Source organism: Notothenia rossii, assembly GCF_949606895.1.
Source record: "Notothenia rossii genome assembly, chromosome: 10".
Classification (NCBI taxonomy): Eukaryota; Metazoa; Chordata; class Actinopteri; order Perciformes; family Nototheniidae; genus Notothenia; species Notothenia rossii.
Window position 1 is genome coordinate 27195761 of NC_136908.1, and position 144179 is coordinate 27339939.

General features: G+C 40.7%; 5 protein-coding genes and 1 long non-coding RNA gene across 12 annotated transcripts; 3 read left to right on the top strand and 3 right to left on the bottom strand.

Moving 5' to 3' along the window:
- The first annotated feature begins 18587 nt into the window (after nucleotides 1-18587).
- LOC307020963 lies at nucleotides 18588-21420 on the top strand. The gene is made up of 7 exons (XR_013803038.1): nucleotides 18588-18720; nucleotides 18986-19434; nucleotides 19539-19649; nucleotides 20053-20151; nucleotides 20504-20571; nucleotides 20674-20717; nucleotides 20918-21420. It is a non-coding gene; the product is annotated as an uncharacterized lncRNA (long non-coding RNA).
- A 2799-nt stretch (nucleotides 21421-24219) lies between these two features.
- On the bottom strand, nucleotides 24220-31435 carry LOC307022703 (uncharacterized protein). 6 transcript variants are annotated; one of them, XM_079655574.1, is made up of 11 exons: nucleotides 29770-31435; nucleotides 28858-28953; nucleotides 28544-28624; nucleotides 27824-28002; nucleotides 27646-27736; nucleotides 27262-27562; nucleotides 26924-27023; nucleotides 26721-26818; nucleotides 26436-26630; nucleotides 26097-26273; nucleotides 24220-25989 (listed from the first exon to the last, which is right to left on the bottom strand). In XM_079655574.1, the coding sequence occupies exons 2-6, from the start codon at nucleotides 28858-28860 to the stop codon at nucleotides 27377-27379; spliced, it is 540 nt and encodes a 179-aa protein (XP_079511700.1). In that variant the 5' UTR covers nucleotides 28861-28953; nucleotides 29770-31435; the 3' UTR covers nucleotides 24220-25989; nucleotides 26097-26273; nucleotides 26436-26630; nucleotides 26721-26818; nucleotides 26924-27023; nucleotides 27262-27376. The 6 variants fall into 6 exon arrangements, 5 of the variants coding, with proteins under 5 accessions (XP_079511700.1, XP_079511698.1, XP_079511701.1 ...); XR_013803479.1 differs by having other exon boundaries at nucleotides 26924-27562; nucleotides 27646-27713; nucleotides 28544-28776; nucleotides 29770-31376; XM_079655572.1 differs by having other exon boundaries at nucleotides 26924-27562.
- A 5397-nt stretch (nucleotides 31436-36832) lies between these two features.
- Nucleotides 36833-44892, top strand: LOC307021832 (XK-related protein 8-like). Its single transcript, XM_079654307.1, has 3 exons — nucleotides 36833-38577; nucleotides 39901-40091; nucleotides 43023-44892. Exons 1-3 carry the CDS (start codon nucleotides 38258-38260, stop codon nucleotides 43814-43816), a joined length of 1305 nt encoding a protein of 434 aa, XP_079510433.1. The 5' UTR covers nucleotides 36833-38257; the 3' UTR covers nucleotides 43817-44892.
- On the bottom strand, nucleotides 44881-75687 carry eya3 (EYA transcriptional coactivator and phosphatase 3). 2 transcript variants are annotated; one of them, XM_079654305.1, is made up of 19 exons: nucleotides 75529-75687; nucleotides 68143-68247; nucleotides 65927-65976; nucleotides 65170-65264; nucleotides 65018-65098; nucleotides 64857-64911; nucleotides 62533-62642; nucleotides 62181-62318; nucleotides 61925-62010; nucleotides 57859-58036; nucleotides 56856-57025; nucleotides 56130-56213; nucleotides 55957-56046; nucleotides 53587-53645; nucleotides 53306-53466; nucleotides 52935-53049; nucleotides 52255-52376; nucleotides 52060-52160; nucleotides 44881-51207 (listed from the first exon to the last, which is right to left on the bottom strand). In XM_079654305.1, the coding sequence occupies exons 2-19, from the start codon at nucleotides 68197-68199 to the stop codon at nucleotides 51127-51129; spliced, it is 1833 nt and encodes a 610-aa protein (XP_079510431.1). In that variant the 5' UTR covers nucleotides 68200-68247; nucleotides 75529-75687; the 3' UTR covers nucleotides 44881-51126. The 2 variants fall into 2 exon arrangements, with proteins under 2 accessions (XP_079510431.1, XP_079510432.1); XM_079654306.1 differs by having other exon boundaries at nucleotides 68143-68250.
- A 2787-nt stretch (nucleotides 75688-78474) lies between these two features.
- LOC307023374 (uncharacterized protein) lies at nucleotides 78475-83164 on the top strand. Its single transcript, XM_079656605.1, has 3 exons — nucleotides 78475-78967; nucleotides 79691-79812; nucleotides 79930-83164. The coding sequence occupies exon 3, from the start codon at nucleotides 80505-80507 to the stop codon at nucleotides 82179-82181; it is 1677 nt and encodes a 558-aa protein (XP_079512731.1). The 5' UTR covers nucleotides 78475-78967; nucleotides 79691-79812; nucleotides 79930-80504; the 3' UTR covers nucleotides 82182-83164.
- A 17033-nt stretch (nucleotides 83165-100197) lies between these two features.
- LOC307022535 (serine/threonine-protein kinase Sgk1) lies at nucleotides 100198-107758 on the bottom strand. The gene is made up of 13 exons (XM_079655357.1): nucleotides 107532-107758; nucleotides 106969-107044; nucleotides 105702-105780; nucleotides 105567-105607; nucleotides 105401-105458; nucleotides 105213-105296; nucleotides 104605-104736; nucleotides 104404-104516; nucleotides 104174-104297; nucleotides 103981-104076; nucleotides 103440-103595; nucleotides 102236-102325; nucleotides 100198-101739 (listed from the first exon to the last, which is right to left on the bottom strand). The coding sequence occupies exons 1-13, from the start codon at nucleotides 107599-107601 to the stop codon at nucleotides 101575-101577; spliced, it is 1284 nt and encodes a 427-aa protein (XP_079511483.1). The 5' UTR covers nucleotides 107602-107758; the 3' UTR covers nucleotides 100198-101574.
- Nucleotides 107759-144179: the final 36421 nt, after the last annotated feature.

Below are 144179 nucleotides of genomic sequence, written 5' to 3' on the forward strand. Positions count from 1 at the left end.
AAACTGTAGGAGCGGCAACTTGTTTTGAAATTGAATTTTTAATATCCGAAAATAAAGTTGATCTGTTTTCTTTATTCTTCTCTCTTCCCAGCTCCATCCATCACCATTCTCTGTTCCTGCAGGTCCTGCTTGCTAATCAATGCTCATATGTTTTTACACAATTACAAATAAAGTCAATGTATTGTATGACATGAAGTTGTGCTTCATTCTGAGTCAATAATAAATTCATTCTGCCTTCAACTGCAAAATGATTGTGGACTGCACCGACATCCATGTAGCTGCCCCCCAGTAAGATGAACCAAGCAAAGCTGACACTCAACATACAGCTGTGCTCTTAAGTTGACGTGAAGAATTTGTGAAATATTGGTAATTATTTGGAAAAAATGACTGACGATGCAGAAAACCTTTTTTATTTAGGAACAGTGGTCAGGTGAAGCATTTATCACTACATATGTGTCACACTTAAAAGGCCAAACACACTGGCTAAACACACGTCGTTTACAACTCCCCAGTTGAAAGCCATGACTCCGTCTAAATTGTACCCCCCAAGCACCCTCTTCATGAGGGACGCGCATGGAGTGGATGAAAGTCCCGACCTCAGCACAGCACCAAAATTGCTGGCTGTCAACCTGCCCTGCCTGTGTAACTGCAACTGAGGATTTGTCTGCTGTCCTACGGTGGCTGTCTGGATGGCAGCTTGCTGGTCTCTGCTCAGTCGCATTGAGGCAAGAATTGCCTCAAGCCCCCGACCCCCATGCTCCTTCACCAGCTCCGGCACGTTGAAAATGGCCTGATGTTGAGGCTGCAGCTCTGGCTCAGGTGACAAAAGCCATGCCATGCCACGCTGCGCCCCTCAGTGCAGACCTGAACCAGTCTACTTCCTCAGTGGCGATGTCTCTGGCCAGTGGGTTGTATGTCTCCTCTTGCTGTTGGTAGAGTTGAGACACCGGCTGGACTACTTTTGAAGTGCCAGGCTTCCTCCACTGGCACTCAACTTCTTTGGAGCTGATCTGCCACATGGCAAATATTGCCAATGCTGCAGCGTGGCTGCATTTGTACATCCTCCGTGCACAACCACAGACAGCGCTCTGCATCGCGCCATCCTCTCCCATGTAGATCTGTACAAATAAAGTAAGTACCATGTTTGTTAACATGCTATAATAGATTGAATGAGCAATACAAGGATGGTCCAGATCTGGGGGTGGGAGGGTTTATTTTTCCATAGTTTTGTCCTCTTGTCTGATTGTTGTTATTGTTTGTTTTTTCTGAATTTTTTGTAATTTGTGTTGTATTGGTTGTGATTGTACATTGTATTTTTTTAAATGTGTATTACATTTTTGAAAAACATTTGATCAACAAAAAAGGATTTGGTCAGGATCTAGACTCAGTGTGTAGTTTATGAATGAATCAATGCTCTCTACATTAGAAAAACACATACCAGTGTACCAGAGGGAGTCACATACAGCCGTGCCTAGATAACCAAACAAATTGACAAGATAACCAAAATCCTTGAATCTACACACAGCAAATAAACTCAAATGATACAACGAGATGTAAAAAGGAGATCACACATATAGTCGATATAAAACTGGCCGCTTCAATCTGAAGAGCAACTAAAACAAAACACGGGAGTGTACCTTGTTCTTGTGAACACTAATGTTATCCACAGCATACACACCCATATACAGTACACCCGTTCTAGGTTCTGATTGGCTCTCTAGGTTGGCATTCTAGCTTCTGACAGGCTGTCCAGGTTGTCAATCACAGCCGTGGTTCATATTATGCTAGTCGACTCGTAACATTGCTAAACTTTTTTTCTTGACGGTTTCCTCAGTCAACTAATGCTATTGATAACAGTAACATAAATTAACACAGCCCTGCACACTGCAGTCATTATATGCCGGGTCTGTGGTTCATCATCTTCTTTTTCATTCTCCTCCTTATTGACTGACATTAACCTTAAACATTGCACTCATATTACTCACCAAAACCTTGTAAAGCCAGTCCCGCATGCTGGCTCTTACAGAACCGACTAACTCCCCTTTCGTGTATGTACAGCTCTCAACGTGCCCAGACTTGTAGTGATTTTCACCTCGTTTTATACTTTTATTCTCATTCTGAAAGAATGAGGTGAAATGTGCCAACGTGACGGCCATCTTTGTGTTGGTGACGCGTATTGTGTGGGACCAGAGACATGTAGTTCACTGAGCGGCTTAACACAAAAAAATGTGTTACGTCACAGTTTTACGACACATTTTAATTTTTTTGACTTGCAAAATGTTCTTTTAAATTGACAGCGTCAGCTTCCGGGGTCCCATGTGCTCCCCGGAAAGGGAGGGACTTCTGAGAGGCGAAGTCCCTCCCCTTCCGGGAGCCTCCATGGGACCCCGGAAGCGGAAAATTATACATTGAATTCAATGGAGAGAGAAAACGTATCTTTTGATCTTGTTTGAATTGTGCCACGAATGACACATATGATGTTTGTCAATTTAAAAGAACATTTTGCAAGTCAAAAAAATTAAAATGTGTCGTAAACCTGTGAAGTAACACATTTTTTTGTGTTAAGCCGCTCAGTGAACTACAGTTGTAAACGTGAGTTGTAAACGAGGTGTGTTTGGCCAGTGTGTTTGGCCTTTTAAGTGTGACACATATGTAGTGATAAATGCTTCACCTGACCACTGTTCCTAAATAAAAAAGGTTTTCTGCATCGTCAGTCATTTTTTCCAAATAATTACCAATATTTCACAAATTCTTCATGTCAACTTAAGAGCACAGCTGTATGTTGAGTGTCAGCTTTGCTTGGTTCATCTTACTGGGGGGCAGCTACATGGATGTCGGTGCAGTCCACAATCATTTTGCAGTTGAAGGCAGAATGAATTTATTATTGACTCAGAATGAAGCACAACTTCATGTCATACAATACATTGACTTTATTTGTAATTGTGTAAAAACATATGAGCATTGATTAGCAAGCAGGACCTGCAGGAACAGAGAACGGTGATGGATGGAGCTGGGAAGAGAGAAGAATAAAGAAAACAGATCAACTTTATTATCGGATATTAAAAATTCAATTTCAAAACAAGTTGCCGCTTCTACAGTTTTCTAGTATGTAAAGATGATTTCACATGACCTATGCAAAATATCACACTCAATACATGTGTCTCTCTGGGGGGTGCATTGTGCCTTTGATGTATATAAATAATATACCATAACCAAATACTATTACGTACAGTGGAAATGAGGTTGCCAGAGCAGGTCAGTCCAGTTTGCATGTTCCTCAGGGTCTCAGCAGTTACAGGTGAGGTAAAGAAAATAAAAGAGAAAAAGGTCAGTAACAACACTTTAAAGTAACAACACTGAATAATTATCTCTTTTAATAATTTTCTCTCAGTAATCACTCAACTACTGTCTTTCCAACAAACAGATTGACTCACCCTCACTGTCATCACAATGACACATGTCCAGAAGAATGTCATGCAAAGCTCCCTGCCTGCCTGCCTTCCTTCGACTCTCCCTGAACTGCTTCCTTAGCACCCGGTGGAGGGCGCAGTAGGCTACTCTTCAAATGTTTCACGAAATACTTACCATGATGACTACTCTTACTGTTTAACATTTTGGTGTACTTCATGTAATCAAATAATAACTTCATGGTAAGGCTACTAAAAATGACAAGGCTAAGTATTGTAATGCTAACTAACGTGCTCGCTACTCGTCGCTACTAGCTAGGTAGCTAACTTGACTATGTTCCGTGCACAACATGTATATTACCTATGATATTACCTGATATGTCTGATCCAGCGACTCCTGGCCCTTTCATAAGACGGGAAGCGATAGAACGAGCAAGTGGTATGATCACTTTTGTGATTACAACATGGTACAAAGCACACAGGCATCTTGTAAAAGTGAATTTATTGGAGCAATCTCTTATATTTATTGGAGGGAATAAATCAGTTATGAAATCTTCTTCTTCGCTTTAATTACGAGTCGCAACCACTTGGAGCATTATCGCCTGTGACATCACATGCGCGACCCAGAATGGGATTTGGGATTTGTAGTCGCGTGTTTTTCATAGTCTTATATTTCAACAGTTTTACGACAAAATGTGACTTTTTTGACATGAAAATTATTGTTTAAGATTGACAAACATCATATGTGTAGTTCGTGGCACAATTCAAACGGGATCAAAAGATACGTTTTCTCTCTCCATTGAATTCAATGTATAATTTTTCGCTTCCGGGGGTCCCATGGACCGGAAGTAGATGGGCGTGACTTCGCCTCTCTATTGTAAACTGTGCCGCCGAAACATAATTTCAGCCAATCAGCGCCGTCAAATATTTTGGTCACGAGAGTGCTCACGTTGGCGCCCACGTTGCCTACGTGCGTTGACGTGAGTTGTTTTTTGGACTTTTGAGGAACTGGGGTAGTATAGTAACGCAGTGTAGGCGGAGCCGTGACGTCATCTTCAATGAGCTCCCCAGAAAAACCACACAGCCGTTAGCTCTTAGCACTCAGAGCTCACAGCTCTTCATATCTGTTCAGAAACTACACAAAAGTTAAACAAGTACAAACCACATACTGTCTGTGTCATGGCGAATACAGTCGCTGCTTTATTTATGTCTGTATAGACCGTTGTTGTGAGTGTGGACGGTCGGAGCATTTACAACGTTAGCTTAGCCAAATCTCCTTTAGAAAACACGCATTTTAAAAGATTTTTCGCCTGCCGTCTGTCTGCAGACTTGTCAAAGCCTTAATTCATGGTTTTTACTATCCGGTATCAGTATGTTGTTACTTCGGCATCATTTTGAAACGTGTATTACAATTAAATCATGGTCAAATATGTTCATCTTGTTGTAGTTGTAGCCCCCTTGACAGCGATTCTCTCTCTAGTTTAGACTGCGGTCAAGCCAGCCTCCACTCGGAAAAACCTAGTCAAGCCAGCCCTCACGTGATATTGCGGTGCGCGAATATCCTATGCATTACGGTAGAGTAAAAAAAAATCCTCCCTCTGTGTTTCGATGAGAATAAAACAAAAACTGTCCAGTATCAAAGACTCATTTCACTTCAGGGTGATAGCAGGACATCCCATCTAGTCACTCAGAAAAAATCAGGACATTCTGATGTAGAGTTTCAAAATAAAAGACCTTTGACATTTCTATTGTATGAGTTATCATCCATCTTTTTAGATGAGAATAAAACAAAAACTCTCCAGTATCATAGATCCATCTCACTCCAGGTTGATAGCAGGACACCCCATGTAGTCACTCAGAAAAAATCAGGATATTCTGATGCACAGTTTCAAAATAAAAGACCTTTGGGTACAGGGATGATAGCTCATATATGAGACTTCAAAGGTCTTTTATTTTGAAACTGTGCATCAGAATGTCCTGATTTTTTCTGAGTGACGACATGGGGTGTCCTGCTATCACCCTGAAGTGAAATGAGTCTTTGATACTGGACAGTTTTTGTTTTATTCTCATCTAAACACAGAGGGATGATTTTTTTTTACTCTACCGTAATGCATAGGATATTCGCGCACCGCAATATCACGTGAGGGCTGGCTTGACTGGGTTTTCCCGAGTGGAGGCTGGCTTGACCGCAGTTAGTTTAGCATACTCAGCCCGACTCCGCCTGGTTGTTCCTGGCCCTAGAACCACGATTTTATGGGGCCATTACATCACCAGAAGTCCCAATTTAAGAGGTAATTTCTTCCAAAAAAAAATGTTTTACTCACTATATCAACAGCCCCACCAACAATATTTTCCACCAGCCGCCACTGGTCCCAGGGCTTGTTAAAATGTAACAACATATTAACGTTGCATACCCACTTAACAAAAAGAAACTAAGCTAACAAATGATAATAACCATTTTTACCTAAACGAAAAAACAATTCCAACACCAAGCGTCATTTTCGAGCCTGAGGCCTGAAAAATAGGCCCAGGGCTTAACAGGTTAAACTGTGGAACGAGATGGCTGCTCTCAGAACATCTGTTATAATTTTCAAAAGTTCTGATTGTATAACAGGGTGTCTTTAGGCGCTTTCACACCGGAGTACTTTTCCCACAATAGTTCCGATATAGTTCAGAAAAGTTGCGTTCACACCAAAACAAAACAAAAATTAAAATGAGTTAATCAGAACCTTTTTACCCCCTTTTCCGTCCCTGCTAGAGAGGAGGGACTTTCGTGGGAGAAAAAGGTTCGCATTTCTAATTGGCTGGGCGGATTGCAAACCACACCCCGTAAAACTCCAAAACAGTTTTGTGAATCCGCCATTTTATTTACTTCGCGTTAGCATTGTTAGCATTAGCCCAGCGCACAAACGCAGAGAGACTAACTTATGGCTTATTAACTTGAATGGTGATTTCTATTTAATTTATCTGACAGTGACGTAAGCCAGCATGTCCAAAAGAAAACGAAGTGTAGATCGTCCAGCCCACAAATGCTCGCCAAGTGTCTGCATCCTTCATGTGCCATCCATGTCTGATCATGGTCCATTTACACCCCTCACTAAAATTAAAGGAACAGCTATAGAAAAACTACAACAGCTGCATGAGATCCGGGACCAACGTCTCCATCAACCACATAAGTCCCCATATTGTATGTAATCAGTGTGTGACCAGATCCCTACAACTCTCCCTGTGTTCTTCTTCTTCTTCTCTTGCTTTTGGCGGATTGCAAACAACTTAAAAGGTGCATACCGCCACCTACTGTACATGAGTATGCATCATCACATCATTCCAACTCATTAACCTATGTTCTAATCAAAATTAAATTAAAATTAATTAATAAAACCATTAAATAAATAAAACAAAACAAAACAAATCTATGTTCTTTCCTGACCTAATGTTAAATTCTTTTTCCTACCCCAGTTTCACTAAAAAAATGTAAACAGTGCCTTTCTGGTAGCTTTTACTCCCTCTCCTTTTGTTCCCAAAACACCAACCACACTCCACTCCCTCTCTGCCTCTAAGACTTTAGCCTTTAATTGTTCTCTTCCCGCTTTATAGATGTCACAATTTAACAATATATGTTCTACATCTTCTTTTACTGCACAGTTCCCACACTTGTTACTGTCACTTTTCCCCATGATATACAGCGTACTATTCAAAGCCGTGTGATTTATTCGGAGTCTAGCCATCATGATTTCCTCCCTTCTGTTTCTTTCTTTATGAATATGAATTGTAATTGTATTTTGTACTTTGTGATAGTCTTTGCCTTTCTGGTCTTTCTCCCACCTTTTCTGCCAGATCTCCATCCCTTTCTTCTTAATGACTGCTTTTCCTTCTCCTTTACCAAGTTGAACTGGTAGTGTTATTTGCTTTTGTAGTGCAGTTTTTGCTAATCTATCAGCACACTCGTTCCCTTTCACCCCCTCATGTGCAGGCACCCAGCAGAACTGCAGATCTATGCCGCTTCTGTGCAGTCTTAATAGGCTATGATTCAGTTCTATGAGAATGTCTTCTCTAGTAGTTGTTGTTGATTGTATGCTTTGTAATATGGACAATGAATCTGTACATATAACCACCCTATCTGGTCTGACCTCTTCAACCCACTGCAATCCTATTATTACAGCAAGCATTTCTGCTGTATACACTGATAATTGATCAGATGTTCTTTTTAAGATAGATATTTTAAAGTCTGGGATGTATATGCCAACTCCAACACGCTCTTCCTTGTTCTTAGAGCCATCTGTATAAATTTGTAGGTAATTGTAGTACTTTTCGTTCAGATACATACTTGTTTTAATTCCCACTTCATTTATTTGCCACTCTTTTTTCCTTTCTATGATATTCATATCTATGTTAGCTTCTGGGAACAGCCATGGGGGAACACTGCTAAATGGAGTTGCTTTGGCAAACGGGATATTCTCCACTCCATATGCCCTCGTTCTTTCCTTACTCGTCCAGCCAAACCCACGTCCCTGGAATTTTGCATATTCCCAGCAATCCTGTAATATTCTGTTTGGAATATTTTCTTCTCCACTACCTTGTAGTCTGACCCAGTATGACAGAGCAAGTTTCTCTCTTCTGATCTCCAGAGGTGTCTCTCCTGCTTCTATCAGAACTGCATTAATAGGGGATGACTTTATTGCTCCAATACACAGCCGCAATGCTTTATATTGTATTCTATCCATTTTTAAAAGCGATGTTTTTGCTGCTGCTCCATATACTATACAACCGTAGTCTATTGTGGACCTCATAATTGATCTGTAAATGTCTATTAATGCTTGTTTATCTGCGCCCCAGTTGCATCCAGCTACAGCTCGCAATAAATTTAATACTTTTTTGCATTTAGTTTCCACTTGATTAATATGCATTTTCCATGTGTATTTGCTATCAAACCACAGTCCTAGGTATTTGAACTCATTCACCTTTGTCATTGGACGCTCATATAGTGTTAGCTGTTGGCCATCAATCTTGCGTTTGTTTGTAAATACCATGTAGCATGACTTGCTTTCTGACATTTTGAATCCCCAGTTATATGACCACCTCTCCACTTTTGTAATCGCTCTAGCTATATTCTCCATTACGTATGGGGCATTTCTTCCCCTCATCCAAATAGCTCCATCATCTGCGTACAGAGCCGATTGTATGCATGTGTCTAAGCATGTAAATATATAATTAATCATGATGTTAAATAATATTGGACTGACTGCACTCCCTTGGGGAATACCATTTTCTATTTCAAAATAGTTGGAAATATCTGCTCCAACCTTTACTCTAAATGTCCTGTCTGTTAAAAAGGCCCTTACCCAATTGTACATTCTCCCTCCAATACCCATTCTACCCAATTTGATCAGTAACCCATCCCTCCACATAGAGTCAAACGCCTTTTCAATGTCAAAGTACACTATTGCCATTATCTCTTTCATTTTCAATGTTTTTTCCACATCGTTACTCACTCTTACTAGCGCATCTATTGTGGAACGCCCTTTACGAAATCCGCTCTGAAAACTACTCAGCAGCCCTTTCTGTTCCAGTACATGTGAGAGCCTACGGACAATGATCTTTTCCATCCATTTACATAGGTGTGATGTAAGAGCTATTGGTCTGTAGTTACTAGGGTTAGCTGTATCTTTCCCTGGCTTATTGAATGGTAGCACGATTGCTGTTTTCCACACACTTGGCATATCTCCTTCTCTCCAGATTTTATTGAAAAGACTCAACACCATTTTCATAGTTTCCATAGGTAATTGTCTAAACATAGCATAGCATAGCTGGTCTTGTCCTGGGGCTGTATATCCTGTACATTGTAAGGCTATTTTGAGTTCTGACATTGTAAATTCCACGTCCAGAGCCGACCTATTATCCTGTCTCTTCTCCTTCACATTTTCATTCTCTGCTAGTAACTGCTGTTTTTGCTGCCTATGCATATCACTGAGATGCTCCCCACTATGTACTGCTGCAAGTGTCCTTCCTAACATATCTGCCTTCTCTTTATCTGTCACTGCCAGCCTCTCCCCATCCACCAAGGCTGGAATTTTAATGGATTTCCTTTTCCCACTCATCCGCTTAAACATGGACCAGACATCACCCAATTTAACTCCTCTGCCAATGGTAGAACAAAATTCTCTCCATGTTCTCTTTTTTGTATATTTAATTGTCCTTCGAGCAGATGCCCTTTTCCTTTGAAACTCTATAACATTATTTTGCGTCATGTTTTTCTTTAATTCTCTAAATGCATTATTTCGCTCTTTAATAACCCTGCTGCATTCCTCATTCCACCATGGCACCACTTTCTTCCTACCCTTGATTGTTGTTTTGGGTATACTGTTCTCTGCTGCATTCAGTATATGTTGCGTTATTTGGCTTGTAATGACCTCTATGCTTCCCTCTGATGTTAGCAGGTGTACCGACTCCTCACACCATATCCTAAATTTCCCCCAATCAGCTTTAGCAAAGCACCACCTGGTTATTACACCTCCTTCCTGCATATATACATTAAGATTCATTTTAGTAAGCACTGGATAATTCTAGGGTTGCAAATTTCCACTATAATACACTCTATATCATCAGGAGATTGCACCTCCCTATATACCACACCATCTTTGAGAAACGTGGCACACCCTCCACCATTTTGACTATTAGCTCTATCATGCCTTATACAGCTAAATCCTGGAATGACAAAGTCTAATTGAGGTCGTAGCCAGGTTTCTTGCACACATATTACCTCAGGGACCACCTCTAGCTCATATATATATTTCTTGAATTCTTGACCATTAGCTATGAGGCTTCCTGCGTTCCACTGTAGTATGTGCAGAACCATGATTAAGGATCTAACCCTCATCCTGATTTTCATTTTCCCAAGCTCCATTTATAGCTAACATTGCATGTATCTGATCTGCTTTAATATCTTTCATGTCTAGGAATTTTCCAGCTGCCTCCACAATGGCTTTGATTCTATCACTTTTCTTTTTTAACTGTAATGCAACATTTACAGTATGGCATATGAATACCACAAAATTCACCTTTTTCACTCCTAGAACATCATCATCCTCTTTACTCTTGGTTGCGCTGTGGGGTTGGATTTGAAGATTACTTTTTGGTGTGTTCCTGCCATTTTGTATTGTAATGCTCTGCTCCATTACACTAGGGGTCTTATTGATTGTTATTGTTCCCCTTACTTTCTTTATTGCTTCTGCGTATGAAACTTTGTTTGTAATCTTAACCCTCTGCACCTCTCTGGCCTCTCTCTGCACTTCACATCCTCCAAACGCAGCACTGTGATCTCCTCCGCAGTTACAACATTTAACCTTTGCATCCTTTTTACATTTTCCATACTCACGTTTTCCTCCGCATCTCGCACACCTTAGCTGCCCTTTACACTGCTGCGCTGTGTGCCCCATTCGTTGACATGCGTAACACCTGAGAGGTTTGGGAATGTACTCCCTAACAGTGAAGTTCAAATATCCCATTTGTACTGCCTTAGGTAATGTTCTCTCAAACTGAATGAGAACTGATAATGTTTCTTTGAATGTGCCATCCCATTTGCTTTTAAGCCTTGTGACTTCCACTACTTTACCTCCTTTTAATTCGCTTTTAATATCTTCCACTGACATGTCCAATGGTACTCCTGAAATTACTCCTCTCAGTTTTGCCATTGCTCCTGGTACATGCGCCTTCATTTTCTCCCCATTCAGTGAGTTCATTCCCAGAATCTTTTCCTGCTGCTGTTTGTTATTGGCATGTATCAAAACCCGCTTGTTGTTCATGAATTTAGCAAATTTAATTTTTCCAATCTCTTTTTCAATTGCTTTGGTAAGTTTAATCGGGTGGTAATGCCCACCATCCTGATTGAATTCTATCACAACTTTCCACTCGTGTTCTAGTTCTTTATCCAACATTGCTTGGCTGACACTTTGACTGATTTTTGATTTTTTGCTTTGATTAGCCTTGTCGGCTTCACCCGACCAATCCGACCACCTTCTAGCTCTTTCTGAACTATCTCTTTCTTTCAAAGATCTTTTCTTCCTCGCAGCTTTGGATATCATCCATTCCATATCGTCTCTTTGGCTACCATCTGAGCTGGTTGACATGATGAAACACTCAATGTACAGTTTATGCAAATCCGCCAAAAAATAACAGTTCAATGCTACCGTTTCTGTATGTATCCGAGTTTTCCGATTCTCTCTGAGCTTTCTGTCACGCGTCTCCGACTTCACTTCCACTTCCGGGTTGTTCCACTCACCCAAAAAACCCCTCAAGAGCAAGAGCTCATCACAGACTCGTTCTGAAGACGGGATTCCTCTCCCTGTGTTGGGTATCAACGCAACTGTAATCAGCGCTCAGGCCCGTGGGAAGTAGGGGTGCTGAGGGTGCTGCAGCACCCCCTGGTGGAGGACAGGGGATCTGCACTTCCACAAGATTAAATACAAATATAATACAAAAAAAATGAATTTTCAGCCTTGATGTAACAACATTCATAATTAAGTAAAGATAACACCCTTTTCATCCCGGTTACATTTTCCATTTGCCCTGTACGATGGGCCCTGTAAGTGATGAAAATGGGGGATGTTGGCTTATCAGGCGCCCGCAGCTCACAGCCAGAGAGAGAGAGAGAGAGAGAGAGAGAGAGAGAGAGAGAGAGAGAGAGAGAGAGCACCGGTACACGTATTGTTGTCAGCTTCTTCTGCGCTATAAGAAGAGTTGTATCCCCTAGATCAGTCTCTAGTAATTGGGCGCTCAAAGTGCACCAGATTGAAGCATTTTACTTTAAAATTTAAAAAAAAATCTTCCCGGGGGGGCACCCCCGGACCCCCCTAGAGGATGTGAAGTCCACCCCCCAATTAAAACCAACCCGGTATCACAGCAAGACGTGAACATGTGACGTTTTACCATGCTGGGAGAAGTGAATATGTCACGGTTTTGTCCCTTCAAAACGTGACAGTTACACGTATTGTTAACCCATGTTAACCAGTGGAGAAATACCCGGAAGTGCCAAGCAAAGGCTCTACCGCGCCTATTGGTCGGTTTTTATTTTCAAAATTAGATGTTTTTAATTTATTTTTTAATCCTCACACTCGATTTCGCCGATGTTCTTGTGGCCCTAGCTGGTCGACACCTCTTTCAGCAGAAACAAAGGCTACATTCATGTATTACATCTATGTTAATCCCCTTCAAGCGTGACAGTTAAAGAGTATTGTTAACAGGGAGAAATACCCGGAAGTGCCAAGCAAATGGTCTATCGCGCCTATTGGTCGGTTTTTATTGTCAAAATTAGATGTTTTTAATTTATTTTTTAATCGTCACACTCGATTTCGCCGATTTTCTTGTGGCCCTAGCTGGTCGACACCTCTTTTAGCAGAAACAAAGGCTACGATGTTAATCCATTTGTGTTGTTGTGGAAATACCGGACGTGACGTTGTGTGATCGCTTAGCAACTGAACTCTTAGTGACTGGCAGGTTCCCAGGTGTCTTCCCATTTTCTCCCACTGAAAAACACAATGAATAAAAACAACCATAAGATCATTGCATGTGCCACAAGATAATTTCATATGCATGGATTATCATAAAACAGCAAATTACTTAGGGTGTAGTGCCGAGAGATAGGGAGTCAGAGGCGGTGCATCGAAGGTGCAAAGTTGTCTTTAATAGAGAGCTGCAAAGGACATGTTGTCGGGTCGCAGCCCGGGACGACAAGAGGAAGAGCCAGGAGGGCACACAATATATATAAGGAACACACAACAGGTCCGTGTGGAAACAAAACCCCAATTGTAGTTCCATGTGTGAATTATGAACCAGTGTATCAATACGTGGTCACCACACAAGCCCCCCCAGAATTCAAATATGGCAAAAATAAATCCTCGCGTCCGTGGAGGAAGCACCACAGGGGCCGAGGAGGGCGGGGTCGCAATTGAGGACCGGGCCATGGAACGGGCCGACGAAAGGAGGCCGCATGAGAGGGTAGGGACCCTAACGAGGACGAGGGCACCCCCACCGGGGGCGGGCCGGAACGGGCCGTTGTAAGGGGGCTGCAGTAGGTGTCGTGGCGAACCCAGCAGGAAAAAGCGCTGCCCGGCCGCAGGCGAAGGCACGGCGGCGGCGGGCATGAAACCTCTGGAAGGACGGAGCGGAATCCCAGGAAGGCAGGAGCAGTCACCCCGGGAGGAAGGAGCCGTGGACAGGGGAGAAGCCAGACGAAGCGCCGTCCGAAGCTGCCGTCGAGGCCAACCGTGAGCCGCGGTAAGAGGAGAGGCCAGGCAGGGTCCCGGAGCGCGCCACCCACGGGCCAATGAAGGCATGGGCGACGTCCGAAACCGCCGAGGCGAAGGAAGAGGCCAGGCAGGGTCCCGGAGCGCGCCACCCACGGGCCAATAAAGGCATGGGCGACGTCCGAAACCGCCGAGGCGAGACGGGGTCCAGAAGCGTGCCACCCAGGCGCCGATGAGAGCGCGGGTGGCGTCAGAAGCCGCCGTCGAGGTGATGAAACGGCGAGAGGGTCCACACGAGGCCGACCAGACATGGTCGAACCTCCTCTCAGGCACCAGAAAAAGCTCAAAAAGGGCCGTACTGTCCACGGTCCAAAAAAGGTAGGTGAAATCGTGAGAGGATCCACACGAGGCCGACCAGACATGGTCGAACCTCCTCTCAGGCACCAGGGAAAAAAAAAAAAAAACTCAAAAGGTCGATAGCCGTTAGCAGCTAGCCGTTAGCCGCTAGCTGGCAGCCGTCGGTAGCCGCTAGCCGTAGCCGTTAGCTAACGAGGTTAGCTGCTAGTCGTCGAAGGCTAGCGCAGCCTGGACGTGCAGCCGCACGAGCAGAAGAAAACAGCCCCAGGAGGTAGCAATCGGGTTCATCCCTACCCAGCGGGTCGTGCATCGTCTCCCTGTTGGTTGGAAGACCGATGCGGGAATGGCGAGCAACGTCCCCAGCCATTCTGCGAGGCGTGCACCGAGCCTCAGTCCGCGTGCCGGTGGCAGCAACGGACGATTCCAAAAATCCCCGGCATTTCGAGAAAGAAACCTGAGTTTCCTTTGCCGTGTTCGGGTCCGTCTCGGAAACTTCTGCGAGACTTATATGTCAGGGTCACCAATGTAGTGCCGAGAGATAGGGAGTCAGAGGCGGTGCATCGAAGGTGCAAAGTTGTCTTTAATAGAGAGCTGCAAAGGACATGTTGTCGGGTCGCAGCCCGGGACGACAAGAGGAAGAGCCAGGAGGGCACACAATATATATAAGGAACACACAACAGGTCCGTGTGGAAACAAAACCCCAATTGTAGTTCCATGTGTGAATTATGAACCAGTGTATTAATACGTGGTCACCACAAGGGTTAGTTTTGTAGAAGCCTGATAGTAAACTAGTTATGAAGTAATACATTTATTTATAACGCACAGTCTAAAAAAAAGCTAACCAAAGAGCTGTGTTCTCACCATGATGCGCAAGGTTCAAGGGTCAAGGGTTTTTGTTATCAGATGCTAGCTACAGTGTAATTTGGGCATTTCAAATCTTAGATCCCGAGCTCCTCCAACAGTGCAACATAATATAAATAGGACATAATAAGAAAATAAATAAAGATAGATAAAAAATACTGCAAAATGCACCACTTTTGGTTCAAATGATGAAACCATTAGATTCATTCATTTATTTATTTTTGTTGCCCCAGCTAAATCGATGTTAATCCATTTATGTGTTTGTGGAATTACTGTACGTTACATTGTGCGGTCACGTAGTAAGTGAACACCATGCTACCGATTACTATCCGATGACCATGAATGCACCGGACATCGGCTACAACCTCCTCTCTGTCTGACTTCGCCAAGCAGGTAATGTGCTGCACCGCATGCCTCCAATATTTTAATGTTTATTGCAAGTAAATCAGTTGTAGTTACATATCTTTTTAAAGCATGAGCTAGCTAAACACATATTAGCTTTACTTGACCGGAGATATAGTGCAGTGGTGAGTCCTACAACCCGGAAGTGAGTTAGCATTTTACAACTATTGGTTCCCTCGTCTCAGAGTCAATGGGATTTCTCCATAGGATTTTGGAAAATAGCTCGAAATAAGATCTGTGGAAAACGAACCTGCTTGATAAATGCACCTTTTGTTCAGCCGGATAATCTCCACATATCTACCTTACTTTTATAATTTTCGAATCATAAATCTAATGGCCAGAAGCAAAATGCTAACGTTATGCTATAAACGAACTACAGACCATGGATGTATAATAAGAACCTTTAGAATAATTACCTTTAGAAGTACACCAAAACATAACTGCTAACAATGTAAATGCTGTGTTGGAAACAAAGTTAATGTCAGAAAATGTTGAGTTAAATACTTTTGGCACTGTATATACAAGGCTTGGAAAAATGCCTATTGTGGCTGTCATACTTGCATACAGTGGCAACTAATAGTATTGGGAAGAAATGTCATGACAACCATCTACAGACTTTTACTGCACGCTGATTGTTGTGGTCCTATTTAGGACAAAACGTTCAGAGCTGTCCTTGTTCCAGTCCGCCCCTGATTGATTAGTGCTTTAACTCGTAAATTACACCCAATGTTAAAGCTTGTTGATGATATGTGAGATTGTAAATTGTCATGCATTCTAAAGTGTTCACTGTATTTTTTTCTTTCAACAGATACCAAACCAAAGCAAGATCAAACAGCACTTTTAAGAGCCTTTTTCAATTTCTTCTCTTCTCCCTCCTCAGAGCTATATTCCCTACATTTCTTCCTGTCTTCTCCCCATTTTTACCATCTTCATCTCTGTCTCTTTACCACTTTCTCTTTTGTACACACACACACACACACACACACACACACACACACACACACACACACACACACACACACACACACACACACACACACACACACACACACACACACACACACACACACACACACACACACACACACACACACACACACACACACACACACACACACACACACACACACACACACACACACACAGGTAGTTGTGCCCACAGGTAAGAACTTAAACTTTTCACGATTTATATATAGCATTACAATCGACTAACAGTGTCATATATTTATCTTTTTGTTATGCAAAGCTTACAGGGACATTTAAAATGGTCTTATTCGAGCTGGTAACACATTAGACGACGTTGCAGTGTATTATACTGTAGTACTGCTATAATTCTAGATTATGTTATAAAAAAAATGTTATATATAGGATTTCAACAGATTAACATTATCATATATTTTCGTCAAATTCAAGATAGTGCTTTTACAGTGCAATGTCATGGTCAAGCTTGTAAGATAGTAGAAGCTGTGTAACCTTACGTTTCGATGACATAATATTTTACCGCTGAATTTTAGCTTTGCTTTGAAATTGTACAAAAACTAAGTAAGGGGCCATTATTGCATTGATACTAAATTAATTTACTCAAATTAAATAAAAATGCAAGTGTTTTTATTCTATTCTAAACAGGATACAGTTTTTGTTGTAGCTTGGGGAGGGACTTACAGTCACGGACTAGACAAAGGAAAATTAGTCAATATTTGTATTTGATTGCATTCTGAATTTGAAACCCAGTTTTAAATGACCTTGTCTTTTATTTGTCTTTATCTCCAAAAGAATGCCAGGACCAGGTTCCACTTCGAGGCATTGCTCAAGCTGCTGCATGTCACTGAATGTGGCATGCAAAACTTGCAAGTTCTGCAAGGCGGTTCAGCCCCGCAAACTGCGCCTTAGCAAACGAATGGACAAGTTTGATACAAAAGCAAACACCTGGGTCCAGGCACAAAAAAAGAATAAAACTTCATCCCACCTGAGGGATCAAGCTGCATTGGTGGTATGTAATGGACTTTTTTTTTTGTTGGCCTGCATGCATAATTAATAACAGCCCTGTACTTGTTCATTCTGGATTTGGAAAAAATATTTACATTTGATACAGAAATGTAATATCTGACCATATCTGATCATAATTACGTAATACAAATCTGCTGCTCAAAGCCCTAGGTAGAAATGGGCTTTGAGCTGGTGCACATTATGCAAATTTCATGACCTGCATGAACTGTGTGCCCCAAAAAAGATTTGACTATATGTACATTCAAGTTTTAAAGCACTGTGTCAGAACACAGCTAAATACATTTGCACTATTTAATCATTTATCGAATTCAACTTACATTCGAAATAGACATTTTCATCAGTGTGTCTGCTCCCTGTCAATACAACTACTGTAGACACAGGGATAAGTTATGTTTATTTAACTTTGGCGAATCATCGCTGAATTTGATTCAATGTAATTGAAAGGTGCACTGTGTAATAGTAGGTTTCTAAATTGCAACCAACTGAGTACCTCTCCCTTTATAAGCGTGTACAAAAACCTACAGTGGCCATTCATTGCCATAACAACATGAAAGGCCTTCTCTAGAGCCAGTGTTTTTTTTCTTCCGATTGAATTACTGTAGTAACACGGCAAAGAGAAGAGAGTGAAATAGACCGGCTCGCTATGTATATATGAAGGGCTTATTCTAAGCTAATCACAACAAAAAATAGTTATAGGTGATTATACACATTAATGGAAACCTAATAATGAATACCATAATCAATTATATCTTATAGAACCCCTATAAATACTCCACAGTGTACTTTAGAGATAGAGATATTATCTCAGTACTGTGATTGAGCCTGTGTGCAACAGCAGAACATCTAGTATACTTGTAAGGCATCCAAGTGAATACTCACCTTCTAGTAGTACAATTACCCCAAGCACAAGAAAAAATACTGCAGGTGATCAAAAATTGCGACGTTTATGTTGTAGAATGGCTCTAAACTTAATCCCACTTAGAATCTATGGCACTGTTCATAAACCACAGTGCTGCTCCACAAACCTAGATGATATATACAGTGTAAATTCCGCCAAGAGAAATGAGAAATGCAATGCAGAATAATGTTCAAAGCTTCTACTTGCTGATCGCAACAGTCTTAAGACTGTTAATGCATGCATAAAAAAAAATGTCTTTGTTATTGCATAGGGTTGAATATTTGTGCAAGCAGTGTATGTGATTTATGTTTAACAACTGGTTTTGCTTTTGCAAATAACCAGGGCATAATTGTTCTGAAATAATGTATATTTTGGTTTGTTGGAAGCTGGAAAAAAAAAAAAAAAAAAAAAGGCGTCTTGTTCCTAGCCCGGCCTGGAATAAAGAAGGACTGGACCTGCGAAGTAATGATGCCAAGGTGCAATGTCAGCAGCAATGCCTCCAACTGCCTCCGAAGGATGGAGGTGTTATTTGAATTTGTTGCGAAAGGTATTGTAGTCTGTTAAAGTGAATAAAGAAATTATTAAGTAGGTAGTACTGTAACTTACATTTTTGTAGAATTAACCAATAATGTCATTGGAAATGAAATTAGACACTTAGATGTTGTTTTCTTAATAAAGTTTAGGAGGAGCCCATAGGGGTAATTGACAGCAATTAACTTACACCTCTTCCTTAAATCAAGCATACAAATGGGAGAACTAGTGAATTACATGATGTTGTTGATGCTATCCAAAGCTTATTTTCTTTCATCTAGGTTGGAGTCATACAGAGCCTGCAGCAGCCTCCGAAACCCCACAGCCTCCTGCAGAAGTCTATTGTACCACTCTTTTTTATTGTTTTCTGACTATATTCGTTATATTAGGATTTTATAAACAGCCAGGAGCTGACCATTCAAAATGACATTTGTTGAACTGCCTAATGAGAAAAATAACGCCTAAGAACTTAATGTCATTACTTTTATTAGCACTTATGAGGACATTCCTATTGGTGGGGTTAGAGACCAATGTGTCCTTGTTCTGTGGTAAAATTATGTTTGCATGGTGCATTGAGTGGTTGTACTTGATGCAATATAAACTTGTGTTATTTTTGTACGCTTCAAAGTCATTGTCACTTTTAACAGCAATTTGTATGTTTTACAAATTGTAACCTTTTCTTTTTCAGAAGTCACCATTGCCTCTGCAGACACCCCCACCAAGTCCTCTGGTAAGTAGCACAGCATAGTTCATCGCGAATTCCAGTAAAATAGGAGGTTCTGTACATTGAAGAAGGTGGCGTACATCCATTCTACTCTTTCTACTTCTATGTAGGAAACCTATCCGAGGAGATGTACACCCTGACACTCATCCCTGTCCCAGCTGCAAGCACCTATTCACTCCTTACACCATCGGCTGTGTCCCAGCCAGGGAAGAGGAAGAAGGGTTAGTGTTTTGTTTGTGTGATTCATTACATTTTAAATAATGACTGTTGAGTGTTATTTGCCCTCTGGCATCATGGTTTATAATAATAGCACTTGTCATTTAAATGCACCTTTCAAGGAACCCAAGGTCATTTTACATATACAACAGAAAAACAACACAATTCACAGATACCTTAGGGAAACCGTCTTTCCATAAATAGGGTGTGATTTGTCATAAAGTCACAGCTGGACGCTAACAAAACATATTATGAAAGTTACATAATACATTTTGACATACTCCATATTTGAAGTCAGTAGATCAGGAACATGAAGGGCAAAAATCATCTATAGCCCACAGAGGTTGTGATGCTATCTATGCCCCAGTCTCTACCCTCACTCATTTAACTTTCTTACATCTGTCACAGGTTTGCCCACAGAGCGCTCCTCCTCTCCAAGACTTGCTACCTCTGTAGCAAATGGGTGTAGCAGTACCACAGGTGAAGGGATGAAGAAGAAGAATAAGGGTATGTTTTGTTTTTGTGGTACATCCTACTGAACAAATAAATAGCTGTATTCTCCCATTCACACGCAAGTCCTTTTGCACACAAGATATCAGATCCAGGTTTCCATAATCCCTCTCTTTTTAATAACCATAAAAAACCATAAAGGTTTGCTCAATGACTTTTCCTTATTTATAAGGTGGTTAGAAATTATGTTTCATGAAATAAAACAAAAAGGAAGTTGGACACAAATAGGCCACATTGCAGATTAGCTAATGTTCTCTTCCTATATGAAAGTCATTAATCAGATATTCGTCTGGAGGATGTCCAAACCTTTTCTTCATTTGTTTATAACTCCTTATTTGCACCATTTCAGGCTGCAGAAAATGCTCAAGGCAACAGATATTCAACTACAACGGAATAAAAGACAGAAGGGTAGAGAAGGTAATATGTTGAAACTGACAGAGCATGAAGCAGCAATGCATTTACCCGTAGTCGCTGATATGGCTAACACTTGTTTTTGTTTGTTTGTGTGCCCGTGTGTAGGGAAGAGAGGAGGTAATGGTCTTCTGGCTGCCTTGCGCATCATGGTGAGAACACAGCTCTTTGGTTAGCTTTTTTTTAGACTGTGCGTTATAAATAAATGTATTACTTCATAACTAGTTTACTATCAGGCTTCTACAAAACTAACCCTAAGTAATTTGCTGTTTTATGATAACCCATGCATATGAAATTATCTTGTGGCACATGCAATGATCTTATGGTTGTTTTTATTCATTGTGTTTTTCAGTGGGAGAAAATGGGAAGACACCTGGGAGCCTGCCAGTCAATTCAGTGTTGTGTGTGTGTGTGTGTGTGTGTGTGTGTGTGTGTGTGTGTGTGTGTGTGTGTGTGTGTGTGTGTGTGTGTGTGTGTGTGTGTGTGTGTGTGTGTGTGTGTGTGTGTGTGTGTGTGTGTGTGTGTGTGTGTGTGTGTGTGTGTGTGTGTGTGTGTGTGTGTGTGTGTGTGTGTGTGTGTGCGTGCACATACCGATTTGTTTAATTAAAACATTTCCCTTTTTGCAACATGGAGTCAAATGCTTCAATATTGTGTCATGAGACACTACTACACCACATTTCAAATAGATATAACCCATGAAATAATATTATAAATATTTAGGGATTGAGATTGTGAAATCTAACAAGTACCTTTGTGTTAATCTGAACAATAAACTGGACTGGTCGGATCACTGCTGCTATCTACAAGAAGAGACAGAGCAGACTGTATCTGCTGAGGAGACAGGTATTTTGGAGTGCAGGGGGCACTACTTCACACCTTCCATGACTCTGTGATGGCATAAGCAATCTTTTATGCTCTGGTCTGCTGGGGCTGCAACATCTCGGCTGCTGTCATGAAAGTTACATGTAGTTTGGTAACAGCACCAGAATGGAAAGGGTGTGCAGACACAGGAGAGCCGAGTCAAGGGTAAAGGAGCTTTGCATTAATTGTATTTATATTGACCCGAATGGTCTACAGATTGAACAGGACTTTAGTGGCACTAGATCTAGGAGTAGGCAATGTAATTGTTTCACCTAGTTGTATCCCATAAGTGTGCATCTTACTGAGATTAAGGTGCTAAAACAATATTCCCTAGTCCTTGATAAACCAATCTGACAACATGAGAATTTCTGTTTCAGTTTGTTCTTAATGGCAACATGACCGCAACACATGCTCTTTGTAACCAAAAGGACAAAAATGAAGATCTGAAATACACACCTACATATAACAACAAAACAGTTTGACTTCCTAGTTGAAAAAACTCCAACAAAGTCAACACAAAATGCGGTCATTAACCCTCCTGTTGTGTTCGGGTCAAATCTGACCGATTTACTACTTTCATCAATCAAAACTTTTTTGTTTTACATTCGATTGCATTAAGGTTTATGATCTCCTTCACAGTAGACATTTGAACATATACAATTGCTGATCAGCACTTTCATTTAATTTTTGATGATTTAGTCAACTTTTTAACACCAATGACCGCCATAAAGAAATGGAATTAGTAACCATCCAGATCAGATACAACACAAATACACTAGATGTGTTTCCCCCCCTTATGTGCCCATCCCTCCATGTGAATCACACCTGGCACACACAAACACATAAACACAGAAGTATTCTCTCCACTATGTTTGACAAACCCCGTGACGAGTCCTCAAGCTCTGTGATTGGATGTTTGAGTGGCAGTGCCCCGTGGGTTACGCCGAGCACTGAACAGGCAGCACTTTGAAATGGGATGGAACCACGGCAGACTATTCAAAACTGGATTCGGATGGGTCCACCACCCCCAACCCCTCCCCAGAACTACACATGCTGGCTATTGTGTGTTTCGCAACCATTTTCGCAACATGTTCTATGGCACGTCTCTACTGGGAATTGTAGTTTTAAAAGACGTTTTAAGAACATAATAAGAAGTTGCCAGTATTAAAACTGTGTACATCCCTGGAGGTTTAGGGGATAGGAAACACTCAAATGTAAAACATATAATTAATAAATGGGTGAAAATTGCTTGTGCCCATAATGGGCAGCATTAATATATACCCACATGACAGCTAAGGTCAGAAGAGCTTTATTTAACAGCTGTTGTTCATTGATAAGCCTGAAACATGCACTTGTCAAGGTTCAGAGGCACATTTTGTAAATATGGCAGTAGCATCGATCATCTTAAGATAAGATATACTTTATTGATCCCAAGTTGGACATTTTTTCGTTACAGCAGCATGTGTAACAGTTGTAAATATGCAGTGGTGTTTATTTGTAAACCATTTAGTATAATCACACAAATTCTGTGTTTTATATTTAATAATTCTGTGTTCTTTATTTATTGATTGTTCAATACCTGACAAGGTCGGAGATGAAAAACTTTGGTCGCAGGTTCCTCAACAGTGCATCACAAGACATCTATCAATATGTGTGTATACCTCCACCATTAAACTGTCATATTCTGCACATTTCTTATACTATCTACATACATCTTATAAGACTATAATACATATGTATAATATCAGTTACAAAAAGTGCTTACACATACAGTAGTTAACATTGCAGGAAAGCAATATATTAGTACTTTGTCAGGCTTAATATGTATACCCCCAAAGCTTTTTTCTTATTCAAAAGAAGACCTTAACCTAAAGTATTCTTTAATGTTTAAATAAAGCTTTATTAGTGTGTCTGACTGTCTCCTATTAATATCTAATAATAAAAATAATAAAATTCAATAACGTGATTTAACCACTAGGTGTCCCTTTCTATCAGCTGTGCACTGTTATGGTGTAAATACAGCCTATCTACCAATTGGATAAAATATAAAAGTCAGCCGAATTAGTATTGATACTGCGAGACGTATTGTGTGAAAAGAAATGCAAGATGTTGTTTAATTGCTGATATATTTATGTTCCACGTCACATATTCAGTTTCGGCGGCAGTTCTTCCTGTTTGTCTAGAAGTCTCATCAGGGCTCTATAAATAGAGAACTACGGCAGATATGTAATAATTAATGCAGCCGAACCGTGTATTACAATGCCGTTATGTTATGACTTTCAAAGAGAAAAGCAAGCACACTCGGAATAAAGTATTATTTTATTCTTTTAAAATGTTTTCGGATTTCACATCAACAGGAAGTCCGGTTAACTAAAATGTCCGTGCGGAACAATACCCCAACCCATAGATCCGTGGTTGAATAATGTCAATGATAGCAATCACCACATTACACACATTCCTTCACATTTTAATTTACATTAAAGTATTTCGTGAGGCCTTCTAAAATGTTTTTAAATATAATTATATATAATATAATTAATATGTTAGCTTATTCTGTGGTATGCATTTTGTTTAGCTGCAATGCCACTTTAGTTGTAACAAGCGGAAATGTCCCCGCTGTGGGACTAATAAAAGATTTCTGATTTTGATATGAGCCAGTTGAGGTGTTGCACAGGGTGTCGGAACTTGGACACACTTGTATGTTTTCTTATATGTAGCTGAATGCTGTTGTAATGGTACATTCAGAGGGTGTGACGAACATTGAGACTCCTGTGACAAGCTGGTTGATGGAAAATGAGTTTATTTTAATACAATTAGTTATGAGAAACATTAATAAGACAAGATATGAGCCTGTTGAGATGTTGCACATGGGTGTCAGAACTTGGACACAGCTTACATTGCCTCTTAAATGTAGGCGAATGCTGTTGTAATGGTACATTCATAGTGTGAGAAACATGACAATAAATGTAGTATTTTGTTAACTTGTGTACCTGTTTTACTTTAAGAAAGCCAGGTGAATACCTGTCGGACTATGGGTATTGGATAACATCTGTCCAGTTGGAAGGAAGTGGGCTAAAATAGCATTTATTTAATCAGATAACAGATATGTGAACATCAACAAAGAAATTAGTGAGTTGACACGTAAACCATGGTTTGTGAACTTCAATTCATATAGAATTTTTATTTTGTGTGTTTTTTTGCGCATATGTATCCCAGTTCACAAAGGGTAAACACACAAGTTCCAGGCCAATCGTTACAGAGTTTTCAACATAGATGTGATTTAGCCAATCAGAATGCAGATCCTGCAGCACCGGAGGCAGGCTTTACTGCACTCGCAATGTGACAGTGAAGGGAGAGTTCTGCTTCTGAAGATAATAACTCAGATAAAACCGTAATAACTCAATATAATGTTTTCAACCCTAAACGGCAACACTTTGTAGTTGTAGGTAGGTGTGTGTGTGAGTGTGAGAGAGGGCCTGCTCACGGAAAGCTGGTTGCTGACACAGAAGGACTCCCGAATAGGTGAATTGTGGTAAAGAAATAAAAAATAGAGAAAGTGCATCCCTGTCAGCAAAGCTTCTGTCAGTCAGAGGGTTAGGTAAAGGTTGAGATAGTAATCATGTGAGGAGAATTAACTAAAATACAATACATAGCAATGTTTGAACCAACCTTAGTCATGGGTTTGTTTTAAATACAAATGTTTAAATATTCCTCACAAGCCACATTTTTAAGGATTGTTCAAGGCAATTCATTCCAGAATGTTCACTTAGTTCAAAGAAACAACATGCATAGTAAGATAACAACTTTTTTTCACATTATTTGAAGTGAGAAGTTGTGTGTGAGAGTGCACACAATGTTATTGTTTGACGATAACTGGCCTCTGGTCTTAATACTGGTAGGAAAGGTTAAGTACATTTCAGTCAATATCATGGTGTGTGACATTAACAAGAATTCTGACTGAGCAGAGGTATGTGTGTCTGTGTGAGGGAGGGTGTGTCTGAGTGTGGGTCAATTATTGTAAATGTTTAGATGTTCATGTTCTATGTGTGAGAGAGAGTGGCACATAGAGGAAGAGACTGAGGGAGCACACAGAAAGGAGAGAGAGAGGTGGGGGGACATACACCCAGCATGTGTGCCTATCTGTATAATGTGGCTCTTTGCAGTAACGCAGGGAAATTATTGTCTCTCAACCTCTAACTGGTTGGCCACCCCTGCTGTACACCCTAGTGTCCTTCGGTGTAGGGTGGGGGAGAGAGGCGCTGTGCCCCAGCGTCCTTTCCTCAAGGAGGGGGTAGGGTGGGGGAGAGAGGCGCTGTGCCCCAGCGTTCTTTCCTCAAGGAGGGGGTAGGGTGTGTGTGATGTCCTCATCAGGGTCTTCCTCACTGTCATCACTGATGTCACTGTCTTGGTCATGGTTCTCCACAGAATCATCAGGCCATTGAGGGGCATTTGGTCCGATTGCCAGGCTGTAGGCCGAAGAAAGATGCTCGATGTGTGTGTCCACGTCAGCAAGTATTTTCTTTAGAAGACTAGCTAATCCATCTCTCCCTTCTTTAGTCATGTCTAGGGCAGAACATAGAGAATAGAATAGTGAAAAGGCATCTCATTTTTGTTACTAGTACACACTCTGGATGTTAAGTAGTACTTGGTTATGGCATCATGGAATTTACCACTATGTCCTCCACATGACACATGTTGCATCTGCATCCTGATCTTGTCAGCCTGACTTCTCAGATAAAGGCAGTGCTGCCTCATCTCCCTCACAATTATGGCCCTCTCCTCCACAAGTCTCCTTTTGGCCATGTAGGCATCAAAGACTTTTTTTTGGGCCAAAATGGACACCGATTCTGAAGAGGGAGGAACAGAAAGCATACCATTACCGACCAAGACATGCACCAGTAGGATAAGTGACCGGTCATAGTCCATTGACTGGGAAGCTGGTGTTATAGATCTTGCTTAGTGCCAGAAAATAAACATATTATATAAACACAAACAAGAGGAGCTCTTACCATCACTTTGCACTTCCCATGGCCATATTAGACTGTCTGTTGTTTGCTGTTCTGCAGACAGTCTTCTCTCCACCTCTTCTTGCTGGATTTCTCCTTCAGGAGGCTGTCCGGTGTTGTACTGGCGTATTGCCGCTAAGAGTTTGGTCTTTTCCTCCCTTAACCTTTTGCGACGCAACTGCCAAATCTTATTGCTGTCTATATGACGTAATTGTAAAAAAGATTACAGAAACAATGTTCAATGGAATTTTTTAATTACATGACTGCAACTGAATAATAATAACTTACCAGTCCGTCTATAGAGAGGCAAGCTTTCTTTTGGCACAGCCCTAGAAATAGCTGCTCAATGGACATCTGGAGAGACTGATTTTCGCCTGATGTGTTGTCTTTGGTAAATAACAAGAAACACAGTTTGAGGACAAAGAAAACATAGGTGTTAATACTATACGTTAAATAAAAATGTTATATTATCAAGTTAGGAAACAGCATACCGTTTGTTGCCCAGTCTCTAACATCATTAACCCATTGTGACCCAAGCTCTTCGCAGGTGTCCTTCATTGTTTGAGTCTCACCCTCCAATATTGCGATTGTCTGTTGTAAAAAGGATGTTGCCGATACAGATGTATTTTCAAGATTTTCACCCAAATTTCCATAACTTTTCATGTCTTGAAAACAGTAATTAATCATTCAAACTTTTCCAGACCTGCGCAAGCACTCAGTATCCAACACTTTACCAGCTTGGACAATTATTTGTTTGTGACAGGTTTGCACATTAGTCTTACAAATCTAATCTTGTCATACAATCACAATAATATAAGAGTGGGCCTACCTCACACTTTGTGGAATGGGCCTCGGCATGCAAGACCGAGAGAAACGGTTGCATGCTGAGCAAAGGTCGCAGTTCTGGCATTGTCTTTGCCACTTTCTCGAGGTAGGGCCAGTATTTACAAGCAATATCTGTGCAATAAAAATGCACGTTTGTAGCTTGAAACTGCGTTGAGAGCTTTCAGTAGCACTCCATGTCTACATACAGCCACCTCTAAACCCTCTTCATCAAACCTGCTGGCTCTTCTTGCTGTCTCTCGAGCAGCTGAACACTGGCTGGTACCACATGTACCTTTTCCTGGGGTCTACAATTAAAGACATTTTAATGTTACACTCTCAAAACAAGTAAAGGCTAGAAAAATGATAGGAAAAAAAATGTTGTGCTTACACATTTTACATTTGTTCTGACTTTGTCAACAAAGTCTGTGACAGCCGAGTCTTCCATGATGAACGGCCCTTTAAAAAGTGGTTCATCGATCCTAAATTCAAAAATAAATATTAAATTCATTATTATCATCATTGATAGGCTACTTCTTAAATTCAATTGACATACAAAAAAGATGTACCTCTGTGACTGTCGGAAACGGTACTGCTTCCTATTCCCATCCACTGACACAGCCAACATTTTGGGAGTAGAAGCTGGGCATGAGAAGGGTTCCTCACACGTCATTTTCTGGCACTCGTACTGGCAGGCCATATACTCCAGAAAGCTTCTTTGGAAGACATCTCCATGGATTTTTCCTGTCTGGAAGTTTGAGAAGCAAAATTGTTACCTTACACATGTCAGAATAATACGAGGAAACAGGAAGACTTTCACAGTGGTTGGAGGCAAGAGGGGGGCTATTAGGAGTATCACTAACACACGATATCCTGAAAAGTGAAGGTCAGGTTAGGATTGGCAGATGCTGGAAGAGAAGGAGCATTATTTCAGCTTTTGTCATATGCACCATGACTCTACTTTCTCTACAGTACAATACAATACATAATCCTATTTTTTCCCACAGAAGAGCACAATGTTTTTCATCATACAAATTGTGTTCTTCAGTAAAGAACAAAAGTTGGATTATGATGTTTGATCTTATACAGTATGTCCTACATCTACCAGTGCTAGGTTTTTAGCTCTAATGTAACACTAGTTAAACTACTTTCAGTAACATTGTAAGCTTTTCAATTTAGTTATTTTGACATAAACATATTTCCAATCAACATGTTTCATCTACACAAAATAAAATGCATCCTTTCACAATGCCCTCTACTTATGCAATACTCAGTGAAAGTCATCTTACCCTTCCATGATGCTGTGTCCTCCGTTCCAGCATCTGTAAAAAGGCCGGTCTGGACAAACCTGGTGCCACAGTCTTCAGGTCCTCAAAAGATTTGAAGACATCCGTGGAATATAACGTGTCTCCGTTCACAGAAGCTGGCCAGTAACCGCTTCTAATGAGGTCTCCCCAATCAGGTGTCCATTCGTAATGGCATGTGTTGCACACCCTCTTAGGGAGATGCAAATCATAAAACCCTAATAACAAATACAGTTTAGTAAAAACAATCACATTCATTACCTGTATTAGGGTGACAAAAAGAACACTTAAAATCATACCATTAATGCAGACGAAAATGACAGGCCTGCCTATAGACTCTGTAACACCTTCAGGGTTACATGAGTGTGAAGGCCTACCAGTGGGCAGAAGACGATCTGTGAAGAGAGGTTAAAAATATGTTTTAAACTACCAGCACATTAGGAAAGTTATAAAATATTATTTAAGTTATATTTATTTTGATTTTTGAATGTTCCATTCAAAAATGTTATTAAAAATGCATGTACACCATAAAAGATGACTATTGAGGTCTATTGTCAGGAATGTTAGTGTTATATCAAATAGTGAATTCTACTGCAGCAGAATGTTGCAGTAGAATGTTGCACATCTGCAGCAGCAGTGTTATATTTTCACCGCTCAGTGTCAGTAAATATTGTGCAGTTAGTATTGTACTACAAGATAGATGCAAGCCTGTACAGGTAGAGTTATTGAAAGCATAAATGAGTCGGTTGGGTTCTGGAGGTGTGGTTACAGCATTGTGCTTGGTTGGCTTTGCCTGTGCCTGGTGGTGGGGCCCAATGTGATATCTTTTCATGGGGCCCAAAATCCCTGGCGTCGCCCCTGACCAGAACCATCAACCACTCCCCACGTAAATTGTCCTTAGGGGGTTCTGCGAGACCCATCTTCCCACCAGAATGCATTTTTTGCGACAAAGTTTAGATCAAAGAAGGTCATCGTAAAACTGAGAGACCTGAATACTTCCCATCTTATAAAAAAACTAAGAAAATGCATGGGAGCAAATCGAATCACGGGCTGAGAAAATGGGTCTAGTTCGACTTCAAAGACAAATGAAGGGCAAAGACCTCTTTGCTTGTGAGGCTAAACACCATCAGTCGTGCTTTAAATCTTTCCGCACAGCATTCACCAACTAAGAGCGCAGCAGTATTCTTAAAGCAGGAGCTAAGGATACTAACCAAGCTTTCATGTCAGCCTCCCATGAAAAGGCATTTGTTTCAGTACTGGAACACATTGGAACTCATGTAGTCCAGCAAAATGAGGTCCTACAGCTATCTTCTAGGGCTCTCCCGAATACCATTTTTCGGACTCCGGATATTCGGTAGTAATCAGCAGCGAATATTCGGCCCGCGCGCAGGGTGTGAAAAACATGGTATTGAATGCCGTTGCACGAGCTTACACTCTCGGAACCACAAACAAGTACAAAAACGTTGCTGTCCTACTTCGCGAGAATATTCTGCAGCCTTTCAGAGAGTTCATAGACCTACAGTGGCCGCCAACAGCTGACGACATGGAGCTCACTCCTGAAAATCTCCTACCCAGAGACCTCATCCGGTTTCTCAGAATGGTTAGGGCTGGCCAGGAATACATAGAGACGAATGAAAATATGAAGTGCCTGGTATTCTCCATTGGGCAAGACCTGTGCCGTGCAGTGTCAGAGGGAGAATGGAAGTTACCAAAACACATTCTACTCTGTGTGACTGTCAGGCACGTTTTCAGAAGCAAGCAGCTCACCACAATATTACACAGGCTTGACCACTCTGAGAGCTACGGATTTAGTTTAGAGTTGGAAACTGCCCTGGCAAAGCTCCTGGACAAAGTCTCATCCTATCGGATAGTGCTGTAGCGATGCGTCGACGATGTCGACGCGTCGACTTCAAAAAATCGTCAACGACATATTTCCTCGTCGACGAATCGCCACACACACGTGGGTCACCCAAAACAACAACAAGCAGTTCGCAATCGCACTTTAAACACTATGGAGACGGAAACGGCTACCACCTCCTCCTCGCAGGATTGCGCACGAAGCCCTGCAAAAAGCCCCCAAACAAAAACATCTCGCCCTAGGTCTTTCAAATTGAATTTATTGAAATCTCCAATATCCACGTAAGAGCTTGTTCGGGGGGTGCTAACACTTAACCATAAACGTTATCGTTGACTTTCTCCGTCTTTATATGTAGATATTACTTTTCTCCGTTAATCTCCGTCACGTTGTTTCCATAGCAACAATAACTTCCTGTCAACAGCGCTACCTCTCCTTCAAAATAAAAGCATATTCATAAATAGGAACAGCCCTAGTGTGTTGTGCAGCTTGAGTTCTGTGCACTTCGGTAGTGCTAACTATCTTATAGCTCTCTGTGCGGTTTGTTCGTGCTTGGTTGGTTAGTAGTTAATGTTAGCTACCTAGCTAGCGGCGCCAGCTGTGTGTTAGTTAACGTTTGTCAGCATTTAATATTGGATGGAATGGTAGCTAGTTTACGTCTGCAGAACACCGCTATCTAGCCGCTACTAATCCGGAACGAACAAACTGCACAGAGAGCTAACTCATGTTGTGGTCGTTTACGAGTCAAACATAACATTAGACTAACGTTAGTCAGCTTATAGTATCAATGTATGTCAACTAACGGAGCCAAGCAATGTCAAGGCCAGGGCTGCACGTAAGCTGGTGCGCAGTTGTCATGAATGCAGTAATGTTTTTTGGTATTTATTTGAGATACATTATGTTTTTTATAAATCGAACAACAGAAAAATTATCGTTAGATTACTCGACTAATCGATGAAATATTCGCCCGATTAATCGTTTTCAAAATAATCGTTTCCCCCCAGCACTACTATCGGACACCCCCAATTGTGATAGGAGAGGGAAACCTGGCATTCCACTGTGAGTGGGAAAATTTGAATAAAACCACGCAAAGTGTGCACGGCAGCAACATTGTCAACAGTGCTGGGGGAATCATGGTCCAGGAGGTCAGCAACAAGGTACGACTGCCACCCGTCAACGACAAGTCGCAACAGCTTAGCCTGAAAGTCAACACACCAGAAACACTCCCACCCTTGCACTTCACTCGCGCCGACCCAAAGTTTAATGATGGCTCATCATTCACACCGCCTGCATCGAATGACACAGTCTATGCAACTGAGGTGCAAGTGTACTACATCTGGTTCTTTATCAGGTACATCGGAAGCAATGAACAGCAGCCTGTGCCTGGACTAGGGGGCTTCATCTCTGCAACTGGTACTCCTCCACTCAGAAAATCAACAGTGGACTACTTCACGCCCATCCATCAACCAATCACTGACAATGCAGTTGTTCGTGAGCTACTGAAGCGTTCTGAGCTAGCCACTGATGAGGTGGGTCAGAGGTGGGTCCTGAATACATTTGATTTTGGTGTCTGTATGAAAGCCCTACCCATCATCTGGCGTTGGCCAGATATATTTGTCCGTCATGTGGTTATGATTGGCACAGTGTTTCCGCCAGACCAGGGCTGAGAGGGCGTCCACCCCGAGAGCGGGGGGGGGGGGTGTTTTGAATTCTGACTTGCGCCGTCCCTTTTGATACTGTCTTTTTACGTTAGTGAGCCGGATCATTTGGCTCGGCTCTCTTAAAGCGCCGGCTGTTTCGGCTCCCAAACGTCTCTTCATGTTACCACAGTTTACCACGGAGCCTCAGTATCGCCGTTGCAAGGCTCCGGCGCTTGCAGCTCACGCGCGTGCTCCACTAAAACCCAGCTCATCGCGTCCAAATCGCGCACGTTCCGTGTTGTCCTGTAGCAGGCACCTTCAATGTCGGGGAAACGATCTTCAATAGTCCGAAAATAATCCCATCAGAATCCTTTGCCCCTCCAACAGAGGGATGTCCTTGTCCTGTTTCCTTTTAGTCATTTCAAGTGATAAAAACTCTCGATCTTCTCTCGAATTATTAATATTTTTGGACGCCATCAGCTCGAGTTCAGGGCGTCCCGAGCTGAATAAGGGCGTCAAATGAAGGCAAGACGCCCCCCTAGCGTAAACGCTGATTGGACCCTTTCTTTACATTCTGGAGGACACCACCCCAAAGGATCTGCCATACCCTAAGGATGCCCTGTTCATTCAGGATGACATGGCTCTGCTCCATGTCCTCACCAACCTTCCCCCAACCTGTGGGGAGATATGCCTACAAGTGCTTGATCAGATGGTGGCCAAAAAGCACTTTTTGTTCTCAACTGACAGTTACCATCCAGGATCTATCAAAGCACAGGAGAGGTTGACACGTGGCAGTTCAGAGAAGATCATTTTGGCTGGACCAGCAACCAGGAAGCCATATGACTTCAAGATGTTTCTCACAAATAATGACAACAAAAAGCAACTCTGCCAGCTCCTGCTGCGAGTCTGGAGTGATCAACAGGCAGCTTCAAGGCTGGAGAGAACAGAAATGGCAGTGCTGATCGTGGAAGGGAGAGCCCATCAACTTCTCTCCTCAAATGGCAAGGTAAATTGAAAGCCCATATTAAAAGTGATTGATGGTTAAATTATACTCTAAGTGATTATCTGTGATGTGTGTCTAGTCTCTGTCATTGTTGATCAAAGTGCAATGTCCCATTGTGTATCAGGTTGAGGTACGTGAGCTCTCAACAATCTACAGCAACCAGGAAGAGACTGATACAAGGGTGGTACTCTACCTTCATCATGCTGCTGCCCTTGGGTACAAGAATGCTGTAGTCTGAACACCTGACACAGATATCTTTGTGATTTTTCTTTACCACGCTCATGGCATCAGGCTGACTATATACCTGGATACGGGGCTAGGGAAACATAGACAACTTCTCAACCTCTCTGAGCTCGCAGAATCCCTGGGAGAAGACTACTGTGCCACACTTCTTGGATTCCATGTGTTCAGCGGAGAAGACTGCACCAGTGCCTTCAAAGGGAAGGGGAAGGTGGGGCCCTTGAAAAAGCTAGAGAAGAACCCGAAGTTTCACAGGACGTTCAGTCAGCTCAGTGACAACTGGAATGTCCAGCCTGAGGTGCTGAAGCAGTTGGCGCAATTCACCTGTCTGATATATGGAGAGAGTCGTGAGTCTTCAGTGGACGTAGTCCGTGCCAAGTTCCTGCGCAAAATGGTGGGGCAGGATGATAAACTCACTGCCAAGTCTAAGGTTGACCTTGCTCGCCTTCCTCCATGCTATGATGCTCTGAAGCTGCACGTCCAACGTGTGAACCATCGCGTCACCCTGTAAAAGCGAGCTGATGAATCAATTTTGGAAAAACCAAATCCCTATGATGAGGAGCAGGGATGGATGAAGACTGATGGAGTGTCGAGACCGGTGTGGTCCTGTGGTCCTGTCCTGCCAACCTCCCTGGTTGATCTCCTGGACACGACAGAGCGTGAACAGGAAGACGAGGAGGAAGAGGAATTTGACTCTGATGATAGCATTGAAAATGATGATTGAGTATTAATCAGATAGTGGAGAGCCAAATATTGACTGCTTATCTGGAATGGGAAAGAGTAGTCACATCAATACTTATATTATGATGTTTGACCCTTGCTGTAGGCTAGTACAAAACAAATATTGGTTGAATACACAGCATCTGTCTAGACACCTTATGTGTTCACTTACTGTACTGCAATATTGGCGTCTCTTAATTGGCATAGCATGCCACAGATACATGTGATCACTTTGGGAATAGTTTTATTGTGATCTTTGACCATCAAAACATGGGTATAGACACATTATTTGTTCATTTATCTGCAATATTGGCTGAGTGTTACGTGCCGTAGTGTTTGTGTAGGTGTGTGTGTGTCTTTCTCTCTCTCCCTCTGATTCCCCAGGTGCAGCCTGATTGTCCCCAGGTGCAGCCTCTCCCCAGGTGCTCCTAATTCCCAATCAGGGCCTCCATATAGGACCGGGGGAAGACTGCAGTGAGGTCTCCTTTTTCCTCCTCTGGCTGCCTGTGTACCAAACTGTGTCTTGCCGATTGATAGGAGATGTGCTCTTGGAGATATCAATTATTTAGTGTTCTGTGCAAGTTGGCTGGTGAGCCTGTGTTCCTGTCTTGTCATTAAACGACCTGCTCGTTACTTCAGAGATCGGTTTTCTCTCTTTTTGTCGTGCTTGGTCATCCTTGTGTTTTGTTACTCCCCTTGGTAACCCTAGACTTGGAGGGAATGTAACAAATGGGGACTCGTCCGGGATAATTTGAGACAAAGAGTGAGTATCTGTTTGCGGTTTAGCGTTGATATTGTGTTTGGTAGCATTGGCTGTTTAAAATTGGAAAAAAGAAACAAAACAAAAAAAACATTTTGGTTTAAAAGCTTCCTCAGTTTAGATAGGGGAGTGTCTAGCTGGGCTGAATCAGTCCTTCCTTCAGGCACTCATTTTTTATTTTTCCTTTTTTATTTTCGGGGTAATCCTGGGTGGGGATTTATTCCCTGTTGGGGGCAGGAATTTCAGGGTTTCGGCCGCTGATGTTTGCCTTTAAAGTCGCCTCGAGCCCGGCACGCTCCAGAAGATAGTTAGGTAAGTTTGGTAGGTAGGATCTGGGGAAGTTTGTAAAAAAAAAAAATTGTAAGTAGCCGTTGCTAAGGATGGTTTTTGTTTCGGAGCAGTTTGTCGTCAGTCCTACTGTGGGTCAGCTAGACGGGTGCAGGAAGGTTGATTTGCGGTTAGTTGCTGACCATTATCGCTTTCTGTCGCCTCTGCTCTTGTTAAAAGTGAACTCAAGGCCACTTTGCTAACTGCACTAGTTGAACAGGGGGTTTTGAGTCTGCCTACTTTAGTGGAATCTCCTGGCACGGTGGCCGGGGCTGTAGCAGCAGTATCTCATGGTGGAGTCCGCATTGGTGTTACTCCTGGTGTTCAGAGTGCTACGGAACAGGCAAAACTTTTCACCATACCTCAGTTTGACTCGTTTTCAGCAGGATCCTCACCTACGGGGTCTAAATTAGATGCCAGGGTAAAAGTGAGTATGGCTCGTCTACAGTGTGAGAGGGAGGAGGGTGATAGGGATTTTCAGCTCAGGAGGGAGCTGGAGATCAGGAAGTTGGAGGCAGACACTGTTGTCCGGATGCGTCAACTAGACTCTAGAGCTCCAGGCAGCTGGGGTGGGTGATCCTGCTGTTAAACACTCTGGTCCTGCTGCCTCCTTCGACGTGACTAAACATATTTCTTTGGTCCCTATGTTTCTTGAATCAGAAGTGGAAACCTATTTTGGTGCATTTGAGCGCATTGCTGCTGCTCTGCGCTGGCCAGAAGATGTGTGGGCCATACTTGTACAGTGCAAGCTAGTCGGCAAGGCTCAGGAGGCCTGCTCTTCTCTTTCTGTCAAGGACAGTTTGGTGTATGAGAATGTTAAAGGTGCGGTTCTCAGGGCATATGAGCTGGTGCCTGAGGCCTACAGGCAGCGTTTTCGAGGCCTGGAGAAAACTCCTGGCCAAACGTATGTGGACTTCGCGAGGGAGAAGAAAGTCCTCTTTGACAGGTGGTGTAGAGCTTGTAAAGCTGATGACATTACTTCAGTGTGTGAGCTGGTGATGTTGGAGGAGTTTAAAAACTGTGTACCGGAGCGTACGGTAGTCTATCTGAACGAGCAGAAAGTAACTACCCTTCAGCAGGCTGCCACTCTGGCAGACGAGTTTGCACTGATACACAAGACCGTTTTTTTTCAGCGGGACACTTATCGCAGAGCTCCTGACAATTATGTTCCCTGTGCCAGTGTTCCAGTGTTGGCTCCCAGGCTAGACAGAGCTTGTTTTTTTTGTCGTGACCCAGGTCATGGGATAGCAGACTGTGCAGCTTGGAAGAGAAAGCAGACAGTGGATGGCAAGCACCCAGAAGGGGTAGGATTGGTTACAGCAGTGTGTCCTAGTGGACGGGCCACTGTTAACAAAGGGCCTGATGAGTTATTGAAACCGTTCATCTCTACTGCCTTTGTCTCTCTGTCAGGAAAGGTGGAGGACCAGCAGCAGGTCACGGTGTTGCGAAAGCAGCAGGTGGCAGCTTCCAAGCATTCAAAAGTAGGCTTGTGATCTAATGTGTGTTTTGGTAACTGTGGCCAAACACTTGTTTGGTTTTATGGGGTGGGTGGGTGGGTGTGTTACGTGCCATAGTGTTTGTGTAGGTGTGTGTGTGTCTTTCTCTCTCTCCCTCTGATTCCCCAGGTGCAGCCTGATTGTCCCCAGGTGCAGCCTCTCCCCAGGTGCTCCTAATTCCCAATCAGGGCCTCCATATAGGACCGGGGGAAGACTGTAGTGAGGCCTCCTTTTTCCTCCTCTGGCTGCCTGTGTACCAAACTGTGTCTTGCCGATTGATAGGAGATGTGCTCCTAGAGATATCAATTATTTAGTGTTCTGTGTAAGTTGGCTGGTGAGCCTGTGTTCCTGTTAAGTTTCAGAAACCGGCTCGAGTGCACTAAAATTTGAAAGTACACAGCCAAAAAGAATCCGCCCCTTCCTTCAGACTTCCTTACAGAGCACCTCCTCCGCGAGAGCAGGCTGCAGTAACGTTACATATCAGGAAAAGCTAAACACAGCTATAGGTTAGCAATACTACACAGCCAAAGCAACTCCGATATTGACTCTGGTTTGACTTCTACTAGTTTCCACTTTCTCTTTGTTCTTAATTTGCTCCGTTACATTTTTTCTTTTGCGACCAGTAGACGATGTTGAACCCAACTCTGCCATGGTGAAAGTGGCCGCCTGTTGCTGGCGAGTCATTGAAGTACTGCTGCACACGCCCAATGACGGCACGAGATACATTTGTGCGTGTCAAAGCACATCGGGATGTTAAGAGCATTCCATGGAATATAACAAAAAGTGTATCTCGAGCCGGTTTCTGAAACTTACCTACCCCACCTTTAAACGACCTGCTCGTTACTTCAGAGATCGGTTTTCTCTTTTTTTGTCGTGCTTGGTCATCCTTGTGTTTTGTTACTCCCCTTGGTACCCCTAGACTTGGAGGGAACGTAACACTGAGATAGAGTGAAAAAATTGTGAAAATTCCGTTTTTGGTAATGGTGATACTAATTTGCATAAAAAATACATGTGGGACATCCAGACAACATTTTAATATAGCTCATCATTTTCTACATACTTTTTCCATTTAGGAAATACTGATTATAAGAATATTTCTGTGTCTGTGCAAAATACACCCTTCTTGGTACAAGAATAAAATGCTATTTTCTTGTAATGGCGGCACTAATTAGCATAATAGCATGCCACAGACACATGTGATCACTTTAAGAATAGTTTTATTGTGTTCCTTGACCCTCAAAACATGGATCTGGATACCTTATTTGTTCAGTTATCTGCAATAATGGCTGAGATATAGTGAAAGGTGTAAAAAGAGTTAAACTCGATATTTAGGGTAAATAAACACTAATTTGGGAAAAATATATACGTGGGACAATTTGTCAACTTTTTAACATAGCTAATCGTTTTCTACACAATTTTTCCAATCTAGAAAAGCTGATTAGAAGTATATTTCAGCGGGGTGCATGATACCCCTTCTACCCGCCCAACTTTACAGTATGCCTTTAAAATGGTATTATGTAATCCGAGGAGGGCTTGTCCTGTGGGAGGGGTCACAGGGCGTTTGAACATTGAACCTTTGCTCTTTACTTTCAGTTGTCAAACAGCTGTCCTAAAGTATGCAGCCGCTCTAGTTTTTTGATCTTTAGTTTTGAGACACTATGGGTAAGTTCAAGTTCTCCCCCCTGGACATCTTCCTCATGTTTTTGGGCCTGGTGTTCTTAGTGGTGGACATAGTGCTGGATGTATTGGCCGTGGTGAATTTCTACCAGGAAAAGTCTTATGGGAGCCTCTTCCTCCTGATCCTGCTGCTGGTGGGCTCCTCCCTGCTGGTCCAGGCGTTTAGCTGGCTGTGGTACAGGTACGAGGAATCTGAGAGGGATCAGGAGGAGAAGTCCATGAACCAGACAAAGGTGGAGAAGTACCTGAGCCGCAGCCACCTCAAACTACTCCATGTACTCCAGCTGGGAATCTACTTCAGGTTGTGTAACACTTGTATACATTTACTGGTGTGTGTTTTAAATTGCCTCAGTTCTATTTGCTTCTTTTGCTGTAAGTGTCTGTAAGGAAGTTTTTTTTCAAAAATATTTCACAGTTCCAGCTTCTTACATGTGAATATTTGCTGCTTTTGCTTTAAATATACAACATATTATTTTAGTTTTTACTGCATTGGGTACTTTTACTCCTGATACTTTATGTATATTTTCCTTATTGTACTTAAATTGGTCTACTTGAGTACCATTCTTGATGCAGTACTTTTACTTGAAATTTGAGTATTCCTACAGTCTGGTATTATAAAAGACTCTGAAGACTGGGAAGGTAGTGGTTTCTGTTTGAATATCTCTAACTGACATCTCCAACCTCGCCTATTCATTGGTAAAGATTCCACTTCCAGGAAATGCAGTGCTGGTTATATACTTGATCGGAACAACAGTACTGCACTTTAAACCACTTCCTACCTAGGGTGGTGTGAACAATGTGTTAATTATATGCACACAGAAGGACATATTTGGAGAATCAAGTATTCTCCTGCTATGATTTACTCAATCAATAACATTGCTTTATTACCTCTGAATATTGCTCATGGAATATTACAAACATGAGTAATTCTGGTGTCCTTGTGTACAGTATAGTAGCTAATACAGCACTTTGTTTAGAGCACTTTGTTAAAAAATTGCAACAAAGTGCTCTTTTATTTTGGAACACCTTGTTCCAAACATCAACAAAGAAGTCAAAAGTATTGTCTTAAAAGAGTACTACTTTTAAGAACAACTTTAAGGTGTTCTTGAAGAGGCCCTATTATGCTTTTCGGGGTTTCCATTTCCTGTAGTGTGTTATGTAGGTTTTAGTGCATGTAAATGGTCTGCAAAGGATACAATCCCTGCGTTCCCCCCAGACGGAGTTTCTCTCCCACACACTCCCCCCTGCCTGAACGCCTCAATTTTAGATTTTAGTCCTTGCTTACTTCTGTAACATAGTGACATCACTATGTAAAACTCACTTCTATTGGCTAGATATCCAACACATTGCACATGATAGGCCAGAGGAAGGAACATCTCTAAGCGGTTAACCAATCAAAACAGAGACTAAGCTCTGGTTTCAGACAGAGGGTGAAAATAGGTGCTGTAACACAGGCAGTATGATATAAATAGAGCTTTCTGAACATTAAAGCATGGAGACATGTCAGAGTAGAGACACTAAATGCAGTTTTGAAATCTGAAATATAACCGGTAATTGAGTTTAACATGTTGTCAGAACAATGGTTTAAAACTGTATTCTAAATCCCACACTCTTATCTTCTCAGGCATGCAGGTGTGGTGGAGATGTCTTTATGCAGTGCATACTCACAGGTCAACGATTCAGAGGGCTTCGCAGTGTACATGATCCATGACCTGAGCATGCTGCGGCTCATAGAGACGTTTTCAGAGAGTGCGCCTCAACTCGTCCTCATGATCACCATCATAATGCAGCAAGGGCAACTCGACCCCATCACAGGTGCCCAGTGTTAGGCTCAAGGTTTATGAAGTAAAAATGCAAATGTATTTAATATTTTGACACTCCATACTGAAAACCTCCTCTCTTCAAAGGGTCAGTTGAACCAAATTCAGTGGTGGAACATAACTAAGAACAATGTTTTTCACCTAAATTAACAATTCCTTTCTTATCAACTACATTTTTGAGAAACATGTACACTTTGACACTATACAGCTATAATTCAGATTCATATTTTACATACAAAATATCTTTCCTGCTTACAAAATATGATTGTAATGGAAATGGAGGATTTGAATTAAATCAACTGTTTTTCATTACACATACAGTATAGAGTGGTGCAGTGATGATGTATATTTGTAGGACCACCTGGAAGTTAGTATTGCAAGATAGCATCGCAAGGGTCCCATGATGAAGAGCACTGGAATTTTCCCCTTGAATTTTGGAATTTTTAAGAAAATAAGATCTGTTTGTGATATTTTCACGTATTGTTCAGCAGGATAATCTCTACATATCAACATCACTTTTATACTTTTCAAACTGTAAATGCAATCACCAGAAGTAAAAAGCTAACATTAGGTTATAAACAAACTACATCGTAGCATGGCTGCGCATCGCCAGCACTAAGCTAAAGACAGCTAATGTTGGCATGATGATGTTGAGTAGTCTAATTTAGTAACTTGTTTGCAACCACCATTTTTATGACACATAGAAGCTTTAGACATTCACAAGTTTGGTATTTTCTGACGTTTTTTATTCCGTAGAACAAAACGTCAAAATCTGTTAAGCTTGAGTTAACCACAGATCTTTCAGGCATCTACCAAAAACACTTTGACTGTTTTCTAATCATAATATATAAAGTACACTCGAACAGAGAGAAGGTCTTCACAGAGGCAGAGGAGCGTACATCTACCAAATAAAAGGGAACTAAAGACATCTGTTCTTTTGTATTAAAAGAAGAATTGACCGATCAATGTTACTGAAGTTGCCACATTTTATTAAGAGTTTAGGAGGTTTTAGGAGTTAGTGCCACCTTTAAATCGACGAAGGCCCATGTCAAGTTAACCACACTGGACATTTTGATCTAGAGACTCAATAACAACTAGAAAATGCATTTCCTGCTGAAAATGCGTGCGAATGCTGTAAACTGTGTATATTTGTTGCTGAATTTAACTGAAAATGCAGAAAAAGCTGAATATTTTATTAGCTGAATGGTCTCTGTAGCTGCTTTTAGCTACAAAAACCAAGTAAGTGTGTTGCTGAACTTAGCGGAGAAATGCAGAAAAGTGAAATGATTTGAATCAAAATTGTTACTGCTCAAATGCATTGCAATGACTTTGTTGAAAACTTGAAATTGAAATGTTAAACTGGAAGAGTGGGAAAAATAGTGTAGAAGCTTAATATTTAAAAGAAGGTTTAAAAAAGGTATAAACAAATAAATGTATAGCCTCAATGTTCTGAAATAGCTGAATAATGTAATAGTTGAATGGTTTATCTAGCTGAAAGTAGGCTGAAGGAGTTAAATATCAGATGTACGTAGTAGTGAATGAATGTGTGATAAGAGAAGAAAATAAAGTAAAAAGGCTTTGAAAAGCATCATAATATTTTAACTGCAAAACTTTTTAACTAACTTGATGGCGAGTGATCTGTCGCCATGGTAACGGCATTTGATGACACCCCATAATACGCATCGTTACCAAACCTGTGAAGTTTTGGGCCGTTTGGAGCATTTGCCCTGAAGTTATGAGAAAACCGTGTTTCATGGTGAGCATTGTGTTGCCATGGCAACGGCATTTGAAGAAATCTCAAAACTGTCACGTAGATGTCTTCACCGCTGGACTGTTAGCACACATGTAAAGTGTGAGTACACACTAATGTTAAAATCTGAAGAAGGCCTCTTTAGCAAGCTCCAAACTAAGTTAAATATCTCAAAAAGTATAAAAGATATGAACATTCTGAAGAACAAGTTTTATAGCTGAGGGTCTTGTGATCCTTTTTAAAGTTGGAATGAAAGCTGAAAGTATGTGGAGAAGGAGAAGCATTTGTTGCAAGGTGTAGGTAAAAGAGGATTTGAAGGTTCCTCCGATTGAGTTAAATGTTAAAAAAAGAGTTTAAAAAGCTGAATATTTAAAAAAATAATTGAACCTTTGAAAAAGTTGAAAGTTTCCCACCATATGCCGAAAAGGCTGAATATTTTTGACATTTGAATGTTTTCTGTAGCTGAAAGTAGGCTGAAGTTGTCGGACGGCAAAAATATTGGTTGAAATAATAATAAGATATAAAGATTTGAAGAACTATAGTTGCACAGCATTCGTACTAACTATACAATTATCCAGTAAGATAGCTAATGTTATGCTAACTGGATGCTAATGTAATGTTTCTCCGGAAGTTTTTCCTTGTACGATGTGAAGGTATAAGGTCAGAGGGTGTCCTTTTCTCATACTGATATTCTGCACAAATTGTGCTGTTGTATTTACTGTATAGTGTCCTTACTGTAAGGTAATTATTATATGTACAGCACTTTGGCTCGACCAAAAATTGTTTTAGAAATGTGCTATATAAATAAAACCTGATTTTGATTTGATGCAGGCTACTTAAATGTATGTATACTGCAAGCTTTCCTGTTTTAAATCATATTTCCTGTGCGGTGGTTTTGTAAATGGAGTTCAGCAATCCTTTTGGACACCTGCAGTGAACAGTCAGCTCATGGCTGTCAGCTAACACATTTAGCATCTCTTGCTCCTCTTTGCTACGCCTCCCTGGTAAAGTTTCCATGTAGGAAAATAGTCAATTGTAGCTAGCTGTTTTTGGTCTGTTTGCTGTGAAAGCGAAAGACAGAACAGGGCCTACCAGCCATATTCTACCCAGAGTAGACCTGTTGATTAACAGTCAGTTTAAGCATTTCTGATGATGCACTTCTTTCCTTCCCAACAGTGTTGAAGGCGGTCGGTTCAATGTCAGCCATTGCCCTCAGTGTGACCATGTACCATCGCTCCATGCGCTCCTTCCTGCCCGACAAGGAGAAGCAGCAGTTGATCTCATCGGTGGTGTACTTCCTGTGGAACCTGCTCCTCATCTCCTCTCGCCTCACTGCCCTCGCCCTCTTTGCTTCCGTGCTGCCCTGCTTCATCTTCACCCACTTCCTGTGTTCCTGGCTAGTTCTGTTCTTCTTCCTCTGGCGATCCAAGACCGACTTCATGAGTAGCCCCTGCGGAGAGTGGCTTTACCGAGCCACCGTGGCCCTTATTTGGTATTTCGACTGGTTTAACGCGTTGAAAGGGGGGACGAGGTACAAGACTATGGTCTACCACGGGTACATACTGGTGGACATTTCCGTCCTCTGCAGTTTGTGGTGCTGGAAGATGATCACGGATCCACCATTGTTTGAAGTTCAACTGCCATATGCTGTAATCGCTGTGGTCACTGTTGTTGCAGTCTATATCGTTGGTCTCGTTTTAAAAATGATTTATTATCGGTGCTACCATCCAAACCTGTCTAAAGAGGAGTTGAAAGGGGATGACACTAAAGGGCCCCCGGTTGATAAACGATTAATTATATGTGAAATACCTTCTGAAGATGTGGTAGATCTGTCCAAAGATGATTTAGAGGACAACGTTAGGTTTAGAGATCTAAATGATGAAGGTCGCAGCAATCCCGCCAAACCAGCAACCGAAATCAAACGTTGCAATAAAAGAATGAGGAAGTTGGCTGAGAACTTCTACTCCTGACCTGCATCACCTGACCTCCACCGGACTGAGTCATGCAGACTTGACCATCATGGGGTTGTGAGGGATAGAAGGACCTGCTTCCTGATTGTCCTCAGATTCAACCTCATGGGTTTAACCTAGACTGCTGCTTGTAAGCACGTAGCCTCATTCTGCTGTGTACCAAAGCACATGAAGCTGCGTTATATTTGAAAGCTAATCAAAATCACATTGGCAATTACACAAATTATTTTATTTATTTATTACATTTTGAGATGCCTGTGCCCTCTGAGTGCATTTCTAGTTATTACTAGTTCCATGTGTTTCCTCTTTGTGCAAAAAAGCATTCCCCTATTTAAGTGACTGTATGGAAGGTGGCTCAACTTTAAAGAGATCCTATTGTGTTCATTTGCAGGTTCATATGACTATTTTGTGCCTCTACTGTGAAATGTACCATGCTTAAATGTTGAAAAAGCTCTGCAGCACCTCTTTTCATACTCTGTCTGAAACCAGAGCACTGTCTGCTCTGATTGGTTAGCTTGCTGGCTCTGTTGTGATTGGTCAACTGCTAGAGATGTCCCGCCTCTTAGGCTATCACGTACAATGTGTTGGAGCGCTATCCAATAGAATTGCGAGTGTTACATAGTGATCACATTATGTTACAGAAGTAAACAAAGGAGTCCAATGGAGGCGTTTCACAATGGGGAGGGGAGAGAGAGAGTTTGGGAGAGAAACTCCCTCTGGAGGGGAGACCACATCGCCCTACTAAGATTTATTAAGCTCTTAAACAAACCATTGCATTGTAAATTAAAACTGCAACATGCGCTGATGAAACTCAAGATAATAGAAAAGCATTTAAATAGTACAACTGGTGCAGAAAGATTGAAAATTGTTTAAAGTATAGACTAGAGCTTTGACAATCATACAATATTCTTGATCATTTTTAGTCAGCACTTTTTCTACTGTTATTTAATTATGCCTTTCAGTAATTATCTCTCATTGCAGCAGCACTGTCTTCTGTAGTTAGTACATTTACATATAGTATGTACAAATGTAATTGCATATTATATATGTAAAAATAAACAAACTTGTGATCGAAACTGTTTAAAGTTTATTTACATTGTATTGAGTGAACACAGGAAAACCATACAGCACTGTGTCGAGGTCCCAAACACCTAATGTGGGGGAAATAGTGATTATGGTAATTCATTTAGCATCGATTATTATGATCAGTTTTCAGGATCACAGTCAGGCTCTTTACATAACCCCATGTGACCTCACAAGTCCTCGAAGATGAGATGAAATACATGTCGGAAACACAAAACACACGATTACAAATAATAACAGCATTTGGCATCGAAAAGAAAGAGAGGATACAGAACAATACATGGTCATGGTATACTTCAAAATAGACATGACATGCAGACAGATTATAGAAATAAACAGAAAACACAATGAGCTGAAAAATACAAATGTGTATGGGTTCTTAGTGTTTGTGTCAAGACTGAGAACAAATATTTTCACTTTAGTTATCTGCATCAAAAAATGCCATGTTCTATAGATGATTGTCTCTAAGCTATGGTGGTGGGTATCACCGCAATAAAATAAATGAATCACCTTTTTAAAAGGAAGCATAATTCAAAAAGAAAGCAGAACGTGGAGTGAAAACATAAGAACAACAGATTCAGTTGAGATTGATTTTCCTGGAAACATTTCTGGAATTTACAGCAAGCCAAGAAACCATTTTAGCCCTTCACTTAAACAATGAGCGACGGACATAAACCTTTCCTCCCAAACATTGATATTATAGTTTTCTAGAAAGACGACTTTCAAATACAGTGCAGAAAGGACAAATAAGTAAGATAACACTTTAGATAATAGAACAATGCAGTGATAAATGTATCAAACAAAAAACTTACATATTCCACTTTGAGATTATGCATACAGATGATGGATAAAGGCACAATATACATACACACACAGAAACACAAGACAGACAAAAATACACATTCTTAACAGTCAAGCTGCATGACAGTAAATAAGAAATCTTCTTCAGGCTCAGAATTGTTCAGTCGTAATCTCATACGGATCCTCTGGGTTTTCCACAACATGAGAATCCCTTAAATACGGTTAATGAGCAAAGTAAAATGTATTGCACTGTCACCACCGTGTGTTACAATGCGCCTTCCAGAGGTTGTGAATGAAAACTAAAGCTGTACAAGTGATTCTGTGGTTCTCAGATGTCTGACAACTAAAAATCTCAATGGACAGATGCGTGAATGAATGATCCCTTTGCTAACTCTTCTGACAATCAGTCATTTCTTAAAGCAGAAGTACCACAATTCACTTTGTCATTCTGAATTCACTTGGGTTGCTGTGAACATTTGCAATTTTTCTTATTCCTCTTTTATTTGAAATATGTTTGGGCTTTTGAAATATGAAGGATTAATATAACAAATGCAAAATATGTTTACTTTAAAATCATATGAGTCAAAGAAAAACATCAAATATTTTAATTTGCAAAGCAGGAACCAGCTAATTGCACAATTCTAACCAAAAATGATGTTCAAAATAGATGCCGATTCTTTTTTTTCTATTGACAAGTTGTTGAGTTATCAAGTACAAAAGAAAATAATCTGCACCATTTTCAATAATGACAATAATCATTTTTTGCAGCTATAGTTTTTAACTATCTAATACAATGAATGCTTGCAAAACTGGGAAACAGAATTATGCAAGTTACATGTTTTGGTATATTATCATTTCGACATTGAATTGCAACAAAGAATCTGATGACAAATTAATAAAATTGTATTCTACTGGCTAACACGTCATTTTTTCCCTCGTTTTTCCCAAATGGTTTTCCAGCTTTATGTATCCTGCTCTCTTCATGGGGTGAGATGCTTTACTTGGAGGAGAAGGCGGTTTCAAATGAAACGTCTTTAGTTATTATTACCCTCCTTAATGCGTTATCCGAGTCAGAGACTGAGAAAGCGGACAGATTATCTCAGTGCTGCTGTCGGTTTAAAAACCGCAGCTGAATTTCAGTTTACTACATGTTGGAGACGAGACCTTTTGTCTAGCGCTTCCTGCTTCTGCAGATCTACACCCACATCCTGAACAGTATGGGCAGGCAAATTAAGTTCCTTTGAAAGCGATTTATAGAAATAAGTTCCGAGAATACTTTCAGCTTACATTTCCCCTTAGGGTTAGTCAGACAGTTTGCTCGAGATGACATTCCATTACTTGCTAAACCTGTTGAATCAAATTGTGTAACTGAATCTCGGGTTATAGTCAACATGTGTTGTGTGTTCACAGTGAAGCTGACCCCCACATTATAACCAGTTAATGCTTGAGTCCCAGTTTATCTTTCTGCCAAATTTGAAGAAATTCCCTAAAAGCTTTGGTGAACATTTCACAAGACTCAGTGGGAAAGATACACGGAAGGAAAATCCGGAAACGTGATGATTCCTGTCACGGTGGCATAACAAAGAACTTCCATGTAATTTGGCTTGTACGCAAACTAGTTCTGCCGAAAATGACATCACAAAATATGAGTGCAGATGAGGTTATAGATTAGGACACATTTTTCAGTGATTGGCTGACTAAAGCCTGTGAGAAGGTAACCTCAGCTTTTACAGTCAATATAGCATGCACTGAAGAATGTACCTCTCCTGTTGAAACTGATTGGACATCCACATATACAGTGGGGCAAAAAAGTATTTAGTCAGCCACCAATTTTGCAAGTTCTCCCACTTAAAAAGATGAGAGGCCTGTAATTTTCATCCTAGGTATACCTCAACTATGAGAGACAAAATGAGAAAAAAAAAAAATCCAGAAAATCACATTGTCTGATTTCTAAAGAATTTATTTGCAAATTCTGGTGGAAAATAAGTATTTGGTCACCTACAAACAAACAAGAATTCTGGCTCTCACAGACCTGTAACTTCTTCTTTAAGAGCCTCCTCTGTCCTCCACTTGTTAACTGTATTAATGGCACCTGTTTGAACTCGTTATCAGTATAAAAGACACCTGTCCACAACCTCAAACAGTCACACTCCAAACTCCACTATGGCCAAGACCAAAGAGCTGTCAAAGGACACCAGAAACAAAATTGTAGACCTGCACCAGGCTGGGAAGACTGAATCTGCAATAGGTAAACAGCTTGGTGTGAAGAAATCAACTGTGGGAGCAATTATTAGAAAATGGAAGACATACAAGACCACTGATAATCTCCCTCGATCTGGGGCTCCACGCAAGATCTCACCCCGTGGGGTCAAAATGATCACAAGAACGGTGAGCAAAAATCCGAGAACCACACGAGGGGACCTAGTCAATGACCTGCAGAGAGCTGGGACCAAAGTAACAAAGGCTACCATCAGTAACACACTACACCGCCAGGGACTCAAATCCTGCAGTGCCAGACTTGTCCCCCTGCTTAAGCCAGTACATGTCCAGGCCCGTCTGAAGTTTGCTAGAGAGCATTTAGATGATCCAGAAGAGGATTGGGAGAATGTCATATGGTCAGATGAAACCAAAAAAGAACTTTTTGGTAAAAACTCAACTAGACGTGTTTGGAGGAGAAAGAATGCTGAGTTGCATCCAAAGAACACCATACCTACTGTGAAACATGGGGGTGGAAACATCATGCTTTGGGGCTGTTTTTCTGCAAAGGGACCAGGACGAATCATCCGTGTAAAGGAAAGAATGAATGGGGCCATGTATCGTGAGATTTTGAGTGACAACCTCCTTCCATCAGCAAGGGCATTGAAGATGAAACGTGGCTGGGTCTTTCAGCATGACAATGATCCCAAACACACCGCCCGGGCAACGAAGGAGTGGCTTCGTAAGAAGCATTTCAAGGTCCTGGAGTGGCCTAGCCAGTCTCCAGATCTCAACCCCATAGAAAATCTTTGGAGGGAGTTGAAAGTCCGTGTTGCCCAGCGACAGCCCCAAAACATCGCTGCTCTAGAGGAGATCTGCATGGAGGAATGGGCCAAAATACCATCAACAGTGTGTGAAAACCTTGTGAAGACTTACAGAAAACGTTTGACCTCTGTCATTGCCAACAAAGGGTATATAACAAAGTATTGAGATTAACTTTTGTTATTGACCAAATACTTATTTTCCACCATGATTTGCAAATAAAGTCTTTAAAAATCAGACAATGTGATTTTCTGGATTTTTTTTTCCTCATTTTGTCTCTCATAGTTGAGGTATACCTAGGATAAAAATGACAGGCTTCTCATCTTTTTAAGTGAGAGAACTTGCACAATTGGTGGCTGACTAAATACTTTTTTGCCCCACTGTATGTGGCAAACTTTCGCTTTGCACCAAATTGACAGAGTAGGCAAAAGAAAATGCAGATGTATTTCCATTATATGCAAACTTGATAAAGATATGTTCAAGATACATCCTGAACAGTTCTTGGCTGGAAACATATTCTTAATAATATTTTTGCGCAATGATTTCTTGTTACTTATCAGTGAAGATATGGCTATATCTAATAAGCCGACAGATCAGTCTTGCTCTGAAGGTAAACGACTGATAGGGATCAGGAGCAAAACAAAACAGGACACAGTGTTACCTGAGCTCGGTGAATGTTAACTTCAAACAGGCCTCTTTGCACAGATCTGTAATCCATCCATGGGGGAGATCCCCCCCGAAATTCCCTGCCTCGACTTCAAAATGCTCACTGTACAGAAAACATGATTTAGAGTGTTCGTTAAAAGTCACACTATCCTGATTAAGCTGTCCAATCTCCAGGTCATCCCATTATTTAAAATCTAATACGTATTGTGCCATTTTTAACCAAACACTGTTTAAAACGTATTTGACAGAAGTTAGACCCCTAATAGGATTGCAAGGATACCCAGGACGGTTCCCTGAGGAACACCAACAACCAGCTTTATATATATATACAAGTAATAGTATAAAATCAGATAACAGACCTGTAACTAACTTTCTTTCAAAGCATTTTTCATATAATTAATAGGTTTTTCAATGGTTTATAGAGTTTAAAAAGTCTTAACCTATAAAAGAAAAATGTAATTCTTCCATTTAATCAACCAAATTTGTAGATTAGAGCGGCTTATACTTATGTTAAGTAGACGATTAGTATATTGCTTCTAGCCACCAGACAAAATTAAGAATACCCAAAGAGTCAATTTTGGTAATTTTGCACTTCAAATGCAATGCCTAAAGGAAAAGGAGTCAACTCCTATAGAACATTTTAAATACGTTTTGGGTGGAGTTGATGACCTCACCTATCACCACGTACGTCATTTTCTTTCAACTAATCAATTGAATTATATTTGTATCCACAATTTAATTGTTATGCTCAAGAACCCGTGCATTTTCTTACCAATACTGTGATGACTACTACTACTGGGGAAATATGATTCTCGTCTAATGGCTACAGAGTCCTTGCTGAAATAAATGTGTGGTTTTTTTACATTTGTTTGGAGGATCTTGTTCTTTTAACTTCCCTTTACCATTATATTGCTGAGTTTTACGAAGAGGCACATTCAGCTTTGTCAGTGTGACCAGCGTCTCTTGATTCCCAGCATGCTCACTGCCCTCAGGTCACACACACTGTGTGTAAAAAGAAGAACCACACGTCTGTGTGGCAACAGTGTGAAGAAGCCGGACATCTGACTGGTGGTTTGGTGTTGTTGGGTCGGGTCAGGAGGGGAGGTCATAATCAAGATACATTTTTTTAACCTCATCTAATTCCTCATTTTAAATAACTGAATGGCCACCTGAGATTTTGGTTGTTGGGATTATTTGATACTGCCAGTAACTTCTGCAAAATTATGATTTCAAGTCTTTGAATGAGTGCAAAATAACTCAAAAGAGATTTTTTTTTTTTACTTCTTTGATATCATTCTTAGTAACACAGAGACTAAATAAAAAAGCTACAACAACATAAGAGAACGCCAATAAACAAAAATGGCCTTTTGGTTTTTTAAGGAAATTAAAAATGTTGATACCTAAAAAGTAGATGTGACCAAAGGAGGGGAAAAAAATTGATGTCTTCCCTTCTGTGTCCAGATCAGTGCCAGTTTCAGCCGTGGTGAGGTTAGCTGCCATAGAGGAGGGAGTGCTGGGCCTGAGGAACCTTAACTCAGCATCCTGTCTGTCTCACTGTCTGCTCCGACCCAAAGTCCGCCTCAGTACGTTACCATCACACATCACACAGTGAGTCATCCAGTCAGGGCAGAGCTTCTAATTAGAGTTTGTGGAGGGTTTTCTCACGTAATGTCACTCCACAGACCGACAGGATGACAACTATATTTTCCCTTTTAGTGTGCGACATTGACACGCTGCCTCCTTTACAAGAAATCCAGCTCCAGCGCTTGGTGCAGGGACACGAGGTCTCCGTGATTGGAGATCCGCCAGAAAGGCATGTTGTGCTGCAGACAGGGAGACGAGTACAAACAAAGAATTTAAAAAAGTGTCAGAAACAAACACTTAGTAGTACATTATGGTCAGAAGACTAGCTGTTAGTCTGCCGTGATATTCAGACTGGATTTTAGGTCTATTTATTTCACTAGAAATATTCCCATTGTGAACCATAATCTCTCCCGGTCAAGAAAGCAGCATTTAAGGTTTCACATAAAGAAACAAAACCAGACTTAAAACTGTAATTTTGCCAGTAAAGTAACAGTGTATACCCATGTATGTCCAAAATGTTATGACTTTATCCTATAATTGCCTGTGATTTATTGAGTTAGGGACAATAACGAAACATAGTCAGTTAATATCTCGAGTTTTTAAGTTTGTAGCAAATTTGAAATAATTTCCATTGTGTGCATGTTTATCTCAGAAAATATATAATCTATCCCACTCTTTCTTAACACAAAAAGCTAGACTTGCAGCGACTGTACTTGTATTTGCTAAACTTTCGGGGCAAACGACAAAAACAAAAGAAGGCAGGCGTAACGGCCCGTCCACACGGCGCCGTGTGTTGAAGCTTCTGCCCATTCATTTTGAATGGGATGACGTCACACATTGCCGAACTGCATTGTGGGAGCGTCGCGTCGCTTTGCTCGCTTCAAAAGTTGAGCAATGTTCAACTTTTGAAGCTTCGTCGGAAGCGTCAGCCAATCAAATCATATGCCAGTACAAGCTCTAGCCAATCAAACCGCGTGCTTGTGTGTCCGGGGCGGGAGATTCATGTGATTGGTTGTTGGTCGAGCTTCAGACACACCCGCCGGCAAGCTTCAACACACGCCGCCGTGTGGACGCTGCGCAAGGATTCATACCTGTTTTGCTGCAAACTCCTCATCTCGACCGTCACCTATCACCACGTACGTCACTTTCTTTCCAAAGCGAGAGACGATCCTTTCAAAGCAACTCTCTTTACCTGCAGGAAATGAAATAAAAATATTACAATCCCAACAGTTCCCCCTTAGTCCCAGTGGAGAAGAAAATATTGTACTAACTATTTTTCTACGTACCAATTTTAGTGGCACTGTAGATGTTCTCGATGGGGAAGACGTCTCCCAGGCCATACAACAGCACCTTGGCCAGAGCTGGCACCAGCTGAGTGGTGGTGACCAACACATTCATACACTTCCCCCTGGTGGAACCACACACACCGCTAATTGTCATGTCACCTCAGAAATTCAATTCAGGTCATTTCAATTTAGAGATCACACACACACCCCCACACCCACACACACACACACACACACACACACACACACACACACACACACACACACACACACACACACACACACACACACACACACACACACACACACACACACACACACACACACACACACACACACACACACACACACACACACACACACACACACACACACACACACACACACACACACACACACACACACACACACACACACACACACACACACACACACACACACACACACACACACACACACACACACACACACACTTTTAAAACAGTTACTTGGAATCCATAATCTTCTGAATAAATCATTTAAAACAACGTTTTTGGGTTGCTGAGAAAACACCTAGTACATTTAATTGTAATGTCAAATCTTCCTAATCTTATTAGCCAAACCTAGGGCACACTTTACTCATTGGGCCGCTGAGTGTGGCCTTTAAGATTTCTATTTGAAAGGATGACCTGTGTTCTGACCTGGACTGGATGAGCAGCAGAGACTTGAGCGCCGTGCTGAGCCAGGCGTCTGTAACGTTCTCGATCTCACTCTGCAGCCGGAGGAGCAGCTCCCCCTTCAGCGGGCTCAACAGGCCTGGAGCACACAACATGCGGAATATAAGCTCAGTACTACAACATGTAGATATTACTACCAGCGGATCAGGAAAAACATTCATTTAACAATAATGTGTTTAAAAATGAATGCAATAATGCGCTTTCTAAATGTTCTGATGATATTTTGCAATATTTCAAGACTTTTATATATTTTGGGAGTTTCCTATCAGGTTTTTATATGTGCAAATTGCAGATACAAACACATAACATAAATTGTATTATTGATTCAAACGCACCTCCAACATTTCCTTTATAGTTATTGTAGATCTCTTTTAGCCGGCGGTAGCGGAAGGCCAGTTTCCTCATCCACTCAACGCCCCCCTGCACCCCTGTGGTGCCTCCTGACGTCCCCCCACCACTGGCCCCGTTAAAGCCATCCGTCAAGAAGTTGTAGGTACTGAAATAGGAAGAAACACTTATGATTGGTTTGGATGAAGGGAACATAATCTGCCTCCAAGTCATACGTGTGAAATAAGGCCAGTATGTGTGTGATATATGAAGTTACAGGATAACACACCTCAGCTCCTGTCCGTTGTCATCAGAGGCAACATCCTCCACATGGACTTGATCACATTCCTTAGGAAATGGGAGAAGATAAAAAAATGTTTTTACAAATTGCATTATCATTTTATTTTTAACCAAACCTTTTGTTTCACTTTAACAAAAACTTAAAAAAATCTCATGCAGCTGAAAAAGTCATACAAATAATGTATACGCTTGAGATGAGTTGGATCTTTAGTTTTTGTTGGATGAGAAGAGGTATTTTTCATCGCTTTACTTAGTGTCTTGTTATTACATTCAAAAGCTTCTATTGACATTTTTGATTGAGCTTTAAATGTCTGTTATTTTATGTTGTTTTTAATATACTAAACACCAAATATGGATTATAGCAGAATATTTGAGAAGAAATGCTGACTTTTGCACTCTTCAACTCTATGCAAACAACACTAGAATCTAATTCTACTATAGTATGATTAACACTAGCGTTAGTGCAGCATAATTAAGGATCGAAAAAAAGAATAGTGCAGCAAAAACAAAGTCTAATGTAAGCATCATGAATGAAGCTCTGAACTATTGCTACATCTCTAGACAGGGTATATCCAGGAATTCTGAAATCAAATTTAATAACTTTTAAGACCTTTTTTAAGACCTCATCGCAACTTTGAGTTCTAACCGGTTACATTGCCAACACACTTTACCTCACATTGACTATATTGATTGTAAGATAGCACAACTAAACAGAGTGCAGACAGACTACTGAAGCCTCCTTTCCACATGAACTTCAACCTCTCTGTGAAGGTCAGGTTTAATGCAGTATGCTGCTTTGTTGCTTCTGTACTCTGTGCTCTTTCATTCCAGTAAAACTCCTCAGAAACCATTAGAAACCAGTATTTGACCAATAAACAAAACAATTGACAAAACTTTGAACTATGAAATATATTAAACTTTGGTGAGCTTCAGCGGGGTAATGCCATATAGGAGCTCCCTCTCAAATACCCGGGGGTTAAATTGGGCTGGGGCTGTCCGGGGCTAAGCCCTGGCACATAGGACGATGCTCTGACGTCATCACCCTCACACATTTGTCATATGTTTACAAAAAAGGATATATATGTTGTGACTTTTCTCGTTCTAAATATAGACTATATTTAGGGTCAATATTTGTTGACTTTACTTTAAAATAGCAGATCTCTGTGACCGGATATAGTTTGTTTTAGACCCCGGCTCTACGAGGACGCATACGGTAAAGCATACTCAAGCGCAAAAAAGGCTTCCGTTCACACGCATTCGATTCATTAACGTGTCCGTTCACACTCGACCGCCGGAAATTCTGGAAACGAGGCCTGTAAGTGGCGCTGCTGCCGCCCGAAATACACCAAAAGCAGCGAAGAAGACCCCGGAGCATGGTTGCCATGGTTGCCCTTCTGTTTATTCTCCGCGGTGGACGGCGTGTTCTCCTGCTGTATATTTCTCAGGTAGTCCACCAGCAGATGAAAAACACCCACCTCTCCGCCTCTTCCAAGGAACGAGGGGGCCGTGCGGCAGAGTTTCCGTATTTTTTTTTTTCCGCCGGTCAACATGTCCGTTAAAGTTTAAATCTTCCGTACAAAATTAGAAAAGTGCCGGTCAGAGTTCTTCTTTATTATTTATTGAGCTTTAAAACAAATTGATAACGACTCTGTTCTCTGTATAATAATATAATAATATTTAATAAACGGTGCCTGCCTCTCTTTTCCTCCCCCTCTTCTGACAGCCCAGCAGCAGCAGGAGACGTGGGGAGAGGGAGGCGGGCTATTTAATCGTTATCAGAAAATGATCATATAGGGCTTACACACGGAGCCGTTGGACCCCCAGAGCGTTGCGTATGCCGGTCTACCCACCTTGGGACCCGTTACCGAAATCGTTTAGTTCCCCCCCCCCACAGAGCGGAGCAAGGCAACGAAACTTAAAATAATAAGCAGCATTTTACGGCGCACTATGCATGGGGCCGCTTTGGGGGGTTTCCCGACATGTCGTTTCAGTAAATTAAAGGGTGTTTCATGTTGTCGTTGCTGTGGACCTTCTTAATACCTTGGAAAATGCCGTTTAATACTTTTTAATAGCCTTAATTTTCGCTAAATTGATTTATCAACTTTTAATACTTTTTAAGACCCCGCGGACACCCTGCTAGAAGTTCAATATGTTTTGATTGACAGTCCATGTGTCCTCAACTTTTTCTAAGTAACTTCTGTGAATGAGTTTCTCTAGAACTGAGGGATCTTAAAAAGGAGGTCAGGAAATGTAATATACAATTAGGAGCATTTTCTAATGCATCTTATTTCGTGATCGAAAAAAGTGAAAACTCTTTCTGCTTTCATGACGACACCACCCTGATCGTATCTGACTGTACCTCTAGGTCGTTGAAGAAGAGGTGGGTGTCTGCCAGCTCGAAGATCAGCTCCTCCATCTGCAGGCCCAGGTTCAGCACTGTGGCTGGTTCCTGAACACACAGTACACACACAATAAATATTTCACACCTTTTATTTTTATTTTGTATGATTGAGTTTATTGACTGAAACAAACCTTGCCAAACTTCTGTGCGTAGGATCCGGTGAGCAGTGAGTGGAATATAATAATGGTCTCATCCAGATCCCAGAGAAAAATGCGCTAAAAAGAGCAAAGAAAGATCATTATAATAGTATAATTAAACTTAGCATTTCGGCAATCATGATATCAGTTTTTCACAAAATGATTATCGTGGCCAAAACATTTGGGAAAACATGGGGATGATCGCAATATCTATAGAATATTTGATAAGATAAAATATAGTTAGAATATTGATACACAGTGAGAATATTGTGCATGTTGTCTCTTTTTTGTTTAACATGAATGAATTATTAATAATAATAATCTACAGACTTAAAAAAACTAAACTTAAATAAAATAAATAAAGCACACCATTACAATTTAATATAATCGCAAATCATAATCGATATTGCAGATTCAGTCAAAACATATGCTAATAAGGTTTTCAAAGTCGTGCAGCCCTAGTATTAATAATAAGATATCATTATTATTATGTGAAGGCCGTGATACAAGTACACCGCTACTTTCTTTGAGAAAATGTTGTCTATCCATAACACGTTTTAATTTGACAGAAGAAAAGATTTACTACTAAATCATATTAATATTTTTCATGTGTGTGTTGCATCGCGTGATTTGTTGGTTGTGGCTAAACTGTTAATGCCGCTAGGCTAGAGACCAGGGGAATAACCCCTCAATGTTTATGTGTGTAAACACCTGTGTTACCTCCAGGTCGGTGTCAGCAGGCGGGGAGCTGTCGGGCCTCTTGCCTTTCCCTTTGGATTTGCCTACTGAGTTCCTGCGTCCAACCTCGTCCTGGTCCCTGGCTCCGGGGGGGAGGGCCACACTGGTGGGGAGGGCTGCCCCAGCTGGGAGGTTCTCTGGAGGGGACGCATCTTAATACAGGAAAGTCTGAAGTTAGTCGGAATTACAAATAAGGCTGTTAAAGTGGGAAAGAACTAGGATGTATTATCAGCATAAAATGCTGAATAGACCAAAGACAGCACAACTTGTGTCTGGTCCCATGCATGCCTTTTTATTTTATTTAACTAATTAATATAACTGCCCTCAGGAAGATGCATAACCAACATTATTTAACTATAAGTATTTCAGATGCAGTTCCCTTGCTAAATTCGTGCACACAGAAACATTGTGCACACAGGAAATATGTCATTTGTGTATTATGATTAACTTTGATGTGTTTTAATCAACATCTGAAGTCAAAGAGAAATGAAGATTTCAAGTCTTTGAATAAGTGCAATATAACCCAGCAGAGATTTTTTTCAGCACCTTGTTGAGTGTGTGCCACGAAGAATTAAGGTGGTTCTAAAGGCAAAAGGAGGTACTGGTAGGCTTTACCTAATAAAGTGGCCGGTGAGTGTACACACTGGTGTATTAATAATATTAATGCTGAACTTCACAGTTTAAGAGGGCTAATGCTGAAATAGTTACAGTCCCAGACTATTTAACTCCTCCCTCAGAGCGTTAGGCACTCTGAGGGAGGAGTTAAATAGTCTGAATAATTTCCTGTGTCACTCTTTAGTGCATCCATGTGGAATGAGTCTTTCAATGTAGGGATTCCTGTGCCGGAACAGCATGCCATGGAGTGGGTGGAAGACATTTTCCAAGGTAACAATATGACTATAATGAATATTGATTTTTACAACAGGATGTTTCTTCACAATCTATGGTTATATCATAATATTATAAATAACAGTTATTAGGTTACCTCTGGGAGGTAAACCTGCAGAGGCGGCTTGCTCTGACTTTATCGCTGAATATCCGGCCGCTCCCAAAGCGGCCCCAGGGTCCTCGCTGCTGGGCAGCCCGGCGGGGGTGTAGCTGGGAGGCAGAGCATAGTACTGCGAGAACTGACTCTGTCCCAGAGAGGTGTAGCTGCTGAACTCCTGCACCACAATATAACAAGCAAACGTGATCAACAGGAGACACAAACAATTCTCCTATTATTTACCATAACAGTAATGTATTCAGGTTCTGTGGCAACAAGATAGACTTCCACAATTTTTGTTTTGTAAACTCAAAAATACAAATAGCAAAAATAAATCTGATTGGCAAATATACAAACAAATGACACACTTTCCGATGAGAAGAGCCCCCTCCCGCAGTGCAGGGTTTTGTCTCACTGCGACACAAATACAAACTGCATTCAGAAATGCCTGATTGAAAGTTCTAACAAAATGCTTTTAATTAACTTAACCAATAAAATGTATTCAAATGTTTTATTTGTGGAATTTGTTTTTGTATCACTGGTAGTGTGTGTATCCAACATCATGCGTGGTGGTGTGGCTCATTCATATCTGGTAAACATGAAAATAAATGGAAATGGGAGTCCGAGCTGCGGTGTGTGTTTTCTCTACTCACATTAACAGCAGGCTCACATGTCTTTAGTATATAAATAATTAGGGCTGTCAGTCGATTAAAATATGACTAATCGCATGATGTCCATAGTTAATCGTGATTAATCGCACATTTTTGTATCTGTTCTAAATGTACCTTAGAGGAATATTTTTCAAGTTTTTAATACTCTTATCAACATATGAGTGGACTAATACGCTTTATGCAAATGTTTGTTTATGATCATTGGAACAATGACAAATATTCTCCTGAATATTCTCAACACAACAACCTGGAACCTCTCTTTCTTTACTCTCTCCCAACCCTGTCTACTTCTTTGCACTGAGCCAGTTGCTCAAGCAGACAAGCCTGTTTACAGTTGTCGGCAAAATGCCGCTCCTCTGTCTTCATAACAGTCAAAGCATGAGACTGAAGTTCCCACAGGGGTCAAAATAATGTGCTGTGATGTGCAGTCGACACGTTGGATGCGATCCGAATTATCTAACGCAGCCCCTCGTCCTCCACAATGTTAATTGTCCTGCAAGCTGTAGCCACCGCACCCATTTAGCTATCGCTGTTGAAAGCTTGCTGCTCGTAAAGGTGTCCAGGCGTCTCCCCGGCAAACTTTCAAGCATCTGTCAGGGGGCTGTCAGCATCAGCTGTGTGCTTGGCTTGCTGTTTAAAACACCTTTTGTTGTATCCATATCTCTCGCTAGAATCTCCCACCATCCAACTAACAACAACAACAACGTCAAGCCTTTGGGCTCTGAAACTACGGGGCGGCCGAGGACAAATACACATGCGTTAATTGCACATTCAAATAATTAGTGGCGTTAAAAAAATTTTTTTTGCGTTAACACAACTTGACAGCCCTATAAATAATATAATAGTAATACATTTAATTAATCATAATTTTTTATTTTAAGTTAAATGTTAATCTTCAAATGCGTAGATCACCTGCAGATTTAAGATAATGGTAGCTATTTTTGATTTAGACGAAATAGTTATTAGTTTTAGTCACATTTTAGTCATTTCTATCCTTCATAGTTTTAGTCGACGAAAACTCAACGTTTTAGTCTACTTTTAGTCGATGACAAATTACATTTTAGTCAACTTTTAGTCAAAATGTTTCTCTCTTTAAACCAATTCAGTTAGGCAAATACAGGTTTCTGACATTGGAATCAAGGTGACAGCGTCAAGTGTTGAAATTCGTAAAGCAACATTTCACTCTCTTAACACTTTACTTGTGTAATATCTAGGGATGGGTTTTTGTTAAGGTTTTCTACGGTACTACTAGTCTTACCGATACTGCTTATCGATCCGGTACTTTAACGGTATTCTTGTATTTACTTTTTGTTATTTTTTAAAGGTAAAAACTAACAAATTGTACTGTACTGGAGTATTTAAAGGGGACCTATCATGCAAAATGCACTTTTGTACGTCTTTTATACATGAATATGTGTCCCCGGCATTCCAGGGAACTCACCAAGTGTCAGAAAACACAACCCTCTCTATTTTCCTCCATACCCAAATCTCTAAAAACGGGGCTGCAACGGATCTGATAAAAACTGATCCAGATTTGAACACTATCCTGACGTCAGGCTATTGGGCCAACTCTCCACCTATCAGGGGAATGTGGGGTTGGGCCACGGCCGGCCATTGCCGCTCGAAAGCACTGGAGACGCTGTAGTACATATGGCAGAGGCCTGTAAGTGGCGCTGTAGTCCTGCCACAAAAGCAGCAAAGTAGACTTCCCGCGCATGGTTGCCATGGTTGCCCTTCTGTTTATTCTCCGCTGTGGCTCTTTTTCTCCCTCCCGAGGCAAGAATTTGCTCCCGCTGCTGTAATTCAATGCAATCCCTCCCCGTCGAGGCAAGCACTGTAATTCTCTCCGGTTAGTCCACCAGCAGATGACAAACACCCACCTCTCCGCCTCTTCCAAGGAACAGCAAATAGAGCGAAATGAGGCATGGCTAAAATGCATGATCTGTTTGGTATTTTGAAAACAGAAACGCATAAATATACCTTATATAGGTATGGCCCAACAATATATCATTTACCGGTAAATATAGCATGATAGGTGTCTTTTAAATGTTTTGCTACTGTGTACTTCTACTCCACTACAGTTCATAGGTAAATGTTGTACTTCTACTCCACTAAATGTATTTAATACCTTTAGTTACTTTACAGATGTGGATGAATGATGTGAAATATAATCAAGTGTTAAATCAGACTTTAGTTCCACCTGGAGTAAATTCACAAGCTACCCTGCAGTATACAAAGTCATTCAAACTAGCTGCACCTTTACCAGCTTTGAGAACACTTTAATGATCAATAATTATAAAACATATCATATTATTCTGAAATGGAACAATCTGCACAATGACTACTTTTACTGTCGCTACTTTCACTATATTTTGATTATCATACTTTTACTTGAGAAACTCTTCCTACACTATGGTATTTTTTTTACGTAACTACAAGATCTGAGTACTTCGCCCACCTCTGCACACCTCTCCCACCTGATGTGATAACGTTACTCGTAATTGGGGCAACAGAGCTACGAGTTAAGGAAGTCAAAAATTGTGCATTTCTCCGATTGAACATGATGCCTTTTGGCCAGCTGTTTGGAGAAACTACTCTACTCGTGTCAACGCGCTAACGCGAAAACACTAATAGCAAACGAGCTTTGTCCACATCGAGCCTTGTAGAGTGTCTCTATACTTCTGAATGCTCCGTCCCCGGCAGATCTCTGTGTGCCGCTGCAGTGTGTCTGTTAGGCCCCGCCCCCCGCACACAGAGAGACACAGGGAGATCGCTCTTCTGGAGTGAAGAGAGCGGAAATAATGATATTGCAAGTTAGTAACGTAAGATGCATTTTGACAGACAAGAAGGACAATCGGGGGGAAATACCCTGCATTTTGAATGTCTGATATTCCACCATTAACACCTTAGTCTCGTCAACGAAAACTAAATATACATTTCGTCAACGTTTTCGTTATCAATAATCTGTTTTTAGCTCGTCATCGTCTCGTCTTAGTCATGTAAAAACACACACACACACACACACGCCGTGTGTCCTAACAAAAAGAGAACGTCTGCCACACTTTTCTAAATATTATTTGAGCTTTTATTGGACAATTTACCTTAACTTCTTATGATTACATAAATATCTGTATTTAATCGTTTTATTGCAAATTCTTAGTTTCACCTTTGTTTTTTTCAGCCCCAGGATGCCTTTATGACATTGAGCTGTCTACTCCCCATTACTTGAACTTCCTATGTTTATATGAATATATATATATTTTTTACAGATTTTCACAGATCTTTGGGGTTTCATCCGTGCCAACATCTTCAATTATTTATTGAAAACAAATCTGTTCTACTCTTGCACTCATGAGTGCATGAACATTAGCACACAGAGAGAGTCTTGTCCTTACTTGGTGGGCCGCTGTGGGGGGGGTTGTGGGGACGGCTGTCGCTGAAGGGATGCTGGAGTACACACTGGATGTTGTGAAGCTTGAGCCTGAGAAAGAGAGAGCTTAAGTAAAACAGTGCCAGAGGAAAGTTAAAGTATATAAAGTGATTAACAAGAGAGGAGGACAGAGCTGTGCTGCTGCAAGAGTTTTCATTGCTTCCAGTGTTTGAAGAGAGTGCGAAGGCGTTATGTGGTGACACAGTGAGGCTGCGGCTTGCCTTGGCTGGGGTATGAGTAGTGCAGCTGGCCGGGCTGGGTGGAGGTATATGCGGTGCTGTAGCTGAGAAACCCAGGCTGGCCACCAGAGGGCGCCTCAGGCAGCCCTGTCTCAGTTTTAATGCCTGGCCACATAGCACCTGAAGAGGAAAGAGAGCAATGGAAGCAGAAAATGAAGGAGGCGGCGCGAGGAGTGGATCAAAGTTCAGAAACCAGGTCCATCTGTCAGGATGTTTAGGCAGAGATCAAAAGCAAATTGATTCCAGAGCGCCAAAGCAGAGTAATAAAAAGGTGGTGCTAGGTTTTTAGTGAGCAGAGAGTTAAAATAGGCTTTAGACTAAGAGCGGGACTAACCGAAGGGCGGGAGGCCGTAGGTCTGGCCTGTCTGAGGGAAGGCAGAGTACACAGTGGACTGGGCCAGAGGAGGGAAGGCCACCTGGTTGGTGTATGACGTCACTGCTGGGCTGAGAGAGAAAGAGAGGAAATCAGTAGAATCAAACTAGGCAAACCTGCAGGTGGTCAAAAATATATACATCTCTACCTACTAAGTGACAGTTTCAATCCTCATTTTCTCACTATCTTAACACCAGTTACAACAACGTGTTCTGCTCTCTTCTCTCCTACAGCGCCCACACCGCCAACAGTTTTTTACCTGGGCTTTTTTTTTCTTCTTTGGAATGTTTAAGATTGTTTTTCATTAATGTAAAAACAAGTTGAAATCATTTTTGCTAATAAGAAAAGGAAAATTATCATTGTTTTGTTATTGCCTTGTTTTAATAATCTTTTAACAAAACATTTTAAATGTCATGCTTTGTGGCGGTGTCAATCTTCCCATGGTCTTGACATCTTAGTAAATATAACATTTTTCTCAACATACTGATACCACAAATAGGCAGTAACCAAGAAAGCCTTGGATCTATTATTGGGGTCAAGACTAAATGTGGTTCATGCAAATCAGCCCTGGAAGTAATTCAGGAATTATAATAGAATCCTATAGCTTAAGGCTAGTTGGATTCAAAACTCTTTAAAGTCTTTCAGACTAAATTTAAGAAAAACATAAAAAAACGAAATGAAGGCATGTTGGTTGAACAACCAATTGTCATTTCTTTCACACTTCCCCGTGTTTTTTCACTTCAGGTAAATGATCTTGTCAATAAGAATTAGAATTGAAATTGCAAGATCAGAATGTATTTTTTAAATCCACTTCCAATGTCTTTACTGGAGGTAAAGATATTCAACAGATATAATTAAGACCTTTTAATGCTAATTAAACCCTTTTTTATCTAATTTCTTAAAGGAGGTGATGCAGGAACCTTTTATAAAGAAAAGGGTGCATAAAAGCAGAAGATTTTTGTTAAAGGAACAACATACACATGCTGCTCAGAGTGGTCTCTTCTGTCGAGACCTCCCATTTGTCTTGAAAGTATGTGTAGGGAAAGCCGCACAACAATACTTGCTGCAGAAGAAATAAAGTACACACCTCTACATTACTGTTCGTAGTAATGTACAAATAAATATATAGATTTAGATTCATATTAATACTTACTTAACTCTATATAAAAGGCCTTTATAGCCAGAACAGATATTTGCAGTTGCTTACAAAGAAGGTTATTAGTAAGAAATTAAATTGGAATCATAAAGTCTGACTCTAAAAAAAATAGAATTTTTCAAAAGAAATACTGCAATAGGTGCATCACCGCTAGGGATGGGTATCGTCAGGATTTTATCGATACCGTTACCGGTACTGCTTATCGGTATCGGTATTTTTCTATACTCTTATCGATACTTTTCAATAATTTGGTGCTCAAAATTAAAGACATGAATACAAGATGTGAAGATTAAACAGTAATTTTATTGTAATTTCCTTGCAGAAATAACTGTATAACTTATACATTAGCTTCTCAGAAGCAGACAAAAATAAATAAAATAACTTAAAGGGGCCTGGCTCGCCCTATCATGCTTTTTGGGGTTTTCCCTCAGACAGAGGATAACATTTTTTTTTAACATTTGTAAATCAGTTACATCTTCATCCAGACATTTCAAACTGACAACCTAGCTCGACAAGAGATCCTTAAAACATTGTCCTACAGTGACACCATGCAAAACTGTGATAGAGAAATTGGTAAAAACGACAGGCCAAATTATTATAGGTGTAGGAGCTCACAATAATACACTGTCAGTGTTAATAAACGACAAGGCGATGTGCCTGCAAGACTTCACTCAGGTACACAAAACATATTACCGTGCGCAGCAGCTAACCTGCCTGCGAGCCTTTGCTCAGGTCACATTTACACACGGCCCGCAAATCGTATCAGGTTGCACTGAGGAGGACGTTGTTAGCGTGCTACTGCTAGCACTATTTGACTATTAGCACTAGCATGGGAGTCTCAACAATAATAAGAGCGCTGTTGAGAGAGATGAAGAGTGGCATTTACAGTGGCCAATCAGAGGGGTCTCAAACGGATACATCACACGGGATGAGGGTTCCCAACCAACCAGAATGGTTTAAAGTTAAACTAAGGAAGTAGAAGTAACACACATACCGATAGCAGCACCGTTTGTCCAGCGGCTTAACGATATACCGATACCGTCCAATCAGGGACCGGTATTGACTTAGTACCGGTTCTCGGTACCCATGATTGATTACATATCACACTTGTTTCATGCAGAGTACTCACTTGCTTCCTTGATAAACCTGTTGGGTGTATTCAGATGTTGCCGTTGAGTCTGTAACTGTGAAACAAAAACAAAAAAACAAAAAAAAACAGTTTTAGTTTGACAAACAAGAGCAGCCTTCTTGAATGTGCTTCTTTAGTACCGAGACAGATTCTGTTCGTACCAGGATGTGCATACGAGTTCATGGAGTCGCCGCATGCTTGAGGTGCCGCTCCTCTGCCGGCGTCTGACTGTTCCTGATCACCTGCGATCACACACACACTGTCAGTACCATCCAGGAACAATTATTAGAGAGCTGTCACATGTTCCACTCACCTGGATCAAGCTGGGCTGTGGACAGAGCAGAGTAAGAGCTTTCCTGCTCGGAGGATACCAACACAGCAGCCCGACCCCTATGCTCACCTAAATGACTGGGAAAATACAAATAATATTCAAGTCAAGAAATGGGAAAGAATTGCATGTTTTTTTTTAATTCCTTTAAAGCAGTTCTTCCTTCATCGTCGCATCGCATATAGTGATTACCCTTTCCTATTATTAGTATTATATTATTTGGAGAATAAGGCTTCCATTTTGGGGACTGTTTACGACCTGGGTCTAAAGCTAAAATGTATTGAAAATATATAGTTGTTATCATTTCCAAAATTCACAACATGTTCTTATCTAACGAAATATTCTGCTTTGGTCTATTTTCGTTTTTTTGTTTTGCCTTTTATAACAAAGTTTATGCCGCCATGAAAGTGTTCATAGCGGCATTTCCTGCTTGCTGCACACAAAGAAAGGCAGGCCCCTTTATCCTCGAGGCGGATAGCAGTAATCTGAGAGAAACAACCTTTTCATTTGTAAAACCACAATAAATAAATAAAAATCCTTTATTCTTTTTTGGGAGACGTAACATAATATAACATTTAATTCCAAATCCTCAAAAGATCCTCGAATGAAAAAATGTTGACATCATGCAGAACATCTCTTTTTAATGAATAGTCTATTGTATTGATTTGGTTTTCCATCAGAATAAGTAGGCAGCAGTTAAAAAGAACAGGACGGATTTAAAATCACTGAAGTGAAGACCAACCTCGGCTCTTCTTCCAGTCCACCGTCTATCTCAAGCTTAGCCTTCTTTGCCTGCAAACACACAAAACAAAAAGGTAAAAATAGCTATTTGTATATGGTGCTTCAAGTCTGCGATATGCATCTTACTTTCTCAATACTGTAGCCCAAAAAAAAAAGTCCAGCACATTATGAAAAAAATACTTAACCATTTAAGCCCCAAGCCTGTTTTTCAGGTCTCAGGCTCGAAAATGACATTCCCAGAACAAATGACTATATCTTCAAAAAGGGGTAACATTTTTCTCAAAGCTATGATAAACCTGTGAGTTGGATGTAGGAAAAAAGTCAGAATCAATATAGATGTTTTTATTTTACAGTAAATTCAGATTGAACATAGTAAAACAATTTAAATTATAGTTTCCGTAAAAAAAAAAAAAACATTACTTATAGTGAAAACCAACCTTGAATGATGGGATAGTAGACTAAAAGCTAGTACCCTGTATCAAGATTGATGTAAAACAAGTGCGATTTGACCTTTTTAGAGGTTTAGAAAAAATAAACCACCTCTGGGGTCATTTGGTGTGTATTTGCCGTTTCTCTGGAACCCATTGGTGGATTTTGGTGATTGAAATCTCTTTTTAACCGTTAGAGCCAATGGAATCGAGAGGGAAGTACCTAAATCCACCTACACATTACCATTGAGGAGGGCAGTTTGCCCAAACCGAAAGCTATGTTACGCTCTGAAAACTAGGCTTATTGCCATAAATATGATGAGGGATTATCAGTAATCATTTCAAAGAGAGATTGACACAGAGACATTGGATTAACCTTCAGCAGCGTTTATATGCGTTTAAATGCCATTGAACACAACTTTGATCAGAAAAACAGCAAAGGTAAGACGTATTTGCCGTTTTGGCCCCGTAAAGCTAAGTTGTGTGTTGTCTGGTTTTGCCTTCGCTGCTGCGGGTTTTGGTCGCTCAGTGATGATACTTATACCATTGGAATCTGTGGAATCTCAGCTTTCATATGATATATTGTTTGTGCAGATCCGATGAAGTATAACATATTTATATCGTGAGTTATGTGCTAAGTGCGTTAGCACTCTTTTGCTTGGTGCTAGTTCAAAGGCTCGGCGTTAGACTTGTGTTTTGTTTTGGTACAAATTGTTCATATCGTCAAAAAAGCGCCGTAGCCCGCGGGGACTATGGGGCTTAACAGGTTAAGGTCAATACAAAAAATACTTTCCTGTTACCACATATCAAGAAAAAAAATAACACTAAAGTACATTTTTTTTAAATAAGCAAAAGAATCAGACACAAGAACAAAGTGCATCGTAGATATACTAAAACGTGCCTGATCGCTGCTGCAACTCTCAACTGAGGACAGAAGGAAGATTTATCACTGCTGAGCTAATTCCATCATCAGCTCGATAGCCCGAACAAGTGAGTGCCAATTATTAAAAATTGTTAAGCCCAGTAATTACTTCGGAACAATACCTGTCAGTTATTCTTCTATGTTTTATTGACACGAGAAAAAATATAAAACACATTCACATTGCAATAGACTCAGAGACTATTTGCTCCTCAAATTCATGATGTGTGTTCTTAGATAAGAAAACCACCTTAAACCTGTTAAATACTTTGTTGAAAAGAAGGGAAACAATCTGCAAAAACAAATCAAATTACACCAAGGATTCCCTTTTAATCAAATTGAAATATATTTCAACCAACATAGAGCAGTGTGAATTCATGTCTTTTCTATGAATTAATGATGTATCTTATGTGATGTCCTTGGCCTTTATTGATGAGTATCTCTATATTATTCAGAGTCAACTTCATTGTCAATCTTCTGCGTGTGAGATACAGACAGGGAAATCGAAATTCAGTTTCTTACAATACAGAGGAATAAAAGTTAAATATCCCAACAACAAAAAAAAAAAAATATATATATATATATATATATATATACACACACACACTCGAACAATTGCTTCTTTGTGTTACTGTAAAATATTGCACTGTTATAGAACGTCCTCGAAAATGAAAGCTTGACCTCAATGACCCTCCCTGTCTTCAAACTCGAAGGTGAAAATAAACAAAGAGGGTTGATTTACCAGAAATGTAAGACTTTTTTGCGGAAAACCATGTACAGTTACAACTTAAAACCAATTGGAAGAGAACGTTATTAATGCAAACCCCCAACCCCCCACTTTGTGTTGTGTTAAACTGTGTGCACACTCACCGGCAGCTCGGACAGCTCCTGTGAGTCGACCATCTCTGCAGCAGGACGACCGGACATGTCTGCACGCTCAGCCTACTCTCTGCACCTGGAGAGTGCGTCGGGACCCTGCTTTACACAAACACATGGGCACAGAATAAATTGGGGTTATGCCTTAAGTACTTTTCCAATGCGTGACTCTTCCCGCCCCTTGTTTCATAAATGCTCATCGATGCATGCCTCCCCTACCACTATCGCGGGGGTGATCAGCGGGGAGGTGGCGGCGGAGGGGAAGTGGGGCACCCTGGTCTAATCTCCTGTGCTGACGTTGCACAATGTCTCCACTACGCTTGTGTTTACTGTGGGATTAAGGAAGAGTGCCACTTTACATGTGACCCTACCTCCATAAAAAGAAAACATATTCTCCAGAAGCATTAGCTGCTCAGGTGCAAGCTGTTGTATCAATAGATGCCCCGAGGGGATAAGATCTAACCTCATTTTGTCCGCTGTTACTCAGGCCTTTCCCCCACGGCGGGGACATTTACCTAACTGACATACAGTAGGCTTATGTAAGTGAACTCAAAGAAGTATCACATTTTAAGGGAAATAAGGCCACGGCATGATGCACGGATGTTAAATAAACCACATACTTTACTTTAAGATATGTCAAGTACACTTGACACTTGCATTACTCCAAGTTGCAAAACTACAAAAACGAATAAAATAAAATAATGTATACTTTCTCAGCTGCATCTTACGCCAAGTGTCCATATAGCATTTTCTATTTTGCAAAAAAGTATCAGGGCACTGGGGAGCGCTTCATCCACAGTGACAGCAGTACTTCTATAAAAAATTCTGAGAGCTTTAACTTGGCGGCCGCTCGGTTTTGAAAGAACCTCTTTTTTGGGACCTATCCCCGGAGCTGGCTTCCCTTTTGCCTGTGGCAGTACGTCGTGACTATTGTTGTCATGAAACTGACATTTCTCATTTAAATACAGTACAATGAATAATATTTATATTTAATACCATTGGTGATACCACCACTCCACCAGTATATACAGACAACATTGAGGGCAATAATTATTGATGATTTTATTCAAGTCAATACTACTTACCAGGGATGGGCATTTGAAGGCAAGTGTATATTCGAATATTCGACCCCCCAAAAAATGGTTAACCAATTAACCGAAATGTACATATCCTATAAAAAAAAAAAAAAAAATGTGGGAAACATTTTTGCAAAAAAGAAAATAATTAATTTAATTTTGAAAAATAAATAAATACATGTTCAAATAAGTATAGAAACCAAGTCGAATTTGTCATATGTATTGAACTGGTGATCACAGTTTGAATAGTTGACAGCTATAGGCCTACAGCTTTCAAGCTTAAAACATAACTTGGTTTTCTGATGGATTTGGACATAAACGTGAGTGAAGTATAACCTGACGCGAGAGAGAGAGAGATCAGCACCTGCAGCTCTGCCCGCTGTGAGGGACCGGTGAGCGGAGCAAAACACACCATTAGACCTAACACAATTAGCTATGGCACTGCCGTATACATTCAGTGTGAGAAAAAGTTTTTAGAGAGTACTTGTCCATGGACAAGTGAGTTTGGCAATTTACTTGTCCGAATACATTTTTCACTTGTCCAGAATGGACAAAAATTGGGGCCACTGGAATCTTCTTCTTCGCCATCGTATTTTACATTTTCACACATAGGGTTGGGTATCGTTTGGATTCGAACGATTCCGGTTCTGCTTTTCGATTCTGGTTATTTTCGGTTCTTTGAGAGGGTAAAAATAAGTCCCATGATAAAGTGGGAGAAAAATATATTTATGAAAACATTAAGTCAAATCTGTATTCCTATTTACAAATCACTTCATACTGTTTAATTTATTATGGTTATTGAATACAATTATATAAAAATAATCTCTGCATTGTTTAGTTAGTTCTAAGTGGTGCAGTTTGAGAATGTACAATTGGCCCAGTCTCCTCTGATGTTACACTGCAACCTGCCTGATACCTGCCTATGTAGAAAAGCGCTAGGCCTTAAATATAATGATAATAGGCTAATAATAATAGCTTATAATAATAAGTAATAATTAATTATTCGCTTTTCTACAACTCAAAGACGCTTGCACGCTTACACATGTCCTTATGCATGTGTATTACATGCTGCATCTGCCCAGCTGCTCACTGTTTGTAAAAGTAAATAAATAGTATTTTCATTTAAATAATGTAGTTTCTATACCCTGCTTCATAAACAACACTGACATCCCTGTGCTCCTCCGAGTCTGGGGGTCCGGGGATGTGAGGACAGCGCGAGGACACAGGGAGGCTGCTTCACTTCATAAAGGAAATGGCGGTCAATATTAACAACACATGAGCTAAAACGCTTAATAACCTTCATTACGTGTCAGATAAAGAACATAAGAAAGTTTGAAAAAGATGAGGCTGTTAAACGGGCAGCGGATCCGCTGTGTGTAGAAAGAGAGAGAGACGCTGAGCTGCACCATGCAGCGAACAGCTGATCCGGAGCATAGAGAGAGAGCTGTGGTCCGCGGGGCTCGGCCTCGCCTCCTATCCTCACAACTCTTATTAATCCCGGTACCGGACAATTGTTATTTGTTCCTACTCGGAACAGAGTTTTGCTTCCCAACCCTGCCACTGTGCTACACTTCCAGCGCTGCCCCGCCCAGCCCCCGTCTGTACAGAAAAAGGCGAGATGCATTTCCTTAGGAATCGACAAGCAGAACCGAAACTAACATTTCTAAACGAACAATGGCGGACACTGACAATTTGTGAATGAGTTCTGCCTTTTGTAAACTGAATTTATCAATAAATCAGGGCGAAAAACGTCACTTGTCCGCCGGACAAGTCAATTGAAATATCTACTTGTCCGATATTGTAAATAACACGTCCCGGACGGTGGGACGTGTACTTTTTCGCACACTGACATTGAATTATTCCATTTGATAATATGTAATCAACTTAAAAATTACAATAAAAATATTCATAGCTCATATTCGAATACCTGAATAATTTTGAATATTCGATTAATTGTTCCCATCCCTACTACTTACTTAGTATCCTGCTCTGTTGTTATATTTGAATGGTCTACACTCCAGTGGAAGTTCAATCCCCTTAGCACTTTAATAGTAAGATGCAACATTTGTTTGAATATTGTTTGTGAACTTTATGTTGTGCTACGTATGGTGATTTTATTTTGCTGACGCTAAAGACATTTTTTATTAACATTTAATCGACATTAAAAAAAATTGAATCTGAATTTTAATAAAAAGACACAAACTGTTGTGTTTAAGATAAGAGTACACAGAAAGCTCAGCTGGTATCCGGAGAACCATACTTAAATTAAACCGTTTCAAATATTCAGTATCAATTTATTTGCTATTCACAACACTCGCTGAGGCTAGCTCTAGTTTGTCTTTAAAATGCCCGCAGTTGTGGTGGTTCACAGCTAAGACTGCAAGCTTTTACACCCCTGGTCCGGACTTGGACGTTAATGCTATTGGGTCTTGCTCTTTCTACGTGGTAGGCTCAAGGCCCCAGGCCTTACTGCCAGCCAGGGCGCAATGCTCGAAATGCATTAAGGGTCTGCTGAAGGGCAGCAACCCCCCTGTCTTGAAACATGGACCCTGACTTGTATTACAGGCTTTGAGGGTTTGAGTTTTTTGTCATGTCATCACTAGGGCTGCAAAATTAATTAAAATACATTGAATCCACAATATGGACTAGTGCAATTGCAATATAGGAAATGTAAGCGCAATATTTGCTACAGGCAAAATATGTGAAAATACCTGGCCTACAAACTGTTTTCTACTTCACCATAATAATAATAAAACAATAAATAATAATAAAACAATATGTACACATTTTAAATCCCTGAGATTATTACAATATATTTTCCGAAGATAATGTTAATAATGTTTTTAAAATCACCATTCCCCCTAATATCGAGAATAATATCGCAATTTCAATTATAAGACAAACTAATCACAATTAGTTCATTTTCTCTAAATCGTTCACCTGTAGACATCAGCATTCACATCTATACATCCAATGCGTTTATGATTCCATTGTTTATTTGGGAGCAACTATGTAATATAGACTCTTAAAGTGGCACTCCAAGTGCATTAGTTTTAGGCAGTTAACTTTAAAAACGTATAAAATATTCTACCAGTGGAGGCAACGAGGTCTGCCTACAACAGACTCCTCAAAATCCTAGTCTATGTATCATAAAACTGGATTCCAAATCCATATCCATGTTTTCACTCCAGCTGAGCTTAGATGGTGTTACACTGCTGCTGCTCATTTGACAGATTTGAGTTCAAAGCCACCGTCACTCCTGATGTTGACAGAGCTGGTCACAGCTACCTCTGCCAGCATCTCAACAACACTCAGATTGAATGGCGCGGCGTACGAGGAACATCATCGCCCTGACACAGGATCAGCTTCAAGTGAGTATCAAGGGGACATCACAGACCATGGAGATGGAGCGCTAAACAAAACATCTAACAATGTGTTAGACTTTACTGGAAATAGATTCTCATTTATTTGACCGATGATGATTTTCTAAAAAAGGAATATGTAATCTTAATCAAAAGGCTCCATAGTTCAAAAAATACAATTACAATTTTAAAAAATCAGTTTGAAATGCCTAAATAGAAAACTCTTGATATAAATCTGTGTATGTTAAATCAGTGTTTGTCATCTTAATTTGCCCGTGGTATTTTCTTTTGGTACAGTGTAACCTGCAGCAAATTGATTTGATTTCAATTGCATTGATTAACGGTTATTTTGTCTGATGGTGAAAATGTTTAACATGTGTAATATCTTTCTAATAAATGTATCTTGTGTTTTTTTGTTGTTTTCAGATAAGATATTACAGTAGAAGTGTAAAAATAATCTCCATCTTTTCGGTGGTTCTTGGCTGTGAAAGATTCAGACATCTGTTCCACTACAAATTAGTCCAGAGTACAAACCTGTACCCATGGTGTTGGACTCACTCAACTAGGAATCTATTACTATTTATTTGACAATATTACTCAGAAAATTATTATTTTAAGGGTTGTGTAATGACCTAACAATTTCCGAAAAACATTTTAGAAAGACGCATGTAACTTTATAGTAATTATAAAAAGGGAAATGGACAATCATCTGAGACAGTTTTTAAGGAATTGTTGATTTAAGACTACAAACTGATCACTTGTACCCAGAGTTCCTTTAAATACAATAACATAGTTGTCGTACTTTTCTCATAAACCTTCCAGAGAATTTACAGTCATTGTTTCGTCCAGAAAATGTATTTGTGACCTATAAAATGTTTTACTTTAAAGGTAGGGTGTGTAAGTTTGAGACAAACCGGCTCGAGACAGCTAGAATTTGAAAATACACGACCGGAGAAAATCTGCCACTTCCTTACAGAGCCCCTCCTCCAACACACACGAACGTGCACATGACCAATGAGGGCAAGAGATAAGTTTGTGCACAGATGGAAGGCTAACAGGCAGGTAGGCCATCCAGTTACTTTAGCCGGGCCAGCTAAAATGATTGGTCGTACTTTTTACAGTATTACGGCTTCCACAGATGACATTTTTTTATGGATTTTTTGTCAAAGCACTTAAGATATTCATTGCTATCGGGATGTTAAGAGCATTCCATGGAATATAACAAGAAGTGTATCTCGAGCCGGTTTCTCAAACTTACATACCCTACCTTTAAGGTCTTCCGCAGAACTATTGTTGTTAAGTTACAGAGTCTATATATCCTAAAGGACTGTTGTAAGTGAGGTTCCAAACAATATTGATGGCAGCCTGGTTTGGTACTCGTCGAGAGTCAGGATCTGGAATTCTACATCACTGTAGTGTAATCTCTCTAACCCTGGACATAACCTGATTGAACCTCTCACCTCTGGTTACATTACAGATCTCTGTAAGCCAAATCAACTGGGCACAAGAACAGTTACTTTCCAGACATCATAAAGTCCCTTCAGCATCAATGTGTTTGCACCAGTTGTTCCTGCTCTCTATTCTTCACCATTTGTCCATCTCTGTTGTCCTTGATGTTATTTATATTTGCTTTGTAATTGCATTTAGCAATGCCATACAAAAAAAGTCCTTCCTTGTGTGTGTAAAGGGCGGTTCTGATCAGTTTCTTATTGGTTTCAAATTATTTTACATTGGTTGCAGCAAATAAATCTCTTATGAAGACAAATACTCTCGACACCTCAGTGCCAACCGAGAGTCAGGATCTGGAATTCTACATCACTGTAGTGTAATCTCTCTAACCCTGGACATAACCTGATTGAACCTCTCACCTCTGGTTACATTACAGATCTCTGTAAGCCAAATCAACTGGGCACAAGAACAGTTACTTTCCAGACATCATAAAGTCCCTTCAGCATCAATGTGTTTGCACCAGTTGTTCCTGCTCTCTATTCTTCACCATTTGTCCATCTCTGTTGTCCTTGATGTTATTTATATTTGCTTTGTAATTGCATTTAGCAATGCCATACAAAAAAAGTCCTTCCTTGTGTGTGTAAAGGGCGGTTCTGATCAGTTTCTTATTGGTTTCAAATTATTTTACATTGGTTGCAGCAAATAAATCTCTTATGAAGACAAATACTCTCGACACCTCAGTGCCAACACCTCGGTTTGATCTAACACCCATGTCTGCAGTACTGTTTGTCCTGCACAGACAGCATTCACACCGTTTGGCAGACATCCAGGCAAAGCATCGCCTCAAAGTCCCTCTCCATGTCATCCGCAAATGTTAGCCGACAATCGTTCCGTTAGCTGAATCCAGCAAATAACCTAGTCCAGGACAGTTTGCTGTGAAGGTGAAGTGTGACATCAGGCTAATTCCTGGGAGAGTAGCTAATTTATATTGATTTAAACACAGATAGGAATGAACATAATTTGCCCAATCAACACATGAAGTTAGATAAAGACAACTAACGCTATCTGCTACAATGAGTTATTATCCCAGGAATTAATTAAGCTTAGCATTGCAGCATTTAGACGCTACCGTGCAAGCTTTCCAGCAGAAACGTTAGCTTACCAGCGTAAGCAAACAGAGTCATTACATTAACGCGCTTTAACGTCAATTATATTAACAAAAAGTGTCACTCTCTGAAGATTTCCCATGTATACTAGCTTACTTGTCTCTGGTTAAATGAAATTAAATGACAGCGCTGGCTGTAAGTGACTTAGTTTTGCCCGGACATGAAAGTTTTCCGCTCCAGTACTTAGTCGGAACCCGCAGCAGCCATTAGAGTGGGTATTGAAATGGCATCGTGTGCAAGCATCTCATTACCACTGCACACAAACAGCGAAGCTCATCACAACACAAACTCTGCCGACACACGAAAAATAATTAAATCCAATCTTACCATTGAAGGAGTGCACGAGAAACGCTCTTAATCAAGCGTCTTCCACTGAATCCACAAGCTTTGTCTGTTGTTAGGGAGCACTATTTTGCAGGAAGTTTTCATTGGGCCTACTGCGCATGTGCAGCATGTTTCACAGTAGTCCTTTCTTTGGCTCGACGGAGGACGACAGGTGTGGTGGGGCGTCAGCAACACAGGTGGGTCATTTTTTTTATGTGGTGCCTTTGGTGTCCCCAGTACAAAATATGTTGTATTTTGTCTAAATTTGGACAAATACTAATTACATATATGATATGCACATCTAAGTGTTTTTTTTCATTTGAAAAGCTTTGGTTAAAGCAGTGGTTGTCAAAGTGTGGGGCGTGACAGGGGGGCGCGAGAGACCAGGAGGAAAAATTGTTATTTTAAAAAAAAGAAAACAAAAGAAATCATATTTAGAAAAATTATTGATTCGAAAATAATATGATACAGTACCGAACAGTGACGCGTCGTAAAACCCGGAAGTAAACTTCTTCCGGTTCCTTCTTGAAAAACCAATGCAAATTTTCCATAGGATTTTGGAAAATAGCTCGAAATAAGGTCTGTGGTTGACACACATTTAAGAGAGGGATCACGTTTTGTTCAGCCGGATAATCTCCACATGTCAACCCTACTTTTATAATTTTTGAATCATAAATCTAGTCGCCAAAAGCGAAATGCTAACGTTATGCTATAAACGAACTACAAGCCAGTGCAGCAGCAGGGTCGCACGACTTCAACGTCACGCCAATTTAAGATCGTTTCAACTGACTTGCACTGAAACTGCACTTTGAACACTTTAAATATATTAACATTTTAAACTGTATACCCCGGTTATCTAGGCCCTTTTTGTTTTGTTTAATGTATACCACGTTTATCTAGGCCCTTTTTGTTTTGTTTTATGTATACATGTCACTGTGGGAAACGATATTTCTGGATGTATAACACATGTAGAATTTTTGACAATAAAGCTGAATTTGACTTTCGCGTGCTTGCATATTTTAACAAAGCTTTTCATTTTAGCCACACTGAATTTAACTAGAAGTCATGGCTGTGTCAATTACCAGTCTGATATCGTTTTACAAAGATGACAAGAAGAGTGTAGATTGAGTAGAGAACCACTACAAGTCAGGACACGTAACAGTGCAGCCTAGATGAAGGTGTGCTTACCGGTGTTGTCAGGGCTAGCATGAGGGACAAGGTTTATAGTGTCGGTGAGTAGTGATAGCAAGAGTACCGTTAACCTAGAGTTAATTTATTCACATTAATTCCCATCAACAAATCAATTGTATGTGTCACATGAAATCTTTATTAGGCAAGGCATGGCAAGTTTATTTATATAGCACTTTTCAAAACAAGGCAATTCAAAGTGCTTTACAAAAAATGAAAGACATTAAAACAATGGCATTTAAAATCAGTCATTAAAAAGAAAAGCTAATAAAATAAACATTAAAAGAAAAAATACATGGATGAAAGTTACAGTGCAGTCTAAGATATGAATAGTTCAATTAAAAGCAGCGACAAAAAGAAAAGTCTTCAGCCTGGATTTAAAAGTAGTAAGAGTTGCAGCGGACCTGCAAGTTTCTGGGAGTTTGTTCCAGATATTTGAAGCATAATAACTGAACGCTGCTTTACCATGTTTAGTTCTGACTCTGGGGACAGAAAGCTGACCAGTCCCTGAAGACCGGAGAGATCTGGATGGTTCATAATTTAGCAGGAGGTCAGAAATGTATTTTGGGCCTAAACCATTCAGTGCTTTATAAACAGCAGCAGTATTTTGAAATCTATTCTTTCACACACAGGAAGCCAGTGTAATGACTTCAGAACAGGAATGATGTGATCCACTTTTTTAGTGTTGGTAAGGACTCGAGCAGCGGTGTTCTGAATCAGCTGCAGCTTTCTAATAGATTTTTTAGTGAGACCTGTGAAGACACCATTGCAGTAGTCCAGTCTACTGAAGATAAAAGCATGGACACGTTTTTCCAAATCCTGCTGTGACATTATTCTTTTAATCCTAGATATGTTCTTTAGGTGATAGCAAGCTGATTTAGTAACTGTTTTAATGTGACTGTTGAAACCAATAACTAATTTAACCCGCTGACAAGAGAGCCCACCTCCGAAGATCGTGACTGGCTGAGGCAGGTTTTCAGGAATTTCTTGGCTTCTCTCCCCCGAGCCAAAAGAGGAACACTACAGCTTGGAAACACTTACTGTTCCAGAAATTATCAAATCTGTTGGGCATCAGGGACCTGAGGAAATTGTGGCAAGCATTGCATTGTCTGAAGAGCAACAGAGGGCAATTCAGGTGGCTACCACTGGTCAGCGAACCAACCCAAACTGGCATTTGTTCAGGAAAGGAAGGTTGACTGCCAGCAACTTTGGAGCTGTCCTGAGGTCAAAGCGTGTGACTGCTTCCTTTATTGCCAGGGTGCTAGGGCAACAACAGGCCCTTGATGGTGTTTTGGCTGTACAGTGGGGGACTATGAATGAATGAGAGGGCGTCAGGGCATTCACCACTGCAACCCAGATGCAGGTCCATGAATCAGATTTGTGGCTCTCCCCATCAGGATTGTTGGGGGCATCTCCAGATGGTCTGGTAGGGTCTTCCGCTGTGCTGGAGGTAAAGTGTCCCTACGGAGCCAGGGAAATGACAATTAGTGAAGCATTGCAAAACAAGGGCTTCTGTGTCAGTAAGGAAGGAGAAACATTCAGCCTGCGTAAGGAACATCCTTACTGGCACCAAGTGCAAGGTCAGCTTCACCTCACTGCAAGAAAGAAGAAGAAATAAAAGAATTGTGAATTGTTTTTAATTTACATTTACTCGCCTTTGCAATGTTGTGGTTGTTAGAGTGTTAGGTTTCCTGTCAGCTCGTCTGTTGGGAAGATATAAAATATTAGTTTCATGGAAGTCACACCGTCACATGGTTGACGTGACGCTCAATTTTTGTGTCCACAGTGACAAAATAACAAAAATGTGATAATATTTAATTAAAATTCATGTTTTTAATATGCAGTTTATTCTTCTACATCGAATCCATCTGCAAACAATGAGTATTGTTCTTCAACTATGCAAATATTCTGCTTTGAACATGCCATTTGTCCACCGGTGCAACTGTCCACGGTAGCATTACTTATCTTAAAATGTCTGTAATTTAATGAGAAATTAATCTAAATACATTAAAATACTTGAATGCATGTCATACAAGTGTTTACTTAATGAATCTAGAGGTTATAAGTGTTAAGGTCCCTATGTAGAGTTATTATGACACATTACATTTTGTCCACAAAACTGGTGTCCTCCTGGAGCAACAGCATTATGTAGATATAAAACAGGCATTAATGTGACCAACCCATTACTGAGAGGGGTCCTTCCAGAACCAGGAAGTACAGAAGACATCACTGGAGCACATGGACTGTACACAAGGTCAGTTCTGTCTCAAATATTTTCATAATATTACTATTTCCGTGCAGTGTTGGAACTGGTCGTTTTAAGGTAGTCCTTTGGTACAACGCAATTTAAGTATTGATCTGAATATTTTTATCAATTTATATTGATTGATCATTGAAAATAATGTAAACCTTAACACTGTTACTCAGGATGAAGAATGTCTCTCATATAGCTAGGCCACAAACTAGCATTGACTTTGAAAATGTCCACTGGTGCAACGCACTGTCCTATAGTACAACATGAAGTCAGTTTCACTTATTTTTTTCCTTTACTCCTATCATAATGAAACTTAACATAGTGAAAGCAAACATGTAAACCAACATTTTTTGTATTACAAGTTTTATTGAATAATTAGTTTAAATATGCAAAAGAGATATAATCTGAGTCTAAAAAATGAATGGAGGTTAATGGACGGCTGCATTTTGGATGGCCCGTCAAATTTTCTCCTTCTTTCTCACCCCCAACCTCCCTCCCTCCCCCATCCATCTTCAAGTTCCCCAAACCCCCCTTCTCCCCACCAAACTCCCTCTCTATCAAGCCCCCCCTTGTTCCATCTTCCCTTCTTTCTAACCTGCCTCTCTGGCTCCTTACTCCTCTCCTTACTTTTGATGACTAATTTAAGTAGCTTTTTGCATTTTCTCTTAACCTCAGAAATTGAGGACAACACAACTCAAACCTTCCTTCCCTGTTTTGTTAAAGCTAGTTTGATTTCCAAAGTGAGAGGCTGAAATGACCACCAAGGAAAGGTCCAGGAAGTTTAGGGAGAGGCTGAATGCAGATTCTGAGAGGAAAGAGAACTTGCTGAGAGAGAGACGCAGAAAGTAAATTTGACAAGTTACCACAAGTTATTTTAGCCTAAGAATTCAAACATTTCATGACATTATTAATGCACCATCATATCACAATATTCATGGTTGGTTTCATAATTTTTCCCACAGATATCAGCAGAAGAAAGCATGCGGGAAAATTGTTCAGCTAAGCGTGAAGTCTGTGTCGCCAGCAACACAGAAGAAGCTACGAGAGAAATGGAGAGAGTCAAAGCAGAGATGTAGGGCAAGGGAAAAAGCCACTAATGCTGTCCTTGATCTTACGCCACAATCACCTCAGGATCATGACCAGCCATTTGAAGAGATCAATGACCCCCCAGTGGCAAGGCCAATTATCAATGGAGCCTCAGTGGCAAGGCCGGTTCTGCATGAAGTGATCAATGCCGTCCCAGTACCAGTACACGTTTTGTGTAGCACACCAGAGAAGTCCCCCCGAAACCAAAATCCACCAAAAAAAAGAAGAAAAACTAAAATGACCAAAGAACTACGGAAACTACAAAAACAAAATGAGAAATTAATGAAGGAACTTGAGGCTGAAAGAAGAAGAGTAAATACATTTAGACGAAAGAATCAACGCCTCGTGCAAAGACGGAATATGGATAAACGTGCTGACAAAAAAACACAAACAAAGCGAGGAAACACTGGCCAAGAAAAGAAGAAACAAGTGGAGTCCTTCTTATTAAGGGATGAGAACAGCAGGCTTCTTCCAGGGAAGAAAGACATCATTGGAAGGAAAAAAAAAATGCAGAGGAGAGTACTTGCAAAATCGTTGGTTGACTTGCACAAGGAATACCTCCAGACTGCTGGACCACACCTTCGACTGTCTTACAGAGTTTGTACGCTACAGGCCATTTTATGTAACAGAAGCCAAATCAAATGACCGCAATACATGCGCCTGCTACCAACATGAAAACCTGCGTCTACTGATTGATACATTGTCACAGCGTGGTATCTTACCATCAAAAAGCCTATCAGATCTTCTTTCCAGCATAACCTGTAATACTGAGAACTTAAAATGCATGGAACGCACATGCACTGAGTGCTGCTTTGATGAATGCCAGCTTGCCACACACAACCTAGATGATCGGGCCAGATGGGAACACTGGGCGAAGGAAGATGTGGTGGTCGGAAATAAAACATATAAAAACTGGGTGAAGAAGACCGAGAATGGTACAGTGAAAGGACTGGTTGAAGAGTTCCAGAAACAGTTGGAAGGTATTGCCATTCACCAGTTCAACTGGCTTCATCAGGCCAAGAAGTTCAGGCATCTGAAGGAACACCTGAAAGAGAACGAAATGGTCCTGCACGTGGACTTTTCTGAAAATTATGCCTGTAAATTAAATACAGAAATTCAGTCATTTCATTTTGGAGGGAACAGGCGGCAGGCTTCTATTCACACTGTTGTGGCGTACACATGCACAGGGTCACAGTCCTACGCCACCATCTCAGATTCAGTCAGCCACAGTGAGCGTGCTGTGTGGGCCCATCTAAAACCAGTGGCCCAGGACATTATGGAAAAGTCTGGCCACAAGATTGACACTATGCATGTACTGAGTGATGGTCCAGTAACTCAGTACAGGAACAAGGCCAACTGTTACTTGTTAAGCAGTGTGCCATACACATGGGGGCTGAAGAGGGTTACGTGGAACTACTCGGAGAGAGCCCACGGAAAAGGCGCACCGGATGGGGTTGGGGGTGCAGTCAAGCGAATGGCCGACAACCATGTCCATGGAGGGCAGGACATACAAAGCCCAAAGGACCTTTATGAATTCCTGATCCAAAAAGAGGTCCCCAACATCCAATTCAAATGGATCAATGAGGCAGACATACAAGTGTTTGATGAGATGTTGCCACCGTCTGTTCCAAAAGTCCCAGGCATACTTACCACGCACCAGATCCTGTCATTCTCACCAGGAGAGATTTTCTACAGGACTCTCAGCTGTTTCTGCCGCTATCCAGAAATGTGCAGCTGCTTCTCCCCTAAAAAGATGAGGCCAGACAATCGAGCAGAGGAAAGCGGCTCCTCTGAGTCTTTTGAAGCCCAGCCCAAGAGTCCTGAAAGTCACAATAGTGGAAAGGAAGTGGAGCAAGAGGAAGAGGAAGAGTACACTGTGGGGAAATTTGTCATAGTGAAGTACGAGAATAAGCCATTTGTGGGCCAAATCACCCAAATAAATGAGGAGCACTTTGCAGTGAATTGCATGGAGCAAGTAAGCAACAAAAACATATTCAAGTGGCCTGCTAAACAAGACTGTATTTTGTACAGCAAGGACCAACTTGTTTCTGTCATCTCTGAGCCAGAGCCCTACCAGCGGGCCGCACAACTCACCAAGTACGACTGGTTGCTTTTCAATGAGGTGTGAAAAGAACCACTGGATGTTTCACTTAGGGCTGGGAAATAAAAAAATAACTTAGATAGACAGTTGATCAATATGAAACATGTTCAATATATTGATAAGAGACGGGACCATCACTCCTAACAAAGGGTTCGTACTTATTTACAGTATTTGTGTGTTTTTCATTGTTGTGTTGACATTGGAGTTTTCTTTTGTGTTATGATCAAGTTATGTTCAAGTTATATCGTGATTATGATCAAGTTATGTGTGATTAAGTATGATTACGTTTGTTCAATGAATTTTGTATATGAATTCAAATGTTCAATGTTGTTCAATGTTATTTTGTAGAATCTACAATGTTGATGAATTCAATTAAAAATATATATTTTACCTGTGTTTTGACTGAATTTAAAATAATAAATTTGACTTTGTACACAACATAGGCATACTAGTATTCTGTTGTCCAATGGTGCAACAAAATGTCCTGTGGTGCGACAAATTGAATTGTGAGGGGAAAAGGTATTTTAATGAAAAATGTATGTAAAAAGTGTTGGATAGTATAACAATGATATCATCACTATGCAGCTATAAGGATGAAATGAAGATTCCTTGAGTTTTATACTAATTATATTGAATGTAACCCAGACATTTGGGTGAAGTCTCTATGTGTACATCTTATAGTATATAAATAACATAATTCTGAATTTGTTGGGGGTATGTTTGATGTGGAAATATAATTGGGACAAACTAATATGCCTTGTGCTTATCTATCTTACCTGTCCAACATTCTCTGAATTAAATAATGGCATTCTTTATGTTGTTGCACCGGTGGACACATTTTAGGACTACCACACCAAAAAGTGAATAATATGCAAAATATATGAAGAATTAGAAATGGACACATTCAGTTTTGAATTATTCACATATAAGGGAATATAATTATATGTCATTGGACATATATTTTTGAATTATTCTTTTTTTCACTTTGGATTTGAGTTCACGTCAACCACCCATATACTGTAAGAGCATTAAGACATACAGTACATAGGCTAAAACAAAACATCTAAAGATATAACCTTGCACTTTGATAAGTCTCGTGAACATTTTCACTATTTTGACATTTTTATAGATGAAAATTGAACTAAAGAAATAAATGGTAGATTAATCCATATTGAAAATAGGTGTCAGCTGCTACACTAATTATAATAGTTATAAGATATTACTGTATTGATCCCAATTTGGGAAATGTTTGTGTTGCAGCAGCATAACAAGAAAAACAAAATATAAGTTATTATATATACAAAAGTATGTGAGGGATGGAATATTAAATTGAATATAGATGTAAAATGTACATGTGATTTTACGTCCAAGAGAAGCTATGGAGCAGAGAGTTCTCTGCCAGCCAGATGTGATTTGTTATTAGTTCAATATGTCAAACTGATTTCCCTGACTACAATCTTTAGTTACATGGTGAAACGTTATGCTGCTTGCACTAATTAGACTTATCATATAAGCCACACAGGTTTTAATAGGATGTATTCATTATCTTTACTTATGTTGCGGTCTTTTCAGCAGCGCCATCTCTAAAACGGCGATACAGTCACTACCCATCATTTACATTTCACCGTGACATGGACAAAAATGTAACGTCAGCTTACCTCATGGCACGAATCCAGACTCTCCTTTGGAAAACATTGGCCGGGAAACGATAGAACAAGCACGTTTCATGCGAAGACCTGTGGCTGCAACCCGGAGCAAAGCAACAAACCATTGCGTAGCTAACTAGTAGCGCTAGCTTTAGCTAACGTTAGCTAACGAAACGAACTGCCGAGTAAAATTGGAAAACACTGGTAATGAATTATTCTATAATTTGTAAAACTGTGTTAAAAACGACAATTTCAAAAATACAGATTCTAATGGTCAGATATAGATATACAGATACTAAAGATAGGCAGGTACTTGCTTTAAATAATAAATTAAAAACAGGTATGAAATACTATATGACAAGTTTAAAAGGGGATTTATTTGTAAAATATCCATAAAGAAATAGTAAATCTGTTTACAGTTCTGTGTTGAGAGATGTATCCATAGATCTCTTCATTTTGCTCTCAAAGTGCACCAGATTGATGCTTTTAACTTCAATATTTAAAAATCTTCCCGGGGGAGCTTGCCCCCCGACCCAGTGGTGTAGTGAGCGTTGGACGCGGCGGTACGCCGTACCCCCCACTTATTCGGAGCATGATCTTTTTTTTAATAGTCTAATACATATACAATCATTGCCAGTGTTATCAGTTGCAAGTGTGTATTTGTTGTAATAATGACACACACATAATACATTTCACAATCATTATAATAAAAACGATTTCCTTAAAAAATGATGATTCCTCATCACGCTCGTGACCCCGCAGCGAGCTGGGGGTGTGTCAGTGATTTGGCGGGAGCTCTTTCCCTCAAGAACGCTAACGACTCCAGAAAGCTCTACAATGGCAGGCAAACATTCTATACTTGACTTATTTTCTAAAAAGAATATCAGTCACAAAAAGAAAGAGGCTAGCGTCACCGAAGCTACAAGTGAAGCTGCTACTAGTACATCATCAGAAGAGCCGCTTAAAGATGTGGATAATGCTAGCACTAACGTCAACGTTAGCTATGCTAGAAACTTTCAAGCTCACCTTTCCCAGAGGTATGGACGGAGGAGATGTTGCGGAGGAAACAAGAGGCATACCCGTGGATAGACTGCAAAGCTCGGAAACTGGGCTGCAAAGTTTGTTCATCCATTGCGGATGTAACAGTCTTCAAAACGCAAGGTGTGTGTGTGTGTGTGTGTGTGTGTGTGTGTGTGTGTGTGTGTGTGTGTGTGTGTGTGTGTGTGTGTGTGTGTGTGTGTGTGTGTGTGTGTGTGTGTGTGTGTGTGTGTGTGTGTGTGTGTGTGTGTGTGTGTGTGTGCGTGCGTCTGCCTGCCTGTCTGCCTGCCTGTCTGTCTGTCTGTCTGTCTGTCTGTCTGTCTGTCTGTCTGTCTGTCTGTCTGTCTGTGAGAAAAAAAAAGCAGCTCTGTCTGCTTAGTTGCAATACTGTGGCTTATACAATTTAGGCCTATAAATTGTTTATGTAATTTATATGCCAGTGTGTCCATGGTCAGTACAGTAACTAAAGTAGGACTAAGCATACCGGTAGTTTCTGTGGACCTGTCTGCCCGTTTTGTGAGTGCACTGCGCGTGTGCACACTTGTGTGGCATTGTTTGGGATGACCTAATTAAAATAGCGTCCCCCAGTAAAAACATCCAGTACTGAGGTAATGTTAATTCATCTTTTAATACCTCCTGCAGTTGATGCAAAACAGGTAAGAGGATCATGCAGTCAACTTGGGATTGTATCCTTGGACTTCAGCATTCAGCAGTCCCCTGTTCCAATTAAAAGGAATGATTATTACACAGTCAGCCAAATAAATGTATATATTTTTTTACAGTGCAGATTTTGGCGTTTTTGGGACCATCGCACATGTGTGTAAGTAACAAGTATGCTGTATAATCTGCAACAGGTGGTGTTATTGATTATCTTTGCAAAAGAGCCCCCACCAATATTGATTTTGAAAAATATCTTTTAATTGAAATATGGGAGCAAAAACAAAAGGGTAGAATTGATCATACCATATTATGTTATTATTGCAACTGTTTTTATTATATTATGTTGTTTTGTTTATATATATATATATATATATATATATATATATATATGTGTGTGTGTACTAATGAATTAATATAAAGTGTAGTGTGTGTATAAATGAATGAATACATCTGTGTGTATAAATGAATAAATACATGTGTGAGTACATATAAGTGTGTTTTTATATATATATATATATATGTTTATAAATGAATAAATGTGTATATATATATATATATATATATATATATATATATATATAATGCTGTCAGATAAATCAAGTACACAGTAATAGTCAAGGTTATATTCAATATTCTGCACTTACACCAGCTGATAAGATATTTAAAACGTCTTTTGTTTGTCCTGAAAACGACATTTGAGGATACACACAGGCTATTTATAGATGATAAAACACCAGTAATACAATCTCAGGACGACATTTGAGGATACACACAGGCTATTCTGATAAGATATTTAAAACGTCTTTTGTTTGTAATGAAAACGACATTTGAGGATACACACAGGCTATTTATAGATGATAAAACACCAGTAATACAATCTCAGGACTCTTCGATATGGCTTTGATTACAGGTTTTTTTACTTTCAGTCAACAAATCCTTTGGAAAGACAAAAAACAACTATTCAATATCCTGCATTAACGCGACCGCAGAAGATGATGTCTATGACGCTATCGCGTAGAGCTACGTCGATCCTTGCGTAATGCGGAAGTGGGCGTGGTTAAATCTAAACTGGGTTGGAAAAACGATAGACGCTGCCCGGACCCACCTATGTGAGGTCCACACACCACCTATAAAAATAGCACTTTAACCCTGCTTAAACCTATATGCCGTCAGCTGATTATCGAGCCTTCATTGTAACTGTCGCGGGTACATTGTGTATATGTGTGGGGATCGTGCAGTAGAAAATTCCACTGTAGCGACCGGTACATTAATGGGAAACCCTAAATGTTTGAGCACCATCTATGAAACGTCAAGCTACCCCACAGCACCCCCAAAATAAATCTCTGGCGCCGCGACTGAGCCTGACTATTTGTGTTGGGGGGGCCCGACTTTTTTTTTTCTCCAAAGGGGGGGCCTGACAGAAAAAGTTTGAGAACCACTGGGATATCGAGGAGTTTTTCCATGTCCCCACTGCTGGTCATTCAACTTAGATCTAAAATATAGCTATTAAAAACAAATTAATTTATAAATATGTTATTATTATTTTATTTAACTTGTCAAAATCTATCTAATCAAATAATTTTTTTATTCAAATTGTAAAATAAAAAAATAAGGTTTAATGTTCGTCCCTGCGGGTCGCTGTCCACCCTGTTGAGCTGTGTATCTGTCCCTTTAAGAAAAATAAATATTTCTCAGTGACATCAAACCTATGAAATGGAATGACACCAGAGGCGGGAAATTCAACTAAGGTAAGCTGTGTGGGTTTCTACTGCTCTTACAACTGATTTTGATGTTTCTGTCAATTTAGTTTGATGTGTTTGAACATAACATGTCCAACCTGTTAGGTCTAAGTATGAAGGATATTAATCGAATTTTATTATTTTAAAAAGTTTATTTAAAAAGTGATTGATTCCTCATAAAGTATCCAAGGTCATGCTAGCAAATATGCTAACACAGGCAGGGTAAAGGCTAACTTTTGCTCAAAATATCCACCCTGTTAGTGTCCACCCTGTTAGGCTTATTCAACTAACAGGGTGGACAACATCCTAACAGGGTGGACATGTAAGTATTGTTTACTTATTACAACATTTGTCAATATTATATTATTTATTGTCATATTATTATATTACTATTATGACATAATAATGTTTTTATAATATAATAAATTATCACCACCATTAGATCTATAGGCACAACACAAACTGCTGCAAAAAATCCTAGGGAAACACTGATGGGTATATTATCTATTCCCCCAGCACTCCCCCTGCAACTCCCGAGAGTCAGTCAGAACCAGAACCAGGGCCTTCAAGGTTAGAGCAAGTTTATAGGAAATGTACTTGGCATATGGAACACAATACACCGTTTTGAAACACTTTTTGAGCTGTTTATAAGGACTTATTATGTTTTGCTTTCGCTGTGTGTGTGTGTGTTTAGGCAGCGCCTTCAAGGGGAAAAGAGGGCAAGAAATGGAAGGAGAAGACTCCAACAGGAACTAGCCTTTTTAAAGGCCAAGCCGGATAGAGAGATAAGAAAGAAAGAAAAGTATAAAAAAATATTTGTACGGTGTAAGAAAAGGTCCTCATCCCCACGTGCATTGGTGATTAGGATGCTACATGATCCACATGTTCGTAAGAGCCTTATTTTTCAGTCTGCCCTAGTTGCGGACATAGCTCAAACATACAAATCCTCAAGAAGAGAAAGGGTGAAGCAAACAATAGCCAAAGTGGCATGTGGTAGGCTATTAAAAAAGTACAGACAGCACTCATTTGCATTCAGGGCTCTTGGATTCTCCAAGAAGAGGGGGATGTTGGACAGGGATGCAGACCTTACTACTTTTCAGAGGAAGAAGAGTTCAAGGAGTCATGAAAGTAAAGCCAGTATCCATACCTTCTTTCTTCGTGATGACGTGAGTCGTATGACAACTGGGCGCAAGCAGACCATCACAGTGAGGAAGAAGAAGATGCAGAAGCGACTGCTTTCTGACACACTCAAGAACCTTCACAGGAAATTTGCATCCGAAAACTCAGACAACGTGTCATACTGTCTTTTTTGTGCATGTCAGCCATTTTGGTTCGTGGCCCCTACTGATGCTGATCGGGCCACGTGCCAGTGTAAAACCGATGAAAACCTCCAGTTCATGGCTGACACCCTCTACAGCAGTCACCACCAACTGGCGGCCCGCGGGCCACTAGCGGCCCGCCAGACATTCTCATCCGGCCCGCACGACGGGGGTGACTGTGGCGTTGGCGGAGTGGTTACTGCGTTCGCCCCCCACCCTTTTTTTTACAACGTCTCGTGAGTAAGGTGCGGTACCGGAGTCCAACAGAGAGGCAGCAGCTGCGGGTCAGTAGTACTGCGTACTGCGAAACCTTCCCTGCCTTGAAGAAGAAGTGATCCTTCGTTGTGAAGAGTCTGGTTAATGCGCTCGGCACCACAGCAGCAGCCCCGCTGCGACAGAGTCCAACAGAGAGGTTTGAGCTGCGGGACAGTAGCCGAGAAGCATCGTTGGGTTGTAACGGAATATATGTAACGGCGTTACGTAATCTGAATACAAAAATCAAGTAGGCTAACTGTATTCAGCTGGCGTTACATTTGAAAAACGAGTAATCTGATTACAGTTACTTTCGTAAACCTGAAGTGAATACATTTTGGAATACTTATTGGAATTATTGGTGGAAAAGTTTCCTCACAAAATGTAATATTCATTACCGGCAGAACTGTGTGCACACTGCACAGCGCTGCAGCATGTCTGTGAGCAAGAGAGATGGTAGGCTTGTTTGAGACGCGTTGCGGCTCGCCTCGAAAGTAGACGAGAAAAGCCGATCGCAGCCGGGGGAGGTCTCAAAAAGCTTGCCTGAAGTCGGACAGCTCCAAGTCGGCTTCTTCTTCTTCTTCTTCTTCTTCTTCTTCTTCTTCTTCTTCTTCTTCTTCTTCTTCTTCTTCTTCTTCTTCTTCTTCTTCTTCGCCTTCTTCTTCTTCTCTCGTTTTTTTGGCGAATTGCAAACAACTTTAAGGTGCATACCGCCACCTCCGGAGTCGGCTTGACTCGGTTTGCATTTATAAAGAATGCACAACTGTGTTTAATCGTTAATGTCAGATATGTACTAAGTAAATACATTTGTTCCTGCTCAAGATTAGATTCAACTTTATTGTTATTGTACATATTACTGGTTCTGAGACAACGAAATGCAGTTTAGCTTCCAACCAGGAGTGCAACAAGCAGTAAAGTGAAAAGTAATGTACACAATCTACAGAATAAAATATAGAATGAATTGAATGATGAATAAACAGTGAGGGGTATGAATATACAAGGCAGCCTGTGAGCAGTATGAACAGTGTGTATGAATATGCTAAGATATATAAAGTATTAAAACGGTAAGCAGTGCAAGTATAGTATAACATATATAGATATTAATTTCATGATGATAAACATTGTGGAACAATTATGAAAAATGTTAATGGAAGTGGCGACGTAAAACTGACACAAAACAAACTTTTGCCGAGCCAATTGGAGAGTCTCATCACCAGCAGGTTGTAAAAACCACCAATGAGCGCTCAGCTCGAGATACCATCAAGCATTTCGCTTCCGCAGCCCGTGGAGAGGAACTGCGCCGTCTCGCCGCGCCTCGCTCTCAAGGCTGCGGGCGTCTTTGTCCCGCGAGATTTCAACGTCTCATGTAGGCGAGCCTCCAGAGCAAGTCGGACAAAATGACTAACCATCATGCAACGCACTAGCAAGACGTTGATCGAAATTGCGCAGGTCTGCGCAGGTCTCGCTTGTCTCAAACAAGCCTGGTGTCTGTGAGGCCCCGCCCCCGCACGCAAATGAGAGAGAGATCTCTTTTAAAATATATTGAAAGTTAGAAACGGAGATGGTTAGATGAAATGTGCAAGATAACATTTATGTAGCATTTATTTATTGTCGAAATGGTGACATTTCATAACGGGATAAAATCAAAGTGAATGTCCTGCTGCTGCTGAATGCATGGGGCAAGTGACTGGAAACAGTTTTAAAAGTTATTACATCGTTTCAGATAATAAATAATGATAATTCATTCTATTTAGGGGCGCCTTTCAAAGCACCCAAGGACACCTTACAATTCATAACATATTCCAAGGAAAGGTTTTAAGACAGTACAAAGAATGCAGTCCGGGTGATGTTTTTTATTTGGGGTGCAGATGAGAGAGCTGTCCAGAATGACACCAAGATGTTGTGTTTCAGTTCTTGATAAGCCATTAAAACAGTAAAACAAGTGTCTCCTGTTCACCAAAACATACCCATCTGTTATGGAAAAATAAAGCATTCCAAAAGTATTCTAAAAGTAATCTGAATACGTTTTTAAGACACGTAACTGTAACTGTATTCTGATTACTTTCAAAATTGCTGGCCCGCGAAAGTGTCTATTGCAGGGGTCAGCAACCCCTGGCACGCGTGCCAGCATTGGCACGCGGTACCGTAACCAGTGGCACACTAGGAATAAGTGGAATAAGTGTGCAAATAATATTTAAATTGTATTTTTGGATCCTGAACGAGACCGCCGACAGAGCGCGTCTACCTGCAGAAGGAAGCCACGCAATGCAGCCCCGCTCTCTTTAACTCCAGGTGACTTTCTGCCGCTTTCCTCCGCGGTGCAGTGCTGATCGTTTCACCACAGAGGAAAGCACTTCACAAATTGCAGTAGGCCTACCCATAAGAAGCTGTACAAATGCCGCAGTTTTTGCGTGGCTGTGTCTTTAGTTGAAAGCCCAGTGGCGATCTGAATCATCGAAATAATATGCTACAAAGGGGCGGACTGGCCATCTGTGTGTTGAACTTTCCTGTCGGCTCCCGGACCGTAGTCGAGGAGGGCAGAAGCAACAAGCTTCAGGTTCAATAACCCACTTTAGCTTAAATGACTGGAGAGAGGCGAGCTCTTCTTGGAGGCCGTTGCATTTATTTAGCTGTTCTTCTGTTTCACAAAATACATCACAGACCTCTGTTTTTCTGCTGCCTCGTTTCACTTCCAGAAACATACACACGTTCCCTCACTGTCGCTCTGCCATCCACACACACACATGCACAAGCCACACCCCTCGCTCTCTCTCTCTCTCTCTCTCTCTCTCTCTCTCTCAAAAGGGACAGCGATCTCATCTCACTCTGCATGACCCTAATATCATAACATGTGTGTTCTGGAGAATCACAGAACGGACGATTGTCCTTATTATTATGCCGTTTAACCCAATTATTTAAATTGGTAAATGTGTACGTTTCGTTGACAGGTCCACACAATGCTTCCCCGCAGCGATCAAGGCTCCCGCCCCCCCCCCCCCCCCCCCCCCCCCCCCCCCCCCCCCGTTGATAATTCTCGATCGTCGGCACGCTGATAACAATTTTTTTTTGAAATGGCACTTCATATCAAAAAGGTTGCCGACCCCTGGTCTATTGGATACATTTTGGCCCTTTGACAAATGTAGTTGGTGATCCCTGCTCTACAGCCATGGGATTGTCGTCTCCAAGAATATTGAGAAGATGGTTGACCGCACTGTCTGTGCCACAGAAATGAAAGCTTGTGCCAATGGTGATTGTGTAGAGTGCCGCCTCACCACTCACCCAACCCTGAAATCAGCCACAGAGGAAATTGTACAAGTTGTACAATGGTCTACTAAAAGGACAGGTTAGGAAGAGAGGAAGACCATTACGCTTAAAAAAGAGGTGCAGAGCACTGAATCAGAACTGGTCAGCCATTTTCAAGAGAATCTATTCAAATTCCGTAAGCACCTTTTTAACATCAGGTGGCAATACAGTGCTTACAGACAGCTACGGGAAAGCCTCCAAGCCAACGAGTGCTTAATTCACATCGATTTCAGCGGAAATTACTCTTGCAAATATCACAACGAGATCCAGTCTGTGCATTTTGGAGGATCCCATCAACAGGCAACGCTGCACACTGGTGTACTGTACACCACTGAACAGACACCACTGAACAGACACCACTGTCATTCGGTTCAATCTCATCCTCACGACGAGATGACCCACCTGGAGCCTGTCCTGGAGATGGTGAAGACCAAGTGTCCAAAGGTGGAAAGGCTTCACTTCTACAGTGATGGCCCGGTAACCCAGTACAAGCAAAAGGGAAACTTTTACTTTCTCTCCACTGAGCCATTCAGGCTTGGTTTCAAAGAACTGACCTGGAATTTCTTTGAGGCCAGCCATGGCAAAGGAGCTCCAGATGGCATCGGAGGGACATTGAAGCAGTCAGCGGACCGAATTGTGCGCTTGGGGGAAGATGTTCCAGATGCCATCACTCTTTTCAAAAAACTCAAGAGACTGGAATAAACAATGGAGCTCTTCTTTGTCAGTGAAGAGGAAGTTGAAGCAAAAACAGAGGTAAAGATGCCCCGCACCCCTGAAAAAACATTCACAGTAGTCAAGTATTTTGAGGCTCTCTATACATTGATAGTTATTGTTATTGGCCAAATATTTTGAATACTACATCTCATACTACTGTATATCCTCTCTTTTCACCTCAGGTCCCTGCTCTGACACCTATTAAGGGCACAATGAGGATGCACCAGGTGATCAGTGTCTTACCTGGGCATATCAAGTACAGGGACATCAGTTGTTTCTGTCAGAGGCAGGATGGTCCACTGGATTGTGCCTGCTTCGATCTGAAAGTAGCTACTGTGAATGGAGTTCCTGTGACCCCCCCCCAAAGCAGATTAAAGAGACCCCATGGCGACCAGCGGCAGTTGACAGCACACACATTGGAGGGTGGTGCGTCATTAAGTATGACGATGATGTGTACCCTGGCATCATCATGGACGTGGAGGAGGATAGCATTCAAGTGAAGTGCATGCATAGAAATGGAGTAAACAAATACTTCTGGCCAAGTGCACGTGAAGATGTCAGCTGGTATGCAGAGGAACAACTTCTCTGTCTTATACCAGAGCCAAAGGCATCAACAAGCGCTCAGTCCAACTTGAGAAGCTTACATGGAAGTACCTAGAAAATAACTTTATGTAAACTAAAAATGTACTTGAAGTTATGTACGATGATCAGAGCTCTTGGTTAAGGTGTTCACGTTACCAAACCCAATGGTGTTCCACGAGCCACTGGTGGTGGCAAAAAACGAGCATGATTATACACTGAACAAAAATATAAATGCAACACTTTTGTTTTTGCTCCCATTTTTCATGAGATGAACTCAAAGAACTAAAACATTTTCTATATACACAAAATAACCATTTCTCTCAAATACTTTTCACAAATCTGAAAAAATCTGTGATAGTGAGCACTTCTCCTTTGCCGAGATAATCCATCCCACCTCACAGGTGTGGCATATCAAGATGCTGATTAGACAGCATGATTATTGCACAGGTCTGGGGGGGGGTCCGAAAACCAGTCAGGTTTAACCCTAACCCTAACATGTCACCCACTGACAATTTAGGGTTAGGGTTAAACCTGACTGGTTAAACCCTAAAACATTTTTTAATGTGTCAGTGGGTGACATGTTAGGGTTAGGGTTAAACCTGACTGGTTTTCGGACCCCCCCAGACCCCCCCAATAAAGCAAAACTGCACGTTTCAGAGTGGCCTTTTATTGTGGCCAGCCTAAGGCACACCTGTGCAATAATCTTGCTGTCTAATCAGCATCTTGATATGCCACACCTGTGAGGTGGGATGGATTATCTCGGCAAAGGAGAAGTGCTCACTATCACAGATTTTTTCAGATTTGTGAACAATATTTGAGAGAAATGGTTATTTTGTGTAAATAGAAAATGTTTTAGATCTTTGAGTTCATCTCATGAAAAATGGGAGCAAAAACAAAAGTGTTGCATTTGTATTTTTTTTCAGTGTAGTTGGCCTCAGCAAAGTGCCTCATAAAGCCTTTGCCTACTTGTTTGAGACCTCCAAGTTTTGGTGTTGGCCTTTCTTTTTCTGTGTTTTTTTTTATTAGAAATTCTGCTGAATAAATGAATTATGAAGCAAATTACTGTCTTCTTCATTAGCTGCCATTTTTCTCAGTCTCCAACGTAGGGCAATAGCCTACGTGCCCCACAGCTGGAAAATATGATGACATCACACAGACTTGCTCACAGGTCCTAGGGGTGTACCAAAGACCACAAATCCAATTCTGATATATTTTTTAAATTCTGTTAATATTTGTTGCCACTCTAAAGTACACATTCTATAAGAAAACCCTGCAACCACAGACACAGCAGACCTTTGGGACGGAGATAGCCTTATGAAGAAGCAGAGACAGATACACAAAGTTGCAGCTCTAGCTCCAAATAGTGGGTTCATCAAACCAAAACGATTTGATATATTCAAACAATTTTAATAATGTCATATAAAAGATTGTTTTAACAATAGAATTAATACTGTGTAATATTTTAACCAAAAATTACACTTTAAAATGATAGGGCCTGGAGAGAAGGTCCTGGCCCTGACGGACTTCCACTGGTGTCCACCCTGTTAGACGTATGTCCACCCTGTTAGACGTCTGTCCACCCTGTTATGTTGGTATTTTTCTAGCATAGTTTAATGAAAATATCAAATATCAAGTGTATATTTGTACTTTTATAAAGAAATTAGAGGTTGATTATATATTCTAGAAACTTTTAGTAATTCTTATTGTATTTAAGTTTTCTCATGAAAAACAGTGGAAAAATATGCCGCGTTGTCATTATCTACACTTGTTTTTCTCAATATATACTACTTAAAACTAATTAGGTATGAAATATATATCTAATTAGAGTTAGGAACATACAACCCTTGTTAAAAAGTCATTTTAATTGTAAGAATGCACTGAAAACTCATTTAAGCAGTTATGTGTATGTCCTTAACAGGGTGGACATATCCCGGGTTTCACGTGTTGTTAACATATCTATATATATAAAGATTTAGGTGCCTGAGCTTGATCAAAATGTTTTTTAGCAAATTAGATATGTCCTTTATAGAATAGAACATTAAAAAGTAGGTGAATCAACTATTTATTTCACCCAACTTATGAAGTCCAAATGGCACCCTATAAAAAAAATGACCCAGGTGAGAGAACTGTAAACATTTGGTATTCGAACAGATGAACCATCTTCTTACGAATGCTTGTGTTGAAACAAAGTGTACAACATGTGTTGGAAATAGATTAGCTAATTCAGTATTATTATTTGTCTATTCAAACTATGCACAAAAAAAGAACTAACTCAAGGTTCAAGGTTCTTTATTTGTCATATGAACAGTGGCGACTGGTCATCAGGGCACAGCCCCACCTAGTGTCAGCAGAAAGTATTACAAATAATGATTACAAAAAAAGAAAAAACGCTAATACAAAAAAATATAAAATATATTTTAAGATCATGTTTGTTTGTTTGTAACCTTTATTTATCCAGATTGGTCCCATTGAGATCATAGATCTCTTTTTCAAGGGAGACTTGCAGCAATTAGGTTCGACATGAAACATAAAACAATAGAGGATATCATACAACATATTTACAAGCTACATTTACATACTTATCAACATTTACAAATACCCATAGTTTCAAAGATCATTTCACTTAGACTTGTTTTAAAAACATTCAGAGGAATAAAATTGCTCAGCTTCAATTAGACTGTCCTACCAAGCAAGTGAAGCTGCGCACATAAAAGACTACATCATGCGATCTCAGACAATAGCTGCTTGCAACTCTCTGTGTTATCAGTGAACAGATGTAATACGGGATTTACCCTACATGGCTTTATAAATAAATGTGTAGGGGCCTACCAGTGACTGAGCCTCCGTACAGTAAGTGATGGCAAACCTGCCTTGGTATACAGTGTAGTAGAGTGATGATTAAGTGCTTAAAATGTTTAATCATCCGATTCGTCTGTACATTGCTGTTTTAGTCTGTGTTCTTCTAATTAGTGTCTACACAGTGTGTGCCTATTGAGCTGTTTAGAGCCATGTGGGACAAAACCCGATCATGACCCTCCCTCTCACTGTCTAGACTCTAAGTGAGTGTTGACTGTAAAAACTACACGGCGCATGTCAGAGTACTTTTCTATTTAATGTGTGTGGCAAAAAAACTGAGCTACCATCCCCACCATACGTCATCTCACATAATTCAGAGCTGATTGGCTTTAAGTACGTGTCGTTGTGCCGCGAAAAGTGTAGTGTGTGAAGAGGAAACCAGGAAGTAAACTGCGCATGGGTTCTCTCCTTTGTTGGGTTCTCTCGACAAAAAAGCAATGAGATTTATCCATAGGATTTTAGAAAATAGCTCGAAATAAGATCTGTGGGAATGTCTACCCTACTCTTTTTTGTCCACATGTCTACCCTACTTTTATAATTTTCTCTAAATCTATCGATTAGATTTATGATTCGACTTTTGAAGCAGGACAGGACTTTTACAAAAAAAAGTAATAGAGATTTTTGTCCAGAAGGATAGTGGCGGTTCTACGGGGTGGCAGCTGCCACCTCAGAAAAATGCCTTGCCACCCCAGCTGCCACCCAAGTTGGCAGCTTTGTTTTGAAAGAAAAGTTGTGGTTCATCGGACATTTATGAGAGAAAATCTCTAATGTCCGAGTGCAAGACAAGTGAATGCAGCAAAAGACGCGAGCCTTGTAACCCCTCCCCCCCCTGGCGCGAGCTTGGAAATATGATTGGCGGCGATTTCATTTGAACGGGGGGACAGCGCAAAACGAGAAGAATTTCGGATCCAAGTAGACGGAAGGAATGAGATATTTGCGGTCAGGGTATGGCTGGGCTACAGCCATACCAAGAAATGGCTTAGCCCCACCATGAACAATGATGTTAAAGTAAGCAAAATAAAGTCCGCCAACTCGCGCGGAGTAAATTGCACAGACAGCAAAGTAAGATTGATTTCAGTAGCCACTTGTCTGGAAATACCGAAGACTAGAAACGGTTTTGAACTTTTGTCACGTAGTGATCGTCTTCTCAATAGAACATCTTTGATAATGTCTTCTGGCCAATCAGAATCACGATAACGGCGTAGTGTTGTTGCAGGAAGTCCCGACGGAGAATACTTTTGCTGTGGTACATCTCTATATACATCGATACAACCAACACGTAATGAAATAAGACCCCACGGTTTGATGATTGATAGGTGTGTGGGCTGTCTTTCATTTTGACACACAGAACAATGGGGGCTATCCACATCCACCCTTATCCACAATGTAAAGTAATTCACACAACCTCTTCCCTCTTCTCTCTGTGAGGAGCAGTAGGTTCAGCTTTCAGACCAAAGTAACCAAAAACTAAAATGGCATTCATTTTTTTTAAATATGTCGTGGAGTAATAGATTTATTTATTTTTCTTCTCAAGAGAGTACCAGAATGTGTATTTTATGTTAGTATTCCAAAAAATCTCCTGGGGGAGAATCCCCCCAGACCCCCATGCAGGGGTTGGGTTTTCAGCATGTCAACTCTTTCACTTCTGGGGAAATTGCAGGATTGGCTCCAGGTCGCACTTTTTATTTACTACAAGACAAATGTGCCTTTTTATTTCATACAGTTCAATTTGGATTGAGACAGGGAAATAATCTAAACCTCTCACGTGCCGTTTCACTGTCAAGGGGAACGTGTATGTAATTGCAAATACTGACTTGAGCCCCACAACTGTATGGGTTAGCCCTACCATAGATTACCCAACACAAATACTGCCGCCACTGTTTGCGGTCTACAATGTCAGAGAAGAGCCTGTCAAGTTTGGCTGTACTCAGCATTGAATCAAAACGCACCATATCTTTAAATCGTTTTGTGAGGCGTTTTGCTGATCAAGATGGTAATCGCCACATTCAGCTGTTATTTTTGATTTATGATAGTAGGCCTAATGACTTATCTTTCAAATTTGAAGGAGGGTGAGCAAGCATCTTGAGGAACATTCATAATTAACTCCTCCAAAAAATATAGTTTATTTAATAATAACACTGAATATGTAAATCATAACAGTGATTGACAGCTGATAGGAATAATATGATTGTTAATATTATCATATTCATACAGACAAACATAGATGAGACAGTTAATTAATCTACTTATTGCAGCAGTCTGCATACATTTGGTACCCCTGCTGATCTAAGAGTGAAACAAACTCATTCAGTTAAAATTCATTATTCAAATTATGTCTGCCACCTTATATATTTAATATGTATGGCTTTACTGATGTGCCACAATAATGTCACCTAATGTTATTGAGTTAAAATATCAATATTGTGGCTTTCCAAGTTAACATTGATTGATATGACTGTGATTAAATCAGAATATACTTCTGCCAGGGGATGCCACCCCTGAAATTCTCCTGCCACCCTCTTGCCACCCCATGAATATTTGTCTAGATCCGCCCCTGGCATGGACTTCATCTTCAAGTCAAGGTGAGACCACAATTTTATTGAAAAAAGGATCTTACTTAGAGAGAAAAATCCAATATTTAAATGATAAAATTACATTTTCTTTTTAAAATTAATCGAAGCATCAGACTGTAAAAGCTTTTGAAAATAATAGAATATTTTGATTTAGGTCAAAATATAATATTTGTAAACCAGGAATCACAATTGGAAGTTGTTGGTCCCACCATTTCCCTGCTGACACATTTAGGTAATGAACATCAATGTGTTTATAATTATAATCCAATACATATTTTCCATTCTGCACAACAAATAGCCTACTTTTACTATCTCCAAAGTTTGTTTTGTTGCTTATACTTTTGTTTTCTCACTTCCAATCCATAGCATTTTGAAGGCAAGACTTTTACTTGTAACAGATTATTTTTTACACTGTGGTATTAATATATTCCACTTGAAAGTTCTGATTCTTTCTTATATTTGATAGATCAATCAATTGATCACATAATGAATATATACAGCAGATTACCCGGTAATGAAATAAAGCTATTGGTCCTGATGAAATGATTGTGAAAAGTAGCATCAATAGAATTTCAAAACAATAACAGGACACTTTCATTGAATTTAGAGAATTTATTTGCCATTTCTGACACATTACACAATTCAATATTTCAGTTGATCACGTCAATGTTTCTTCTTTTATACTACAGTAGCAGTGGGTGAAAATAAATATACATACAAATACAAAACAGAAAAAGTAATGCTTCCAAATATGGAAGAAAATAATCTAGAACTGTGTGTCACCTTATTATTTATTTGCAGCAGGCTTGAAAATCCACTTCCAGTATGTAAATGGCTAACGTGAAGATTAAACAAGCAAAACATGAGCAATCCGTTCGAGAGAACATCCTCGCTTAAAGGTGGGGTATGTAATTTATTTCAGAAACACTTTTTGTTGTATTCCATGGAATTCTCTTAACATCCCGATAGCAATGGATATATTAAATGCTTTGACAAAAAATACATTAAAAAATGTCATCTATGGAAGCCGTAATACTGTAAAAAGTACGACCAATCATCTGAGCCGGCCCGGCTAAAATAACTGGATGGCCAACCTGCCTGTCAGCCTTCCATCTGTGCACAAACTTATCTCGTGCCCTCATTGGTCATGTGCGCGTTCGTGTGTGTTGGAGGAGGGGCTCTGTAAGGAAGTCTGAAGGAAGGGGCAGATTTTTTCCGGTTGTGTATTTTCAAATTCTGGTTCTTATTACACATCCATGATTCTAGCAGCTTCCAGCTGGTTTCTCCAAAATTACAGACCCCACCTTTAATAACTGAATGAATATCAGATCATAAATTACAATTTACAGTGCCAAAAGAGATTAAATTATCATTATTCTTGATTTTATTGCACTTTCCACAACCTTATATGCAGCAGGCCGGTGGCTAATCACTGTTAGCTTGTAGCCACGGCTGCCCCACCTAATGGATCTTTCTTCAAGTTAACAAAGGACTTTTTATACTGATGATTTCTCGAAAAGGGAGCCAGAAGATTAGGGAAAATATATATGTACATACAGTAAATATGGATCAGGCCGCCTTGGACAGGCACAAGACATTCACAGTTCTTCTCTACATAATGCTTGAATATAAAAACATTGTTCGTCCCAAGTGTTTGCAAAAAAACAGCAAATCACTTATATTTAAAGGAGTTTGATATACAGTATGTGCTATCATCGATGTGGGCCTGTTATTGCTGGTTGAACTCTGTACGCATGCTCCTGATCGTTCATAAACAGATGATATAGATTAACACAGACACTGGTTGAAAATTGAAAAGTAATTGTAAAAATAAAAATAAAATATACAGCCATATACATATACCAGGAAACAGTAGTAATTATTTTATAATATATGTGCTTCTTAAAATCTCTCTTGAAAGTAAATATTGGATGTGTGTTGTTATTTAAACATGGAAACCCTTTTGGTTTGCAATATAATATATGTAACTTTTTATCTTCCACACAGTACAGTAAAACGTTGATCTTCGGTTTCTGAGGACAAACAGGTCAAGACAAAAGTGTTGGAGTTGAAGCATATTTTGGTCCACTATAAAATACAATTAAATAATAAAAAATCCAATCTGTTTTTTGTCCAAAGCAGAAATAAAAGTGTAAAGATATGAAGCGGTCTAGTCTAAAAGCTTCTGATGTTTGAAGCAAACAATGTGCACACACTTTTCCTGACCTTTGTTTCCTCAAGTGCAATTGAGCATTCACATGAAAATAACAATGTAACAAAAACAAACATATAGACATGTAATGAAGGCCCTACACCTTAACGGCTTTCGCCCTGGTCCAAACAAGTGAAATGTTTTTGAATTCTTTTGATGAAGCTGGCTCTTGCCAACTCTGCTGCTGCAACCGTTTAAACTGCCTTTAGAACCTCAGGCACTTCTCTTCATGTCACCTCACCAGAAGCTGTGAGAGTGATGTTTTTTTACCTCGTAGTGCATCCATACTTGGCACACATGTTTCATAGTTTTGGGTGGTTGAGGCGGAAGAGTAGGATGTAAAATGAGAGTCCCCATCTGTACAATTGTCATGCACAAGATCCCTCGAAATCTTCCGCTCCTGTCCATTTTGAGCTCCGTAACGCCACCCAACCAAAGCAGGCTGCTCTGGGGTGGACCCTGTGAACCAGAGCGTGTGTCCCATGTCTGTTGAGTTCTCGGGGAAGAAGGGCAGAGATGTTGCCGTTTACATGAAGGCTTGCCCTGAGGGAGCACCATAGGAGAAGCCTGGGAAAGCTCCGGCTGCTTCCTTCACGCTGCTGGTCACCATCAGCGAGTCGTTGCACAAAGAGGCGGGGACGGGCATGTGGGTGAACTCGGGATCGAAGTGACGGAGGTCTGTGGGGCCGCTCTGTGAAACCAAGCAGGGAGGACATGATTTAGTTATAAAATAAAAAAGGTAAAATGTCAAAACAGTAATAAATGTTGCTGTTATGGATTACACTGCTGTATTTTTTAAATTGGTAGTGATGGGAAGATGGAGGCTTCCTTTTTGCAAACAAATAGCAGCCCTTTAAGAATTGTTATTATTATTATTATTAAAATCGCTTTATTATCTGTAGGTACAAAACATTCACAGTAAAGAATACAAAAAAAAAATTAAATATATATCTCATATGAAACATTACATATACATTACTTTTATTAGACAAAAGTATTAATCACAAGAGTAATTGTGTGAGTACTTGCAGCAGTATATAATGGTTGATATATTTAAAAAAATAAATAATTCAAACAATGTCCCATAGGCCTTTAGTAAATTGTAGCCATTTGTATATGTTTTGTTGTGGTAGTGATTAATAGAATATAAAACATACAGCTGCTGAACTACACTCATCTGAACTCACCACTGAGGGGATGAATGGAGGTGTGATCTTCTTGGCCATCAGGTCGTCCCAGTTGATTGGAGAGAAGAAGGAATGGTGCTTGAGCTCAAGCTGGAGGAGACAAGACAATTTAGATAACTTGATGTTCACATTCATAATTAAGTAAAGCTAACACCCTTTTCACCCCGGTTACATTTTCCATTTGCCCTGAGAGTTAGATAGTTCTCTTTAGTCGAAGTTATCTCAGTGGGTCTCAAACGGTTTTATCACAATTTATGTAAACAAATATTTCCATGGCACACCTTTATAATAATTAAGATAAATAAAAACAGGTTGGAAATCATTCCAATGTATACTATAGGACAGTAACCAAAAAATATCCTTTAAAACTGGAGAGATTCAAAAATATGGATAAATAAATCAATGTTAACTAGGTAAAATAAGATATGAATGAACAACAAAAATAAAGTACCTTACATTTATTTGTTATTGGCTTTGGTAGGTTATTGGTTATGTTCACATACTTATTTGGTTATTAAAATGTAAACCTATCTTTTTCAAATGGGTGTTTAGAGTTGTAACCCCTAGATCTAGTCTCTAGTAATTCTGCTCAAAGTGCTTCAGATTGAAGCATTTTACTTTAAAATGTTAAAGAAAATCTTCCCGGCGGGTGCATACCCCCGGACCCCCCGAGAGGATGTGATGTCCACCCCTCAATTAAAACATTTTGATACAATACTAAATACATTTGATGCCTTTTTATATAAGCTGTCCCCATGTCAATAAGTTTCGACCTTTATCTTTTCTACTGTACGTTTTTCAGGCTGCGCCAGCAAAGGTCTTGCCTAGGGCAGCAAATTGGTCAGAACCGGCCCTGGTGTCATCCCCACAGCATCCCCCATTTGAAACATGTTCCCATGGCTATGGATGCCAGCAAATACAATGGCGGCTTCACAAAACTTTTCAGAGTTTTACGGGGCGTGGTTTGCAATTCGCCCAGCCAATCAGAAATGGGAACATTTTTCTCCCATGAAAGTGCCTGAAGGGGGTGAAAAGGTTCTCATGAACTAAGTTCTAGTTCCGGATTTTTTTGGTGTGAACGCAAGAACTATCGGAACTACTCTGGGCAAAGTACTCCGGTGTGAAAGTGCCTACAGATAGAAAAAGTGGCTTCCAATAGCTTCATATGGTTTTTTAGTTCTGTTAATGATGTTATGTTACTCACAAAGTCATCCTTCACTCCCAGCCTCTTGGTGCGGTCCTTCTGCAGCAGCCCCTCCAGCAGCTCCCTGCCGGAGTTAGACACGTTGGGCTTCAGCACGGGAGACTTGTGCAGGATGTTGTTGTACATCTCAGCCGTGTTACGGCTGTAGAACGGGGGCTGGAAAGCAAAAGGGACAAGACATTAAGTTTGCTTTAATATATGAATAAGCAGTCAAGTAGAGATGGAAGAATATAGAATTTTATCTTGTATTGTAATAATAAAACACCAATATTTAGTTGATTGTGGTGAATTTACAATAGTAAATGACCTCAAATTAGTGACTTTAAAAAACAATGTCTAGCTGGAATTCATTGTAGGGAAGTGAAAAATAGAGCCTGTTATCATTCACTCACACAAAGTTGATTGCAAAGGGGAACTTATGAGTTATGATTATTTTGGCTCACATTTATTTGGCTGGATAATCGTGACCTGAAACATTCTTATTGGCTCATGCCTACTACAGAGTTGCATTAAGAAGCATAAAGTCATAAGTTTCACTTACAAGTCCATAGAGCATCTCGTAGAGCACTGATCCCAGACACCACCAGTCCACTGTGCGGTCGTACGCCTGCTTCTGGAGAACCTCAGGAGCCAAGTACTGAAGTGGAGAGCAAAAAGGAAAAAAAGCGTTAAACGACAATTAGAATTTGGTGAAGTTTAGGATGCACTAAAAAGCCTAGAGATTAGTTTTGTACCTCTGGTGTCCCGCAGAAGGTTGTTGTAGTGCCGTTGTTCTCAAGGCCTTCTTTGCAGAGGCCGAAGTCTGTGAGGACGATGTGGCCCTGGGAGTCCAACAGGATGTTCTCAGGCTTCAGGTCCCTGTGAACAAGCAGAATCATTTGTTTTTAACTTCAAGGTTAGTTCAGTTCAGCATAGATTTTGTTGACAGATGTCCACTAGGGGGCGCTTTAGGATCGCTCATTACCTGTACACAATGTGCAGGGAGTGGAGGTAGCCAAGTGCACTTGCAATTTCAGCAGCATAGAACCTGGCTCTGGGCTCCAGGAAGATCCTCTCCCTCTGGAGATGGTAGAACAGCTGGAAGAGACAACACAAGCCTGTCAGCATCACCAAAATACTCTGATATTCTGTCCTGATTTATGGGTGTTTTGAGATTATCACTGACCTCGCCACCGTTGACGTAGTCGAGGACAAAGTACAGTTTGTCAGTAGTCTGGAAGGAGAAGTGCAACCCCACCAGGAAGGGGTGCTTGATGTTCTTCATCAGCACGCTGCGCTCTGCCATGATATGCTTTTGCTGGAAGGAAGATAAAGAAGTTGATATAATGCTGTGTTCATCACAATCAGTGTGGAAGAAACATTTGTTATAAAATCATACTTAAGTAAAAGCGCAACAGTTTTACAAATTCTCATAGAGCTTCAAGAGTGGTTATTTGTCATATTATTGATATATTATTACTGAAGCTTCAATGTGTAAGCAGCATTTTAATGTGACAACTTTAGCAGAATTTTACACTAGTTATGTACTGTTGAATATTTAAAATAGCAGTTCCATATTTAAATGATCTCGTTTTATTTTACAGTTCTTTATCTAAGTAACTTGTAACTTAAGCTCTTAATACATTTAGAATAATACCTTAGTATTACATTGAAATACTTAAAATCAATACAAAAAAATCTTCCCTTGTGCTTTCCACAAAAGGACATATTACGTGATGAAATATATGTCTTGTTCCGTAGATTCTTTGTTCAAGATATGCTATGAATACACACCTCTTTCTTCTTCATGATGATTTTCTTCTGTAGCACTTTAACAGCGTAATAATTTGAGGACTCCTTGTGTCGAGCCAACAGAACCTGTTACAGATCAAACATTTGCGTCAGGGACCGTGGGGCAGCAGGCGGTGATAGACATCATAAAATAAGTTTAGACACATCAAAGAGAACACTGACTGACTCACCTTTCCAAAGCTTCCTTTTCCGATGATTTTGAGGTAGTCAAAATCACAAGGTTTGATCCTATTGAAGAGAAGCAAACAGAGGATTAGGATTTGTATTGACACACAGTGAGGTGTGCATGTTTTACAAAATTCTTCACATTTAAATGATATTTATAAGGCTACTTACTGAGTTTCCTCAGCCAGTGAACTTCGTGAAGTTAGGTACATCTGTAAGAGAAATAAAAAGGAGAAGGGTTATAAATGCGTTGCCACATCTTGAAAAGAAAATGAGATAAATAGTCAGAAAACACTTCCTGCTTACCGAACTATCAGGAAGTTCATCTCCGTCATCCTGCTCGTTTTGATTCTCATCAATCTTCAGGAAGTTGTTAACTTCAACACTGAAAGAAACAACATAGAGCCATACATTACATTTGATATCAGCTATTGACATTTTACAATATCACTCAGTGTAAATGGTTTTCTTATTTTTTTAGATTGAATTACTCAAAATAAATTACATTATAATTTAGTTTTGCAAGTCAAACCCCCAGATCTAAGGTAGTTGGTGTGACTGAAAAGCTGAAAGAAGGCTCCCTGCTGCTGTGGTGTGAATGACAGTCTGACACTGAGAGGTCAAGCTTAGGCCACGCTCATCTGCATGCAGTCTAACCTGTCTGAGAAACACCTTAAACCCCTGACCCGACAGACAGGAGACGGCTCTGCAGGACTCAGCATTCTGTATCAGCCCTTTCATTCTAGAAGGGGACACATGTAGCCTATTGCAAATGTTTACATTTATTATATTTCCACAGCAGCAGACCCCACCCTGGGAGTGCGCACCTTGTATCATGTTATAACTGAATAACCGGTTTATCCTTGTCTACGGAACATAGGGGATTTGCTGGTGATTAGGCAGCAGCAGTGGAGAGGTTGTTAACAGACTCGTCATAAAGGACTATTCTTACACCTGCTGCCTCCTTGGACCCAGATTACGCTTTTCACAGGATGTCCTGCCAATATAGGGTGGATGATTGGATTGGCAAGTGCAGGCTGCCGTGATTGGGCTAATGATTGAGAAATAAATACCAGAGACAGGAACTGACCTAGGGATTCTAATTTTGCCTCAATTTAAGCCCACTTTTTCTATTTATTTCAGAAATAGGATATAAATACACCACACCATACACTCCAGCTACAACAAACAAAATAACACCAGCAGCAACAAAAGGAACCTCCAATAATTTAAGGGTTATCTGGATGAGATCATATCATGCTTTTACAGCACACTGTGTGATGTTTTTTCTGTTTCAGAGAATGCCATAATGCGAATAATATCATAGAGTTCCCTCTTAACAAACACCCATTTTTAAGAAGCCTGGGCTATGATTTCAGAGGTGTAAAAAGGCAGCTCTAAGTAGGTCATTTTCATGTTCTCATCCTTGCCCCGTTATTAATTTTGTATATTTTTTTCAAAACATCTAAAATATTTCAGTATAAAATAATATTTAAGGACAGCAGACCAGATTTGCGACCAATTCTAGCATATTTCCCCTCTTGTGGAACATATTTTGAATGGAAATACTCACTGTTGGCAGATATGTGGGGTAGACACCAGCTTCTGGATGAAGTCATTCAACCCCATTTTTCTCTCCTTGATGAAGGCTACACAGGAAAACAGAAGGGAAACACTTGATGTCAGTATCACACATCACACAAGATTTAAATGTTATTTCCATTAGAGAAAAAAAAAAAAAAGTGTTGAGATTTAATCCTCTATTTCTGCAGTTCCAAATACCCTGTTACGGGGTAGATGTGCGTGCTGGTCATGGACCTCTAATGCTGCGGGCTTATAGGTTATGCAACCACTTCAGGTCACTCATCCGGACACCAGTAGTGACTGCCAACAAAGCATTTTCCATCCTTGATTCTAAATACAACGCATATAGTGCGTTTTGATATTTTAAGAAAGATTTATTGTCAATTTCCAATTACATTTGTACCTTAAAGTCAAACAAAAATGCTCTTCGCTATTAGGTGACAGCCATATGGCTCACAAATGAACACACATATGAATACATACTCTTAGTTCGCGTCTCATATCAATACATGATAAGCTTCAGTGATGGATTGTCATATTGTTGTTGCTCACCGGTGAGAACAGTAACAATCCCCCTCATTTTGCAGTAAGTTAGATCACATCCAGCTTCAGTCACCGCCATGATTGTGATGATATAGAAATATCCAATACAAAGAATAAAAACAGACAGTAGTATTTCCTGTAAGGTCCCTTAGTCGTCAGTTATCACAGTGTCACAACCTCTAAAAACGGACAATCCGCGCGCTACACTCTCAACTGACGCTGCCCACACTGTGCGAGCCAGCCACTTTATATATACGGAGCACGTGGTACTTTTCCGAGGTTACGCCCCCTCTCCTTTTTCTACGTCAACAGCGTAACCACGGCAACTGGGTGACATCACGGGATTCCGCTGCAGCCATACTGTGCCTGCAGGAGATGACGAGAGGAGCTCACTGCAGAGGAGGTGAGAGACTGCACTCCCACCTCCTCCTCTTCATCTCTCAATGGAAACCTCCCACTGACTGTAAGCACCCAAACAAAAGGGATTAAGCCATTTTAACGAATAACTTCAAACATGCGAGCAAGAGCTGCATGTTATTGCTCTTGTGAACAGTGGCGGTTCTAGACCAATTTGACTGGGGGGGGGGGGGGGCAGGCTGGGGCCAGTTATTTTCTGAGGGGGGCACAATAAATGCAGGACAAAAAAGACAAAGACAGTACGAAGTAATTGCGCATAAGAAAACAATGCAATACAGTTATTGTATTTGTTTCAGTACACATATTTATTTCAGATACTTATAGTTACAGTTGTTACGCTCTAATGCAGGGGTTGGGAACCTTTTTTAGGATGAGACCTACTTTCAAAAAATAAAGTAGTGAGCTACTTTTACTCCTCTTTTTTTGTTTTTTGCAGTGTATATGTTAAGCATATTTAAACATTATTATATGCTTACCTTTAACCTGTGTGTGCTGTTTGGGTCATGTGGGACCCGTTTTCAGTGTTTACTAAAAGAAAATGTATGCAATTTAATTATTTTGACCTGCTTTATTTGAGGGGTGGACCTCACATCCTCTCGGGGGGTCCGGGGGCCTGCACCCCCGGGAAGATTTTTTTTTTAAATGTCGAAGTTAAATGCATCAATCTGGTGCACTTATACGGCCCGCGAGACCATTTGGTACGGCCCTCGAGATAATTTATAAACACACGCAAAAAAGAAAAAAAATTAAGAAATCTAGACCGCAAAAAAATTAAACAAGCGAGTGCCTGTTTTTCCTGGCCAAGGTCAGGGTCCTTGAACACAACACGAGCCTAATGTGTCATCACGTGGTATATGTCTCGTCTGACAGGGGTGCAGTTCTGACGGAGAGAACCAGAACGCTGCTCCAGCACTTCCAAAGATTGCAGTACCCATAAGGAACCGTACACATGCCACAGCTTTTGCGTGGCTGTGTCTTTAGTTGAAAGCCCAGTGGCGATCTGTTCATCTGTCATACTGATCATACAGTCAATAACTTTGTTGTTATTAACATCTGGTTAGCTAGCTATTCTAACGAATATAAGAAGCTTTTTCTACAACCAGTGAGGTAAAGGCACATCTTTATATGATCATTATAGTTATAAAAAAAATAAGAGAATAAAGCAAACAGGTATAAAATACTATATGACAGTAAATCAAAGTTATTAATAAACAAGAATACAGTTTGAAAGGGGAGTGATTTGTAAAATATCCATAAAGAAAAATAAAATCTGCTTACAGGTCTGTTTCATATGGATGTTGAGAGATGTATCCATAGATCTCCTAATGTTGCTCTCAAAGTGCACCAGATTGATGCTTTTAGCTTCAACATTTAAAAAAAAAATCTTCCTGGGGGAGCATGCCCCCGGACCACCCTAGAGGAGGTTAGGTCCCCTTCCCCACTTAAATCATGTTTACATGGATAGGAAACTAAATACATTTGGACACATCTTGTGTCAATATCTTTCTGGTGTGGTGGTCATGCCACAACTGTGCATGCGTGCGCGAGTCATGGTAAAATATCTTGATTAAGAGGTTGCTTTTTCTTGTCACAGCATGAAAGAAAAATGAATGGGCTGTGATTTTAGTATTTTTAAGCAGAGGTCAATCATTTGTTTGGCCCTCGGAGGATGTTGACATTTTTTAAATGGCCCTTGAGAGGAAAAAGGTTCCCCACTCCTGGACTAGAATGACAAATATTGTTAGTTCCACCTATTCGGTCAGCCAATAAATGGTTTAATCATAAACTTTTTTTTTTCTTTTTTCATTTTCCGGGGGGCCACAGGGGGGGTCCAAAGTCAGTGTTAGGGGGGCACTGCACCATTTCATATGAGCATACAGCCCGTTCCAAAACGTTTCACATAGTAAAAAAGGAAACAAAATAAATATTTGCAAGACAAAAAACTACAACAAATAAATGTTCAAATGTAAGTCAATAGAATAAAAATCAAACAAACATCAGGAATTAAAAACATATATAAATACCTATGATTAAAGCACAAATAAAAAGGCTCAAATAAATAATAAATATAACGTTTTTAATTTTCTTTAAAAAATACACATAGAGCTTGCTTTACTTTATGCTGTATAGACATATGTAACATTAAATCAATGCAATTCCCAGGAATCTCCATATGCATTGCATTCAAAATAATTACATTTTAGTGGCTGATGATGTCAAGGTCAAAAAGGTGACTTGGCACGGGCGACTTATATAAATTCTGAGAAATCGCAGAGGACATCATCCCTCTGGTCTAAGTCGATGCTGTGATTATTCCAGCTGTCACAGATGTGCTCCACTAACCCTTAGAGTTACATAACTGTGCCATAATGCAGAGAGCTATACTGCCATGGGAGGAGAAGCAGCCGCATAGCAAAGTTTTCAGTCATTTAAAGAAATATTTAGTATCTGTTGATAATATATTTGATATCTCGCAGAGCAATGACTTCTATTTTTACTTGATGTGTATTTATTAGAGGAAACATTGAACATTTTTACTTTACAATTTATTTTACAGCTTTAGTTGTTTTACAGATAGGGATGAATATTTAAAAAAAGGAAATATTTTTTATTTTGGTGCTGAAACTATAGGTCATTAATCATTTGATTCAAACCAGTTACTAGAATGATTTCAGAATTCCATCCATATTACAAAAAAAAGAAATATGGAAAAAGGCCAACTATTCTCTGTTTCCACGTAGCTTCTCAAATGTGAGAATGTTCTGCTTTTATTGAATATTTCACGTTTTGGACTTTTGGTCTGAAATGTTTATCAAACACCACAATAGAATACCTTGGTTACTTTTTGACTGCAATTTCATTCATAATGAAACAAATCCTTAGTTGTTGCCTTAAAATGTTATAAATGTAACTATCCAAGTGTGTTTACATTGAAGTATACAATATTTGGGTTGTATTTAAAAGAAAAACTCAATAAATGTTAAGTCTCAGTCGAAAGAGAGAAAGATTTGAGCACTTTGTTATAGTACTATTCTTTTAAACATCTTCTTTATCAGAGAATTATTCATCTGTCACAGGGTAACTCCCCATGTGACGGTCCTGCATATTTTTAAAGGAAGTGAGACATCACAGGACCAGTCATTCTTATACTGGGTAAAGAGGAAGTGCCTTATCTCTGGCATGAGCTGCAGCCTGCAGCGTATCGTGTTCTCCTCTCAAGCTACCTGAGAAACAGCTCCTCTAACAGAAACACCAGATCCCACAGCCTGAAAGTGACACCTCTCTCCAGTCTTTGTGTGAGGTCTTTCATCAGGTCATGTAGTCTTAATATGTGTAACCCAAGTGTATCATGTTCTCATCTCTGGTAACAGGTGAAGGGACTTTCCTCAGACACCAACACTCTGCCACTTCTGTGAAGTTGTTTCTGTTGTGATGGAACAGAAAGTCCGGTGCTTTAGAGCATAACACAGCTGCCTAAAGAAGCGTTTCCCCTTTTTATAAATATTTTTTAGAGTTAAGAAGTGTGACAGAGTCTTTCCTGTTATGATAAAGAAAGATTCCGAAGTCCACTTATGTAATGAACATCCATTGGAGTTGATATCACTCTCAGTTTCTCTATGAATGTCTCTTCACCGCTAGATTAATGATTTTTTGTATCTAAAAGAAAGCTGCCACGCTGTCCGATGCCCTGTCAGACCGTGTCATTGATGCTGAGCACAGGAAGCACTTCTGCTCGCTGACTCTTGTGTGAGTCATCTGCCAACTGATGCGTTAAAAGTCTCAATGTCTCAATGTGATACCACTTGTGCTACATCATGCGCTTTTTATTCATGAACTTTGTTAGACTTTTTTTCCTGGTCATCTCTCACATAAAAACCCATACACCACAAGCTTTGAAAACCGAGAAGTTTGTTATACACAACTTGGTGTTGTTATTATGGTACGTCGATGGCTGATCTTTATGCTCCAATAAGTTCACTAGTCGGTTACTTGTTTGTTGCTGAACAGGAAGTGTACAGTGGTTTCGCAAAAACAGCTTCCTGCTACGGCTGAAAACAACATCAGAACAGTAAAGTTACAGATCGGAGAGCCAAACATAAGCTACATCACACTAAAAAGACCTCTTTCACATTTTTACATTGTTTCCACACTTTCATTTGATACATTGCAATTATAAAATCACTAGCTGATTAAACATTTTCCCAAACATTAAAAGGTTTGAGAAAAGTGTTGCAACTGTATTTCTTGATAACTTGAAATGATGTCCTAGATGTCCTTGCTATTTGTTTTGCAAAACGCATTTAATATGATTGTCTTTGTTTGAATTGGTAGAAAAACTTAGTAATAGTAATAGTAATTATCAGTAAATACCCACAAATTTAAAGGGGCTCTATTATGCTTTTTGGGGTTTTCCCTTTCCTGTAGTGTGATGTAGGTTTTGTGCATGTAAATGATCTGTAAAGGCTCCAATCCCCAAATTCCAATTGGCTAACATGCAAAACGTTGTATGCGATAGGCAAAGGGCAGGACGTCTCTAAGCGGTTGAACAATCACAACAGACTGGGCTCTGGTTTCAGACAGAGGCTGAAAAGAGGTGCTGCAGCACAGGCAGTATGAGACGAATAAAGACATTTTTTAACCTTAAAGGTGGGGTAGGTAAGTTTGAGAAACCGGCTCGAGATACACTTTTTGTTATATTCCATGGAATTCTCTTAACATCCCGATAGCAATGAATATCTTAAGTGCTTTGACAAAAAATCCATACATAAATGTCGTCTGTGGAAGCCGTAGTACTGTAAAAAGCAAGACCAATCATTTTAGCCGGCCCGGCTAAAGTAACTGGATGGCCTACCTGCCTGTCAGCCTTCCATCTGTGCACAATCTTATCTCCTGCCCTCATTGGTCATGTGCGCGTTCGTGTGTGTTGGAGGAGGGGCTCTGTAAGGAAGTGGCAGATTTTTTCCAGCTGTGTATTTTCAAATTCTAGCGCACTCGAGCTGGTTTCTCCAAAATTACCTACCCCACCTTTAAAGCATGGAAACATGTCACAGTAGAGACACTAAATACAAATATGAACTCTCAAAACGAGCATAATATGTCCTCTTTAACTTTTTTATTTTATTGGTCCTGCTGTGCAAACAAGCAATAATATATTACTTCCTTCATATTTATTTGGATTGATAAACTGTTAAGTGTTTCTGAACGAGCTAAGGATTTTTACAAATTCCCTGGTTATTTATCAGTCAGAAAATTGATGCTTAACTCTGTGAGTCAAATGTGATAAATCAGAGAAGACCTCTACCTGCTTTGCCTCCAGTGTTGGGGAAGGAGGCAGCAGCAGGAGCTGGAGGAATGAGTCAGATGCTAACAGGTCCTGAGTGACCGACCCCGGGCTGTCAGGAAGTCTGCAGGCTAATGAGGATGCAGGATCTCCAATTACCATGTTGACCGGCCCTAAAGAGCCATCATGGCCTCGTGTTTCACACCGACACAGTCATGCCAATCTCTACTCTGACTGAGAACATACATCTGCTAAAATCACATCTGGAGAATGAAGTGTTCTGTTTGCATCCTCCACAGCAGATAAAGCTGATGCAGGCCTGAGGTCAGACAGCGCTACAGTGCATCTGGGAACAGATTTTGGCTCATGAAACCAGACTCAGATTTACGCCTTTCTATTTGTTTCCCTGTTGAAATCCCAGGGAAGAGATGAGATGATTGAGCCTATTTTGAACCGCAAAGCCTCTAGTAATTATTTTAATGTGACTTACTGCTACTATCATACATTACTTAATCCGCCATTATATGACTGCTGACTGCCATTACTGCTACACTGTGATGCTGGTAATTCGATGACTTTAGTCTGGTATTTGCTTCAGTCTAACATTGCATTTCTGCTCTGCTAGACATACTCTGGTGCTGCATGTGACACTGAAAGCTATAAAAGTAAAAAGGAAGCTGATAAAAACAAACAGAAGCCATTTTCATTCAGAACATCATTCACGAACTTCACATAAAAAACATGAATCTGCAGTTCCTGTTTTTCTGATCACATCGTGATAAATGGTAAATGGGCTGTACTTATATAGCGCTTTATCCAGTCTTTTAGACCCCTCAAAGCGCTTTACATACTACATGTCATTCACCAATTCACACCCATTCATACAGAGCAGTGTACCTTACTAACTAACATCCATACATGTGAGACTGACCGTTGAGCGGCCCGGCCAAGCAAGGAGGCAGAGGCAGAACGTTCAAATACAACCCGGTGTGGGCATTTATTACTCCTTGTGGTACATGACACAGCCTCAATCTTACTGTCTCATGTGAACACAGTCACCAGCAACAAGGACCTCACCCACACTACCTTTCCACTGACAGGGAAAACAGAGCCTAAATACACACACTAATCAGGCCAATAAGACACAGGTTTGGGGGGGGGGGGGGAGTAGACAACACAGGGCACCAGGTTAACACAACCACCAGCCACAGACAAAACGGGAGGAGGAACACTTTCAAACTAAACCACATGTGCAATATTACAAGGCCCGAAGCCGTCAGTCCACAGTGCAGTCCAATGTGTATTGTGACAAAGTTAGCTTCGTCACAATACACATTCACAAACCGTTGGCCATGCCATCGGGAGCAACTCAGGGCACCCCCCGAAAAAAAGTATTTGTACATTAAAAAGTAATAAAGTACAGTGTTACACTGTGCTGTATTACTTTTATTCAAACTGTATTCCCTTCTTATCATGTAGCCTACATTTCTTCCTTTCATTGATACATTTAAATCACCTGACTACAGCATATAACATTCCTGCTGCAACCCTGTGCTGCTGGTGCTGCTTCTCTCTGCCTCATCCTCTATTGCTGGAGGCAGCTCCACCTCATCTGACCTCTGACATGAGAGTAATCGTGTTATGATCATATTGAGCTATTGGTGTGAGTCTAACATTAAACAAGCAGTCTGCTTGTCATACATTACTTACGATACATTTTAAGAGGCAATTTGTTGAATCGCTGCCGCTAAATGCCGGTAGCATAAAGCTAGCAAGTCCTGCATTAGCCTCACATCAACAGGTGTAGACAGAACATCCAATTATCCTGAGCTAATTTATTGAATAAACCAACTCACATCTCCTGTCTTTTTTTTCACCCAACTCATTAGACTATTCTTCTGCTGGCGTTTCATTGTTGTTTTCTGTCAAATTCAATACTGTAGTTCAAAACCGCGGTAGCTGCTCACCATCTGTGAGCTATTTTTAGAATGCGCACGCTACGTTCGTTGTGTGTGTGTGTGTGTGTGTGTGTGTGTGTGTGTGTGTGTGTGTGTGCGTGCGTGCGTGTGTGCGTGTGTGTGTGTGTCTTGTTCGCGCGCGTCCACCTCGGAAGGCTCAGCCAAATCTGTCCCTGGCTCACACCAGGGAACACCAACACAAATACAGCAACTGTAGTTTGATGAAAGCGTCAAAGTAAATATACGTAGGTATAGGAAAAATGTGTAACCTTTCTGTAAGCATAGGAAAGTGTTCAATGGGATCAATAATGGAGTTTCAAATCTCTTGCAACACGTTTCTACATACAGTAGGTAGTTTGGGAGTAGAACAAGAATTGCCTTAATTCTTTTGAGAGTAAAATGAGAATATTAATACTAATTTCATGTCTTGGACGATAATCTTCTTTGTTTATTTCTTTGTCTTCTAAATCTAGATTTGATTTAGAATTTGGTCCTTTGGATTGTCGATATTGTATTTTTTTTTTTTTAATTATAATTAATTTAATTTGAGGTTTCCCTTCTCTAAAGCGACACTCTAAAGTGACATATTCTAACTTGCTGTAGAAATTGTGAAGCCCCTTCAGTGTTAATGGACTTTATGAATACAATTTTCTGGTCTGAAAGTAGTAGCTGGTTAGCCTAGCATAGCATAAAGAAGGAAGAAATTGGCCTAGAGCACAGTAATGTCTACAAAACACAAGCGTCATCCAGGAAGAAAAAAATGCTATAGTGGTGGGCTTTAGATGTGCTGGCAGGTGTTAGAAATTAAAATCAATGTTTTGATGCTATAATGTAGCTTAAACATACCGTCAGTTTAAACGCTCTTTTATACTGAAAAACCAGAAATTCTTGTGCACAAGCAGTTAAGCTTTTATTCTGAAAATCCTTAATCTACGGTTAGCATTTAGCATGTGGCTAATATACGATTTCCTAAAGAGGTGAATTGAGAAGCGAAATGACTTGGTGTGGTGAAAACCGAAACCTACTGATTTAACACTACAACGATAGATGTCGAGATACTACCATGTTGAATATTAAATGAAAGTACAGTTTATTTGAATACATTATTGTTTACAGACGAGAGTAGCATGTGACAACATCCGGAATGACCGGCAACCAAACGAGCCGAGAAGTATTGTTTAGAGTATTGATTACAGCGTTTAGAATGTGTTAAATGAAAAGTGATGAAAGAGAATATGAGGAGAAACGGCGTGTTAAGCATATATTGAATGTGAAAAGAACCTATCCTCTGTTTAAATGCAATAACGGACATTGGAGACGAGGTGAGCCGGCTGGCGGGGAGGAGCCAGCAGAGGATATATATAGCAGCGCCGGAGGAGAGATCCGCTGTCTTCTTCTTGCTCAGGAGAACCAGATCACAGCTGTTTTCTGCCGGAACAATATTCTGTCTGTAACACTACCGCGCCTTTTTTAATTAAAGTATCCCATTTGAATCTTTTCAGAGACTCCATTTAGTCTCATTTTAAAGCTTCTCTCCTGGACGCGAGAATAAAGAACATATTTAACACAGGCTTACTTTGATAGGTTCGGACGTAGCGAGGCTAGCTAGTTTCCCGCTGTTTTATGCTAAGCTAACCATCTGCTAGCTTTATTGACAATACGAGCAGTTAGCATTTTCTCAATTAACTCTCTACAAGAGAGCAAATAAGTGCATTTCCCAAATTGTTGAGTTGCTGCTTAGGGTTAAGGGGGTATTAGAAAAGACCAAATTTACTTATTTAACTATGAGCTGCATTTCAATATCTATGGAACCAAACTGTTTTTTTTGGGCTATCGCTGAATCCCTAAACAATCCCATCCTTTCAGCCCTGGTTTCTATGTGGAGGCCTGGTATTGGCTTTTATCCTCTCGGGTGACAAATGAGATGAGTAGCAAGGGTGCTGCAGGGAGGGGAGGAGGGGGGAGTCACTGCGTTGGACATTACAAAATGAAATAGACAACGCAAGCACCGCACAAGAGAGCTGGATGAATCGAGTTGTTTGTTTGCCAAAAAGCAATCTAATCAATGACGTCAAGGCCAGCAGAGTGAGTGATGGGTAATAAACAGTCATACACATACATGAGTCACATGATTGAATAAGAAAGAAACAGGATAATATTTAGCTGTTTGATCTACCCACAAAAGAGGAAAAGTTGCACGTGTCGATGTGCATCCTCCTCTGCTGTATTGCGTCTTATCACACAGAATTAAAGGAGCTCCTACCTATGAAGGATCTCTTGCCGGTCTTCATGTCCTCTTAAGTGTTTGATTATCTTAGCTGTCGTGCACTGAGCCTCTGGTGAAAGAGTGTGTCTGCTGCAGAGCGTCCAGGTGATGTAGTGCACCAGAGAGATGTAGTCCTGCTGTAAATATGCCTCCCTCCTCTCCTTCTCCGTCTTCTCTTCCTCACTGCAGCTCTGGTTGGAGAACCCTTTTGCTTCACAGGCTAAGCAACTTTCCCCTCGCTGCACTTCCTTTCTTTCCTCTGCTGCTTCTTCCTCTTAATGCCCTGACTGCTCTGAGACCAAATAGCTGAAACCAAAGATGTGTGACGCACCTGCCTCTCCTCCTCGGTACACCCCCCCCCCCCCCCCCCCCACACACCCTCGAATGTTCTTTTATCTACCTGAGAACAAAACAAAAGCAGGTGTGTGGTTACGGGTCCCATGAGCATGGGAGTCCCTCCGGAGGGGAAACCACTCTCCATGACACGAGAACCACCTGAGGAATACTTGGGACGGACAGCAATGTGTTTTAATCGTTTTTTTAATTGGGCACCGCTGCAAAGTGATGTTTAGCCTCCTCTCTACCCCTTTCATTTTACTGTCCCGGAGGAGTTAGAGGGTGAAATCATCCTGTTAGTCACACTGTTGCTTTGTGAAAGGTCTGTGAGGGGTTGACATACAGAACAGTAGCAGAATCCGGGATGAGTTAGTCACACAGAGAGGTGCTGCATTGAATCGTGGTTTCGAAGCTGGACAAGTGGAATACAATTATGACAGGATGTGACTAACTGATTGCTTACGTTTGCAACCTGACAAGCATTACAGCTTTAAGGACAAATGGGTATTTGCTGCATCACCGTTGCATTGTATCATAGGGTTTAAGTTGTATTGTTAACCCATCTGTGTACTCATGAGCTTGAAAAGTCAACACATTGATTTAAGATGTCACATGTTGTTAATTCAGTTGAGATCTGCCACCACACAGAAGGTTTTAAATTAAAGAGACATATAATGCTCCTTTTCAGGTTCATATTTATATTTAGTGTCTCTACTGTGACATGTCTCCATGCTTTAATGTTCAAAAAGCTCTTTATTTTTCTCATACTGCCTGTGCTGCAGCACCTCTTTTTACCCTCTGTCTGAAACCAGAGCCCAGTCTGCTCTGATTGGTTAGCTGGCCAGCTCTGTTGTGATTGGTCAACCACTTAGAGATGTCCCACCCCTTAGTCTATCACGTACAATGTGTTGGAGCCCTAGCTATTAGAATCGCGAGTGTTACAGTGATGTCACTACTATGTTACGGAAGTAAACAAAGAAGTCCAATTGAGGTGTTTCAGGCGGGGGGAGGGACACTCCCTCTGGAGGTAACACAGGGATTTTAGCCTTTGCAAACCATTTACGTGAACAAAAAGCTATAGATAAATAAAAATGCAATGTAGTAGTGACAGATGAGTTAGAAATGAAGGGGAGACACTACGGGAATAGGGTATAGTTTACCAAATATATACCAAGGTTGATATCTAATTTCAAGACAATGTTTTGCAGGAAAAGTTTCCATCATGTTATATTGAAATATGGAGGCATACTCTTTTAAGTTCTGGTGAATTAAGGATAACTCTAGAGTTTGTAAAATGAACACTTTAATGTGTATTTTGGAGGGTTATTCTTCCACTTGTCTGAAAGAAGAAATGTCATTGAAACAGAAAAGCCCAATATTGACTAGATAAGAAAAAAAACGTTTTGCCAGGAAAAATGTATCTTTTTGAGATGTAACAATTCTTGCAAATACAAATACTGTATATGCAGTAATAAGCATAACTGATTAGTCAACATTTTCTATCCTTATTCTAACATTAAATTCTCACAGATAATGATAATTGTGCAAACACATATCTGCATTGCTGATAAATGTCTTCCTTATGAAATGCTGTGTGTGACAACGTGCATATTTACGATGTAAGACATTTTACAGCCCGTTCATTCTGCTTTAATTGATACTCAATCAAAACATTCCTGCCCTGCTGCTGAACTCTTACTTCACAGCACACAGAAAGCGCTCGACACCGCCGACTAACAAGCATTATTTAAATGAGAAAAACCCAGAGAGGTCAGAGAGAGTTTATAAATGTACTTATTCTAATGAGCTGTAAAAGAGAACTGGGTTCTTCAAAGCTTTCATTGAGTCATCCTATATCTGCAGCCGGGTGTTGAAATGAAGCAACTCCGCCAACAAACATATTTTTTGTAGCTTTCTCATCACCTTTCACAACACTGCACGGCATGTTCACAGGGAAAGGACAAATAAACAAAAATTGATATAATGTAATGGGAGAAAAACTGCAGAGATGTTTGTTGAAAAATTGAAATTTAGCCCACGTTTATCCGGTTGAGATGGAAGCAGAGGAGTATGTGCTAAAACAACTTTGACTGGACAGATTTGCATGTAATTTAAATAAGGACAGAGTGCGAGAGACGGATATGAGTTAGTGTGAGATGCAGTGACACAGGAACAGAGTAATGTGGTGACTCAGACATGTTGTCACTAACTGCTTCAATGTTGAAAAATCTAGTTATTGAGTGGTGTTTTTCTGTCAAGACACTAAAATCCAATTTGACTCACCTTTAGTTAACCCCAGTTAACCTTGATGTACTATGAATGAAAGTTGGCTGTTAGAGGAAAGAAATTAAAGTAAAGTTGTTTTTCTAAGTAAAAGACAGAGCATTAATTGGAACCAATGGTAGGAAAGGGCTACACTTCCTGTCTCTAAAATGGGCGTGGTCTAATGTATTTATACTTTATTTAGACAACATTATATAGTTATACAGCTTACAAACATGTTTTATTGCTACAAATATTGGTTAGCTTGAGCGTCCAAATGTATTTGTTGAAGTTAGGCTAAAACGTTGACAAAGTTTGACTACTTTATGCTACTATGTTTACTGCTCTGCGTTATCAGATCTCTCAAGCGTGTAGCTGATTCCGACAAATCAGAAAAATGTGCTTTGAATGTGTTCACCCCTGTCTTTTGTCTGTTTGTACTTCCTGTATCTGTGTTTCCTGCCTGTTTGATCATCAGATCATATTCACCTGTTGCCCCTGTGTTATTCCTGTGCTCTCTAGTTGTGTCTTGTCATAGTGATTAGTTCTTCAAGTATTTAAATTCTGGTTTTCCCTCCCTTTTCTGTCAGATGCGTGTTTATCGTTCATGGGAGAGTTCTGCCCTGCTCTGTTTTGCCTGGAAACCCTATCAAAGTTTTATTTTTATTTGTATCTATTCCTCGTCCTGCACATAGATCCACCCTGCTCTATTCTCGAATGTGACAATTTTAGTGTCAAAATGTTTCGGAAGATATGTGGATAGTAAAAATGGATACAATATGTGCTACTGTGACTATGGAGCGAAAGCATCAGTCATAATCTGTGCTGCTCATGTTTACTTTCCCCATTGAAACAAATCGAGTCAGACTTATCTCCAATTTTCTAAAGAGGCGGGGACAGAAATACCTAGTCAACCAATTAAAGCGACAGAGGCAAATAAGTGTCTGATAAACTGATAAGCTTGGAGCGAGGAAGCAAAGGGATTGAGATCACTCTGAACAGTAGGTCATTCTGCGGACAGCCGGGCTCACCTGCTGCTATCTTTAACCGGATTAGCAGCAGTTCATGTTGAGGAACGGCCTGTCGTCTGTGTGTGCGGGGACACAGCCCTTCCACTGTAAAAGTCAAGGCGACTGGTTCCATGAAAATCTGATCTAAAACAAGTTTTCTGTAGAGCCCTATAGTAACTGATTTTGTACACTTTCATGGATGTCCAAATCAAACCAGAATCCGTTTAAGGGTCACTCACTAAATTAGGGTGGATTTAAAGGGATGCTCTTTAGATGAGGGCTTATCACCCACTGCTACATAAATAGAAACAAGCTGTGCTACTTCAGTCGTCTTAAGAACCGTGAGATCTTAAATACAAAATGTTGAGTCACACTTGCCGTGGACAGAGAGGAGATTCCAATTGTCTAAAGGTCTATGACAATATATTCATGTTAGGCCTTAATTTTTGCAGTTTTTTAAAGCAAATTTTACGAAAGGGTATTTTTTTTAGGCGGTAAGGCACAGTAAGAAAAGGACAAGTTTCTGAATTCCATTGAGCTGCTTCAGTTTTAGCATCCTGGTATGGTGCATTCTGGTTCACTGTAACTGTCATGGTTTACTAGGACACTTTATTACAATGGTGCCTAAGTTGGTTTTATAAAGGGGTCCAGGAATGAGTACTAAAACACAGAAATTACTCAGTATTTAACCATTTTCTGTTCCGTTTTTTAATGTGTTTTTGGTTAGAAGCTTGACATAAGGTTTGTTAACAAAAGCTTAAGAGATTTCAACGTATTGTTTTGCGCCATAAAATACTTCCACTCGTGAATGTCCGAAGCTTCTATGTGTCATTAAAATAGCGGTTGTTGACAAATAAAAAGTGATAACTAAACTTCAGCACGCCAAACAGTAGCCACCTTTAGCTTAGCGGCTGTGACGTGAAGTGATACAATTGCCACTTCTTCTGGCATTTACGCTCAAAAATCATAAAAACAGTGTAAATATGTAAAGTTTATCCTGCTGAACAAAACGTGTCAGTTTCATGAATGTCACAGATAATGTGAGATTCCTATTGCTTTTTGCCTTGAGAAACTTTTTTCCGGTCAAATATAATTTCTTATAAAGAGGCGAAGTCCCTCCCCTTCCGGGAGCCTCCATGGGACCCCGGAAGCGGAAAATTATACATTGAAGTCAATGGAGAGAGAAAAGTTATCTTTTGATCCCGTTTGAATTGTGCCACGAATGACACATATGATGTTTGTCAATCTTAAACAATCATTTCCATGTAAAAAAAGTCACAGTTTGTCGTAAAACTGTTGAAATATAAGACTATGAAAAATACGCAACGAGAAAGACTACAAATCCCAAATCGCATTCTGGGTCGCGTAAGTGATGTCATAGGCGATAATGCTCCAAGACTGGTGGTTGCGACTCGCAATTAAAGCAGAGAAGAAGAAGAAGATCTCATAACTGATTTATTCCCTCTAATAAATATAAGAGATTGCTCCAATAAATTCACTTTTACAAGATGCCTGCGTGCTTTGTACCAGGTTGTAATTACAAAAGTGATCATACCACTTACTCGTTCTATCGCTTCCCGTCTGGTGAAAGGACCAGGACCAAACATATCAGGTAATATACATGTTTTGCATGGAACATAGTCAAGTTAGCTACATAGCTAGTAGCGAGCACGTTAGTTAGCATTACATTACATTACTTAGCCTTCTCATTTGTATTAGCCTTAAAATGAAGTAAACCAAAATGTTAAACAGTAAGAGTAGTCATGATGGTAAGTATTTTGTGAAACATTTGAAGAGTAGCCTATCGCCCCCTCCACCAGGTGCTAAGGGGGCGGGAGGTAGGCTAACGCCACATTAGCATCAGCGATCTTTTCTACTTAATGCTATCTGCACAAATGGTTAACATTGAACATTCAAATATCAGGCAGTTCAGGGAGAGTCGAAGGAAGGAAGGCAGGCAGGCAGCTTTGCATGACATTCTTCTGGACGTGTTTCATTGTGAGGATAGTGAGAGTGAGTCAATCTGTTTGTTGGGAAGACAGTAGTTGAGTGATTACTGAGAGAAAATTATTGAAAGAGATAATTATTCAGTGTTGTTACTTAAAGTGTTGTTACTGACCTTTTTCTCTTTTATTTTCTTTACCTCACCTGTAACTGCTGAGACCCTGAGGAACATGCACACTGGACTGACCTGCTCTGGCAACCTGATTTCCACTGTACGTAATAGTATTTCGTTATGGTATATTATTTATATACATCAAAGGCACAATGCAACCCCCAGAGACACACATGTATTGAGTGTGATATTTTGCATAGGTCATGTGAAATCATCTTTACATACTAGAAAACTGTAGAAGCGGCAACTTGTTTTGAAATTGAATTTTTAATATCCGATAATAAAGTTGATCTGTTTTCTTTATTCTTCTCTCTTCCCAGCTCCATCCATCACCATTCTCTGTTCCTGCAGGTCCTGCTTGCTAATCAATGCTCATATGTTTTTACACAATTACAAATAAAGTCAATGTATTGTATGACACAAAGTTGTGCTTCATTCTGAGTCAATAATAAATTCATTCTGCCTTCAACTGCAAAATGATTGTGGACTGCACCGACATCCATGTAGCTGCCCCCCAGTAAGATGAACCAAGCAAAGCTGACACTCAACATACAGCTTTGCTCTTAAGTTTACATGAAGAATTTGTGAAATATTGGTAATAACAGGTTTAAATGATTATTAGTAATTCATTATATAATTTTCTCATTGTAGATGAGCAGACAGGGAGCCAGATGAGAAAAGCAGAATTTGCAGCTGCCATTTTCCACATGGAAAAGAGAAAGGGCCAAGTGTATTTGAGTGGACAAAAGAGAAATCCCAAATACGAAAAATAAAATTATACAATTTACAGATATGCATACAAATATATATATCCTATATACACCATCATGTATAATGATGGTGTATGATGTAGAAGGAAGTGTGGTAGATAACAAGTAAATATAGAGTTAAATAAAGATCCATGTTACAGCAAAGGATGGAATAACTAAGAAGCACGCAGTATAATAATAATTACATGCAACAATTAAATAACTGCTCAGCATCTCCACCACAATCCCAATCTGCTGTGTCCTGTTTTCCTCCCCTCTGCATAATACCTCATCACACATACGAAACACAACGCAGAGTCCGAGCGTGTTAAGAGTATGTTCATTTAAATGTCTTCCTCTCTACTGGCCAACACAGGGAGCATATGCTGGGTGTAGAATTGTTCCAGGAGGAGGAGATTTCCATGCCATGCAGGGTCTTTGGGGATGGGGATGATGATCGCCTCCTTCGTGGTCCACAGTAGCAGAGACTCCGGTCTGTGATGTGCAGCTGTTATATAATATACAATACATTTTTGAAAAACATTTGATCAACAAAAAAGGATTTGGTCAGGATCTAGAGTCAGTGTGTAGTTTATTAATTAATCAATGCTCTCTACATTAGGAAAACACATACCAGTGTACCAGAGGGAGTCACACACAGCTGTGCCTAGATAACCAAACAAATTGACAAGATAACCAAAATCCTTGAATCTACACACAGCAAATAAACTCAAATGACACAACGAGATGTAAAAAGGAGATCACACATATAATCGATATAAAACTGGCCGCTTCAATCTGAAGAGCAACTAAAACAAAACATGGGAGTGTATCTTGTTCTTGTGAACACTAATGTTATCCACAGCATACACAGAGACCACGAAGTTCTTAAGGAGAAAACTAGTTGCTAAAACAAAACACGTTAGTGTACCTTGTTAGCTAATGTTAGCGAGCTGACATTAACGTTAAACATTGCACTCATATTACTCACTGAAACCTTGTAAAGCCGGTCCCGCATGCTGGCTCTTACAGAACCGACTAACTCCCCTTTCGTATAGCTCTCAACATGCCCAGACTTGTACTGATTTTCACCTCGTTTTATACTTCTTCGCCTCATTCTGAAAGAAACAGGTGAAATTTGGTAACGTGACGGCCGTCTTTGTGATGGTGACGCGTATTGTGCGAGACCAGAGACCTGTAGTTCACTGAGCGGTTTCACCCAAAAAAAAATGGTAACTTCACAGTTTTACGACACATTTTTATGTTTTTGACTTGCAAAATGTTCTTTTAATTTGACAAACATCATATGTGTCATTCGTGGCACAATTCAAACGGGATCGAAAGACGACTTTTCTCTCTCCATTGACTTCAATGTATAATTTTCCGCTTCCGGGGTCCGATGGGTCGGAAGTAGATGGGCGGGACTTCGCCTCTCTATACTTTGTTCTATGACAAAATACCTGCAAACTAATGACATTGTGATCAGCATCGGTGTATAGTCTTAGCTAATTAACAAATGTTATCTTGCTGACATTCATTTTACTCTCCATGAACCTGATAGCATCTTCAGTGTAAGCTAGTCGGCATGCTAAAGTTAGCATTTAGCTCAAAGAACCAAATGTATTCGAAGAAATGTCCGGATTAGTACTAACAAATATTCAGACGTATTGTATGTCCCCATGCAGCGTAGGTTGGGTTGTGGTAAGTTTTGTTACCAGTTGGGAGAATTTTATAATAAGCGACAACATTCTCCCAGTCATATGAAGTGAAGGGAACAGCAAATTAGCTGCTTGTTTATGCGCAGGGACAACTTAAGTTAGTTAAGGAAGCAAGAACTATGCCAAATAATTTAAACAAATTGATTCTTGCTGAAAAAACGAGCATAGACCAGCTTAAGATGGTTGCTGGTTTTAGCTGGTTTTTGTCAGGGTTTGAGTTTTGTGTGTCTAGTTTTGGGTTTATTTTGCTGTTCTGTTCTCCCTGTCTCATGTTTTCCTCCTTGTTTCTTGTCTGGTCCTTCTCCCTGTGTTTTCCTTCCTGTCGTTAGTTTCCCTGGTGTGTTTGATTGTCTAATTGTGTTCACCTGTTGCCCTTGTGTTTCTCCCTCAGTTATCCAGCTGTTTCTTGCCCCGTGATTACCCCTCTCTGTATTTAGTCTTGTCTCTTCCTGTGTTCCCCTGTCGGTTCATTGTTTGTTTGTCTTCCCTTCACGTCACGCTTCATGTTTGTCTCTCCGGTCTTCCTCCATGTTTCTCACGGGCCGTTTTGTGTTGTTTGCCATGTTTTGTTTATCAGCTTTTAAATAAAGCTCGCTTTTTGTTTCAAGACCTTTTTCTGTTTTTGTAGTCTGCATTTGGTTCCTACCTTTTCCACGTACCGTAACAGAATGAACCGACCAACTGTGGACTCAGCAGACTCAGATTATTTTGCTCTACAGACGGAATGTCTTGGTTACTCTCGGGAGTACATTTTTTACACTAGGAATAACGCCTCATCTAGACGGGGTAGAAAGGCTGCCTTGAAGGAGGCACGCCAGGAGGTTGTTCGCAAGTCCTGGCTCAGGAGCTTGTTGCCTTTGTGGCTACAACTTCTCACAAGTAGTCCTGAAGACTTTTCTGAAGCCTCTAACCCTTTCCTGGGGTATGAACAGACCTTGGGAGGCCGACGGATCCTCCAAAAAATCTCTAGGAGACGCAAAGCCAAGATTCCAGCCCGTGCTCCAGTGGATCCGTGCACCAGTACCGGCCCACACAGTCATGCTTCCGTGCTCCATTACCTGGCTCACACAGCCAGGGTCCAGGCCTCAGTACCGGCCCCTGTAGCCATGGTTCCGACTCCAGTTTCGGCTCCTGTTGGCTCTCCCGCCGACGCCAGCTCCCCGTGTCCTGTCGGTGTACCGACCGTCTCAAGTCTCCTCTCAAGTTCCTTCTCGAGTCCCCTCTGAAGTCTCTTCTCGAGTCCCCTCTCGAGTTCCTTCTCAAGTCCCCTCTCAAGTCCCTTCTCAAGTCCCCTCTCAAGTCCCTTCTCGAGTCTCTTCTCGAGTCCCCTCTCAAGTTCCCTCTCAAGTCCCCTCTCGAGTCCCCTTTCAAGTCTCCTCTCGAGTCCCCTCTCGAGTCTCTTCTCGAGTTCCCCCTCGAGTCCCCTCTCAAGTTTCCTCCCAAGTCTCCTCTCAAGTCTCCTCTTGAGTCTCCTCTCGAGTCCCCTCTCAAGTTCCTTCTCAGGTCCCCTCTCAAGTCTCTTCTCGAGTCCCCTTTCAAGTCACCTCTCGAGTCTCCTCTCGAGTTCCCTCTCGAGTCCCCTCTCGAGTCCCCTCTCGAGTCCACTCTCAAGTCCCGTCTCGAGTTCCCTCTCAAGTCCCATCTCAAGTCCCCTCTCCAGTTCCTACTCGGGTCCCTACTTGAGTCCCTACTCAAGTCCCTACTCTATATCCTCTGCCGTTGGGGGTCCCGCAGACTACTGTTCTGCCGGGGGTCCTGCCAACCCGATGTCCTGTGCCATTGGGGGTCCAGCCGACACCTGTTTCGTTGGGGGTTCTGCCAGGGCTTAACAGGTTAAAGCTTGACATGATTTGGTCTTTTACTTAAGATGAGGTTTGTCCTCCTGTGTTGTCTTATGTACTTATCTTTCTTTCAGGTGTAACAACTACCAATGGTTGTACATGACATAGACCCATTTATCTGTATAATACCAAAACTACAGCCCTCAAGTTTTACTCAAGGTCGTATACATCAGTTAAACAAGATTCATCTTTATCAAAACAGGTCACCTCAGATTTATATCAAAGAAATGTTTGGACAGGACAAATAATTAGACTCAATGCCCTGAAAGACGAGAGGAAGTACAGCTCAGGCCAACTGTACCACTGCACTTTGAAAAATGTGACAGCTTCATTTCCGTCAGTAATGAGGACACCGCGCTTTGCTTGGATTATTATTAGGGCACCTGGCCAGTCTTCACCCAAGTACAGAGCAGGATGGAAAATATAGCATATAAAAATAGCCCACTGATTCCAATTCACTTGCATGCAATTCTCAGAAGTCTCCTGTTTTTTTTTTCACAGGTCAGAAAAACAGTAACAACATACATTACATCACGCTAAAGGATGAGGTCATTAATGTCCATGCTGTAACCCTGATTTATAATCCCTCCACTAGAAATGTCATTATCTGCTAATTCCTCTATGATTATTGTATAAGTGCATAAGAGGGGTCTGCATGTGCCTTTGTGTGCGTGCAATCATGCATTCTATACATGTGCACGTGTGAATTGCTGCAGAGCAGTGAGCGTGATAAATTGAAATGTCTATCATAAAGGCTTTGTGCGGGTAAAGTTACACAACACCTCTCGTGATCTTACCTAACTGCCCACTGGGGAGGATTACACGGGTGGGATACTGGGAATAATATGATGGTGTGTGCACATTCTTTAAACTATTAATAAGTAAATAAAGGCTTTTCACGGAATCTGGCAGATTACTTGATTTTCTCTGTATAGGGAACGGTAGTTGAGATCCTTACAATATGTTCCCAGGGTCCTAACTTCCTGCATAAACTAACATTGTGAGGGATTAGTATGTGCTATCATTGCTGTTCAAATGTCAAAGCCACTGTCTAAATGTCAATGTCTTATGTCAAAGAAAATTATCCTGCCTGCCAGAGTGATTTAGAAGCTGTAAGCATAGGGGTTTTCAACATATCTGACTCCCGGAACATGAACATTTGACCTAGTACAACAAATTATACTCCTGAGAACATCAAAATGGACATTACAATAAAAAGTTCAAACCAAAAGTGACAACCTGATATTGTTAACACATTAAAGTGGAATATGTGCCATGATATTTGACTTGCCCTACTCTTTTAGAAAATTAATAGCATAACTAGTAGGTTGAAGGCTTTTATTGGTCATACGTACATAGCTACAGTGTAGTTATTTTGACGATGAAAATCTTAGGTCACAGGCTCCTCCAACAGCGCAAAAAAACAGAAAAATTGTGAAATAGTGCAATAAGAGTATATATACAAGTGATTGGAATATATATACATGATATATTAGATAAAGTTGCAGCCAGATTAATGTTATGGATGTTGTTTCAACAGTTCAGGGGCCTCATTTATAACGCCATGCGTAGGATTCATGTGGGAAGGTTGCTTACGTAGTAAAAATCCAAAAAATAGGTACAGATATTTTCCGACATTTTACGATTCACCAAATATTGCGTACCGGCGAGGAAAGTGCGCACGGCACTTCCTACGCCGGTTTCCCTTTATAAATCACAAACGACTCGAAATGCGGTGCAGCTTTTGAGGGCTTCACATAACGCCCATACAGATGTAGCACTGAATTTCAGACTCCAGTTTACAGCTTCCTGCCTACGACCTGCCTAATACCAGTATAGAGGAATGTTAAGCCCTCCCACTATTTTCCAAGAGGGTGTTGCCAGATTTTCAATTTCAGGTTTTAACCAGGAGATGGCGCTTCATTCACAAATACAGAAAGACAAGTTTCATGGAGTTTCAGTTGTGTTTTGAAGAGCATTTGAACACATCAATATTTTAGATCAACTAAAGTATATCTAATCTTGTAATTCAATAATATATAGTCTTCATATATTAAATAATCATAATGTAAATGTTTACATTACACTTCTTTATTTGTTATGCTCATACTTTTACCTTTACAATCGCTTGCTTTAATATGCAGTATATTTTTTTGTATATTTTTGTGTTTGCTTCCTCCTGCTCCCTTTCGGACACATACTGTATGATTTATTATTATTATTAATATGAAGATATTATTAAGATAAGATAAGATGTTACTTTATTGATTTAACATTTTAGTTTAGAATGTGCTGTCCCACGGTAATTCAGAAGGCTCACAGGTCACATTCCGACCATTATTTAAAACAATAGGTGCTTTCACACCGTCTACAGTTTGATTTGTATAGAGGGAGCTCTGTGGCTGAATGGCCAGATTAGGTGTGGCGCATTTATCATAGGTGATCAGAGCTAACTGCCTGCCGTCAGATTTCATTTAAAAAACAGATCTGATTTTAAGACTACTTCAGCGCTCATAAAGAATGATAAGAATAAGAATAATACGTCTTGAACTGGTTTCATTAATTCGTGAGTTTATTTAAAACTAGAACCGCCAATCGGGTCAATTTGTGTGACGTGTGTTGTTTGTGTGCAATGTAACTTTTTTTCAATAAAATATTAAAGTCTCCCAGTCCGTGACTTTTCCTGAAAGTGTGTTATGTAGCACCCTATGTTGTTAACAATTGCATTCTAATAGCGGGATTTGACGGGTTTAGGTAGGCCTATACAAAAACCTCTGGCAGTTCTAGTGTTAAGGTAATTAGGTACAGTAGAAGCCTTTTTTTATCAGTAACGAATTTAGCAGTTGAACATAAAAGTCAACTAACTGAGGGTAACTTGCAATGACAGTGTTGTGTCTAACTGTAAGCTTGTCACTCAGAGTAACCTACAGTTCATTTAGCTGTTGGAGAAGAAAGATCAGGGGGGAGGGGGGAGAGAGCTGTGGTTGATGGGCCATTAGTTGTGTAAATACACGGCTGAGAGCTGCCGTTTCATTCAGATTGTTTAAAAAATGGTAACAACGGACTATTTTTCTTAGCGGATGCATGTCAATTTAAATCAATACATACAACTATTTTTTAAATCAATACAACTATTTTTTAAATCAATAAAAACATTTTCTAAATCCATAAAAGCATTTAAATTAATATTGGGAGTCATGTCGTTACTTTGTTGAGAATGTGGCCATGTAATAAGTGGGATAATTTGCAGCGACTTGTTCCTTATGGGGGAAATAACACCCGTCATGTGTGTGTAGAGGTGTGTGTGGTTAAAACGCTTTCATGAAGTGAAGGAATTTCCTTCTATAAAACAGCTGTGGGCAGCAGTGAGTGTCACGGACATGAATTCATAGATCAAGGCAGACTGGTGCACACACTCTCCTGTCCTGCCAGGCGACACGCCCGTTCTAAGCCGTGTCCCTCACTCCTCACATCCCAAGCATCCCCACAAGTGTATTATGTTGTTACATCGTTTCAGACATAGCCGTGGGAACATGTTTCAAATGGGGGGTGCTGTGGGGATGACATCAGGGCCGGTTTTGACCAATTTGCTGCCCTATAGGCAAGATTTTAGCTGGCAATGAAAAACCTCTACAAAAGCTACAAACAGAGAAACATATTGACATGGTGGACAGCTTATATAAAAAGGCTTCAAATGTATACTATTTAGTATTGCATGAACATTGAACATGTTTTAATTGGGGGCTGGAATTCACATCCTCTAGGGGGGTCCGGGGGTGCCCCCCCGGGAAGATTTTTTTTAACATTTTAAAGTAAAATGCTTCAATCTGGTGCACTTTGAGCGCCCAATTACTAGAGACTGATCTAGGGGATACAACTCTAAACACCCATATGAAAAAGATCGGTTTGCCTTTTAATAATCAAATAAGTATGTGAACATAACCGATAACCTACCATAGCCAATAACAAATAAATGTAGGCTAACTTGTTTTATTTTTGTGGTTCATTTATATCTTATTTTATCAGTTAACATTTATTTATTTATGCATATTTTTAAATCTCTCCAGTTTTAAACGATATTTTTGGTTTACTGTCCTATAGTATACATTGGAATGATTTCAAACCTGTTTTTATTTATCCTAATAATTATAAGGGAGTGCCTTGGAAATATTTGTTTACATAAATTGTGATCAAAACGTTTGAGACCCACTGAGATAACTTAGACTAAAGTGAAATATCTAAACACTCAAGAGTCCTTTACCTCACTGAACCTCTCAGTCTGACAGGACAGAACTCTCCCTCCACATTATTGTAGAAAGAGCTTCTTTTATCCGTTAGCGCAGCAGAAGCTAACAACATTCCCCGCCGGTACAGGTGCACCCCCTCTCTCTATCTATCTATCTCTCTCTCACGCTGGCTGTGAGCTGCGGGCGCCTGATAAGCCAACATCCCCCACTTTCATCACTTACAGCGCCCATCGTACGGGGCAAATGGAAAATGTAACCGGGGTGAAAAGGGTGTTATCTTTACTTAATTATGAATGTTGTTACGTCAAGGCTGAAAAATCTTTTTTTTTTAAATTATATTTGTATTTAATCTTGTGGAAGTGCAGATCCCCTGTCCTCCACCAGGGGGTGCTGCAGCACCCTCAGCACCCCTACTTCCCACGGCCCTGGTTTCAGATGTTATGTTTCAGTTGTGCTCTGTCTATTTTCAGTGATGCAAACTTGTCACCTTTCGGCGAAATTCGCCGTTTTGAATCCAAAATAGGTCGTTTGTGTGATTCATGTAAATCTGCAATAAAAATATTTTTGGGGTCTGGGACCCGAAGTAATCTGCGGCCGTGAGCTGTTATGTGCCATCATGACACGCATGGTGTTATTTTTTATATATATTATAATGAAGTGCGAGCTGTGTGCTCGAGTCTTCCTGCCTGTCGGCTCTGCTCATGGTGGATGTATAATAAGGCTCTGCTTCTCCGACATGATGGTCACATTATCTACGGGTGCGTTCGTTAATAACTGTGCGTCCGGAGTCACTGTGGCACAGACTGGACCGCTGGTGAACAGCTGTTAGAACGGGCCGTTCAGGTGTTCAGAGCAGAGCTCCCTGTTGGAGCGGCAGAGCGTGATGTGAACTGAAAAGTTTTTCTGTGGCAATATTATTTAAGGAATCGTTGAGCTAGCTAGCTAGCATACATTGTCACTATCTGCTAACGTTAGCTTTAGCCTTCTATTTTTAATAGTTTTTTTCATAGGCTATAAACAGAGGTGGTATAAGTATATATATATATTGTACTTGAGTAAAAGTAGAAGCACTCAGGTCTTGTACTTGAGTAAAAGTAGAAGCACACAGATCTTGTACTTGAGTAAAAGTAGAAGCACTCAGGTCTTGTACTTGAGTAAAAGTAGAAGCACTCAGGTCTTGTACTTGAGTAAAAGGAGAAGCACACAGATCTTGTACTAGAGTAAAAGGAGAAGTACTCAGATCTTGTACTATAGTAAAAGTAAAAGTACTCAGATCTTGTACTTGAGTAAAAGTAGAAGTACCGGAGTGTAGGAATACTCTGTTACAGTAAAAGTCCTGCATTCAAAATGTTCCTCAAGTAAAAGTAGAAAAGTATTCTCATCAAAATATAGTGAAAGTAGCGACAGTAAAAGTAGTCATTGTGCAGATTGGTCCATTTCAGAATAATATATATGATATGTTTTATAATGATTGATCATGAAAGTGTTCTCAAAGCTGGTAAAGGTGCAGCTAGTTTGAATGACTTTGTATACTGCAGGGTAGCTTGTGGATTTGCTCCAGGTGGAACTAAAGTCTGATTTAACACTTGATTATATTTCACATAATTCATCCACATCTGTAAAGTAACTAAAGATATTAAATACATGTAGTGGAGTAGAAGTACACCATGTACCTCTGAACTGTAGTGGGGTAGAAGAACAAAGTAGCAAAACATTGAAATACTTAAATAAAGTACAAGTATCTCAAAATTGTGCCCAAGTATAGTACTTGTTGAGTTTATGAACTTAGTTACTTTACACCATGTGGCTATAAAGATAGAAAGACAAAGCCTTGCACAGGCACATGAAAATACATTTTCAAAAGTCTCAACAGTGCTGCCAAAATTATAAACTGACTGCTACACAATTTAAAATAAATGCTTTTATATATTTCTATTAGATGTGACTCTTTGGCGTTTCTGTTATTATTAACACTGCTGCTTTAGTTGTTCTGCTAATATCCTCTGTTATTCCTAATTTAAAAGCCGATATTCCGTGGGGTGGGGGAGCCGGGGGCTCGGATCCTTGTCACCTTTTTCATACCTGATGAGTTTGCATCCCTGTATGTTAAAAAGCCTCAATCACCTTAATTCATGTAATAAAAACATCTCAGGTCAGTAACACTCAAAGCTAAATGTGCAATACCATGTTCAGCTATGTTACTATTTATAATGTTATTGTTGTTACATCAGAAGATGTACATATTGAAATGATTTCTTAACTTACAGTAGGCTATTTTTTACAATGTGTGTTGGAAGGATTTATTAAATTGCTATGAATATTGTCATTGTTGAAGGCTTTTAGAGAAGGGTGAACTATAAGCCTGAATTACATAACATTTTATACCTAAAAAACATAAAAGCCACAATAAATGAATCAAAATTATTCTAGTCATTTTTACCTCCCGTATTGCTTTCAACCCACCAGCTTTTATGGTGTTGTTACGTCACTAACTGTAAGCTTGTCACATACAGTCTATGGTCACTCAGAGTAACCTACAGTTAATTTAGCTGCTGGAGAAGAAAGATCAGGGGGGGAGGGGGGGGGGGAGAGAGCTGTGGTTGATGGGCCATTAGTTGTGTAAATACACAGCTGAGAGCTGCCGTTTCATTTAGAAAAAACCGGTAACAACGGACTATTTTTCTTAGCGGATGCATGTCAATTTAAATCAATACATACAACAATTTTTTTAATCAATAAAAACATTTTCTAAATCCATAAAAGCATTTCAATTAATACTGGGAGTCATGTCGTTACTTTGTTGAGAATGTGGCCGTGTAATAAGCGGGATAATTTGCAGCGACTTGTTCCTTATGGGGAAAATAGCACCCGTCATGCAGATCAGGATCCCTCCGCCACGCTTTGGGATCCTGATCTGCAGACGAGGCTCCATTTAAAATATAAATATTTTTAGTGAATTACTGAGTTTAGGCACGTTAATAACGTTTTAATGAAGTTGAATACAGTATATTCATATGTGTCAGTGATTTCATGTCAATTCGGCGAACATAAACATAAATGATCGTGGTGAAGATGATGATTAAATTAGGATTAAAAATCGAGAGCCAGGCTGCATTTCCTCCTATTTGTTTTTTTCTACTAAACAACATTATTTTGTTAAATAACAACATGGTGATGTGTTGTAAATGATTACATGTCTCTTATTTAGCACAGAGTATGATATCCGTGACATATGGATCTTAACAAAGTTCCGCTGTACATCCAGCGTACTGTATCTGACTTTATTTCACATGAGCTCCAGTGTGGAACCCCACTGCACCCCCTGGTGGATCAATGATCCATTGCAGCTGGCTTCATTATAATTACATTTATCTTTCACAGGGGTGGTCTCAAGTCAAGCTGGAGGTTTTCCCTCGAGCGAGGGCAGATCACGTACCAATCACGGCCCTCGCGTTTCAAACTGTCTGAAATGAATCGCTACATCTGTATTTGCCTATAAATAGTCAAAGAAACTCCCATTCATTTTGACTGACTTTATGAAGAAGATCGCAGGAAATGACTACAGAACAGCTAAAAAAGACATCTCACACCGTGTAAGATTTTGGTTATTTTGGGGAGTACGAGATTTGGTGGATGCCGTTTGAACCAGAGTAGCAGCATGGAGGTCGGGTCGTCACCAAAATAAATAAATAAGTGGTCCGAAAAAGGTTAATGACAAAATTAATACACATAGCCTTCCTGAGGCAGTGTGTTTGTACCGGGGACAGGAGACCCCCCCTTGATGAGAAACTCTAAGAAATGATCAGGGAATCCCTCTGGAGTGGAGTCATGACGACTGGATCTGAATAATTTTTTTGTATTTGGTGGTTTGTTGAGCTGTCGATCAGCTGTGCGCAGCGTCTCCGCTGCAGCCTGTGCATCTCAACCCCACCCCCCCCCCAGTTAAAAGAAATACAACTGTGTTATATTAGCTGTACAATTTAACACATATGGTGTTCTTAGTTTCCATACCTCCTGTGTTTTAAAACATTTCATAACATTAACACAACATATTCGAGGTGGTTTTAAATAACATATCCGTATTTATTTATTTCTCCAAGTTAAGTTTTTGTGTGCACTGAGGAGTCTCAAACAGGCGTTTGTTAAATAATTTTAAGATTGGCTTTAATCAATTTGTGAAAAGGAATTCTTCACATATGATAAATGAGGTAACACTTTATTGATGGTATTATTTCCACATATTTCTCTCCATTCTTCCTTCTGCCAACGGTGTCGCAATTTCTCGTCTCTCCCGTGTTTGTGCTTAGTGCATACGCATGGGTTAGAGTTTGCGTGGAGGACCGCACGTTTTCCCGTCAAGTTAGTATTTTATAAATCGCAAACACTGCGTAGAAACTGGCGTACGCCATTTTTTGAGCGTATATCCCTTTATAAATGAGGCCCCAGGTGTTTAGCAGTCTTATATGGCCTGTGGATTGAAACTGTACCTGAGTCTGGTGGTTTTTGTCCGGATGCTGCGGTACCGCCTTCCAGACGGCAGCAGACAGAACAGTTTGAGGCTGGGGTGATGGGGGTCTTTTATAATCCTGAGGGATTTCTTCCTGAGCCGCTGGGAGTAAAGGTCCTCCATGGATGGCAGCTCCGTCCTGGTGAGTTGCTGTGCAGTTTTCACCACCATCTGTAAAGCCTTACGATTGAGGGTGGTGCAGCTGCCGTGATGCAGCCAGTCAGGATCCTCTCTATGGTGCACCTGTAGAAGGTCAGGATCCTCTCTATGGTGCACCTGTAGGTCAGGATCCTCTCTGGTGCACCTGTAGAAGGTCAGGGTTCTCTCTATGGTGCACCTGTAGAAGGTCAGGATCCTCTCTAGTGCACCTGTAGAAGGTCAGGATCCTCTCTATGGAGCACCTGTAGAAGGTCAGGATCCTCTCTGGTGCACCTGTAGAAGGTCAGGGTTCTCTCTATGGTGCACCTGTAGAAGGTCAGGGTCCTCTCTATGGAGCACCTGTAGAAGGTCAGGGTGCTCTCTCTGGTGCACCTGTAGGTCAGGATCCTCTCTATGGTGCACCTGTAGAAGGTCAGGATGCTCTCTATGGTGCACCTGTAGAAGGTCAGGATCCTCTCTAGTGCACCTGTAGAAGGTCAGGATGCTCTCTATGGTGCACCTGTAGAAGGTCAGTACCCTCTCTAGTGCACCTGTAGAAGGTCAGGATGCTCTCTATGGTGCACCTGTAGAAGGTCAGGATCCTCTTTATGGTGCACCTGTAGAAGGGCAGGATCCTCTCTAGTGCACCTGTAGAAGGTCAGGATGCTCTCTATGGTGCACCTGTAGAAGGTCAGGATCCTCTCTGGTGCACCTGTAGAAGGTCAGGATCCTCTCTGGTGCACCTGTAGAAGGTCAGGGTCCTCTCTATGGTGCACCTGTAGAAGGTCAGTACCCTCTCTATGGTGCACCTGTAGAAGGTCAGTATCCTCTCTATGGTGCACCTGTAGGTCAGGATCCTCTCTGGTGCACCTGTAGAAGGTCAGGATCCTCTCTATGGTGCACCTGTAGAAGGTCAGGATCCTCTCTATGGTGCACCTGTAGAAGGTCAGGGTCCTCTCTATGGAGCACCTGTAGAAGGTCAGGATGCTCTCTCTGGTGCACCTGTAGGTCAGGGTCCTCTCTATGGTGCACCTGTAGAAGGTCAGGATCCTCTCTATGGTGCACCTGTAGAAGGTCAGGATCCTCTCTATGGAGCACCTGTAGGTCAGGATCTTCTATGGTGCACCTGTAGAAGGTCAGGATGCTCTCTATGGAGCACCTGTAGAAGGTCAGGATGCTCTCTATGGAGCACCTGTAGGTCAGGATCCTCTCTATGGAGCACCTGTAGGTCAGGATCCTCTCTATGGAGCACCTGTAGGTCAGGATCCTCTCTATGGTGCATCTGTAGGTCAGGATCCTCTCTCTGGTGCACCTGTAGGTCAGGACCCTCTCTATGGTGCACCTGTAGGTCAGGATCCTCTCTGGTGCACCTGTAGAAGGTCAATATCCTCTCTGGTGCACCTGTAGAAGGTCAGAATCCTCTCTATGGTGCACCTGTAGGTCAGGATCCTCTCTATGGAGCACCTGTAGAAGGTCAGGATCCTCCCTATGGTGCACCTGTCGAAGGTCAGGATCCTCTCTATGGAGCACCTGTAGAAGGTCAGGATGCTCTCTATGGAGCACCTGTAGAAGGTCAGGATCCTCTCTATGGAGCACCTGTAGAAGGTCAGGATCCTCTCTGGTGCACCTGTAGAAGGTCAGGATCCTCTCTGGTGCACCTGTAGAAGGTCAGTACCCTCTCTATGGAGCACCTGTAGAAGGTCAGGATCATCTCTATGGTGCACCTGTAGAAGGTCAGGATCCTCTCTATGGTGCACCTGTAGGTCAGGATCCTCTCTATGGAGCACCTGTAGAAGGTCAGGATCCTCTCTGGTGCACCTGTAGAAGGTCAGGATCCTCTCTGGTGCACCTGTAGAAGGTCAGTACCCTCTCTATGGAGCACCTGTAGAAGGTCAGGATCATCTCTATGGTGCACCTGTAGAAGGTCAGGATCCTCTCTATGGTGCACCTGTAGAAGGTCAGGATCCTCTCTATGGAGCACCTGTAGAAGGTCAGGATCCTCTCTATGGAGCACCTGTAGAAGGTCAGGATCCTCTCTATGGAGCACCTGTAGAAGGTCAGGATCCTCTCTATGGAGCACCTGTAGAAGGTCAGGATCCTCTCTATGGAGCACCTGTAGAAGGTCAGGATGCTCTCTATGGAGCACCTGTAGAAGGTCAGGATCCTCTCTGGTGCACCTGTAGAAGGTCAGGGTCCTCTCTATGGTGCACCTGTAGAAGTTCAGGATCCTCTCTATGGAGCACCTGTAGAAGGTCAGGATCCTCTCTATGGTGCACCTGTAGAAGGTCAGGGTCCTCTCTGGTGCACCTGTAGAAGGTCAGGATGCTCTCTATGTTGCACCTGTATAAGGTCAGGATGCTCTCTATGGTGCACTTGTAGAAGGTCAGGATCCTCTCTATGGTGCACCTGTAGAAGGTCAGAATGCTCTCTATGGTTCACCTGTAGAAGGTCAGGATCCTCTCTATGGTGCCCCTGTAGAAGGTCAGGATCCTCTCTATGGTGCACCTGTAGAAGGTCAGGATCCTCTCTGGTGCACCTGTAGAAGGTCAGGATCCTCTCTGGTGCACCTGTAGAAGGTCAGGATGCTCTCTATGGTGCACCTGTAGAAGGTCAGGATCCTCTCTATGGAGCACCTGTAGAAGGTCAGGGTCCTCTCTATGGTGCACCTGTAGAAGGTCAGGATCCTCTCTATGGTGCACCTGTAGAAGGTCAGGACCCTCTCTATGGTGCACCTGTAGAAGGTCAGGATCCTCTCTATGGTGCACCTGTAGAAGGTCAGGATCCTTTCTATGGTGCACCTGTAGAAGTTGCAGAGTATCTTGCAGTAGGCCACTGTAGTTGAGCAAAACCATAGATACCCTATTGATCCTAATTCAAAGCTAATAAAGTGTAAAATATAAGGTGTGTAGCTTCTTCTCAATTAGGCCTTGAACATATTTGTCACTTATCCAAGAGACTTCATCAGTGTACTTTAAATCTTTGGCTGATAGGTGTGTATTTTTTGAAAGTCCTTGGAAAACACTGAATTGAGTAATAACACCATTGTTTTGTATGTGAGGTATGTGTTGGAGTAAGTATTCTGGTATGTGTCAGGAATGTGACAGTGAGAGTTTGTGTGTAGGTATGTGTGCAACCGGGTGTGGAATCCGAAACCACCTGTTGAAGTTATTCAGTACAGGTGACTCACATCTCTTCCTGTCTGTTTAGTCTAAAGTCTTTGCTTGGTAAATACACACGTCAGTCTTTAGTTTGCTCTGTATTTATATAGGAACCTGTTCTTCATCTTCATCAAACTGTAATCCTGAGCTCTGCTAAACTCTGCAGGGACACTTTATGTTTCAAAAAAGCTCCTGAAGCAATTCTTATTGGAAAGATAAGAGCCACACACTGACAGAACTCCCTGCATCAGATAAAGGAGAGAGTAAAGGAATTCAAATGGGTAATCATTTACTACCTACTAATCGCTAATGATTTAGCATTAGTTGAGATAATTTAAAGTTACTTGTCTGTTTTAAACAGTTTAATATATTTTAGTTTATGGACTCTACATGAACAAAAAAGCTTCTTAACAACGTTATATTGAGTTTATGATGTGAAATTTTCCCAATTGTTGGTCAAATAAAGTTCAAACAATTGCTCAAAATAATAAATAATTTAGAAATTCCTTGATAAGTCTTAATGACAAGGCTAAAACTAGCTAACATATCAGAAAATAGTTTTTAAAAATAGCTTTTATTTTTAAATGTACCCTCTTAACCAACAAATACTTAATTAACTGTCATGACAAAGAAATCTTCACATTTAAAAAGCTGGAATCACAAAACATATTTGCCAGGAAAGCGAGCAGCTCTTTAATCAATTATAAAATGAAGCAAATCTATCTTCTACTTATCGCTGCAGCTCTGATATTCATGAAATCATTACATATTCAATAATAATAACATCTATGATGATGCATATCGGTACTGCAAAAGAGGGATCGATTTTCCCAGTTGACTCTGTACTGCAGGCTTTCATGTGTTTTACATGACACTTCTGATTGTTATACGCTCTTCTTCTTCTTCAGCCTTTAATTTGATGGATGTACCCACACTCCCAGCCAACAGGAAGTGCAACGATAAGACAAAGCTGCAAAAAAAATAGATGTTAGCCCTTGAAATGTTCCGCTTGAGATGAAAGTCAAACAAAGAAGTGCTGCGTCAGTGTGCACAGCCTTTTAATCCAGATGTCACAGTTTCATGTCCACTGGGCATTAGATGACATCACTGCAGTTCAGAGCAGGAGGATTACAGCGGCCTGCAGCCGGAGTTTAATATTAATGAGCCTGTCCAACATGATGATGTCAGAGAGAAGGAGCAGGGAGCAGGTGCAGGCCTGCAGCATCAAGTGCTGATGCCCAATCACTGCATGTCTCCCCAAGGACATGACTGGAACATTTACATAATCTGTGTGTGTGTGTGTGTGTGTGTGTGTGTGGCCTAGCATTACTATCCTTGTGGGGACCTAAATCTGTTTACACAGTCACTCGCCTCCCTTGGAGGTCCCCATGAGGGGAATCATTCATTTTAGGGTGAAGACTTGGTTAGGGTTACCCCTAGATTCCACCGGGTCCGTCTGCGTGGCGTTACGGCTGCGCTGCGGTTTTGGTCCGGTGTCATACCCTACCGGGCGCATTTCAGAAGCATTTCAGAAGCGGAACGTCTTGCCTGCCAGCTCGCAGTTTATTTGGGGGATGGGCCGGATGCTCTGACCGGTCCACTTCCTGCCCGGCGCCTCTGCAACGCCTCGCGTTACGTCGAAAAATAGACTTCAATCCTATTTCGAGCGGAGCCCAGCGCCGAGACGCTTCTGGGACGCTTCTGAGCCGTAACGCGGCGCGTCTGGTGGAATAGCACCCATTGACTACAGTGGCCGCGATCCTTGCGGACTCCACGGCGCAGCCGTGTGACGTGGCCGTAACATGACACAGACGGACCCGGTGGAATCTAGGGGTCAGGGTAACCCCTAGTTTCCACCGGGTCCGCCTGCGGCGCGTTATGCTGCGTTCAAACCGGACGCGACGCGAATGTTCGCTTCGCTCTAAACGCCCCTATCGCATCGCTCTAGTCGCTCGAGTTTCACCGCGGCTGCCAGCTGTGTTTACTCGCATCATTCAAACAAGACACGCTGGCTCGGGACTTACAACTACAACAAAATGAACATATTTTACCGTGATTAAATTGTAATACACGTTTCTAAATGATGCCGAAGTAACAACATACTGATACCGGTTAGTAAAAACCATGAATTAATGCTTGACAAGTCTGCAGACAAGACGGCGGGCAAAAAACCTTTGTTAATGCTTGTTTTCTGAATGGAGATTGGGTCGACCAGGCTAAGCTAACGTTGTATATGCTCACTCCACACTCATAACAACGGCCTACAGACATAAATAAATCAGCGAGTGTATTCGCCATGACACAGACAGTCTGTGGTTTGTACTTGTTTAACTTCTGTACAGTTTCTGAACAGATATGAGGAGCTGTGATCTCTGTGTGCTAACAGCTAATGGCTGATGTTTTCTGGTTGAACGTCAGTGACGGCAGGCTGAGATCCTCACCTCTGATTGGCTTCCGCGAGAACGCGTCACGTGAATTTGAGGCTCGAGTTGAAAAAATGTAACTCTCGCGTTTGACGCGGCCCCCTTCAATCGCCTCAATCGCGTGATTCGCGCCGCGTCCACCGCTTCATGCGCGCCGTCGGAGCGAATTCGCGTCTGATCAAGTCTCTGCATTGACTTTACATGTAATCGCGCCGCCCCCAAACGTCGCATCGCGTCCGGTGTGAACGCAGCATTACGGCTGCGCCGCGGTTTTGGTCCGGCCTCCTCCGGCGTCATACCCTACCGAGCGCGTTTCACGAGCGTTTTAGAAGCATTACGGAAGCGGAGCGTCTTGCATGCCGGCTCGCAGTTCTTGTTGATTTGGGCATATTTCCTGGACATTTGTACTTCTACAAGAAAGTAAGTAGGCTACGTAGTTAAATGGTTTATTTTTGTGTCTGTTTAAATCGTGTTTATTGTTGTTATTTCCTATTTTGTTGTGTTGTAGACTACAGACATAATTAATAATAATTGTAATAGTCCAGTTAAAAACAACATGAATCAAAGATGGGTTGCTGTATTTTAGTGGTAAAAAAAATGCATTCATCATCATAATTATTCTATATAATTTACACACAGTGCCTGTAAACCGAAGGAGAACGCTGGCCTTTATTCTCCTACTGGAAAGACTACAGAGGAGGGATGGGGGGAGGAGAAGGAACCGGTTTCGGGGGGGGGCCGGATGCTGTCACCGTTCCACTTGCTGCCCGACATTACCTTACGGCTGCGTCGCGTCGAAAAATAGACTTCAATCCTATTTCGAGCGGAGCCCAGCGGCGAGACGCTTCTGGGACCCTTCTGAGCCGTAACGCGGCGCATCTGGTGGAATAGCACCCATTGACTAGGGTGGCCGCGATGCGGACGCCCCGCCGCAGCCGCAACGCGCCCGTAACGCGCCGCAGACGGACCCGGTGGAAACTAGGGTAAGGTTCATGTGTTGTTTATGGTTAAGGTTAGGATAAGTGTCCAGGAAATGCATGTAAGTCAATGTAATGTCCCCTGAAGTGATGTATGGTATGTGTGTGTGGATGTGTGTAACAACGTGTGATCATTTTGTCTTTGTTTTATATCTTTGTAAGTGAGCATCCATGGCCTATAACTGTTTAATATTGCAGAAAACATCATAATAAAAATACATCACAAAACAAACATCATGAAAACTAATCTACCACAGCAACAAACAATAAAGCTCTTTTTTAACAAAAAATACAGTAACACCAACTTAAATCTGACTTTTTTTCCTCGAGTTGTAAAGGTTTAAACCAGTGCTTCTCACACTTTTTTCAGTATGTACCCCCTTTGAAACATTTTCTCAGCCAAGTACCCTGACCGACCCCGAGCATTTTTGATAGAAAAAGCCTATATAAATAATTACAATATAATGATTTTACATCAGTGTGTGTTTTATTAACTCCTTCATGCTAGTCACGATCCTAATGTTATGTCACGTTTTTAGTTTGGTCTGTCTTGTTATGGGCGTTATTTTGTAATTCTGTTCTCCCTGTCTCTTGTCTTCCTTCCTGTGTTTTTTCCTCCTGTGTCTGATTGTCTCATTGTGTTCACCTGTTGCCCTTGTGTTTTTGCCTCCCTTACCCAGCTGTTTCTTTTCCCCTGATTACCCCTCTCTGTATTTAGTCTTGTCTTTCCTTGGCCCTTTCTCATTTCATCAAATCCCCCTCCTCGACTCCTCGACTCCTCGACTCCTCGGTTCTCCGGTAGTGACCCGGAAATGAATTTCAGCGCGCCATGTTGAAGGACATCTCATTACTCTAAATGCACTTCGAGGACCGAGGATCGAGCGTCGAGGAGGCTCTCTGGAGGAGCTATAACCGAGGATACACTGATGGGTCCTCCACGGCTCCTTCGTGGATGCATTTCCGGGAACAGAGATGTTTCAAAGAGTCGTGACGCACGGCCGGACTTATCTCAGCCAATAGGGGGGATATATCCAGTCTCTGATAGTGTTACGTTATTATGAGAGTGCTCTGTTTGATTCTGAAATTGTATATCTTTATATAAATATATATATGTTATATGTTTCTTCCTGTGTGTCCCCGCATCTGTAGCCTGTTATTGTCTCATTATACCGCACTGTGAATTAATCAAAGTAAATATATAAGTCGTCATGAACACATCTGTCCATCAAACAGAGGGCTGCTGTGCCTCCTGT

What these genes read in the sequence shown, in the direction of transcription:
- LOC307023374 (XM_079656605.1), top strand. Translation starts at nt 80,505, where the DNA reads ATGAGAACAGCAGGCTTCTTCCAGGGAAGAAAGACATCATTGGAAGGA.
- LOC307022535 (XM_079655357.1), bottom strand. Translation starts at nt 107,601, where the DNA reads ATGGCGGTGACTGAAGCTGGATGTGATCTAACTTACTGCAAAATGAGG. An exon ending in GATTGTTACTGTTCTCACCG is followed by an intron (nt 107,045 to 107,531) that starts GTGAGCAACAAC and finishes TTTCCTGTGTAG; the next exon opens with CCTTCATCAAGGAGAGAAAA. An exon ending in ACGAGATGCTCTATGGACTT is followed by an intron (nt 103,596 to 103,980) that starts GTAAGTGAAACT and finishes TTTGCTTTCCAG; the next exon opens with CCCCCGTTCTACAGCCGTAA.
- LOC307022703 (XM_079655574.1), bottom strand. An exon ending in CGTTTCCGACAGTCACAGAG is followed by an intron (nt 27,737 to 27,823) that starts GTACATCTTTTT and finishes TTTTGAATTTAG; the next exon opens with GATCGATGAACCACTTTTTA. An exon ending in TCAGAACAAATGTAAAATGT is followed by an intron (nt 27,563 to 27,645) that starts GTAAGCACAACA and finishes CTTTAATTGTAG; the next exon opens with ACCCCAGGAAAAGGTACATG.
- eya3 (XM_079654305.1), bottom strand. Translation starts at nt 68,199, where the DNA reads ATGTCCGGTCGTCCTGCTGCAGAGATGGTCGACTCACAGGAGCTGTCC. An exon ending in AGGAGCTGTCCGAGCTGCCG is followed by an intron (nt 65,977 to 68,142) that starts GTGAGTGTGCAC and finishes GTGTGTTTGCAG; the next exon opens with GCAAAGAAGGCTAAGCTTGA. An exon ending in CAGGTTTATCAAGGAAGCAA is followed by an intron (nt 62,643 to 64,856) that starts GTGAGTACTCTG and finishes TTTCTCTCTCAG; the next exon opens with CCCAGCAGTGACGTCATACA.
- LOC307021832 (XM_079654307.1), top strand. Translation starts at nt 38,258, where the DNA reads ATGGGTAAGTTCAAGTTCTCCCCCCTGGACATCTTCCTCATGTTTTTG. An exon ending in CAGCTGGGAATCTACTTCAG is followed by an intron (nt 38,578 to 39,900) that starts GTTGTGTAACAC and finishes TTATCTTCTCAG; the next exon opens with GCATGCAGGTGTGGTGGAGA. An exon ending in GCAACTCGACCCCATCACAG is followed by an intron (nt 40,092 to 43,022) that starts GTGCCCAGTGTT and finishes CCTTCCCAACAG; the next exon opens with TGTTGAAGGCGGTCGGTTCA.